The sequence below is a fragment of the Trachypithecus francoisi genome, unplaced genomic scaffold (assembly GCF_009764315.1).
Source record: "Trachypithecus francoisi isolate TF-2019V2 unplaced genomic scaffold, Tfra_2.0 Lachesis_group12, whole genome shotgun sequence".
NCBI lineage: Eukaryota > Metazoa > Chordata > Mammalia > Primates > Cercopithecidae > Trachypithecus > Trachypithecus francoisi.
This window is the reverse complement of record NW_022681457.1, coordinates 63,373,851-63,509,877: the sequence shown is the minus strand read 5'-3', so window position 1 is coordinate 63,509,877 and position 136,027 is coordinate 63,373,851. Positions and strand designations below refer to the sequence as shown.

Here is a 136,027-nt window from a genome sequence, read left to right as displayed (position 1 = left end):
CAGGCTGGTCTCGAACTCCTGACCACAAGTGATCTGCCTGTCTCAGCCTCCAAAAGTGCTGGGATTACAGGCATGAGCCACCGTGCCTGGTCTTTAATTTTTTTGTAGTGATGGGGTCTCGCTGTTTTGTCCCAGCTGGCCTCTAACTCCTGGGCTCAAGCAATCCTCCTACCTCAGCCTCCCAAAGACATGATCACTTTTTGTGTCCTCTCTGCTTACTCCAAGGTCTTGAAGATACGCTCTTTTCCCAATAGCATTTTGCAGTTTTCAATGCAGAAGTCTTGCATGTTTTTCATTAGATTGCTAGGTATTTTATTGTTTTGGTGGGGTACTATTACAAATGGCAGTGTTTTGACTTTTCATTTTCTAATTACTTGTTGCTTGTAGATAGAAACAAATGTTTGTGTAATTTGGTATTTTACTTAATTGTAGGGCAGGCAAAGTGGCTCATACCTGTAATCCCAGCACTTTGGGAAGCTGAGGTGGGAGGATAAATTGAGCCCAGGAGTTTGAGACCAGCCTGGGCAACATGGCAAAACTCCATCTCTACAAAAAATGCAAAAATTAGCCAGGCATGGTGGTGCACGCCTGTGGTCCCAGCTACTTGGGAGGCTGAAGTGGAAGGACTGATTAAGCATAGGAGTTGGAGGCTGCGGTGAGCCATGTTTTCGTCATTACTCTCTAGCCTGGGCGACAGAGCAAGACTACATCTCAAAAAAAAAAAAAAAGTTACCATCTATTTCTAGTTTGCTGAGAATTTTAAACTCCTCTTTATTTTTATTTTATTTCTTTATTTTTTGAGACAGAGTCTTGCTCTGTGGCCCAGGCTAGAGTGCATTGGCGTGATCTTGGCTAACTGCAACCTTTACCTCCCCAGTTCAAGAGATTCTCCTGCCTCAGCCTCCCAAGTAGCTGGGATTACAGGCACACGCCACCACTCCCAGCTAATTTTTGTATTTTTAGAGATGGGTTTTCACCATGTTGGCCAGGCTGGTCTCGAACTCCTGACCTCAAGTGACACGCACCTGTAATCCCAGCTAATTTTTGTATTTTTAGTAGAGACAGGGTTTCACCACACTGGCCAGGCTGGTCTTGAACTCCTGACCTCAAGTGATCTACCCACCTTGGCCTCCCAAAGTGCTGGAATTACAGGCATGAGCCACCCCGCCTGGCCTCCTCTTTATTTTTGAAAAGCTAAACAGACTGTTTGCACAACCCATTGTGCATGGGGGAGCGGGGGCGGGATCAAATGTAAGAAGATGTTAGCCTGCTCTAGAAGGCACCCGGGGGCTCGTGCCAGGAATCGTCAGCCTTCCCACCAACAGTCCCTATGGGCTCATCATTGCCAGGTCATCTGTAGCTTACTGTCCTTTTCTGGTAGTTTGCTGTAACAGACATTACTAATATTTGAATATAATATTATTTGAACGTCCTCACTTAATAACAAATGTTATTAGAATATTCAAATTCCAAATTTCCTTGCTTCCTCAAGTTAGGTGAGAACAAGGCGAAGTTCAAGTTGAGATAATGCAACTATAAACACATCTGACACCAGCACCTCCTTTCTATTCGTAAGAACAGCTACCTTCCAACGGTGCTAGAGAGAGATACCAGGACAGTAACCCATCTCAAATCAATGAAGTTCCAAAGACTCCAGGATTTCCAGATTTAAACCAAGTACTAGCTAAAAGAGGAGGAAAGCAGGCTGGCCCAGACACAAGGGATTTTGTTTGTTTGTTTTTTGAGACGGAGTCTTGCTCTGTCACCTAGGCTGGAGTGCAGTGGTGTGACTTCAGCTCACTGCAACCTCTGCCTCCCGGATTCAAGTGATTCTCCTGTCTCAGCCTCCCAAATAGCTGGCATTACAGGCGTGTACCACTACGCCTGGCTAATTTTTATATTTTTCGTAGACACAGGATTTCACCAGGTTGATCAGGCTGGTCTCAAACTCCTGACCTCAAGTGACCCACCCACCTCAGCCTCCCAAGTGCTGGGATTACAGGCATGAGCCACCATGCCCGGCCAATGAGGTGTTGTAAGCACAAGTCGTGACCTGGGTTGGTGAAAGCTGCAGAGCAAGCCATTGACAGTCTAGAAGCCCAGACTCAGACAGGCATCTGATCCAGGGACACCTCCAGGCCAGAGTTATAGTGGGTGTGGGCTACCCAGCATTGCTTGCTTTATCTGTCAAGGAAGACCTCTAGACGAAGGAGCAGCAGGAGTGCTGGACACAGGGCGTCCCCACTGCGGACCACTGGCTCACCACGGACCCAGAGGTGTGCAGCTGTCCTGCTAGCTCACAGCCCTGTGACTTATTTTTAGATCTATGACTCAGAGGCCCAGACCAGTACTGAGGCCATGGGGAGATGAGTCTCTGCCTGGGGGCTGCCTTCTGTGGGTAGCATGGGTTTGTTTGACACCATGATCTCATTCCCATCAGACCATAGCTGTGGCAATACAACTTCCAGAAGGACACCGTCTCTTCTTTTTTCTTTTTTGTTTTGAGACAGAGTCTCATTCTGTCACCCAGGCTGGAGTGCAGTGGCATGATCTTGGCTCACTGCAACCTCCACCTCCCAGGTTCAACTGATTCTCCTGCCTCAGCCTCCCGAGTAGCTGGGACTACAGACATGTGTCATCACGCACAACTAATTTTTGTATTTTTAGTAGGGACAGGTTTCGCCATGTTGGCCAGACTGTCTTGAACTCCTGACCTCAAATGATCCACCTGCCTCGGCCTCCCAAAGTGCTGGGATTATAGGTTTGAGCCACCCTGTCTGGCCACCATCTCTTAAGGCTTCCAGCTTAGATGCCTCCTCTAAGACATGTGACAGAATTTGACAATCAGATTTGTGTTCCCCAAAGTGTATTCTGGCCTCTGCACAGACTATGGCACAGAAGAATGCAGTATGAAGAGAGGATAACCAATGAGGAGGTTACCATAGTCCACACATGAGGTGAAGGGGCTTTGAACTAGGGTAGAGGCAGAGAGATTTGTTCACTCTAGATTGGAAACCAAGCACAAATGTTTACCTTCTTTGCCTTTAAGACTGCACTGGCTGGGCACGGTGGCTCACGCCTGTAATCCCAGCACTTTGGGAGGCCGAGGCGGGCAGGTCATCTGAGGTCGGGAGTTCGAGACTGGCCTGACCAACATGGAGAAACCCCGTCTCTACTAAAAATACAAAATTAGCCAGGTGTGGTGGTGCATGCCTGTAATCCCAGCTACTTGGGAGGCTGAGGCAGGAGAATCACTTGAATCTGGGAGACAAACATTGCAGTGAGCCGAGATCGCGCCATTGCACTCCAGCCTGGGCGACAAGAGGGAAACTTCGTCTCAAAACAAAACAAACAAACAAAAAGACTGCCTTAAAGGCTGCTCTGCCTATGGAGTAGCCATTCTTTTATTCCTTTACTTTCTTAATGAAGTTGCTTTTATTTCAAAAGACTGCATTAAGATGTCAACACATGAATAAATTAACAGTTACAAATAGAATTGGGCAGGAATAAGCCTGTGAAGTATTTTTTCTTTCTAAAGTAATTTTTTATTTTTATATATTTTTTGAGACAGAGTCTGGTTCTGTTGCCTGTTGTCCAGGCTGGAGTGCAGTGACACAATCATGGCTCACTTCAGCCTTAACCTCCTGGGCTCAAGGGATCCTCCTGCCTCAGCCTCCTGAGTAGCTGGAGCCAGAGGCACACGCCACTATGCCTGGCTAATTTTTAATTTTTTTTTTTTTTTTGAGACGGAGTCTCACTCTGTCGCCCAGGCTGGAGTGCAGTGGCCGGATCTCAGCTCACTGCAAGCTCCGCCTCCTGGGTTTACGCCATTCTCCTGCCTCAGCCTCCCGAGTAGCTGGGACTATAGGCGCCCGCCACCTCGCCTGGCTAGTTTTTGTATTTTTCAGTAGAGACGGGGTTTCACCGTGTTAGCCAGGATGGTCTCGATCTCCTGACCTCGTGATCTGCCCGTCTCGGCCCCCCAAAGTGCTGGGATTACAGGCTTGAGCCACCGTGCCCGGTCTTTTAATTTTTTTAAACTTTATTTTTTTGAGACAGGGTCTCACTGTGTTGCCCAGGCTATAGTGCAATGGTATGATCAGAGCTCACTGTAGCCTTGACCTTCTGTGCACAAGCAATCCTCCTTCCTCAGTCTCCTGAGGTAGCTGGGACCACAGGCACACACCACCATGGTTGGCTGATTTTTTAGTTTGTTTATTTATTTATTTATTTATTTATAGAGATGGGGTCTCCCTGTGTTGCCCAGGCTGGTCCCAAACTCTTTGGCCTCAAGTGATCCACCCGCCTCAACCTCCCAAAGTGCTAGGATTACAGGCATAAACCACCTGCTCCCAGCCAAGACTCTTCCTTTTATTTGTTTGTTTTTTGTAACAGTATGCTGCTTAATTATAAGCCATGCTGACTGCAGCAGTGAGAAACAGGTTTGTTCACTACTTGTGCAGACCTTCAATTAGGTTTCCTGTTTTCTTTTCTTTTCTTTTCTTTTTTTTTTTTGAGACGGAGTCTCGCTCTGCCGCCCAGGCTGGAGTGCAGTGGCCAGATCTCAGCTCACTGCAAGCTCCGCCTCCTGGGTTTAGACCATTCTCCTGCCTCAGCCCCCCAAGTAGCTGGGACTACAGGCGCCCGCCACCTCGCCCGGCTAGTTTTTTGCATTTTTTAGTAGAGAGGGGGTTTCACTGTGTTAGCCAGGATGGTCTCGATCTCCTGACCTCGTGATCCGCCCGTCTCGGCCTCCCAAAGTGCTGGGATTACAGGCTTGAGCCACCGCGCCCGGCCAGGTTTCCTGTTTTCAAGTCCCCTTCTCACTCTTGTTTCGTGTTGTACCTGCTGGCTCAGAGGTAGAAGCCTTCCAGAGGCCCAGGCAGGTGGCTCCTCCCGCACACTAGTGCCCTTTGAGCACGGTCCAGGCAGCAGCACCCTATGCTCTGCCCGGGGTTGCCATGCTTCCAGCTGCTCTTGTCAGTCTAGAAAGTTGCTGAAAAATACCTCACAGGGCCAGGTGCAGTGGCTCATACCTGTAATCCCAGCACTTTGGGAGGCTCAGGTGGGTGGATCACTTGAGACCAGAATGACACCAGCCTAGGCAACACAGTGAGACCCCATCTATACAAAAAAAATGGGCATGGTGTTGTGTGCCTGTAATCCCAGCTACTCAGGAGGCTGAGGTGGGAGGATGGCTTGAGCCCAGGAGGTGGAGGTTGCAGTGAGCCAACATTGCGCCACTGCACTCCAGCCTGGGCGACACAGCCAGACCCTCTCTCTCAAAAAATAGAAAATAAAAATAAAATAAAATAAAATAAATAAAAATAGGCCAAGTGTGGTGGCTCACGCCTGTAATCCCAGCATGTTGACCAGCCTGGCCAACATGGTGAAACCCTGTCTCTACTATAAATAGATGAATTAGCTGGGTGTGGTAGCAGATATCTGTCTTTGGGAGGTTGAGGCAGGATAATTGCTTGAACCCAGAGGCAGAGGTTGCAGTGAGCTGAAATCATGCCACTGCACTCCAGCCTGGATGATAAAGCGAGACTCAGTCTCAAAAATAAATAAATAAATAAATATCAGTGATTAAAAGAGGAAAAAAAAAGGAAGATTCTTCTCTGTAGATACCTGTGGGATCTGGAGAGATTGGCATCCTACAACAAAGCCCTCTGGAATTCAGAAATCTCAAGAATAAAGATCACCACCTTAAAGCAAACACTTCCGGTTAATAAACCCTGGTCACACAGAGAGTGCCAGGGCACCTCTTTGCCTCCTTCTAATGACAGACAGCCAAGAATCCACTATTTTAATAAAGCCTACTACAGGAAAGAGACCAAGATAAACAATAGCAAAGGAAAGAAAATAGCAGAAAAAACTAAGAGATACAGGGATTGAATTTGTTTTTTTTTTTTGAGACGGAGTCCCGCTCTGTCCTCCAGGCTGGAGTGTAGTAGCGTCATCTTGGCTCACTGCAACCTCCACCTCCCGGGTTCAAGCGATTCTCCTGCCTCAGCCTCCTGAGTAGCGGGGACTACAGGCACGCGCCACCATGCCCAACGAATTTTTGTAGTTTAGTAGAGATGGAGTTTCACCATGTTGGCCTGGCTGGTCTCAAACTGCTGGCCTCAAGTGATCCGCCTGCCTCAGCCTCCCAAAGTGCTCGGATTGCAGGTGTGAGCCACCATGCCCGGCCAAATGGGCAGCTCTTATATCTGAGTAAAAGAGACTTCCAGTGAAAGCACAGGGAGAATGGTATGAAAAAAATTATCCAAGTAAAAAGAGAGCTAAAGGGAAGACACAAACCATTAAATCAAAAGGGCCTACCAACTGCCCAGCATAATACTGGAGTGAAACAAAAAGACCCACACTCTGAGAAGTCATAACATTTCTTAACAGAAAGGATAATGCTGTTTCCACAGAGGAAAAAACAGGTCATCTACAATGAAAAGAAAAAATCAAATTGGCATTAGACTTAGCATCACTGCATGCTAGGTCAAGGGTCAGCAACTAAGAAAAGAATTGCTTTGATGTTTTCTTGTTAAATAAGCAAAGAAGGCTGGGGCTGGGTGCAGAGGCTGATGCCTGTAATCCCAGCACTTTGTGAGGCCAAGACAGGCAGATCACCTGAGGTCAGGAGTTCGAGACCAGCCTGGCCAACATGGTGAAACCCCATCTCTACTAAAAATACAAAAATTAGCCAGGTGTGGTGGTGGGTGCCTGTAATCCCAGCTACTGGGAAGGCTGAGGCAGGAGAATCACTTGAAGCCGGCCGGCAGAGGCTGCAGTGAGCCGAGACGACATCACTGCACTCCAGCCTGGGCAACAGAGCAAGACTCTGTCTCAAAAAAAAAAAAAAGAAATGAGGAAGAAGGTGTGACAGAGACCTTACTGTCTCGAAAGTTCCCTAAGGAGAAATTCCAGTAAACAAAGAAATGGAAAACATGGTGCCAGTTACTGTAATTCTAGCCCAGGAGAGCAGTGACGGCAAAAATCCCAGGATCATGACTTTGTTGACGCCAGGAAGCAATATATTTGGGTTTTATTATTTATTTATTTATCTTTATCTTTTTTTTTTTGAGACAGAGTCTGGCTCTGTTGCCCAGGCTGGACTGCAGTGGCGCGATCTTGGCTCACTGCAAGCTGCCTCCCAGGTTCACACCATTCTCCTGCCTCAGCCTCCCGAGTAGCCGGGACTACAGGCGCTCACCACCACGCCTGGCTAATTTTTTGTATTTTTAGTAGAGACGGGGTTTCACCATGTTAGCCAGGATGGTCTCCATCTCCTGACCTCGTGATCCGCCCACCTCAGCCTCCCAAAGTGCTGGGATTACAGGCGTGAGACACCACGCCTGGCCTATTTATCTTTTTCAAATTATTTTTGGTCTTTTTTATTAGAGACAAGGATCTTACTATGTCACCCAGGCTGGTCTTGAACTCCTGGGCTCGAGTGATCTGCCTGCCTCAGCGTCCCAATGTGCTGGGATTATTGGTATAATCCACGGCGCCTGGCCTGTTTGGATCTTAGCAGAATGGTGGGAGGTTATGGAAAAACAGTCTCTATGAAAAAAAGGAGATTTTGTAGACTAAATCATAGCATGGTTGAGGAGTTGGAAAAACTTGAGAATATGATAAAGGCAACAAACACCCGGAAGAACGAACATTTAGAAACTCCAGGAATGCCGGGCGCTGTGGCTCAAGCCTGTAATCCCAGCACTTTGGGAGGCCGAGACGGGCGGATCACGAGGTCAGGAGATCGAGACCATCCTGGCTAACACGGTGAAAACCCATCTCTACTAAAAATACAAAAACTAGCCGGGCGAGGTGGTGGGCGCCTGTAGTCCCAGCTACTTGGGAGGCTGAGGCAGGAGAATGGCGTAAACCCGGGAGGCGGAGCTTGCAGTGAGCTGAGATCTGGCCTCTGCACTCCAGTCCGGGCGACAGAGCGAGACTCCGCCTCAAAAAAAAAAAAAAAAAAAAAAAGAAACTCCGGGAAAACCCAAAAGCTGTACAGAAAATAACAGTCCAAAGAAGAAATGGTCTGAATTAAACTAGAAAGTTGATGAGTACAAGGAGAGTGGAATAAATTCCCAGTAACAGAGAACATCCGAGAGCCAATCTGAAACTCCTGGGGGAAGAAAACTGTAAAATACAAAAACAAAACCAAGATAATACACACAGCTGGGCGCCGTGGCTCATGCCCATAATTTCAGCACTTTGGGAGGCTGCGGCAGGTAGATCGCTTGAGCCCAGGAGTTCGAGACTAGCCTGGGCAACATGGCAAAACTATGTCTCTACAAAAAATTAAAAAATTAGCCAGTCGTGGTGGCACACCTGTGGTCCCAGCTACTCTGGAGGCTGAGGTGGGAGGATCGCCTGAGCCCAGGAGGCTGAAGTGAGCTATGTTCACACCACTGCATTACAGCATGAGTGACAGAGTGAGACCCTGTCTCAAAACAAAAGGCTCACTGGAGATTGTTGGTGATCTTAGCAAGAACTGTTTTAGTGGAATAGGTCAAGTGACTTGAGAAGTGAAGTCTCCCTTCACTTCAGGAATCCTGACAGTTAAACAGGAGTGGGAGGTGTAGGATCCCCAGGATAATCTCCTTTTTCTTTTTTGGTTACAGACGGGGTCTCACTATGTTGCCCAGGCTGATCTTGAGCTCCTGGGCCCAAGCGATTTACCTGTCTCGGCAATCATAGCCAGCTCACTGCAGCCTCGATCTCTGGGGTTCAAGTGATCCTCCCACCTCAACCTTCCAAGAAGCTGGGACTACAGTTATGCACCACCATGCCCAGTTAATTTTTAAATTTTCTGTAGAGATAAGGTCTCGCTATGTTGCCCAGGCTGGTCTCTAACTCCTGGCCTCAAGCAATCCAATCCTACCACCTCAGCCTCCTGAAGTGTCGGGATTACAGGCATGGGCCACCGCACCCAGCCCCTTCCTCCTCTTAATAGGGCCTGGGAATGCAGATGAGGCTGGTTTAGAGTGTGGTAAGCGTCTGAAACTGTTTTCATCCAACAGCCACCAGTTGTCTTTGAAATAGATGGCAAGAGCACTTGCTGACTGCAGAGAGGTGATTACAGAAATATACCTGGTTTTGATGGCAAAGTTCAGGGCCAAGGTTGAGGGTAGTAATCAGAATTACAGTGGCATTAATTTGCTCAGCTGTGATTCTTGTCCTCAGGACTCAATCCTCTGGGTGAAGACACTGACCATGTGGATGAATGGATGCTTTCAAGGTTGAAGTTTCTCTAGGCAGGAGCATAAGAAGCTCAAAAGAGAAGCAAGGGAGTTTAGGGTGTTTGCAAGATAAATGAGGAGTGAGTCATGGAGTTTAGGCTGCTTGGAGATGGTGGTGGGGAAAGCAAGAGGGAACTAATGAAGTCAGAGAAAGTATCAAGATTCTGGACCTGGAGTTCTGCACCAGGCTAAAAACAGTTACGAAGAAAGGGAATGGGTTAGGTCACTGCTTTTTAGTTATTTATTTATTAAATTTTTTTTTTTTTTTTTTTGAGACGGAGTCTCGCTCTGTCACCCAAGCTGGAGTGCAGTGGCCGGATCTCAGCTCACTGCAAGCTCTGCCTCCCGGGTTTACGCCATTCTCCTACCTCAGCCTCCCAAGTAGCTGGGACTACAGGCGCCCGCCAACTCGTCCGGCTAGTTTTTTTGCATTTTTTAGTAGAGACGGGGTTTCACTGTGTTAGCCAGATCCTTACCTTGTGATCTGCCCGTCTCGGCCTCCCAAAGTGCTGGGATTACAGGCTTGAGCCACCGCGCCCGGCCATTTATTTTTATTAATTAACTAAATTAATTTTTTTGAGACAGTCTCACTCTATCGCCAGGCTGGAGTGCAGTGGTGCGATCTCAGCTCACTGCAACATCTGCCTCCGGGGTTCAAGTGATTCTCCTGCCTCAGCCTCCCGAGTAGCTGGGATGACAGGCACGTGCCACCATGCCCAGCTAATTTTTTCTATTTTTGGTAGAGACAGGGGTTTCACCATGTTGGCCAGGATGGTCTCGATCTCCTGACCTCGTGATCTGCCCGCCTTGGCCTCCCAAAGTGCTGGGATTACGGGCGTGAGCCACCGCACCTGGCCTAATTTTTTCTTTTTATTTCTTGAGCAAGGCAGCTGGAAGGTCAAAGAGTGGGGTATCTAAATCTGTGATTTGGAGGTGTCGTAGCTGAGGTTGATGGACAAGGTCCAGGTGTGTCTACAGCTTTGGGTAGCAGGAGACGACAGGAAAAGGTCACAGGACAAGGACGGAAGCCAGGGTGTGGGCGAGTGTGCAGAGGAGTTAACGAAGCAGGTTTGACTGCTGTCATTTACAAAGCCTGCTTATAAATTTGGCTCTTGCCTAACATTTGGATTTCAGGAGGGTTCCCACCATTCCCAGAACTGGTTAAGAGTGGTGTGCTGCATCCAGACTGTACCAGACTGTTGTAAACAATGTGGTTTACTTGTGTTTTACTTCTGGGAGCCTGGAATTTTGGCATGTGCCACGCAGAAGGTGTCTGCATACTCAGCCCCCAATAAAAACCCTGGGCAACTGAGTCTGAAGCTTCCCTGGTAGACAACATTCCATGCATGTTGTTGCAACTCCTTGCTGGGGGAATTAAGCACATCCTGTGAGGTTCTACTTTCTAAGTCCCCTTTGTAAGTTTGAGCCTGGTTTCCTCCAGACTTTGCCCACCCATCTTTTCCCTTTGTGAATTTTGCTTTGTATCCTGTCACTGTAATACATCATAGCCATGCGTGCGATTACCCTGGGGACTCTCAATATAGATGGGTAGATCACATAACAGCTGAAGTCACTTTGAATAGGACAGAAGGCGAGAGGAAGAGGAAGACGGGTATCAGACTTCTCACGATGATGGGCAGAGATCAGGTCATTAAATGGTCATCACCAGGAGAGTGAGAGGATCACATGAATCTCACTGGGGTAGGAGTTTTTATCAGCAGGGAAGCAAGGAGCCCACATCCACATCCGGAACACAGTTTTGTAGGGTAAGACACATTCCACTGCCGCCAGAGAGTAAGGGCAATGGGGGAGCAGTGTCCTTAGGGGACAGAGCTAGGCACACGGAGGATTAACTCTGGATCTGTTCTAATATATACCATTATCTACATCTATGTCTACCGTACATAAGCGTTTTATGGTACTTTATGGTTAGTGAAAAGCGGGGCACTACCATATGGTTCACTATGCTCCAAGTCCTCAAGAGGGCTAGGTCAGCATTCCTCTCACCCACTCTAGTTCTGGCTTCTCTCCCGAAGGAAAAAACAGTACCAGCATTATTTTAATAGCCAGAAGCTAGAAACCACCCAAATACGGCATCAACAGTAGAAAGAAGCAACTGTGGTCTATTAACACAATGGAATATTATACTGTAATGAAAATGAACAGTCCACAGCCAAATGCAACAAGAGAGATGAATCCCACAAACACAATGCTGAGAGTAAAGAGGCCAAACACAAGAGTATATATACTGTGTAATTCCGTTTATATAAAGAAAAAACACCAAAAGCAATCTATGGTGTCAGAAGTCAGGATTGTAGTTTGCCTTGAAGGGATGGGGACTACTGGAAGGGAGCTTGGTGGCTTTCTGGGGTACTGTTAATAATCTGATTTATAACCTGGGTGCTGGTTACATAGGTAATTATGATGTGTGCTTTTCTTCTTTTGGAGACAGGGTCTTGCTCTGTTGCCCAGGCTGGAGTGCAGTGGTGTGGTCATGGCTTACTGCAACCTCAACCTCCTGGCTCACGTGATCCTCCTGCTTCAGCCTCCCAAGTAGCTGGGACTACAGGCATGCACCACTACACCCAGCTAATTTTTAAAAAATTACTTGCACAGGCCGGGCGTGGTGGCTTACGCCTGTAATCCCAGTACTTTGGGAGGCTGAGGAGGGTGGATCACCTGAGGTCGGGAGTTCGAGAACAGTCTGGCCAACATCTACTAAAAATACAAAAATTAGCCAGGCATGGTGGCGGATGCCTGTAATCCCAATTACTTGGGAGGCAGAGGCAGGAGAATCGCTTGAACCCAGAAGGCGGAGAGTTTGCAGTGAGCCCAGATCGCGCCGTTGCACTCCAGCCTGGGCGACAGAACAAGATTCTGTCTCTAAATAAATAAATAAATAAAAAATAAATAAATAGTAGAAACAAGGTCTATGTTGCCCAGGCAATGCCAGTCATTGGTCTTTAGTGAGGACCTGTTTGAAGCAGCTCACTTCCTATAACCACATGACACTTTCATAATAAAAATGTTTCAAAAGACGCAGCCAATGACCCTTGGCAGCAGATCGACACCTTCAGATTTTCCCATTTAGAGATTTTTTTTTTTCTTTTTTTGACTGTCACCCAGGCTACAGTGCAGTGGTGTGGTCATGGCTTACTGCAACCTCAGCCTCCTGGGCTCAAGCAATCCTCCTGCTTTGGCCTCCCAAAGTGCTGGGATTACAGGCGTGAGCCACTGTGGCCATCTACTTTTCTAGATGCATATTATACTTCAAAAATAAAACAATGGGCCGGGCGCGGTGACTCAAGCCTGTAATCCCAGCACTTTGGGAGGCCAAGACGGGCGGATCACGAGGTCAGGAGTTCGAGACCATCCTGGCTAACACGGTGAAACCCTGTCTCTACTAAAAAATACAAAAAAAAAACTAGCCAGGCGAGGTGGCTGGCGCCTGTAGTCCCAGCTACTCCGGAGGCTGAGGCAGGAGAATGGCGTAAAACCCGGGAGGCGGAGCTTGCAGTGAGCTGAGATCCGGCCACTGCACTCCAGCCCGGGCGACAGAGCGAGACTCCGTCTCAAAAAAAAAAAAAAAAAAATAAATAAATAAATAAATAAAACAATGGTACTGAATTTTAAAAAGCTGGCTATTTTCTTTTTTTTTTTTTTGAGATGGAGTCTTGCTCTGTCGCCCAGGCTGGAGTGCAGTGGCATGGTCTCGGCTCACTGCAACCTCTGCCTCCCGGGGTCAAACAATTATCCTGCCTCAGCCTTCCAAGTAGCTGGGATTATAGGAAACCGCCACCATGCCCGGCTAATAATTTTTATATTTTTAGTAGAGATGGGGTTTCACCATGTTGGCCAGGCTGGTCTGGAACTGCTAACCTCAAGTGATCTGCCTGCCTCGGCTTCCCAAAGTGTTGAGATTACAGGCATGAGCCACTGCGCCCGGCCAAATCCATTTTTGCTGTACTGAACAATGCCAGACAGAATATATGCCCAAATAGTGTTAACATGGTCAGCTCGGCCGGGCACGGTGGCTCAAGCCTGTAATCCCAGCATTTTGGGAGGCCGAGACGGGCAGATCACGAGGTCAGGAGATCGAGACCATCCTGGCTAACATGGTGAAATCCTGTCTCTACTAAAAAACACACACACAAAAAAACTAGCTGGGCGAGGTGGCGGGCACCTGTAGTCCCAGCTACTCGGGAGGCTGAGGCAGGAGAATGGTGTAAACCTGGGAGGCAGAGCTTGCAGTGAGCTGAGATCCGGCCACTGCACTCCAGCCCAGGCGACAGAGCGAGACTCTGTCTCAAAAACAACAACAACAACAACAAAAAAAACATGGTCAGCTCTGGGTGGTGGGATTAGAGGGTGGTGGGATTACAGAATTTTTTTCTTCTCTCTCCTTTAAAAAAAAAAATCTACATTGCTTGCATTCTTTCTTTTTAAAAATACCATCCAATCAGACAAGAAGCCTGCATTATTTTTACATGTATTACTTTTATAATGAAAATATATACCTAATTATATTTTATAAATTGCAGTCTACAATGTTCCACATATCCACTTTCAGTCAAAGAAACACTATTAAGTACTGGGAATACAGCAAGGGAGAACTGTCACCCAGCTAACCCCAAAAGAAAACGTTGACAAAATGCTTTCTGCACAAGCAAAATCCTGAATTGCAATGTTGGGATTTGCATTCTCATCAATGATCCTGCGTGAGGCTGGCATCCCAGGATTATCCGGATTAAGTGCGTATGAGGATTACAGAGATGCATTCCAGACACCTAGTAAACATGTTCCTGTCCTCTGTCCTGGAACAACTGTACACTGTTTACTGGAGTTCAGTACAATCTCACCTGGGCCCAGGCCTCTCATACCCCCTTCAAGGTTGGTGCGATCTTCCCTAATCCTTCAAGCCTGGAGAGAAAGGCTGGACCTTCTGGGCCCTGCGTTCCTTGCTGCCTGCTCTCAGTTGTTTCTGTGCGACTCAATTCTGAGTGACTATGAGTCATTCTTTCTAAGAAAGCCTTACTATTGAACTGAAATATGCTTTGGCCTCACAGACCTGCTTTGTTTATAAACCACAACATGGGCATCAGGACATTTTAAAGCATTTCCTCAAAAATCAACACTCATGATGAACTGGAATTATATTCAGGTCTACGTTGTTATGCTTATGAGCTAAACCTGAAAATATTTTTATCAGTCAGCCAAGTTCATTAACTAGTGAACCGAGCTGGAATTTAAAGGACACCCTACCACTGGCTCACAGCTCTGTACCATCACGGAGAATAGAAACCACATCGGATTCAGAGTCCTACCTCGTGCTCTCAGAACCAGATTTATAGATGTCTCAAACCACAAGCCTCCTTTTCTGGACACTGACTCTGATAAACAGGATAAGAACCTTTGCACCACTTCTTAGAGGGCTGGGATGGATCCCACAGGGGCAGTGCCTGGTCCCTGGACCACTAGCTTCCCAATGCACACATGCACTGTTGGCTGCTGGCTGGCTGGCTTCCAAGCCTCGGCTGCTCAAAGCTCTCTCTTCTACTTCCCTTCCTTGACCAATTTCTGTCTGGAGGACACTGCTTCCAAGAAGTTGTCCGTCTCTCCATCTTGGGAGAAGCCAAGGCAGCCTGCTAAGCAAATCTCCTTTTAGCATCTTCAGATTGACAGATTAATGGTACTACGATACTTTCCTAAGTTTGATTCCAATTTTACTAATACTTTTTATCTTTTAAAAACAGAACAGGCCAGGCGCAGTGGCTCACACCTGTAATCCCAGCACTTCAGGAGGCTGAGGCAGATGGATTACTTGAGGTGAGGAGTTCGAGACCAGCCTGGCCAACATGGTGAACTCCCATCTCTACTAAAAATACAAAAATTAGCTGGGTGTGGGGGCACACGCCTATAATTCCAGCTGCTTGTGGGGAGTATCACTTCAACCTGGGAGGCAGAGGTTGCAGTGAGCCAGATTGCACCACTGCACTCCAGCCTGGGTGACATCTCAAAAAATCCCCCCAAACCAGTCAACTAAAGCAAATTGGTGACACCTGCGCTCCTACAGGAAGCGACCATTCACCTTGATTACTTTATACCATGACATTCTCCCCACCTTTACTACATAAAACAGCTTCATCTCTGAACTAACAGGGCAGGGAGGTCCTGCAACACACCGAATCCAGATGTGATTAGATGGCCTAAGTCACCCTTCTTAGGAAAAGAAGTTGCTTCTCAGCCTATGCTGTGAACAGAGGGGCCCTGCAGAAGGAGCGGCTTCTCTGATGGGCAGAGAACCCACAGAGGCAGGGACAACTGGCATGTAAAATTAAGAGACAGAAAGAACACAAACCCTATGCCAGGAATAAAAATAAATAAATACATAAATACATAAAACTCAGTACTCGGCCGGGCGCGGTGGCTCAAGCCTGTAATCCCAGCACTTTGGGAGGCCGAGACGGGCGGATCACGAGGTCAGGAGATCGAGACCATCCTGGCTAACACGGTGAAACCCCGTCTCTACTAAAAAATACAAAAAACTAGCCGGGCGACGTGGCGGGCGCCTGTAGTCCCAGCTACTCGGGAGGCAGAGGCAGGAGAATGGCGTGAACCCGGGAGGCAGAGCTTGCAGTGAGCTGAGATCCGGCCTGGATCTCAGCCTGGGCGGCAGAGCGAGACTCCGTCTCAAAAAAAAAAAAAAAAAAAAAAACTCAGTACTCAAAGCACCCAAACTCTGGAGGAAACGCGAGTCTCAACCTCCCCATTTCCCCTGATTCCATCCTGTAAAACTGTTCCCCCCTTTATACTTAGTGCCGTCCCTCTCTTCATGCCCCAGTCACAATCTGGATATACTGGGTTTGGAAAGATGGGAAAAATGCTAAGATAATCCTACTGTGGAAAATGTACCAACACCCCCAAAGCAGGAGCCAGCTTTGGTGTTGTACAGCCATCTTCCCAAACCTAGCTAATCACAACTACCTGTGGGACCAATAAGATTCCTAGGACCTACTGGAGCAGGGGGCCCTGATCCCTGGGTGGCAGACCGGTCGTGGTCCGTGGCCTGTTAGGAACCAGCCCGCACAGCGGGTGAGAGGCGGGCTGACGAGCGAGCGAGCATTACGTCTGAGCTCCACCTCCTGTCCCATCAGCAGCACATTAGATTCTCATAGGATTGGGATCCCTATCGTGAACTGTGCATGCGAGGGATCTAGGTTGCGCACTCACTCATCATGCCTGATGATCTGTCACTGTCTCCCATCACTCCCAGATGGGACCATCTAGTTACAGGAAAACAAGCTCAGGCTCCCACTGATTCTACATGATGGTGAATTATATAATTATTTCATGATGTATTACAATGTAATAATAGAAATAAAGTGCACAATAAATATAATGTACTTGAATCACCCCAAAACCATCCCCCCTCCCACTCATCTGTGGAAAAACTGTCTTTGGTGAAACCAGTCCTGGTGCCAAAAATGTTGGGCTCTGCTGTACTAGGGAACTTCAGAATCAGACTCTCTGGGCCTGGGAATCTGTACTTAGAAAAGTTCCTCAGTAGATTCTGATCAGAGATTTGTGAAGCACTGACAGAGAACAGGACGAAGCCCCAACTCCTATGTGATAATGTTTCCACAATACTGACAGTGCTACGGGAAGTAAGTTCCCTTTATATTGATACTCCCACGTGGAAAATTTCCTAAGTAGTAAACTTTTTTATTTTTCAAGTTGGCAGGAAATAATTTCCCACTTACTGTCTTTCCATGTGGAGGGACTTTAGCCACTCTTTCTCAGAATAGAGGGGCACTACTGCACTTTGGGTTGGATAATTCATTGTGTGGCACAGCATAGGACATTTACCAGCCGGGCCCTTCCTTTTAAATACTAGTGATGATCCCCAGTCATTGTGACAATCAAAACACATCCCCTCACATTCCTCAGTACTCATGCACCACTTAATGTTTTGGTCAACGAGGGATTGCGTATACAATGGTGGTCCCAAAGACTGTGATACCCGACTTTTACTATACTTTCTCTATGCTTAGATGTGTTTAATTACAGAAATACTTACCCGTGTTATGACTGCCTACAGTATTCAGTACAGTAACATGCTGTACAGTTTGCGGCTGAGGAGCAACAGGCTATACCATATAGCCTAGGTGTGGAGTAGGCCATACCATCTCGGTTTGTGTGGTGCACTCTCTGACATTCACACAATGATGACATTGCTTAACACATTTCTCAGAATGTGTCATGGTCGGGCATGGTGGCTCATGCCTGTAATCCTAGCACTTTGGGAGGCCAAGATGGGAGGATCATTTGAGCCCAGGAGTTAAGAGACCAGCCTGGGCAACGAAGTGAGACCTCACTGCCATTTAAAAATAAGAACATGTCGCTATTAAGCAACAGATGACTGTGCTCCTAGGACGTCGGGTCAACCCGACAGAGAGCCACTGTGCTGCACTACCATTCCCGAGCTCTTGCCCTACCCTCACGTGAAGTCCAGCTTTTGGAGGGAACTATTCTAATAGACAGGTTCTGCGTCTTCTGCATGCGTCTGCCCACAGGAAGTGTGTTCTGGCTGCTGTTTCCAGCTTGGCCTGTGCCTAGCTGGCTGAGTCTCCTCATGTCACGGATCTGATCTCAGAAGTATTTTATTTACACTCAGGAGGGGAATAAAGGGGCTTTTAGCTTTCCCTAAACATCTGCAACAATAACTCAATCTTAGAAATAAAGTAACTGATTTATAGTTATTACAGGGAATACAAACATTATAATTCCGCTCTTTTATTTAAAAGATGCCTTTCATCATGTTCCTACTGAAACAGAGTGTTACTAAAGAGAAAGAACTTTGACGAGCATTTTTTATTGAACAGTTTTATTCTGTTTTAGAATAAAAACTTTGCTTTAATATTGTAAGGTGTGCTGCAGGTATGCCATGCTGCCAGTTATTGTTGGAGCACAAAACGCCCCAGTGAGTGATTCAGAGGGCTGGGAAAACGCATGAACTCATACTTTCGGAGCAAGTAGAACTAGTATTTACAGTTTTCTTTCTTGAAATTGGCCTGGGACATCTCAAACAGTCTACACATGTATTGCCATGGTACTTGCTTTGATGCTCTGAATGCCTCAGAAATGTGTTCAATATCATGATTTGTGGGTCCTCTAAAAGGTTTTGTTGTTAACATGCAAGCAAACAGCACTAAACAATATTATCTAAAACTATGGCTGCCAAGTACTGGATCTTAATAATGAAACCAAATTACAAAACACTGCCTTGTAGAGCTATACAAAAGATATAAAATTAAAATAAAAAATATCAACCAGCCTTAAATATTCCAATTCTCCTACAGTGCAGTTTCTATATCTTTATCACTACTGAATGTTTTAAGGAGAAAGTTAATAAAACAATCAAAATATTAGATAAAAATATTTAAATCTTTGGATCCTTTTATTCCATGGCCTTCATAAAAACACGAAAGTGGCCAGATTTTTCCCACTAGAGCTTAAACTATCAAAAAGATTCACTAGTAATTTATAATTAGCAATGAACTCTATACTGAGTCATCTGTGGGTCATAGGCCCAAGGACCAGTGTTGCCGTGTGTTATAGGCTGCCAAAATAAATTCAAGGACTCTGAATCCTCTTGAAATATGATAGAATGAGTCAAGGTATCATGACTAAATTCCAGGCATAATAGGAAAAACAGGTTCATTGATGCCTAGTTTTAAAGTCCTAAAAAAGGTGGGGAGGATTACTGATTTGAAAATACAGCTAAGTACATTCTCATCTATGATTATTTACATTTGTATACTGAAAATATCGATTATCTGGACAGATCCTGTGATATGTCATTTGCTACAAAATGAAGTTCTTACAATAAGCATGAATAATCAATCCTTTTTAGATAATGAAAGAATGTATCAAATCTTCATTTATGTTCCAAACATTAAAAAACAAAATCAAAAATGTTAAGCCTGGAAAACTAAGAAAAAAAGCCCCACCCATAATGCTGCTGCTCAGCACATCAACTTCTGCAAGGACACAGTATGTTTGCTGACTTTAAAACGTTTATTCTTTAAAAAATTAGTCGCTTTTTATACAGCTATACAAAGTTCTTAATGTTTCTTTGGCAATGGAATATAATGGAATTTTACAACTATATAAAAAAGTTACCTTTGCCTAAGAAACAGTATTTACTGTGTGTACATAGTTGACTGACAAAATTCTCTACCATCCAGCACCCTAATTAATTGACGAAATAAGCTACCTCATATTACAGGATTCCCCAAAAGAAAGGAGGAAAGAGATACACGCGCGCGCACACACACGCACACACGCACACACATTACCTTCTGTGGCTCAAAACACAGTATCACGGCCCTATCTGCAGGCAACTTGCAATTGCCAAATACAATTTAGTGATAAAAAAAAAAAACCTTTCAGTGATGAAAAAATACTTGTAAGTCCCACTGAAGTACTGCTTTAGTTTAACTATACATAAGAAATTACTTAACCTTCTGCTATTCCAAATAGATTTAATGCTCATGTTTTAAGATGAGCCTTCCACCCCCAAAAGTAACTGCATTTTATCTTTGAAATTAAGCGGAAAAACAAACAAAAAACAAAACCCAGTGCTGGTGACAAATGTACAGCGAATTCACTTCTTCATTCTTCGCAAAGACTGAAATCAATTTTCAGGACCATGAAGAGCTAGAAATTCACCTATTTTCGGAGACTTGTTTGTAGACTATGCAGCAACTTTGTTGTCTTTCTAAAAAAGAAAAAAAAATTTAGCTCATGTTCCAAATTATTGGCATATTTCTTTTTACTTTGCTCAAGTTTATTTGAAATTATCCTTAAATATACCCCCTTTTACTTTCATAGAAAAATCTCTCACTGATTTCCACGAAAGTCTTTTTATAACTTCCATACTCAGTAGTACCTCATTGTTGACGGCATCTTCCAGTCAGTAGAGGTTAAAGCAACGGTGAACCCCAGCCCAAAATACAGGTGTACTTCCTCATGTTTGGTTGTTCTCTCTAATAATTTTTTAAAAGCCGTGATAGAACTTAAACCCTCAACTCAGTGGTCAAATTCATCAAATACAACTGTCAACATACTTTGAAACAAGTTTCATAAAGTCCCCAAGTCTTTGATGTCTTTACTAAGCAATAAAATACCCAGACAGTATAACATTTCTCTCCAAAATTTCATGCCAGGAGGAAGCAATGGTTTAAAAATCAATTTTAAAGGGATAACTTTTAAATCTAAAATAAGTTCTGAAAAGCGGAAAGCTGACTGGGGAATTTTTAAAAAGTAACCAGTGAGAAAGCAATAAAATCTCAAGATTTCCAGTGAGACTGACCCTAAACTAAAGGCCTGTAAAAAGGGTGGGAGCCAAGGGCTTTTATTTTCCTCTAGACCAGTTGCTACCATATACCTGATTTTTACTGCTGATTCTCACTCCACCTGTTAGAAACACACATTTCTTAGGTGAGACTTAACTTCATCTGTGTATACAACACTAAAACATTTGCACAATGTTATTAAATTGAAATACATACGGTATGGCATAAGTTGACAGCAATGAGCTAAAAGATGAACCTGCTGTCCCCCACAAAGCCAACCTTCACACCTCCCAAGGTATTTGTTTTTTTTTTTTTTTACCTTTCAGAAAGCAGTACGATCAGTCCAGACCTTTTAGGGTCCAAAAGCTGTGGTTTTCTGAAAGGTAAAAAAAAAAAAAAAAAAAAAAAAAAAAAAAAAAGAAAGAGATGGGGACAGGAGAGAGAGAAAGGAGAATACGAAAGGGCGAGAGGAGAGAGAACATTATGCTGAGTCATTCAGACACCTTGTTGTCTTTGGACCCCATCTGAAGAAACACAGATGCAATCTTTATCACCCACCATGGTGGCTTAACCTCCCTGACAGCAGCATATAAAACAGGAGCTAGTTACATTATTAGTACTAGTCCTGATCTCCATTCCCACCTCAAAAAAGAAACCGGGGCGCGGGGGACGGGAAAGGGGTGGGAAACACCATAGAACCAAACTTACCGTAAGTTTGTATTTCTTTCTTTTTTTTTTTGAGACCGGCCTTGCTCTGTCACCCAGGCTGGAGTGCAGTGGTGTGATCATGGCTCGTTGCAGCCTTGACCTCCCAGGTTCAAGTGATCCTCCCGCCTTAGCCTCCTGAGTAGCTGGGACTACAGGCATGTGCCACCACTCCAGCTAATTTTTAAACTTTTTCATAGAGATAGGGACTCCTTATGTTGCCCATGCTGACCTTGAATTCCTGGGCTTAAGCAATCCTCCTGCCCTGGCCCCCCAAAGTGCTGGTATTACACGTGTAAACCATTGCACTGGCCTACATTTCCAACATTACCCTTAAGGAAAATCAGGCCAGAAGTCAAGAGAGTGAGTTTTGGCTTTGTTAGCTTGTACCTCAATCACACAATTAACTTCTTGGGGTCCTTAGTCTCCTAATCATCTAATGTGAATGTGGTAGTGGAGAGATTCTAGTTTGGCTGATTCTTTTAAGGATTCTAAAACTTTATGCTTTTATCTTTACCCATGTTTTCATTAAACAACCAATCTTGTTTATGCTTACCCCCAAACTACAATGACTCATGCTAATATAGCACAAAAAATAAAGCCAACTCATTTCATGAAAGCTGCGGAAAATGTCATCCATGTCCATTTCTGGGAGGAAGTGTTAGATGTTTCAGATATGAGTTTAATCTTCAGTGGTAAATTTCCTTTATGTGACAGTGATCACTCACCATTTTCTACCTTTAAAGGTGCAAGGTGAAATGATTTCATGATTTACGAGGTGTAGGGCTGCTGGGGTCGGGGCTCTAGTGGCAGATGAAAGGGTTATTCAACTCTGGAATGAACAATCAAGGGCTAGCCACACTGACAGACCTTTGGCCTCACTGAAGGCTGGAGTGGCAAATTCCTAACCAACATGATAAGCAATTACTTCAAGCCCACTATGGCTCCATTGTTGAGCTGAGTGTTGTGGTGGAAAGAAAAGTAGAATACATATTCACTAAAGCCAAAAGGTTCTCATCTAGCTGGTGATGCAGAACAAAACTAAATAAAAAAAATAAGGAATGTGAGTATATTCAAAATGTGTGCCAAAGCAAGCAGACCGCCACAGGTCAGAAGAGGAAGAAATTAGTGTAGGAAAGAAGAGAAGACAGAGCAAAACTTGGGCAAGGCTGTAAAGGATAAGTGAAAGAGGAGACCTGACTTTCAGCTATGTCTGCCTCCTACCAGAATGTAAACATCAAAAGGGCTGGGTCTACGTTTGGTCAGCACCAATGCTCAGCATAGTGCCTGGCATATCTGAAGAATTCTGATGAATGGGGATGGAGTTGGAATCAAGCACAATGTGTATGTGAGATAACCATGAGGCAACCTGCTTGAATCAGATAGGTTAAAGGGTAAAGGTTAAAGGGTAATGAGGAATGAGGCCAAATATATCAAGTGGGATCCTCACATGATTAAGAAGAGCAGGGACTGCAATGTCACAACTAAGCCTCCTAAACACTGGGCCATGCCTGAGGGTTCGCTGAGTCCATCACTCCCTGCAACACCTAAGCAGAGGCTGGACTATCTGTCAAGGATTGCAGGAGCGTAGGCAAAGATGCATGCAGATAACTATGACAATGCATTTTCAATTCTGCAATACATGTGACAGGAGTTTTACAAAAGGCTCAAAATGATAAACAGTGTGACATGGTGTCAAAAAAACCTTTGTATTAGTAAGCACATGGAGCACACACAGTTACTGCATGGAGGGTTTGTTTTTTCTTTTTTTTTTTTGAGACGGAGCCTTGCTCTGTTTCCCAGGCTGGAGTGCAGTGGCATGATCTCGGCTCACTGCAACCTCTGCCTCCCAGGTTCAACGATTCTCCTGCCTCAGCCTCCTGAGTAGCTGCGACTACAGGCATGTGCCACCACACCTGGCTAATGTTTTTAATATTTTTGGTAGAGACGGGGTTTCACCATGTTAGCCAGGCTGGTCTCGAACTCCTGACCTCAGGTGATCTGCCCACCTTGGCCTCCCAAAGTGCTGGAATTACAGGCGTGAGCCACCATGCCCAGCTGAAATTGTAACAATTAGAACATCCCTCGGGTGGGATGGATGCCCTTGGGAAGAGTAAGCTCCTACCCTCTATAAGAGATACTGCAGAAGAGGTTTATGTTTTAACCAGGTCAGACCTCTCAGATGTTTTCCAACTCTGAAAGTTTAATGATCTTTAAAAGGTGTATTTCAGAATAAATGGTGCAACTCTTTATCCTCAAATGTCAAAACTAAGGGTCTGAAAGGTCATACTAGTAACTATTGCTATTATTCTCATCTGGATCCAAGTCTAATTTAAACATACGTTTTCTCAAACCAAGCTGACTCAATGTGGTCTTCAACAAGAAGTTGTCATAGGTTCTTCAAAATACAGCTGATCTGCCTTAAAGTGGGGGTAAAGACAGATGAAGATCTGAAGCCCAACTGGTGGGTTATCACGGTAGTTGACAGGGACATCTCAAAGGAATAAATGTGATGACATAGCAATAGGCCATAATCACGGATACCTCTAGTGCCTGGGCAGTATACCATGAGTCAACATGGAACACTGGGAGGAGGCAGAGCTGAGATGACTGGAGAGAAGGAAGATGATGAGGTCAGTCTGAGGAAGGTTAAGCTGACGGCAGGACAGTGAAGACAGAGATGCAGTGCAGAAACATATAGGGTCCAAGACAGGCTTACAAAAGGGAGGATGGAACAAGCACCGTGGCTCACACCTATAATCCCAGCACTTTGGGAAGCTGAGGTGAGAGGATTGCTTAAGCCCAGGAGTTCAAGACCAGCCTGGACAACATACAGTGGCACCCTGTGTCTACAAAAAAATTAAAAATTAGCTGGGCATGGTGGTGTATGCCTGTAGTCCCAACTACATGGGAGGCTGAGGTGGGAGGACTGCCTGAGCCTGGGAAGTTGAGGCTGCAGTGACTTACGATCATGCCATTGCACTCCAGTCTGGGTGACAGAGCAAGACCCTGACACCCCACCCCCCATAGCCCTCCCTGCCAAAAAGAATGAAGAGTATTAAAAAATTAGGAAGAGTATAAATTGAAAACCTAGAAGAGTATTTTAAAGACTAGGAAGAAAGACCCCAAAGTGGGTGGTTGGTCAGTGTCAAATACTGCAGAGGAGTTGATGGCAAATAAAATATTTGTGAAAATACTACTGCTGAATTCTGTAAGCAAGGTGTCACTGGCAAACTTAAGGGCAGTAACAGTGATAAGCAAGGGCTATTCTGGAGTTCCTAAGACAGATTCTCCTAGCTGGAAAGGGGATTTTGCAAGTCAGAAGTCCTGCAACTGCATAAGGCCACCACGGTGGATAGCATAAGATGGTGAGCTGAGTATAATTTTTGGCAGTCTTAGCTGTGATGGCACAATATCAAAGGCATCAAAATTAGAGCAGGTCCAAAAGCCACTAATACTGATCTCTTTCCAGAGAGATCTCAACAATGGCCAGTTTTAAGTACTGGGCAATGGAACTCCTGCTAACAGGTCTTTCTGTTTCCAGCTGCCTGTTGCTATTACAAGTGGAGCTCTGTACAAGATTTTGATCCTTTCTGTATAGCCTTTCCTCTCCATTACTTCTAAAATCAATAAACAAAGATAGCTTACTGTTAACTGAGATAGTTACTATGCTGACTTAATGTATAGACACCTGTCAAAAGCTAAATTATACACATAAAGCTACTATACAGAGTTACAGAATTCTCTAGCAGCAGCTCCTGAAGGCCAATATATCGAAGCGTTTTCAAATTCATGGTGAAAGGAGAAAACCAGGGAAAATGTACTGAGTTTTCCACAAAACCAAATTAAGAGTAGTAACTCAGGAAACAACTTGCTGGGCTCAACACCCAGCACCATCACTTACTAGCTATGTGACCTTTCGCAAGTTACTTAATATCTCTATATCTATTTCCTCACTTGTAAAATGGGGATAATAATAGAACCTACCTCACAGAGTTGATGTGCCGTTTAAATAAGTTAATATGTAAAAAATACTTAATACAATGTCTGGTACTTGGTAAATACTATATAAATGTTAACTGCTATTAAATGTTAGAGCTTGCCCTTCCATTCTGGGAGGATGCGCTTTCTAGATAGACTCTTTTGGTGTTAAAAGTGTATTCTGTTAACATGAAATAAAGGTGACACTATACTGTCCTTTTTTGTATAATGTTTTTATACACACATCTGAATCATGTATATCCTCTACTGAAAAGTCAAAATGGAAGTTATTCTAATGTCCTCAAAACAATTCACCCAAAACAAAAACAAGCAAAAATGTTTTGAGTCTTGTAAAATGTATGTCAACCCCAAAGAATTTATTAACAAGAACACTTACCCTATATTCAAAATCTGCAAACTCCCGGCCCCCACGACCTCCTCTGAATCCACCTCGAAATCCTCGAGGGGCAGTAAAGGTACCACCTCTGCCACCACCACGCCCTCTGCCACCACGGAAACCAAGACCTCCTCTGCCTCTGTATCCCCCACGGCCACGGTTTGGACGAAGTGGGATTCCAAATGTTTCAGCATTTAATCTTCTTTCTTCAGCCCAGGTTGGTCTTCGTTCTCTATTATAAAAGCAAATAATCTTCAGCATATCAGGTTTAAAAGAATATCCCTCAGCCAAAATATGCAGTGCTATTCCCAAATTAAGGCTAAGTGATTACTAAAGCTGATTAGAAATAAGCATCTTGGCCAGGCATGGTGGCTCACACCTGTAATCAAAGCACTTTGGGAGGCCGAGGGGGCAGATCACCTGAGGTCAGGAGTTCCAGACCAGCCTGGCCAAAATGGTGAAACTCTGTGTCTATCAAAAATACAAAAAATAGCTGGGTGTGGTGGCAGGCGCTTGTAACCCAGCTACTCGGAAGGCTGATGCAGGAGAGTCACCTGAACCTGGGAGGTGGAGGTTGCAGTGAGTTGAGATCGCGCCACTACACTCCAGCCTGGGTGACAAGAGCAAAACTCCGTTTCAAAAAAAACTCTTATCACAAGTTGTCCAAGACATATGAGTTCAATATGTTCCTATAATATTCTGTTAAACTTCATGCGAACACATGACTGACATTAGTTTCTTACAAATACACCTGCTAAACATAGTAACAGCCCCAATATAATGGAAATTCAGATATAATGAGATTGGTAATTGACTTCACTTTCCACTTAGCCCCAAGAGAAAAGAAGGTAAAGTCAGACAGGGAGGCCTTGTCTTGGGAAGCTAAGAGATGGAAGGTGGGCCCTTAGGTCCCCATTAGGTTGCCGGCCCAATCTCTGGACCCGATACCAATTAACCCAAGAAGTATCTGAATTGTTGCTGCTGTCATCCAGCCAATCGTGGGACTCAGAATTATGTCCATCTATGTTTATAACTGAAGCAAACAACTGCCACCAGGGGGCACCAAACTTCAGCCAGGACAAGGACAAGGACAAGGATAATCTGGATTGGGCAGGAGAACCACTAGAACTGTTAATCCTCACACTGGGTCCTTTAATTAACCTCTCAATAATTTGCCAATTTTCTGGACACATATTTACTACAGTCTGGCAGTTTTATGGTATCAGCAAACCTCAAAGTAGATTAGCACTTCGGTTCTGGCTTCATTTGAACTACAATGTAGGGGGTGAAAAAAAGGCCCTACTTAGATATTACCTAAATGCTTCTGTTTTAATTACTAATATTCAAATATGAATATATCCTTAAACAAAAAAAAAGTATATGGTTATTTCTTCTTATGAATGAATAATTTAGAACTTTAGCATATATTTTCTTTTAGCAAAATAAAACATTAAAAAATCAATTATGGCCAGGTGTGGTGGCTCATGCCTGTAATCCTAGTACTTTGGGAGGCTGGTCTTGAGGCCAGGAGTTCACCACCAGCTTGGGCAATAGAGCGAGACCCCATCTCTACAAAAACATGAAAAAGTTTAGCCAGGTGGGGTGGTGTGCAACTGTAGACTCCTCTACTGAGGCTGAGATGGGAGGATTGCTTGAGCCCAGGAGTTTAGGCTACAGTGAGCTGTGACTGCACTGCTGCACTCCAGCCTGAGTAACAGAGTGAGACTGTCTCAAAACAAAACAATTATGGTAGTATTCATTAAATCTTGTGAATTTACATGAAACCATTTTACACTTCAATCAACATCATAAAAGCAAAAGAACAGCTTTAAAGACTATACCTATTGTCATCACAAGAAATATTATCAAAGAAGGATTTAGTTTTGTCATAATAGCAATTAGGTCCAAGTGGATCTTCTTCATCAGCATTTCCTTCACTGTTTTGGGTATCAACTCCTGAGTCTCCTTTATCTTCACCATTTACAGGCTTCTCCTGTTTCTCAAGTTTATCTTCTAAGGACAAACAAAAGCAAATATCATAAAAGTCAAGACAGCTAATCTGAATTACATAAAAACACCTAATCTGAGAAATATCCGTAATTCACAGATCAAATAAGATTATTTTCTGAATAGAAAAATCAAAGCTTACCTTTTAATTTAAGTTTATTATGAAACTCTCTGTCAATCTCTTCCTTGTTGAATTGTGCATTTGCACTTTCAAAGTCAAAGTCTTTCTCAAATTTCATTGGCCCATCTCGCCGAATACCAAATCTTCCCCTGCCACCCCGATGACCCCCACGCCCTCTCCTTGGAGCTGAAGGAGCACCTGGAGCTATAATAATAAAGAATATATACAAAGGACATTCAATATGTAATAGCTGGTTTAGCACAGATGTTGCTATTGTGCTCTTTAGATTCAACAGTCAACAACAGAAATGCTTACAGGTCTCTATATATTTTACTGTATTTGTATTTTTTTATACAAAATAAAAAATTAAGTTTCACTAATATTTACGATGTAGACTGAGAATAGCTCACACAAAATTTCTAAACATCTGTATTTATGGAGTCCACACTCACGCGTGTTACTGACAGAGTATACAGTCAGGCAAGTATGGAGACTTCTGCACTAAATTAATGTATGCTCCTTGAGGGCAGGGGCATTGTTTTCTTTACTGCTATATCCCCAACACTGGCAAACTTAAGTGCCAGACATAGTGGGTTCTCAAAATGTAGAAAGCCTTTTATGGAAAGAATAACAGGAACCAAGATTTATAGTAAGAAAAATGAACACTAACCGGCACAAATTTCAAGAAAATAGGTGTTATTTCCACATCACAGATAAAAAACAGACAAGCACCAATCCTTACTGACTCTGAACACTTCCTAATCCATCTTTACTGTGTCTCTCTAGATGGCTCCACATTATTTAAGCCTTCCTGTATCTATACATTCTCTCTCCTCTATAACACAGTAAAATTTCAGCCAATCATATGAGACATCATAAAGCAATACAAAGCAGCATAATTTATAGTGAAAAACGTGGGAACCCAAATATCCAACACAAGAAAAAATGACTAACAAGAAAAAAAAAAAAAAACAGAGGGAAGAGTATTTGATGTTAACTGAAAAATGCAGAGCAGAAAGCAGTATGAGTTTAATTATCACAATTGCGTGAAATGCTCCACACATACTGACAAGGATGAGAAGTGACTACAGGGTAACAGACAGGTTTGTGCTGTTTGCTGAGGTTTGGCAAACTGCCTGGGTTTGAGAAAACAAACCACAAAACCCCACAGCAGCATATCCAGACATAAATCTAGATAAGTAGGATGTTTAAAACATTCACCTCTACTATTAAAAATGCCTCAGCCACAAGCCAGAATTACACCATAATCCTTCTGTCTTAAAAAAAGTGTTGGCCGGGCGCGGTGGCTCAAGCCTGTAATCCCAGCACTTTGGGAGGCCGAGACGGGCGGATCACGAGGTCAGGAGATCGAGACCATCCTGGCTAACACGGTGAAACCCCGTCTCTATTAAAAATACAAAAACTAGCCGGGCGAGGTGGCGGCGCCTGTAATCCCAGCTACTCTGGAGGCTGAGGCAGGAGAATGGCGTGAACCCGGGGGGCGGAGCTTGCAGTGAGCTGAGATCCGGCCACTGCACTCCAGCCTGGGCGACAGAGCGAGACTCCGTCTCAAAAAAAAAAAAAAAAAAAAAAAAAGTGTTTTGGGGCTGGGCGCAGTGGCTCAAGCCAGTAACCCCAGCACTTTGGGAGGCCAGGGCGGGCGGATCACGAGGTCAGAAGCTTGAGACCAGCCTGACCAACAAGGTGAAACACACCATCTCTACTAAAAGTACAGAAACATTAGCCGGGCGTGGTGGCGCATGCCTGTAATCCCACCTACCCAGGAGGCTGAGACAGGAGAATCGCTTGAACCCAGGAGGCGAAGGTTGCAGTGAGCCGAGATTACGCCACTACACTCCAGCCTGGGAAACAGAGCGAGACTCTGTCTCCAAAAAAAAAAAAAAGAAAGGAAAAAGAAAAAAAAGGGTTTTGGATAGTATAGATGTCTGTGTCTGTAAAATCTACAAAAAAAAATCTTGAAGAATATTCACTGTTCTGTTAATGAACCTCTTTGGTGGGATGAGTTTTGAAGGGCAATGAAAGATAGTATGGCAGTTATTTTATTTTGGGAGGGGAGCTCTTTTTCTGAATAAAAAAGGTAAAATATAATGAGTCAAATTAAACAAAATTCTGTATTCCAAGGCGTATGTAGTCGCAGCTACTCGGAAGGCTGAGGCAGGAGAATGGCGTGAACCCAGGAGGCGGAGGTTGCAATGAGCTGAGATAGCGCCACTGCACTCCAGCCTGGGTGACAGAGCGAGACTCCGTATCAAAAAAAAAAAGGGGGGGGATATAAAAATATATATATATATAAATGATGTAGAGGAGAAGTAAGAGTACATATACATCTAAAAATATCATATCTAGGTTTCTAAAATGAAGGATTATTTTTCAATCATTTTCTAAATAAGGTAGATTATACACTGCCTTTTCAATTTAGAAGAGCTATACAATTATAATTTATTTTCCATTAATAAATTTGAAAATATTAATAAAACGATTTTGGAATGTATCACAAAACAGATAAAGAAAATACAAAACCGGCCGGGCGCGGTGGCTCAAGCCTGTAATCCCAGCACTTTGGGAGGCCGAGACGGGCGGATCACGAGGTCAGGAGATCGAGACCATCCTGGCTAACACGGTGAAACCCCGTCTCTATTAAAAATACAAAAAACTAGCCGGGCGAGGTGGCGGGCGCCTGTAGTCCCAGCTACTCCGGAGGCTGAGGCAGGAGAATGGCGTAAAACCCGGGAGGCGGAGCTTGCAGTGAGCTGAGATCCGGCCACTGCACTCCAGCCCGGGCGAAAGAGCAAGACTCCGTCTCAAAAAAAAAAAAAAAATACAAAACCTTATTAAATCAATAATCATAAAAGAAAATTACAGCTCTTAACTGATTCAAAAACAGGATCTGGGCTTCATTTTTTTTTTTTTTGACGGAGTCTCACTCTGTCACCCAGGCTGGAGTGCAGTGGCACGATCTTGGCTCACTACAACCTCACCTCCCGGGTTCAAGTGATTCTCCTGCCTCAGCCTCCCAAGCAGCTGGGACTACAGGCACCCGCCACCAAGCCCAGCTAATTTTTCTATTTTTAGTACAGATAGTTTCACCACATAGCCAGGCTGATCTCAAACTCCTGACCTCATGATCTGCCTGCCTCAGCCTCTCAAAGTGCAGAGATTACAGGTATGAGCCACCGTGCCTGGCCTCTGGGCTTAATTTTAATAAGGAAACGTTTCAAACTTGTAACATAAAGATAATTCCATTCCCAAAGGCATAGAAAACAATGAAAACTGATTTTATAATCCTAACATGAAACTGACCAAAACATAAGAACCACAAAAATAGAAGTCATAGGAAAATGTAAATATAAACGAACAAATCCTACTAGGAGGAAATACTCAAGAACATATTAAAAGATAACTGCCTGGCTGGGTTTGGTGGCTCCCGTCTGTAATCCCAGCACTCTGGGAGGCTGAGGTGGGTACATCACCTAAGGTCAGGAGTTTGAGACCAGCCTGGCCAACATGGCAAAGCCCTGTCTCTATTAAAAGTACAAAAATTAGCTGGGTGTGGTGGCATGCGCCTGTAATCCCAGCTACTCGGGAGGCTGAGGCAGGAGAATTACTTGACCCTGGGAGGCAGAGGCTGCAAAGAGCCGAGATCACACCACTGCACTACAGCCTGGGCAACAAGAGTGAAACTCCGTCTCAGAAAAAAAAAAAAAAAAAAAAAAAAAGGCCTATCACTAGGTAGAATTTTTTTTCCAGAAAGGTAAAATTTTAAAAAATCTTTATTTTCAAGTAATTATAGAAAAGAAAAATTGAAAAACTAGTTCAGAGTGGCCCTTTGTGCCCATCACCCAACTTCCCAAACTCCAACACTCACACCTTATATAATTATGGTACATTATCAAAACCAAGAAACTGACACAGGCACAATCTAATTAACTAAACTATAGACCTTGCTCAGATGTCACCAGTTTGTACATGTACTCATTTTCTGGTATGTCTTTATGCATAGTTCTATGATGTTCTACCATATATAGATTTGCATAACCACCATCACAATCAAGATAAAGAACTGTTCCATCACCACAGTGACACTCCCCTGTGCTCCTCCTTTAGAGTCACAACCCCCATCTTTCTTTTTTTTTATAGTAATTATATATCATACATTTAAAATATTCTCCCTGTTGAGAAGCACAGGATATGACTTTCGGATCCAAGAACTTACCTACTTGTCTCTTGTTATCATTTCTGAGTTGCTCATTTTCTGGCCTTGAAACTTTGTGCACTTCAGCTATAGAAGAAGACATGCAAAGTGCCAAATCAACTCAGGGCACATCATCAAAAACTTCCGTAGTTAGAATTACAAACAAACCAACCAAAAAATCCAAAACAAAGCCTGTGCAATGCCCAAAAAACAATACCCACACCACCAACACTTTGAGTCAAATTTGAAAGACCAAACATTCTATCACGTTCAGTTTAATTTTCTGGGATCATTTATATGATGTAAATCCTTCTAATGAAAATAAAGTGAGTGGAAAACATTGATCAGTCAATTAAGGAACAGTAAACAGCTAAAGTTCTACCTCGCCTGTGCTCCTGATTCTCTATTGCTTTTTGGCTGGTAGATGGCAAAGGCCTGGTTGATACAGGACTCCTTCTCCCAACAGGTGCTGGAGCAGGTAAGTGGGCCGAGGCGGTCTGTACTGCTTGTTCCATGGTTGGGCTTTTTCTCAAAGGGTCTAACTGAGGGCTTGAATGACCTAAAACGTAACCAAAAGATAAGAAACTACCCTATTGGGGATTTCAAAAATAATCTAGACCCTAAAAAAAATTGTCCAGTTTTATTTCTACCAATTCAAATCCTTAGCACAAATTTGAATTAATCCACTTATCAGACCAGATATTAAGAATGGTTATCCTGGCCAGGCGCGGTGGCTCAAGCCTGTAATCCCAGCACTTTGGGAGGCCGAGACGGGCGGATCACGAGGTCAGGAGATCAAGACCATCCTGGCTAACACGGTGAAACCCCGTCTCTACTAAAAAATGCAAAAAACTAGCTGGGTGGGGTGGTGGGCGCCTGTAGTCCCAGCTACTCGGAGGCTGAGGCAGGAGAATGGCGTAAACCCGGGAGGTGGAGCTTGCAGTGAGCTGAGATCCGGCCACTGCACTCCAGCCTGGGCGACAGAGCAAGACTCCGTCTCAAAAAAAAAAGAATGGTTATCCTTAGTGGGCTTGTCATTAGGTTAAAAATAAAAAATAATAATAATTAAAAAAAAAACTTCAACAGCTTCAAAACAACCCCCACCCCCTCACAATTTTATCTGTATTTCTACTTAGTGGAAGTTTACATTTAAAAAAAATTGCGGCCTGGTACGAGATTCCCTAGAATTATCAAAGACTATATTGTAGTCAGGTCAAACACAGGCTTTCCCCAATGACAACCATAAGACTATGGTAACTTGTTTTAATTTTTCTTAGTACTTTCTGTAGATGACTAAAACAATACCTTTACATCTATCTACAGGTACTATCTCTATTAAATTTCTAAGAAAGTAAAGGGCCAGGAGCAGTGGCACATGCCTGTAATCCTAGTACTTTGGGAGGCTAAAGCAGGAGGATCGCTTGAGCCCTGGATTTCAAGACCAGCCTAGGCAACATGGTGAAACCCTGTTTCTACTGAAAATACAAAAATCAGCCACACATGGTGGCGCATGCCTGTGTTCCCAGCTACTCAGGAGGCTGACATGGGATAGCTTGAACCCGGGAGGCAGAAGCTGCAGTGAGCCGAGATCGTGCCGCTGCACTCCAGCGTAGCTGACAGAGCGAGGCCCTGTCTCAAAAACAAACAAACAAATAAATAAATAAAAAGTAAAGAACTAGAAAGTTAGATAGGTGAAGTTCTTTAATGCTTTAAGGGCTTGGGTAACTAAACATAAAAACTAAAACGCCAGCAAAACAAAAACAAAAAAACCCCCAAAACAAACAAACAAAACTCTTCAGATAATGACACAGTAGCCATACTCATTCCTTGCCTTTTAAAAGATCACTTGGCAAGTTTTTGCTTAATGTGGGGTTTGGCTGGGCGCAGTTGCTCACACCTATAATCCCAACAATTTGGGAGGCTGAGGTGGGAGATCACTTGAGCTCAGGAGTTTGAGACCAGCCTGGACAACATGGCGAAAGCCTGTCTCTACAAAAAATACAAAAATTAGCCAGGCGTGGTGGCACATGCCCGTAACCCCAGCTACTCAGGAGGCTGAAGTGGGTGGATCGCTTGAGCCCGGGAGGCAGAGGTTGTAGTGAGCCAAGATTGGTCCACTGCATCCAGTCCAGGTGACAAAGCTAGACCCTGTCTCAAAAAATACAAAAATAAAAGAGCCAAAACAAAAAATGGGACTTGTACTTATAAATCATATTTTTCCTTTTATGAGGCCAGAGCCTGGTCACAGCATGAACTGAAGAATGTAACATCGGGTGCTCCTATCTTGCTTTCTGTCCTGATAATGTTTGCTGTAAATCTCTGCTCAGGCACTCACATCTCATACTTATTCCAAAATACAATATTTTGCTTAAAAAAATAATACCCATTTCATGCAAAAAATCCCCCAAACATGCTGCAAATGTTACTGTCCATCTGTGCATATTTGCAGGCGTCAAACAACGGGTGAGTGCTGACAATGCATTATTACGTACCCAGAGATGATTCAGGGATATTTTATTAGTAATATTTCCCCAATTTATGATTATCTAAAGTATGCAATTCCAAATGTGCAATACTATTTTAGCTATTAATGGCAAAGTTAGCCAAATAAATGATCATTTATCAAAACCAAGAAACCGACACAAACACTATCTAACATTTCAAAATTAAGTTACCACTAATAGAAGCATTGCAATTTTTCCATTGGATTATAATGGGAAATCATGGTTTATATAAGTTTTGGTCTAAGAAAACACATTTCATAATCACTTATAAAACACATTTTGTTCTGTTTTCGTTTTTTAGAGACAGGGTAGTGTCTTGTTCTGTCGCTCCAGCTGCAGCGTGCAGGGGCGCAATCACAGCTCGCTGCAACTTCTAACTCCTGGGCCCCACTGATCTTCCTGCCTCAGCCTCTTGAGTAGCTAGGACTCTAGGCATGCGCTACCACACCTTCTAATTTTTTTATTTCACGGGTCTTCTTGAAAAAGCCTACTGCTACAGTTAATTTTATGGTACTACATTAAATCATCTTATAAGTTTATAAAACTACTTTATCAAGGCTTTTGAGAAGAGATCCTATGGCTCACAAGCACTACAGGAGTATAAGCAATGGGGCAATCAGAGCAAGTACAGAAACATTTCTTTTTTTTTTTTTTTTGAGACGGAGTCTCGCTCTGTCACCCAAGCTGGAGTGCACTGGCCAGATCTCAGCTCACTGCAAGCTCTGTCTCCTGGGTTCACGCCATTCTCCTGCCTCAGCCTCCCGAGTAGCTGGGACTACAGGCGCCCGCCACCTCACCCGGCTAGTTTTTTGTATTTTTTAGTAGAGACGGGGTTTCACCATGTTAGCCAGGATGGTCTCGATCTCCTGACCTTGTGATCCACCCGCCTCGGCCTCCCAAAGTGCTGGGATTACAGGCTTGAGCCACCGTGCCCGGCCAGAAACATTTCTTGTGTACTTAAAAAGCCTTTTTACTATTAAGGCCTAATAATTATCATGATGCCAGTTTTGTTATAAACAGGGAAATACAGGTGATACTGTGATACTGGACACATTATTAGGAATAAATCCAGAAGTGATTTCTGCATAATAAAGGCCCACTCCCTTGAGCTATCTTCACAATCTTATTACACTTAAAAGAAAATTCAAGGTATTTAATTTTGTGAAATTCAGCAATTTTAGCTGATAAAACTTAAATGCAAACTCCTAGGACTTTGTCATAGCTTTATGTAAATACACTTCTTTCTTTTTTTTTTTTTTTTGAGAGGGAGTCTCACTCTGTCGCCCAGGCTGGAGTGCAGTGGCCAGATCTCAGCTCACTGCAAGCTCCGCCTCCCGGGTTTATGCCATTCTCCTGCCTCAGCCTCCCGAGTAGCTGGGACTACAGGCGCCGCCACCTCACCCGGCTAGTTTTTTAAATTTTTTTTAGTAGAGACGAGGTTTCACCATGTTAGCCAGGATGGTCTCGATCTCCTGACCTCGTGATCCGCCCGTCTCGGCCTCCCAAAGTGCTGGGATTACAGGCTTGAGCCATCACACCCGGCCCCTCTTTCTTTTAATAAACACATACTTCAAAGTTTTTAACATTTTAATCTATTTAAAATTTATATATTTTTTGGTGCTCAGTATGAAGGAAAGAATCTAGAGTGACTTTCTCCAAATGATCAGGCAACGTTATTAATTGGAACAGACAGTCTTGTCTACACTAATTTAAAATAATACCTTTATCATCTATTAAATTCTTTTAAGATGAAGTCTTGCTCTGTTGCTTAGGCTAGTGTGCAGTGCTGCAATCACAGCTTGCTGCCACCTTGATCTCCTGGGCTCAAGCAATCCTCTAGCTTCCGCCTCTCGATTAGCTGATAGGCGCACACCATCACACCCAGTTAATTTTTTATTTTTAGAGAGACAGGGTCTTGCTATGTTGCCCAGGCTAGTCTCAAATTCCTAGCTTCTATCTTGATCTTGCAAAATGGTGGGGTTTTAGGTATGAACCACTGCACCCAGGATAAATTTGTATTTATACTTGGATCTGTTTCTGACTGCCTATTGCATTCTATTCATCTCTTATTTTTTTTTTACTGCATTGCTACATTTTATTATTGTGTCAGTAAGCCCATTACTTTTATTTTTCAAATATATCCAGCCACACTTCCATGTTTATTTTAAAGCTAATCTGTTTTAGTAAGTTCTCCTACTATTCTATTTGCATTGATTTTTAATTAATTTGTAATAAATTTGATAACTATGAGAAGTAAAGTCTTCTCAATACTGAATCTTTTCTTTTTTTTGGGAGACAGGGTCTCGTTTCTGTCACCCAGGGTGGAGTGAGGTGGTGCAGTTAGAGCTCACTGCAGCCTCAGCCTCCTGGGCTCAAGTGATCCTCCTGCCTCAGCCTCTTGAGTAGCTAGGACTACAGGTATCCACCATCATACTCTGCTTATTTTTAAAATTTTTTGGTAGAGATGATGTTTCGCTACGTTGCTCAAGCTGATCTCAAACTCCTGGACTCAGGTGATCATCCTGGCTCTGCCTCCCTAAGTGCTGGTACCGTTCTTGTTCTTTTATCTAGGAATAAGATGTTTCTTCCATTATGTGACTTTTTTTTTTTTTTGAGATGGAGTCTCGTTCTGTTGCCCAGAGACTGGAGTGCAGTGGCATGATCTTGGCTCTCTGCAAGCTCCACCTCCCAGGTTCACGCCATTCTCCTGCCTCAGTCTCCCGAGTAGCTGGGACTACAGGCGCCCGCCACCACGGCTAATTTTTTGTATTTTTAGTAGAGACGGGGTTTCACTGTGTTAGCCAGGATGGTCTCGACCTCCTGACCTCGTGATCCGCCCGCCTTGGCCTCCCAAAGTGCTGAGATTATAGGCGCAAGCCACCGCACCCGGCCTATAGGTGACTTTTAAGTCCCTCTCTTACACTATCATAGAAGTTGGTCATATTTCTTAGTGTGACCAACTTATTTCTTATTATATATTTTGTATACAATTTCTATTTTGCATTACTGTAATCTTTTCTCCTTATTACATAATCAATGGATTAGGCTTTAGGACTATTAATTTTTTTTTTTGAGATGGAGTCTTGCTCTGTTGCCCAAGCTGGAGTGCAGTAGTGTGATCTTGGCTCACTGTAACCTCTGCTCCTGAGTTCACGTGATTCTCCCACCTCAGCCTCCTGAGCAGCTGGGATTACAGGTGCATGCCACCATGCCCTGCTAATATTTGTATTTTTAGTAGAGATGGGGGTTTCACCATATTGGTTGGCCAGGCTAGTCTCGAACCCCTGACCGCAGGTGATCCACCTGCCTTGGCCTCCCAAAGTGCTGGGATTATAAGCATGAGCCACCATACCCGGCCAGAACTACTGACTTTTGTATATTTAGTTTACATTTTGCCTCTCCCTATTTTAGGTTCCTTATTAGTTCTCATTCTTCATGAATAACGCTAATTTCAATATTTATGCTTCTTCTTTTTCATGTGTTCCTGATTTAACTAAAAATTCCAGAATAGGCTGGGCACTGTGGCTCATGGCCTATAATCCCAGCATTTTGGGAGGCTGAGGTGGGTGGATCGCTTAAGCCCAGGAGTTCCAGACCAGCCTTGGCAACATGGTGAAACCCCATCCCTACAAAACTAGCTGGTGGTGCTTGCTTGTGATCTCAGCTAAATGGGAGGATGGCCTGAGCTCAGGAGGATGGACTGAGCTCAGGAGGTGGAGGCTGCAGAGAGCCATGATCACACCACCTCATTCCAGTCTGGGAGACAGAGCAGGACCCTATCCCAAGAACAATCTTTAGAATGCTTAAAAATTAAGCAAGTAGGCTGGGCATGGTGGCTCACACCTATAATCCCAGCACTTTGGGAGGCCAAGGGGGTGGATCACTTGAGGTCAGGAGTTTGAGACCAGCCTGGCCAACATGGTGAAACCACATCTCTACCAAAAATACAAAAAATGAGCTGGGTGTAGTGGCACGTGCCTGTAATCCCAGCTACTTGGGAGGGTGAGGCAGGAGAATTGCTTGAACCTGGGAGGTGGAGGTTGCAGTGAGCCAAGATTGTGCCACTGCACTCCAGTCTGGGTGACAGAGCAAGACTCCATCTTAAAAGAAAGAAAAGAAAAAAATTAAGCTAATCAATATGAGTAACAGTAAGAACTATTTCAGGCCGGGCGCGGTGGCTCAAGCCTGTAATCCCAGCACTTTGGGAGGCCGAGACGGGCGGATCACGAGGTCAGGAGATCGAGACCATCCTGGCTAACACGGTGAAACCCCGTCTCTACTAAAATATACAAAAAATTAGCCGGGCGAGGTGGCGAGCGCCTGTAGTCCCAGCTACTCGGGAGGCTGAGGCGAGAGAATGGCGTAAACCCGGGAGGCGGAGCTTGCAGTGAGCTGCTGAGATCCGGCCACTGCACTCCAGCCTGGGCGACAGAGCGAGACTCCGTCTCAAAAAAAAAAAAAAAAAAAAAAAAAAAAAAAAAAAAAAAAAAAAAGAACTATTTCAAAATATCTTAAGTGAAATACATAAGATTATGTTTAGCACTGAATTTTCACCCTTAATAGCTTTTTATTTTTATTTTTTTATTTTTATTTTATTTTTTTTGAGACGGAGTCTCGCTCTGTCACCCAAGCTGGAGTGTGCACTGGCCAGATCTCAGCTCACTGCAAGCTCTGCCTCCCAGGTTCACGCCATTCTCCTGCCTCACCCTCCCGAGTAGCTGGGACTACAGGCGCCCGCCACCTCACCCGGCTAGTTTTTTGTATTTTTTAGTAGAGACGGGGTTTCACCGTGTTAGCCAGGATGGTCTCGATCTCCTGACCTTGTGATCCGCCCACCTTGGCCTCCCAAAGTGCTGGGATTACAGGCTTGAGCCACCGCGCCCGGCCAATAGCTTTTTAAAATACTGTTTTGTGATTATAAGTCTTTCTGAAATGACTTAACATTGCTTTACTAAAAAAAAAACAAAGCAAAACAAAACCCATTCACATAAAGCAATGAGCCAAAAAATACCCATATCAGAAGTGGATACAAATAGATAAGCAAAAGCCGAGCATGGTGGCACAAGGCTGTAGCTCCAGCTACTGGGGAAGCTAAGGCGGGAGGCTTGTTTGGGGACAGGTGTCCAAGGCTGAAGTGTGCTATGATCACACCTGTGAATAGCCACTGCATTTCAGTCTGGGCAGCATAGTGAGACCCATCTCTTAAAAAAAAAAAAAAAAGGCCAGGCCCAATAGCTTATGCCTGTAATCCCAACACTTTGAGGAGGCCAAGGCAAATGGATCGCTTGAGCCCAGGAGTTTGAGACCAGCCTGGGCAATATAGGGAGATCTCAACTCTAATAAGTAAATAAAAGAAAGAAAAAGATTAAGAAAAAAGAAAGAAAGAAAACAAAGAATAAAAGGTATGGATAACCATTTAAAATTATGAGACTGGCTGGTTGAAAAGCAGAATTTTAATAAATAAAACAATCCTTTAAGAAACTTATTAAAATACAAATCCTCAGGCTCCAGGTATTCTGATGTATAAGTCTCAGGATTTAAATTTTTAAGAAGCAACCCAGATGATTCAGTTGTGGGTGGCCTGCATTGAGAACTACTACTCTCCATCCTGTGGGGATGTTAGGGAAAATGTAACAGCATAATACACAGTTTTTTTCAGATGATATTTCTAATTCATCTTGGATAGCTCAACTTTAATGGTGAGTCTGAGCCTAATGTGATATATTTAAGTGTTACATACAAGTTACATAATTTCTTTGAAAAAAAAAGTCCAACTTAGAGAATGCTCAACTTTTTAGTTTCATGATCTAAGAACTGTAATAAGTCTAAATAGTGAGAGTCATTCAATAATATATTCATTGCAATACACCAATTTGGAGAAAACTTTTAAAAGAACCAAATAGAAATTATACACATAATTTACAAGCTGCAAAAGCTCTTACATTCAGAAAAAGACAAAAACCACTATAGAAGTTTAGAATGGAAATACTTTAGGATGAGATAGCTTACCTTGAGATAACTGTGTTTTTAGAGATCTTGTATCCTGTGTAAAGGCAGAACCAACCGCACTACTTTGGGGTAAGGTACCACTGTTTGATGTTTCTGTTCCAAAGGACGTCAAAGAGTTTCCAGCTTAAAGAGATTTTGTTAAATGATAAAAAAATTTTAAAAAATGTTTTACATTTTTCAATGATATAAAGTAATGTAGCATTTTAATGATGGTAATTATCTATTTCTCCCCCCAAAATCTGTACAAATTAATAATCTTGGAAATTGAAGTATACTGAATAGTTTGGGAATTCTATGGCAATATGGGGGGCGGGGTGGGGGAGCCAATATACTGTCCACTATCCTTGGATGCAAGCGATGGTTTATAACACATAGAGTACTGTCCCAGGCAGTTACGCAGATGGGACAGCAAGGACCCATATCAGCTAGAGAAGTAGCAGAAATGGTACATTCAACACCAACATTAAGGTTCAATGATTCTAATATTAAGTATCTGGACAAATAGCCAAATTAGCAGACAGGTTTATGAGGCGCTTTTTCAGCATTTCCAAGGCAATAGACTCTGGTTTCAAAGCTTCCCCTTAAGATGGGACTGTGAGGCTGCATTCTGCCTAAAGCAGCTGCAAAAAGTTCTGGCAGTATGAGTAACAAAGTCCCTAGAAAGGGCCCAATTCTCTGCCATACTAGGTTATATCAAATTTCTTCTCTAAGTTTCTACAGTACTTAGGGATCATTCACTTTTGATATACTGCGCTCTCTCCTTAGTATTTCATCTGTGCAGGTTTTCACTATATTTCAACAGCACCTCCCCGCTCCACAACCTCTAAATCCAACCTAAAGATGGTAGTCAGAGTGATTTTTTACAAACTATAAATGTAATCACACTACTATCGTGCTTTAGACCTTCTGACGGCTTCCCCTCAAGATGAAAGTTCAAACTGTTTACTTCAGTTAATAAAACCTACCTCTTCTCTCATCATTTTCTATACTTTCACCAGTCCAGCCCACAGCAGAAGTTTATCCTTCTGCTCTTTTTTTTGAGACAGAGTCTCGCTCTGTCGCCCAGGCTGGAGTGCAGTGGCCGGATCTCAGCTCACTGCAAGCTCCGCCTCCCGGGTTCAGCCATTCTCCTGCCTCAGCCTCCCCAGTAGCTGGGACTACAGGCGCCCGCCACCGCGCCCAGCTAGTTTTTTGTATTTTTTTAGTAGAGACAGGGTTTCACCATGTTAGCCAGGATGGTCTCCATCTCCTGACCTCGTGATCCGCCCGTCTTGGCCTCCCAAAGTGCTGGGATTACAGGCTTGAGCCACCGCGTCCGGCCCTATCCTTCTGCTCTTAAAACACATGAAGATTACAATCACACCCCTTGCAATCTGCTCATTTTCAAGCTAGTCAACTCCAGTTCCTTCAACCATTACTCACTTCACATGGTCTTTATAACACTCTCCCCTTCCTTTCTTGGACTCCTAATTTAATGAATTCTATTTGTTCTTATCCCTCTTAAAATGTGGCTTCAGGGCCAGGTGCAGCGGCTCACACCCGTAATCCCAGCACTTTGGGAGGCCGAGGTGGGCAGATCACGAGGTAAAGAGTTCAAGACCGGCCTGACCAATATGGTGAAACCTCGTCTCTACAAAAATTCAAAAATTAGCCAGGCGTGGTGGTGCACGCCTGTAGTCCCAGCACTCGGGAAGGCAGGAGGATTGCTTGAACCTGGGAGGTGGAGGTTGCAGTGAGCCAAGATTGGGCCACTGCGCTCTAGCCTGGGCAACAGAGTGAGACTCCATCTCCAAAAAAAAAAAAAAAAAAAAAAAGAAAAAGTGGCTTCAGAAAACAGCACAGTATCTTAGTATCTTAGACAAGGGGAGCTACTGGGACTCCCTTGAAGGTGAAATTCAGTCTGGCTAGAGCTCCAGTAAGCTCAGGAGAAGCCTAACACAACTACCCATAATATCCCAGAAATGTAGGGACTGGTGCTTTCAAGAATTCTGTAGGGAGTAGAACCCATACAGTTATTTCTAGTATTCTTGGGCGATGACCAAGACATCAGCCACTTTGAGATGTATGTTTCCATCTCCATGCTGCTCTGTGTTTCCTCACCTGGCTTGGCCTGCCATTGCTTGTCCTCTGGATTACGCATTCAATGGTTAGAGCAAATCTCTTCTGTGAGTTCCTGATCATGACACATACCCCTCCCTCTACTCCAATTCTACTACCAATTTATGTCTATAATCTATTCCAAATTATTTTTAATTCACAGTTTAAGCCAGGGGTCAAGTTTTATTTTTTCCACAGATAACCAGCTGCTGCAACACCCCTTATTATAACAATGTCTTTTCTCTCCATTGAACTGTCTTGTTACTCTGTTTTAAGTATTTGAGTGGGTCTATTTCTGGATTCTCTATTCTTTATTCCTGGTCTGTTAATGTGGTAAGTTACAACTGATTTTCAAATGTTGCAGCTTTGCAGTCCTGAGATAAATCTTTGTCATTATATACAATCCTTCTTCTGAAGTGCTGGCTTCTACTTTTTTTTTTTTTTTTTTTGAGACGGAGTCTTGCTCTGTCACCCAGGCTGGAGTGCAGTGGCCGGATCTCAGCTTACTGCAAGCTCCGCCTCCCGGGTTTACGCCATTCTCCTGCCTCAGCCTCCCGAGTAGCTGGGACTACAGGCGCCCGCCACCTCGCCCGGCTAGTTTTTTTGTATTTTTTAGTAGAGACAGGGTTTCACCGTGTTAGCCAGGATGGTCTCGATCTCCTGACCTCATGATCCGCCCGTCTCGGCCTCCCAAAGTGCTGGGATTACAGGCTTGAGCCACCGCGCCCGGCCCTGGCTTCTACTTCTAATGAACATTCTTACATTTATGTTCATGGGAGACAGTGATCTATAATTTTCTTATAACAATCTAGTTATAGTTGGGATTTCAGTTATTTGGCTTTGGTTATAGGGTCAGCAAATATTTCCTCTTCCTCTATTCTCTCAACTTTCTTTTTCTCTTTTTGAGATGGAGTCTTGCTCTGTCGCCAGGCTGGAGTGCAGTGGCGCGATCTTGGCTCACTGTAACCTCCACCTCCTTGGCTCAAGTGATTCTCCTGCCTCAGCCTCCCAAGTAGCTGGGACTACAGGGGCACGCCACCATGTCCAACTCATTTTTTTTTTTTTTGTATTTTAGTAGAGGCAGGGTTTCTCCATGTTGGCCGGGCGGGTCTCCATCTCCTGACCTCACGATCCGCCCACCTCGGCCTCCTAAAGTGCTAGGAATACAGGTGTGAGCTACCGTACCCAGCCTTTTTTTTTCCTTTTTAAGAGACACAGTTTTTGCTCTGTTGCCTTGGCTGGAGTGCAGTGGCACAATCATGGCTCACTGCAGCCTTGAACTCCCAGGCTCAAGAGATCCTCCCACCTCAGCCTCCCGAGTTACTGGGACTATAGGCATGTATCATGGTGCATAGCTGTCTGAGTTTGTGTAAGATTAGTAAAAATTATTTCTTCCCTAAATGTTTGGTAGAAAGTAACAGTAAACAGTCTAGAATTTTCTTTCTGGGCGATTTGAAATTACTGTTTCAATTTCATTAAGATACAGAGATAACTGAGATTTCCTCTTGTGTTGGTTTATTATTTTTCAAGAAATTTGTCCACTTCATTCAAACTATCACATTTGTTGACATAAAGCAATTCATATATTCCCATATTATTCTTTTAAGGTCTATACTGATGTCTACTCTTTCATTCCTGGTATTGGCAACTTGCTTGGTTCTTCTTTCTTTCCTTAATCAGTTTTGTTAGGGGCTTATCAATCTTACTAAATAAATAAATAAATAAATAAACCCACCCAAAAGAAACTCGTCTTTGCTGATACATAATCTATTTCATTGATTTCTGCTCTTATCTTTTTATTTTCTTCCCCCTCTACTACTTTTGGAATAATTTTCTTTCATTTTTTTCCTAGCTGTCCCCTGACGTCCTCACCAACTGTTTTTAGAGACATGGTCTCACTCTGTCACCCAGGCTAGAATGCAGTGGCACCATCACAGTTCACTGCAGCCTTTAACTGCTGGGCTCAAGGAATCCTCCCACCTCAGTCTCCCAAGTAGTTGGGACTACAGGCATTCACCACCATGCCCAGCTAACCATTTTTTCTAGCTTTTTTTTTTTTTTTGTGAGATGGAGTCTTGCTCTGTCGTCCAGGCTGGAGTTCAATGGTGCGATCTCGGCTCACTGCAACCTCCGCCTCCGGGTTCAAGCGATTCTCCCGCCTCAGCCTCCTGAGTAGCTGGGATTACAGGCACCTGCCATCATACCTGGCTAATTTTTGTATTTTTGTAGAGATGAGGTTTCACAATGTTGGTCAGGCTGGTCTCAAACTCCTGACCTCAGGTAATCCGCCCGCCTTGACCTCCCAAAGTGCTAGGATTACAGGCGGGAGACACCACACCTGGCCCTTTCCTAGTTTCTTAAACTGGTAGCTTAGAGCACTGATTTTTAAAATTCTTATTTTCTTTTTCTTTTTATTTGAGACAGTCTTGCTCTGTCACCCAGGCTGGAGTGCAGTGACGCCATCTGGGCTCACTGCAACCTCTTCCTCCCCAGCTCAACCAGTTCTCCTGCCTCCGCCTCCCAAGAAGCTGGGACTACAGGTGCATGCCAACACGCCTGAGTAATTTTTGTATTTTTGGTAGAGACGGGTTTTTACCACACTGGCCAGGCTGGTCTCGAACTCCTGACCTCAAGCGACCCGCCCACCTCAGCCTCCCAAAGTGCTGGGATCATGGGCATGAGCCACCGTGCTATGAAAGTTTTCCTAAACACAGTTTTAGCTACACCTACAAACTTTCTGGTCATTAAATTAAAAATACATTATTTTTAAAATTTATTATTTTTTTTTAGAGACAAGGTCTAGCTCTGTCGCCTTTTCTGGAGTGCAATGGCAGAATCACAGCTCACTGCAGCATCACAGCTCACTGCAGTCTTGAATTCCTGGGCTCAAGCAAGTCTCTCTCCTCAGCCTCCTGAGTGCTAGGACTACAGGTATGTACAACCACACCCAGCTAATGAAAATTTTTTTTTGTAGTGACAAGGTCTCCCTATGTTCCCCATGCTGGTCTTGAACTCCTGGCCTCAAGTGATCCTCCCACCTTGGCCACCCAAAATGCTGGGATTACAGGTGTATGCTATCACATCTAGCCTAGATTAAAAATATTCTCTAATTTCCCTTTAAATTCTCTTTTGATCTATTAGTGATTAACAAGTTTACTTGATATCAAATTATCTGAGGATTTTTCAAGTTACCTTTATTAATTTCAAGTTTATTTTGTGATTTAAGAATATACCATGTATACCATGTATGATTTTATTCCTTTTGGAAATTAGTGTGACTTATTTTACGGTCCAGTATTTGATCTATATTGTTGAGCAATATAGATCAAAACAATATTCTGCAATTGTTGGGTACACTGTTTTATAAAGTTACACATTTAGGACTGTTGTAGCTTCCTGATGAATTGATCCTTACCTTTATGAAGAACCACCCCCCACCCCCACTTTATCTCCGGAAGTAATCCTGATCCTTAAGCTCCTTTGTCTGATATTAATGTGTGTTTTCTTGTTATTGGTGTTTGCAAGGTATACCTTTTTCTATTCTTTCACTTTCAGTGCATTTCTTATAAACATAATATAGTTGGGCCTTGTCTTTTTTTTTTAATTCAGTCTGACACTCTCTGCCTTTTAATTGGAATGTTTAATCCCGTCAATGTTTTACCAAAGTAGATCTTTAACAATCTTTTTTTTTTTTTTTTTTTTTTTTGAGGCAGGGTCTCGCTCTGTCGCTCAGGCTGGAGTGCAGTGGCATGATCTTGATTCACTGCAACCTTTGCTTCCTGGGTTCCAGGGATTGTCCGGACTCAGCCTCCTGAGTAGCTGGGATTACAGGTGCATGCCATCATGCCCAGATCATTTTTTTGTATTTTTAGTAGAGACAGGGTTTCACCGTGTTGGCCAGGCTGCTCTTGAACTCCTGACCTCAAATGATTCACCCGTCTCAGCCTCCCAAAGTGTTGGGATTACAGGCGTGAGCCACTGTGCCTGGTCTGATCTTTAACAATCCTTAGTTTAACATCCATAATGGCTGAAACACCCCCTGACTTTATGCTAACTGTAAAGTTCATAAGCATCTCTTCAAGCTTCATCACTTGGTGATTAAAAATTAGTCTATACAAAACACTGGAGCCCTAAGAGAACCATCCTCCAATATGGTTTGGGTATTTAATCAACTAAAATGTACCTAATGATGGTCTTTTCAGCCAATATTCCTCCATCTGGCACATAAGATTATGAGACTTAAACAGCATGCCATGACATGCTAGTCAACCTGTCTCAATTATTTGAGAACAACCAGCTGACCTTATCAACTGGAGTAAATATAACAGAAAAAAATATCTAATTGCTCCACGTTTCTTCATTTTAATCCTTGCTATAGAATTATTTTAGATAGTTGGTCAATCTATAGCTTTCACTGTTTCTATGAATCCTGTTTCTAACTGCAGCAGTAAGCTCTTGCTACTGTGCAGTGGTAACATAGGGAAATACTGTTCTGATGCTTCATTTATTGTGAGATGTTTAATTTTTCCGAGAGTTCAGAAATTAAGGCCAGTAATGATCTAATCTCTTATACATGAGTTATTTTTGCATCAGCTTTAAGAAAGGTGCTTTATTTCCACCTAGTATATTATTCTTCTCAATGTATGAGAGTATATATTCTTCATAGACTTGCCAAAAGAGTATGTATATAATGAAGCTTTTGAGTTTTTGCCAAACTGATAGTGAGAAATCGTGTCTTAGTGTAGATTTAATTTATATGTTTTTCACTATAAGCAAGGTGATTCTTTTTTTTTTTTTTGAGACACAGTCTGGCTCTGTTTCCCAAGCTGGAGTGCAGTGGTGCGCTCTTGGCTCACTGCAACCTCTACCTCTCAGGTTCAAGCAATCCTCTCACCTCAGCCTCTGGAGGAGCTGGGATTACAGGAGTGTGCCACCATGCTTGCCTAATTTTTTTTTTTTTTTGTAGAGATCGGGTTTAGCCACGTTGCCCCCAGGCTGGTCTCCAACTCCTGAGCTCAAGCAATCCTCCCACCATGGCCTCCCAAAGTGCTAAGGTGTTTGTACTCCAGCCTGGGCGACAGAGTCTCAAAAACAAAACAAAACAAAAACCAAACCAACCAACCAAACAAATGAAAAAAACAAAAAAACAAAAAAAAAAACTTATTAAAAAGCAATAATAAGGGTGGGCATGGTGGTTCCCAACACTTTGGGAGGCGGAGGCAGGCATAGCCTGGATAACATGCTGAGACGCTGTCTTTACAAAAAATACAAAAATTAGCCAGGCATGATGGCATATGCCTGTAGTCCCAGCTACCAGAGAGGTTGAGGTGGGAGGACTGCTTGAGCCCAGGAGGTCTAGGCTGCAGTGAGCCATGGTTGTGCCACTGTACTCCAGCCTGGGTGACAGACCAAGACCCTGTCTCAAAAAATAAATAAAAATAAAAAGCAATAGTAATAACACATGAAAATGTAAACATATAAAATTTTCTCATCAAATAGCAATTAGTGTGATCCAGATTCATTTAAATTTCCTTTTAAAATCAGAATACTAGGAACCAAAAATGAAAAGAGGCCTAGCTTAAAATCTGGTCTACTTTGTGCCAACAAAAGCTAAATTTGGCAGGGCACGGTGACCCACACCTGTAACCCTGGCACTTTGGGAGGCTGAGGCGGGTGGATCATGAGGTCAGGAGTTTGAGACCAGCCTGACCAACAAGGTGAAACCCTGTCTCTACTGAGAATACAAAAATTGGCCGGGCGCGGTGGCTCAAGCCTGTAATCCCAGCACTTTGGGAGGCCGAGACGGGTGGATCACGAGGTCAGGAGATCGAGACCATTCTGGCTAACACGGTGAAATCCTGTCTCTACTAAAAAATACAAAAAACTAGCCGGGCGAGGTGGCGGGCGCCTGTAGTCCCAGCTACTCGGAGGCTGAGGCAGGAGAATGGCATAAACCCGGGAGGCGGAGCTTGCAGTGAGCTGAGAACCGGCCACTGCACTCCAGCCCGGGCGACAGAGCGAGACTCCGTCTCAAAAAAAAAAAAAAAAAAAAAAGAGAATACAAAAATTAGCCAGGTGTGGTGGTGCATGCCTGTAATCCCAGCTACTCAGGAGGCTGAGGCAGGAGAGTCGCTTGAATCCGGGAGGAGGAGGTTGCAGTGAGCCGAGATCACACCACTGCACTCTAGCCTGGGAGACAGAGCAAGATGTCGTCTCGGCCGGGCGCGGTGGCTCAAGCCTGTAATCCCAGCACTTTGGGAGGCCGAGACGGGTGGATCACGAGGTCAGGAGATCGAGACCATCCTGGCTAACACGGTGAAACCCTGTCTCTACTAAAAATACAGAAAACTAGCCAGGCGAGGTGGCGGGCGCCTGTAGTCCCAGCTACTGGGGAGGCTGAGGCAGGAGAATGGCGTAAACCCGGGAGGCGGAGCTTGCAGTGAGCTGAGATCCGGCCACTGCACTCCAGTTCGGGCGACAGAGCGAGACTCCGCCTCAAAAAAAAAAAAAAAAAAAAAGAAAAGATGTCGTTTCAAAAACCAAGCTAAATTTGAGTTAATCCCTTTTCTGAAAAACATCTGTCACCTTGACCATGCCACAGCTTTCCTCTTCCTCGTTTGGTAACTTGTAACACTTAGTTTTCTAATTAGCCACTCCACAAATTATCCTAACCAATATGGAAATCAATTAATCAAAAATAATCTGACCCTGCACAAATTATTCTGACATGGAAAATACCAGTAAAATCTTCTACTTTTGTGACACCCAAATAATAAAACAACAACCCACAATAATATTCAAATTAGATTAAAATATTTATAAAAGGCATTTCACAACCACAAAATACTCTTGACTAGCGAGTAAACTTTGAAGAATGGCAGAAACAGCAGTTACGATATAGATACTATGTGCTTGATCCTGCTCAAATTTTTGAACATAATTAGTTACATCAACTTCATGGTAACATAAGAAGTACAATGATGATCTCAAAGTCAGTTAACTATTTAATTTAGTCAAAGGAGCCTCAAAAAGGATAATACAATTTGCAATCATTCCTTATTTGAATCCCCAGGAAAGGATTCTAAGTTATAGTTAACATACAGTATATCTTGATTTAACATGAGTACCATTGATCTTACTACTGGATTTGGAAATTTATGGACCAAAGTTACACTATTTCACCTAAAATAAGCCTAAAAGGAATTAATTTTTAATTCTGAAAAATGTCAAACTTATGTTAAAATTGAAGGAGTACACAGAATATCAATATATTCTTCACCTAGATTCATCAACTGCTAACTTCTAACCAAACCCACTCTGCTTCTCCATCTTTATACCTTCATATGCACATTTTTCTTTTGTTTAGAGAGGCTAAAATCAATTTGGTTCTTTACTTTTAAATACTTCAAAACCACCTCCCCCAAACAAAAACACTCTCCCATATGATTAACCAGAAAATGAACAGTAATAACAACATCCAACAATTAGTCCATATTCAAAAGTTCCTTAGCAGTCCCTAAAATGTTCTTCACACCAACCTTTTCTTTTCTTTTTTTTTTTTTTTTGAGGTGGAGTCTCGCTCTGTCGCCCGGACTGGAGTGCAGTGGCCGGATCTCAGCTCACTGCAAGCTCCGCCTCCCGGGTTTACGCCATTCTCCTGCCTCAGCCTCTCGAGTAGCTGGGACTACAGGTGCCCGCCACCTCGCCCGGCTAGTTTTTGTATTTTTAGTAGAGAGGGGGTTTCATTGTGTTAGCCAGGATGGTCTCGATCTCCTGACCTCATGATCCGCCCGTCTCGGCCTCCCAAAGTGCTGGGATTACAGGCTTGAGCCACCGCGCCCGGCCCCACCAACCTTTTCTTTAAGTTTTCTTTTTCTCCCCTGCAGGAAACAAACACGCCAACTTTTTAAAAGCCCAGGATTCGATTCCATATTACATTTGGATGTTATGTCTCTTCAGTCTTTGCCAGCCTAAAACAGTTCTGCTGCCTCTCTCCATTCTTTGTAATATTGAATCTTTTGAAGAGTGTGGATAACTGTCTTGCAAAACAACTCACCTTCTGGATATATATACCCATTTCTTCAAAATTAGATTCTGCATATTCAGCAAGAACCCCACAAAAGTGATATTATGCTTTGCCCCCCACCCCAATAATCGCAACAGGAGACACATAATTGTTTATGGCAATGCTAAACTTGAGCACTTGACGAAGTTGGTAACCACCAGACGTCTGTGTTACAAGGGTACATTTCCCCCCTTTGTAAACTGTGGGATGATACTTTAAGACCATCTTAATATCCTGTCCTAACACCTTTCACCCAATGACTTCAACATCTAATGATAATCCTTGCTAACTATTATACTGAGATTAGAAAATGGCAATTTTCTTTATCTACCACTCCTTCTACTTATTAGCAGACATCTTTATTTGAAAAAAGTAGGTCTTCTCCTTTGTTTTTCAATGGGCCCTGGTTCCTTTTAGTGGGGAGTGGTATTTAGAAACTGAGTCTACATATGTTCTTTGCTACTGGGTTTCCATTGTTTCTAGGTCCTTTCTATGAACAGAGCTAGGAAATAACCAGTTTTTAAAAAATGGGTCCATACTCATACCATCTATTTACATTCAGCATCACAGGGTTCTTTCTCACCTTTCCCATTCCATATTTATATCTCCCTTCTCCATGGTAAAAACACTATTTCCCAATATAAATATTTTATTCATTTGCCCTATCCTATAATACATACAAAACAGTTTAAGAATTAACACCTGGCTGGGTGCAGTGGTTCACACCTGTAATCCCAGCACTTTTAGAGCCCGAGGTGGGCAGATCACTTGATATCACAAGTTTGAGACCAGCCTGGACAACAAGGGGAAACCCCGTCTCTACAAAAAATACAAAAAAAAAAAAAAGAAATCTAGCTGGGAGTGGTGGTGCACGCCTATAACCTCAGATACTTGGGAGGTTGAGGTGGGAGGATGGCTTGGACCTGGGAGGCAGAGGTTGTAGTGAGCTGGGATTGTGCCACTACACTCCAGCCTGGGTGTGAGCCAGACGTTATCTCCAAAAAAAAAAAAAAAAAAAAAAAAAAACCAAAAAAACCAAAAAAACAAAAACCAAAAACCAAAAACACCAATAATACAAATCAAAGTCAAGTTTTCTAAATAGTTCTATTTGTTGTTAGAATATATCCTACTAAGCGTGTAAAAGTTATCTGAATTATTTTTTCCTCTGTGTGATTATCAATTTAATATGTAATAGCATCTGTGGTTTCTGTTCATATTCATTCAGTTTTATCTATTTTTTTTTTAGACGGAGTTTCGCTGTTGTGGCCCAGACTAGAGTGCAATGGCACGATCTCTGCCCATTGCAACCTCTGCCTCCCGGGTTTCAAGCGATTCTCCTACCTCAGCCTCCCGAGTAGCTGGGATTACAGGCATGCACCACCACGTCCGGCTAATTCTGTATTTTTAGTAGAGATGGGGTTTCTCCATGTTGGCCAGGCTGGTCTCGAACTCCCTACTTCAGGTGATCTGCCCGCCTCAGTCTCCCAAAGTGCTGGCATTATAGGCGTGAGCCACTGTGCCCAGCTCATTCAGTTTTAGTTTGCTTTTTTTGCCGTTCTTTTTTATTTTGTGAATAAGTAAAACATTTAAATGCTTAAGTCATACCTGTATAAAAAGTATATTCATTGGAAGGAATTTAATAATTTTAACAAAACTTGTTAGCATATTAATGAGTGTCAAGATACATCTGAAACTAAATTTGTGGTGCAGTGAAACAGTAAACTGATAATATAATTATTTCAAAGAAATTTTAAAAGATTAGGGGCAAAAGCTTGAGATTTAAAGTTGTTTTTGTTTTAAAGCTGTTCTTTACGGTGGGAATAAAGGTGTACTTAAACACTAAAATGCACAGCTATAAAAACAAAACAACACTGAGCTAATCTGATTACATCCAGCTTTTGCACTCAATAGCCCTTGACCCTCCAGCCATAAGTAAGCCTGTCATTCTCCCAGCCCTGCTATACATTCTCATTAGTTTTGTTTCAAACCCAGTGTTACAGAAACAAAACACCAAGCCCTCAATCATGCTATGCGTATCTTTATGTGTGCATGTCTTATGTATGTTTAAAATAAACGTTTTAGGCCAGGCTTGGTGGCACATGCCTGTAATCCCAGCACTTTGTGAGGCTGAAGTGGGTGGATCACTTGAGGTCAGGAGTTCGAGACCAGCTTGGCCAACATGGTGAAACCCCATCTCTACTAAAAATACAAAAAAATTAGCCGGGAGTGGCGGTGCACACCGGTAATTCCAGCTACTCAGGAGGCTGAGGCAGGAGCACTGCTTAAACCTGGGAGATGGAGGTTGCAGTGAGTGGAGATCATGCCACTGTACTCCAGCCTGGGCAACAGAGTGAGACTCTGCCTCAAAAAAAAAAAAAAAATTTGATTAATTAAAATCCAGGCCAGGCACAGGGGCTCACCTGAGGTCAGGAGTTCAAGACCAGCCTGGTCAACATGGTGAAACCCCACCTCTACTGAAAATACAAAAATTAGCTAGGTGTGGTGATACATATCTGTAATCCCAGCTATTTGTGAGGCTGAGGCACGAGAATTGCTAAAACCCAGGAGGCGGAGGTTGTAGTGAGCCAAGATAGTGCCACTGGACTTCAGCCCGAGTGACAGAGTGAGACTTTGTCTTAAAAAAAAAAAAAAAAATCCAACTACCAATAAGATTTGGTAGATACTGGATATACCTAGGTGTAAAAAAAAATGTTACCTTGTGAAAACTGACTTTTAAAAACCCACTAATATCATTAAGAATATTAAATAAAGGTTTTAAGATATCATCAAAATGTGTTCTGAATGCCATAAAACAAAGTTACAAAAGGAAACATCAAACAACATTTCTAAAAGTTTGTGTTGAGTTTCTATAAACTCAAAGAAAGAAAGAATACAAAAACAAACAAAAAAATAAAAGAAAAAGAAAACATACCAACACCAACAGCACCAAACTGCTGCCCAACTAAGGAACTTGGACTGAACTGACTGTATGTGGGCATCCTGCCGAAAGGCCCATAAGAACCCATGGACTGGAATGAAGAAGTCGATGAGCCTAGTGAGGACTGAAGGAAAATCATGAGTTATCTTTCCAAGCTCTAAGCAACATGTATATAATGAAAAAAAAATTCCAGATTTTTACACTTTTAAGAAAACTATTAAATTATAACTACTAAATATAAAACAAATTACAATATGCACTTAACATTAAAATAGCCAAACGACCTTCTGATTTCAATATCTGTCTATAATGTGCCAATTATACTCAATGTAACTTACAAATACTTTTTTCTACACTAAACTCCCCATTTAAGAGTTTTATAGATTGAGGAAAGAAAGTTACTTAAGTAACTTTGCTTAAAGAAAAATAAGAAAAATCACACTTAGTAATAATGGGTTTTAGTCTGATGTTGATATAAATCTCACATGTGATTTCAGACTTATTTTCAATCATTTGAGGCCTACTATTAAATTCACAGGAAAGAGATGCAGAAACAAACATATCCCACATAAAACCATTTACATGTTTACTTATAGTTACATTAAGCGGAGGAACATTTTATAAAAACTTTAACTTAAACCTAAAGCATATAAAATATATAACATATATTAATACATGTACTTCATATATTATCTTATTATAAACTGTTTCATAATATAAACATGAAATATATTAAAGGCTACCAGGACACACATTCACTGATGGCATGACCTTTTCTTTGTGTTCACTACTAGTGTTAAGCACATGCCAGACACTCTGTAAATACTACAGAATGAATGAATAAGAAGATCAAGTAGAAGTTTATGATGACTGGAAGAAGTTACTCAACACCATTTTCATATGCACTCTCTTAGTTTTTCTCCTTCTATAAAACTGATTACCCAAATAACTCGTTTCCTGGAGAATTATCGAAAGCCATATAAAAGAGACAGTAAGGTAACACCAGTGTTTGGTGTAGGGAGCTATCTCTAATAAGAAAGTGTCTCGGCCGGGCGCGGTGGCTCAAGCCTGTAGTCCCAGTACTTTGGGAGGCCGAGACGGGCGGATCACGAGGTCAGGAGATCGAGACCATCCTGGCGAACACGGTGAAACCCCCGTCTCTACTAAAAAATACAAAAAACTAGCCAGGCGAGGTGGCGGGCGCCTGCAGTCCCAGCTGCTTGGGAGGCTGAGGCAGGAGAATGGCGTAAACCCGGGAGGCGGAGCTTGCAGTGAGCTGAGATCCAGCCACTGCACTCCAGCCCTGGCGACAGAGCGAAACTCTGTCTCCAAAAAAACAAAAGAAGTGTCTCTTCCTTCTCCATTTAAAGAGATTTACATTTTTGGCCAGGCACAGTGGCTCACGCCTATAATCCCAGCACTTTGGGAGGCTGAGGCGGGTGGATCACGAGGTCAGGAGATCGAGACCATCCTGGCTAACATGGTGAAACCCCATCTCTACTAAAAATACAAAAAATTAGCCGGGCATGGTGGCAGGCGCCTGTAGTCCCAGCTACTTGGGAGGCTGAGGCAGGAGAATGGCATGAACCCGGGAGGCAGAGCTTGCAGTGAGCCGAGATCGCGCCACTGCACTCCAGCCTGGGCAACAGAGCAAAACTCTATCTCAAAAAAAAGTAAATAAATAAAATAAAGAGATCTACATTTTCTCCGATTCTTTCAGGTTTCCTTTCACCAAAATAAGACTTAACAAGGGTAGGGGTAGATGATTAAAAAGTTTAAATTGGGAGATTTAAGAGTTGACCTAAATATGTTAAAATACATTTATGTTTGTATTTTCTTATCATATAACATTGCAGGCCAGGCACAGTGGCTCATGTCTATCATCCCAGCACTTTGGGAGGCTGAGGTGGGCGGATCACCTGAGGTCAGAAGTTTGAGACCAGGCTGGCCAACATGGTGAAACCTCATCTCTACTAAAAATACAAGAATTAGCCAGGTGTGGTGGTGCGTGCCTGTAGTCCCAGCTACTCAGGAGGCTGAGGCAGAAGAATCGCTTGAACCAGGGAGGCGGAGGTTGCAGTGAGCCGAGTTCGCGCCACTGTACTCCAATGACTCTGTTTCAAAAAAAAAAAGGAAGGAAAAAAAAAACCCCAACATTGCATATTATAACAAATGCAGAACAATGTGATTTTGCTTTTTGTTCCCCATTAAGCCTAATAATCTTATCTAAGAGTAGCTGTTATTGCCCTGGTTTGCAATATAAACCATATCTCAATAGCATGGTAGCATGGATTCTAGATTCTAAAGCAGGCTGCCTGGATCTGTTCAAACAGTGGCTCTACCTGAATTTCCTCACTTGTTAAAAGTGAGAATAATTATGGTACCAACCTCAGAGGGTGTCTTATATGTACACCACTTCCACAGCGTAGCCTTCAAGGTTAGCTACTGCAATTGTTGTTGACATTAGAAAGTATTTTATAACAAATTCTTCAGCTGTTTCTTATCTTAGTTCTAATTTATGATTAGAGAAAAACCTAGATGAGAACATTATCCAGTAATTTCAGGTATCCAGGTAACTTGAAAATGATAAGCTACATGAACATTCAACTGGAGAGAAAAAAGCCAAGGCTAACCCTGTGTGGAGTTTACCTGTACTCCAAGACAAATTTACCATCAGTTACCTGAACGATAGCTGGGTCTTGAGGCAAAGAACACTGTGGTTTTGGTGGCTCACAAACAGTAAGGTCTTTAATGTCACTCCCACGGAATATAATGTATTCAAAGACTTCATCTCGAGGTGGTATTGGACGATCTGTCGGTCTGTCTTCTGTACCAAAGGATCGAACTAGCAAGAAAACAAAGGATATGAGATGTGTGACTACTCATTACATTCAGGTAGTACCCCAGATTCTAAGTGTTGTATTTCAAGTACTAAGCAGTAGTTCTGAAATGTCTTGAGAAAGTATTCATTGATCTATAGCTAAATAATTTTTTTTTTTTTGAGACGGAGTCTCGCTCTAGCCCGGGCTGGAGTGCAGTGGCCGGATCTCAGCTCACTGCAAGCTCCGCCTCCCGGGTTTACGCCATTCTCCTGCCTCAGCCTCCCCAGTAGCTGGGACTACAGGCGCCCGCCACCTCGCCCGGTTAGTTTTTTGTATTTTTTAGTAGAGACGGGGTTTCACCATGTTAGCCAGGATGGTCTCGATCTCCTGACCTCGTGATCCGCCCGTCTCGGCCTCCCAAAGTGCTGGGATTACAGGCTTGAGCCACCGCGCCCGGCCAATAATTTTTTTAAAAGAGGAAAATAGAGTGGGTTTTGCCTGAAGTTAAATATACGCAATATAAAAGACTATCAGTATTATGAGGTTGTGCTCCTCTTATATTTTTATTTATTTGTATCTTTAGTGGTTGTAGTGAGGTGTTAAAATGTCCTTTCATTATTTATTTATTGATGAGCCTGCGTCTCTGTCCCCCAGGCTGGAGTGCAGTGGTATGGTCATGGCTTCCTGTAGCCTCAGTTTCCCGGGCTCAGGCAATCCTTCCATCTTAACATCCCATGTAGCTGGGACCACAGGTATGTGCCACTAAGCCCAGCTAATTTTTTTTATTTTTTAGTAGAGATGAGGTTTTGCTATTTTGCACACACAGGCTGGTCTTGAACTCCTGGCCTCAAGTGATCTTCCTGCTTCAATCTCTCAAAAGTGCTGGGATTACAGGCCTATGCCATTGTGCCTGGCTCACCGTTAATTTATTTTTAATGTTCTCATTCAGCAAAATAAAAATTAGCAACCTATGTCTTTCTTGGGGAGGGATGGGGAGACAAAGATTTTTCCAGTCTACAAAATCTCAGTTTGGGTACTGATCTTTGGGACACAGAGAGCAATGAAGGCATTAATATTTACCTTGCTGAGCAGTAAGTCCTCTAGAAGCCAAGCCAAGTAGCTGCCAGCTATTCAGGCCCACGGGACAGCCTGAAATACCCTAGTTACCTAAAATATCTACCATATAATTAAATCTGATTATTTTAACAATGAAGATAGCATTACTCAAAGTTAAACCAGGGACCACCTGCAACACAGTAAGCTGGCTACAAATAAAGATTTCTACTGAATCTTTTTGCTGGGGACAGGGTCCAAAAATCTGCATTTTAAGCCAATTTCTGACTGGCACAGTGGCTCACGCCTGTAATCCTAGCACTCTGGGAGGTCAAGGTGGGAGGACTGCTTGAGCACAGGAGTTCAAGATCAGCCCTAGCAACATAGTGATGTCCTGTCTCTACAAAAAATAAAAAAACAAATTTAAAAAATTAGCCAGGTGTGGTAGTGCATGCCTGTAGTCCCAGCTATAAGGAGGCTGAGGTATAACGGGATCTCTTGAGTCTGGGAGATTGAGGCTGCACTGAACCGTGGCTGTGCTCCTGCACTCCAGCCTAGGCGACATAGCAAGACCCTATTTCAAAATAAATAAATAAAATAACCAAATCCCAAGTTTCTTATAAATACAAAAGTTTCAGGTTCGTTGTCCTGGGAGAGTTCTGAAAATGTCTGCATCCATAGAGAAGTTCCAAATAAAGAATATGAAACATCATATACTATTCATTTAAAGAGTATCCTAAAGGAAGTAAACCCCTTAACATTTCTTTTTTTTTTTTTTGAGATGGAGTCTCATTCTATTGCCCAGGCTGGAGTGCAGTGGCACGATCTCGGCTCACTGTAACCTCTGCCTCTTGGGTTCAAGCGACTCTCCTGCCTCAGCCTCCTGAATAGCTGGGATTATAGGCGTGTTCCACCATGCCCAGCTAATTTTTGTATTTTTTTTTAGCGGAGATGGGGTTTCACTATGTTGGCCAGACTGGTCTAGAACTCCTGACCTCAAGTGATCCACCGCGCCCGGCCCCCTTAACTTTTTTAATGCATATGCTTTTTTTTTTTTTTGCAGCACTGATGCAGCGCTAGATTAAGGATGAATGTCAGGTTGGATGCAGTGGCTCATGCCTGTAATTCCAGCACTTTGGGAGGCCGAGGTGGGCAGATCACTTGAGGTCAGGAGTTTGACACCAGCCTCAACAAAATGGTGAAACCCCGTCTCTACTAAAAAATAAAAAAATAATTAGCTGGGCATGTTGGCGTGCGCCTGTAGTCCTAGCTGCTCAGGAGGCTGAGGTGAGAGGACTGGCAGAACTCAAGAGGCAGAGGTTGCAGTGAGCTGAGCTGAGATGGTGACCCTGCACTCCAGCCTGGGTGACAGAGCAACAATCTGACTCAAAAATAAATAAATAATTAAATAATTAAAAAAGAATATTATTTCAGTGTAAATAATGTCCTACACTCTTATTCTAAAAGTTCTTTCTAGTACTTATGAGACTTCAGGAAAGATAGTGGCACAGGTAGTTTGGCAGAAGATCCTTCCCTAAAACTAAAGGAAAAAAACAAAAAGGAAGTTAAAATATCCCTAAAATCATGAAAAGTTCTCAAACTTATACCATGAAATTTTATTAAACAGTACAATTAAGGTACAGAATGAGTTAGCTGAAACTGAAAGACCAAGCCCAGAATCCATATGTAAGTATCCCTTGCCCTCTCCTCCCCTGAGAGAAATTTTGACTAGCATCTTCAACTTGCTAAGATGGGGACAAGGACACAGGTGTGATGAGGACAAAAATGTGGAACGCCCTACCTGAAACTCCCCTTCTCTGGTGGCCAAACAGTACTTTAGCAGGCAGGAGGATTTTATATTTTTACCTTTATCCAAAAGGAAGGGTAAGGAGGAGAAAGGACTAATTACAAATAAATCAGTCTCACCCCTAACCATCACAACGAATAAAGTCTCACACTTCCAAAGTAGCAGATGAGATCATCCTGAAGCAGAGGGGGCAAGAGTCAAAGGCCCTTCTTCTACAAAACTAGAGAAGCTCTATTAAGCTTCCTAAGGCCTAATAGAGCTTAGCCAGGTGAATTCAGAGTGAAGTAAAAGAGAATCTGCTTTCACGTTTTCGCAAGCAGCAGATACTGAAAGGACCTACTAAGGAAAAAGAGTAGAAACATCAGGGAATCAAGACAAATTTTACAGGAAAGATGGAAAGAAGGGAAGAAAAGAGGGAAAGGAGGGAGGCAATGATGGAAGGAAAGAAAAAAGTATATCAAAATAAAGAAAAAAGGCAGGAAAGAAGAGAAGAATCAAAGAGGACACGGTCTTCATTTGCTTATTTTGTTTTTTTCCACAACCAGCGGTTTGCTCTGACAGAGGACACAGTCTTCAAAAGGTGGATGAAATACATTCAGTATTAGTATTTATCACAGAAAATAGAAGAAATTTTCTGAAAGGACTGCTTCGACATTCACAAGAAAAACAGATAGCATAGACTCTTATGATCAAAACAACACTGAAAGGGTAGCATGCAGAATTAAGGAAAGAAAATTATACAAGATAAGTAAAACAGCATAACTAATAAATGCATCAACAGTCAATGCAGTTAAAACCAAATCACTAGAAGAGAATAATTTTGAGAAAACATAAACGAGATGTCATGAAAAAGCAGTACAGCAATAAAAAGGTTAGAGAAAAGATGATAGTTATGAAGATCCAACAGTTAACTACTGCCCCTGAGACAGACAAAAGAATAAGAGAAAATATAATTAAAGTTACAACAGAATAGAAATGTCTTGACATGAAGGCCTAAATTTCATCAGAAGTTTTCACTGTATTTCCAGAAAAAAAAAAAAAAAAAAAATCAGACCACTACAAATCACAGAGACTTACGTTATGGTATATCAAAATAAAGAATGCAAAAAAAGTGGCATCCAAAGATAGGAAATGGACAATAAATTCATTTAAACACAGAAGTGTACATGACAATTTACTATGGTTCTAGAATAGAAATAATTCTGGAAAAGACTACAAAGTTACAAAGTGTAACAAACTAAGAATAGTATATCACAACATTTTAACAAAAATTGGGAGATTAAAATGAATAGAGAAAAAGGAAAACTGAACAGACAGTAGTAGTATCTAAACTTACACTTTCATCTCTCATCATGTCAAGTAGGAGCCACTTGACACATTTTTTTTTTTGGTTAGTTGATACTAAGCGAAGGCTTTAAAATTTTTTATTTGAAAGAATTTGTTAAATTCTACTATGGGTCTTGGAAATAACCCATAGTAGAATTTAAAACGAAGAGCATACTTTCCAAAATATGGTGTGAAGAAAAACTCTATCATATGGCAAATGAAGCAAACTGAAAAAGCATGAAAACAGAAATCACAGAATAAGAATGATTTGCACACACCAAGGGTTTGAGAAACATACTCTAATGATGGAGGCTGGCTTCATAAGATTTGGGGTTTTCAATGCAATCGAGTTCTTATAGTATTGTGAAGAACAAATTCCACAAGAGAGATTAGAAGGGCACATATGGCTAGAAGATACTGTTACAGAACAAATGAGAAGTCTGGAAGGTTAAAACTTGAGCATTAAGAGTAGAGAGGAAGAAGGCATGACAAGCACAGAAAAGGTAAAGAACTACCGGAACTATTCTACTACAACACATACATTAGCTCATATGCAATCAGTAAATAAGGGAATTATGTCAGTACATTCAGAAATCACATTGGTTCATTTCCAGTTTTTCCTAAAATGTTATTTAGTTTTTGCATTTGCAGGTAACAACAGTTAAATACACCTAGCCACGAGTAGTGCCATCACTTCTGGTTACCTTTACTGTTTTTAAAGGGAAAGTTCTAAATTTACCGAATTATTTGTTTAAAATTTTTAACTTATCTTTAAGCACGCTAGTATTTTTTATTAGGTTTACATTAGTGCTTAAATTACAAAGATGCACAGATTTCAAATGGTCTGCTCCTAATCCTAGTTTTCCCATAAACCCCGTTCTTCTTAGTGCAGGAAGGTATACCTCAGATTACAGCACAAATGCCTTTGCCTGGCTGGCAAAATCTGAATTATGTTCTAATTATTATTATTTTTTTCATTCATAACACGTAGTACTTTGAGAAAGAACATTTTTACTCTATTATTCATTTTGGGATTCTACAGTAACTACACATTCCAATGTAAATACCCATAGGTAATGGGACTAGAGCTTTAAGCCGAACATAGGTGCTGTATGTCATTGCATTTCATCCCATTTCTTTCAAATACTTACTGGGCACCACCTGTCCCAGGTCCTATGCTAGATGCTAGGGAAACCAGTTCCTATTCTCAAGGAGCTCAATCTATTTGCTTACTTGGATGTGATGTCACTGAATTGGATTTGAAGGTCCACTAAACACTCAATACCACTTGCAATGCCTCTAATAAGTACTACTATTGGTTTCCCAACATCCTAATCTCTGAAGCTAACACAGCATTAGGCTTCAGATTAAGCCATAATACTACTATTAAGTCAAAATGTAGCTGAATAGATACTGATCTGATTCTGGGATATTTTGGGGATTATCATGAATTAATGAAAATAATAATTCAGCAGGCTTAGAATATTTAAGTAATATTAGGCAGGCATTATATTTGTGTCCTCATCCTCAGGGAACTTATAGTCTGGCAAGTGTGCTAAGCACTACACTGGAAAGAAAGCACACAATATAGTTTGCTAGGGCTGCCAAAACAAAGTACCAGAGATTATATTATGTCCACACAGAAGCTTGTATACAAATGTTTATATCAGCATTATTCATAACAGCCAAATGGTAGAAACAACCCAAATACCCATTAACAAATGAAAAGACAAATTACATTCTCTATATAACTTATATGTATGTTATATATATTTTAAAATACAAGTAATGAAATATTCAGCCATAAAAAACCCACAATGTTGTGGCCGGGCGTGGTGGCTCAAGCCTGTAATCCCAGCACTTTGGGAGGCCGAGACGGGCGGATCACGAGGTCAGGAGATCGAGACCATCCTGGCTAACACGGTGAAACCCCGTCTCTACTAAAAAATACAAAAAAACGAGCCGGGCGAGGTGGCGGGTGCCTGTAGTCCCAGCTACTCGGGAGGCTGAGGCAGGAGAATGGCGTAAACCCGGGAGGCGGGGCTTGCAGTGAGCTGAGATCCGGCCACTGCACTCCAGCCTGGGCGACAGAGTGAGACTCCGTCTCAAAAAAAAAAAAAAAAAAAAAAAAAAAAACCACAATGTTGATACTTGTTACATCAAGAGTGAAGTGTGAAAGCATTATGCTGAGTAAAAGAAGCTAGATACAAAACGTCACACAGTGTATGATTCCTTTTACATAGTATATCCTAAATAGGAAAAGCCATGAAGAGAGAAAGCAGGTTAGTGGTTAACAGGGTATGGGGGAAATAAGGAGGGATTACTTAATGCCTAGGGATATTTTATTTTAGTAGGATTATGAAAAGTTTTGAAACCAAGGAGAGGTGGTAGTTGCACAACACTGTGACTACACTAAGTGCCACTGAACTGTATACTTTATAATGGTTAATTGCATGTTATGTGAATTTCAACTTCAAACATACATGTGCACGCACACCTACAAATACAGCCTAAAAGAGAATACAGAAAATGACAAAAGTAGTTGGGGAGAATGGGGAAACTAGGGGCGGTTGTCCTCTACATTTTAAACTTCATCATGTTGCTACATTGCTTTAATAATGTTTTCTTTTTTCTTTTATTGAGATAGAGTCCCTTCTCTGTCATCCAGTCCAGGCTGGAGTGCAGTGGTGCCATCTAGGCTCACTGCAACTTTTACCTCCCAGGCTCAAGCTATCCTCCCACCTCAGTCTCTTGAGTAGCTAGGACTACACTACACCTGGCTATTTAATTTTTTGTAGAGATGGGGTTTCGCCATGTTGCCCAGATTGGTCTCCAATTCCTGGGCTCAGGCGATCCATCCACCACACCCTCCCAAAGTGCTTGGATTACAGATGTGGGCCATGATGCCTAGCTAATAATTTTATCAGTCTCAAGAAAAGAATCAATTTTCTATTTCTAGCTCGAAATAACACTAAAGATTTTTTAAATAGAAATGCATTCCATGCATCAAACAAACAAACAAAAACAGGGTCAAATTATTTGGCAAAATCACTCATCTAATCCAGTCTCCAGATTTAGACAAGCTCAAACATCATCCTAATGTCAAACTGGTTGTTGGTGTATACAATACTTGTATATACAATCATAGTACAAGGCCAGAGAAAAGAGTTGTAGTGACAAACTTCCCAGTACCATACCTCCATTATAAAATACCAAAAATGTTCCAACTTTAAGCATAAACATTATATACGTAAAATACATACTTAAGTAAAGCTAGTACCCCCCAAAATGACACTATTAACATTTTCCAGGCCGGGTATGGTGGCTCGCACCTGTAGTCTCAGCACTTTGGGAGAGTGAGGTGGGCAGATCACCTGAGGCTGGGAGTTCGAGACCAGCCCAGCCAACATGGCGAAACCTGTCTCAAAAAAAAAAAAAAAAAAAAAAAAAATTAGCCGGTTGTGGTGGCACATACCTGTAATCCCAGCTATTCGGGAGGCTGAGGCATGAGAATCGCTTGAACCCAGGAAGTGGAGGTTGCAGTGAGTTGAGATCACATCACTGCAGTACAGCCTGAGCAACAGAGTAAGAAGAAAAAAAAAAAAATTCCCAAAGCCCGATCTTTTATTTTACTTTATTTTATTTGAGACAGAGTCTTGATCTGTTGCCCAGGCTGGAGTGCAGTGGCGCGATCTCGGCTCACTGCAACCTCTGCTTCCTGGGTTCAAGCGATTCTCCTGCCTCAGCCTCCCGAGTAGCTGGGACTGCAGGTGCGCACCACCATGCCCGGGCTAATTTTGTATTTTTTTCTTTTTTTTATTAAAGACTGGGTTTCACCATGTTGGCCAGGATGATCTCGATCTTCTGACCTTGTGATCCACCTGCCTTGGCCTCCCAAAGAGTTGGGATTACAGGTGTGAGCCACTGCACCTGGCTTGAACTTTTTTTTGACATGAACTAAAAATGGTAAATTAGGCTCTAATGTTAACTGAAAATAAAAAGAAACAAGTCTGTTGAATACCAAAATTTGAAAGCAACAAATGAAACCTGAATTATCCAAAAGACGCTTACAAAGTAAGTCAAGAAACTAAGACCAAGTTCAAATGAAAACTTAGAATAAGATTTATGATGTAGTAAAGTTAAAACTCTTTAGTCAAGTATCAGCTGCAAGATCTGGTTCCAACATACTCAAATTTAAAAATTCCAAACAAGTTCATTGTTCTCAGTTCACAGATCAGGTTTTCTGTCCTTATTTTTATCTCTCCTCACATCTAGAGTATCCTAAATTTCAACTTGAAGATTCCAGGTATCAGTCAGGGTTTTACAGAGAAACAGAATAAATCAGATGTGCATATATAAACACAGAAAGAGACTTAAGGAATTGGCCCAGGGGATTAAGGAGGCCTGGTAAATCCAAAATCTGCAGAGCAGGCTGGCAGAACTCCTTGCTCAGAGGTCAGTCTTCGTTCTATTAAAGGCCTTCCACTGATTGGATGAGGCCCACCCACAAGACAAGGCTACTCACAATCTACCAATTTAAATGTTAATCTCATATAAAAAACACTTTCACAGAAACATCAAGAATATGTGATCAAATATCTATGCACTGCGGCCTAGTCAAGTTGGCACATAAAATTAGCCATCACCCAACTCCACCCGGGCAGAAGTAATCTGTTCTTCCTTCGAAAACCACACAGCATTCTATCATTCTGTCTAGACTACCTTCTAGAATTTAAAGATCTTCAGGAGAAAGATCTGTATCTAGATCATCTTTGCAGCTCCCACAGAATCTAACACAGTGCTCTACATACAGCTGACATTTGAGAATTTCTTGAATAAATCACACAGTAGAAAAAGCTATTAAGTAAGCTACTTCCAAAAATACTTAATAGTGTTTAATATCAAGGGAATTGAATTAAGTTATAAAAGAAACAGGATAAAATGAAAGAATGGTTGTTTAGAGTAAATAACAACTTATGTTGACAGAATGGGAAAGTGGGAAAAACCAACCCAACTTCAGCATATTTAAAAAACAGTCTACATGCAAAAGTAGCAAACCAGGAAACGAAAAAGTTATAGTTACTATTTTTCTTCTCCTTCTGACATTTATACGTAAGTACAGCTCTTGTCCACTTGGTGCCATACACAAACTCTTGCTGAAACTATCTGAGATATAGAAACTATCTGAGATCTCTTGGAATAAGGTATTATACATGGATTTAATACAACAAGGTTTAATTACTTAAATACTAAAAAGCACCATCTCTTCTATAACACAGTACTCTTTCCCAGGCCTGAAAGGTAAGAATGGTAGAAAGCTGACTCTGGGTTTTTTACTTACCAGCAGAGCTTTGCCAGGCGCGGTGGCTCAAGCCTGTAATCCCAGCACTTTGGGAGGCCGAGACGGGCAGATCACGAGGTCAGGAGATCGAGACCATCCTAGTGAACACGGTGAAACCCCGTCTCTACTAAAAAAATACAAAAAACTAACCAGGCGAGGTGGCGGGCGCCTGTAGTTCCACCTACTCGAGAGGCTGAGGCAGGAGAATGGCGTAAACCTGAGAGGCGGAGCTTGCAGTGAGCTGAGATCCGGCCACTGCACTCCAGCCTGGGCGACAGAGCGAGACTCTGTCTCAAAAAAAAGAGCAGAGCTTTACAAAAATAAGATTCGACAGTCCAGCTCTTGGAACCACATCACAGCCTGCTTCCACAAACTCTCACTTTCCGCATGTCTGCACTCCTTCTCTGGCGCCTTCTTCACCCTTACCCACACTACTTTCTTCCTGTTAGCAAATATTACTGCACCGAATGAAAACATCTGTCCCTCAGCCTCCACCATCTTTTCCTGAACCCACTACGAACTTAACACTCCTAACAGAGGCTTTACTCCTGCCCTGGTGTCTGCAATATTCTCAGTCACCTCACAGATCACATGCCAAGCACTGGTGACCCAATGACAAAAAATTACCTCCACCTCCAGAGGTCATAACCCAGATGACCTTCCTCTCACCTTCTGCAACATATTCTCAAAATCAACTTCTTCGCACTTAACTCTAGAGGTTACATCATCTTCGACTGAAAAAACCCCAAAGCCATCTTGTTAAGAGCCCATCTTGTCCTTATAAAACCAAAAAGGCAATTTGAAAATTTAGATAGGGATATAATAACAAAACAATACTGACTCCTTAGAAGGTTTTACAAAGTAAAACACATTTACAAAGGATCTCTCTGTAACTGCACATAAGAGATAGCCTTAACATCTTCCTAGATAGCCTCTACATGTGGCTAATTCTAACTCACCTGTCAGGCCCCAGCTTAAATGCTGTGTCCTCAAGAACCTTGTCTCTGCTGTTTTGTTTCTTAGCACAAAGCATAGTGTCTAGCATATAGTCATGGCAGGAGCTGAGTAATTCTCTTGAATGAAGAGCTTATTAAATAGTAAGTACAGAAAATTTAAGGGGGCAGAAAGGAAGCTTTTACATGCTTGGTGCTTAGGGTGAATATTAAAGAGGAATCCAACAAGTGAGGGGCACTCTAGAACGAGGTACAACATGTGCCCCCTGCCCCCTGAAAAGCATTAGGACAAGCAGGGCGATAGGGAGGGAAGACCTCTGCTAAATTTAGATTTTATCCAGAAAGAAATGTAGTCATTAAAAATTTTTTAGAAGGGACATCAGCTAGATCTGTGTTTCAAGAAAAAAAACTACCACCAGCAGTGACCATGTAAATACTGTAAGTAGTTTTTACAATTGAGAAATTATTGGCCGGGCGCGGTGGCTCAAGCCTGTAATCCCAGCACTTTGGGAGGCCGAGACGGGCGGATCACGAGGTCAGGAGATCGAGACCATCCTGGCTAACAGGGTGAAACCCCGTCTCTACTAAAAATACAAAAAACTAGCCGGGCGAGGTGGCGGGCGCCTGTAGTCCCAGCTACTCCGGAGGCTGAGGCAGGAGAATGGCGTAAAACCCGGGAGGCGGAGCTTGCAGTGAGCTGAGATCCGGCCACTGCACTCCAGCCCGGGCGAAAGAGCAAGACTCCGTCTCAAAAAAAAAAAAAAAAAAAAAAAAAAAAAAAAAAAGAGAAATTATTGGACAAGGTTAGATTCAAAGCAAGAAGCAACAATTTCCTACATCATGGAGGGTCACAGTAAAGACTGAGAAAGGGGATGGGTATGAGGACAAGTCAGAAACAAGAGCTTGAGAATATATAAGAAGAAAAAACAAGAAGGATATAAGATTTTACACTGACTTAACATTTGGTGAGTACTTACTAGATGCTAGACACTATAATATGTATTAATTTAGTTAACTCTCACAAGGATTCTGTATAGTACAAGTGGTTATTATTCTCATAATTAATAAAAAAGATAAAACAATAGAGTGAAGATCAAAGAAAGCTTCTTTGGCAACATAAATATCTGAACTGAGATTTGGCAATGAATATGGGACAAGAGTAGGGTGAAATCAGAAGGATGACCTGTATGTGTTCATGGAACAAAAAACGAAAGAGAAGTAAAGGGCAGAAGGGGACGTGTGCTATGAAATAAAGCTGAGGCCGGGGGCGGTGGCTCAAGCCTGTAATCCCAGCACTTTGGGAGGCTGAGACGGGCGGATCACGAGGTCAGGAGATCGAGACCATCCTGGCTAACACGGTGAAACCCCGTCTCTACTAAAAAATACAAAAAACTAGCTGGGCGAGGTGGCAGGCGCCTGTAGTCCCAGCTACTCGGGAGGCTGAGGCAGGAGAATGGCATAAACCCGGGAGGCGGAGCTTGCAGTGAGCTGAGATCCGGCCACTGCACTCCAGCCCGAGCGACAGAGCGAGACTCCGTCTCAAAAAAAAAAAAAAAAAGAAATAAAGCTGAAAAAGCACTAAAGAGTGGGGTAAGGATTCCAGTTTTTCTAAGAACAGAAAACCACTAAAAGAACTAAACGCAGAAAGCCACAGAAAGCAACTGGAGGCCGGGTGCGGCGGCTCGCGCTTGTAATCCCAGCACTTTGGGAGGCGGAGACGGGTGGATCACCTGAGCTCAAGAGTTCAAGACCAGCCTGGCCAACATGGTAAAAACAAAATTAGGCGTGGTGGCAGGCGCCTGTAATCCCAGCTACTCAAGAGACTGAGGCAGGAGAATCACTTGAACCCAGGAGGTGGAGGTTGTAGTGAGCCAAGATCGCATCATGGCACTCTAGCCTGGGCAACAAAAGTGAAACTTCGTCTCAAAAAAAAAAAAAAAAAAAAAAAGAAAGCAACTTATTTTGTGTTTTGAAAAGATCACTTGTGCCATAGGGTGGCCTATAGAAAGAGGGATAATGGTGGACCATCTAAGAGGTGAAGAAAACCTGGGCTGGGGAAGATGCAGAGAAGTAGCAGATGCAGTCAAAAGTATTTAGGAGGTAAAATCCAAAGAACTAAATGAATATAGAGTATGAGGGAAAGGGACAAATTTCAGGTGTCTGGTCTGGGCATTCACTGTTCACTCCAAGAGTGTGTTCACTCTTCTTCGAAATCCTACCAAGTTCATAGCTTCAGTGCACTTTCCCTAACCATGGGCATTCATTTATGTATCTGCTGGGTAGGAAGATGGCAAAGGGTGGCTATGGCTACCAAAAGTCTAGACTCTATTTGGAGTATCTTCTATGTAACTAGCACAGAGTTAATAAATAAATAATTTAAAAGGCATTACACCACACAGAAGTTAATATAATAATGGCAATTAGGAGACTAAATTGTGCTCTATTTTGACTAATCAATTAGCCAAAGGAATGAATTCATGACCCCTTAAAACAGGGTATCTCCCCAATGTGCACTTAATAAGTAATCGTTCAGTGAGGACTCCTCACATACTAGTCAGTCTCACTGGGGAACTATGGATCGGGACATACATAGTTGGACAGTGGACAGTGACCTACATCGCTGTTAAAAGAGCATACACCCCAGCCAGGTGCAGTGGCTCATACCTGTAATCCCAGCACTTTGGGAGGCTGAGACAGGTGGATCACATAAGGTCAGCAGTTCAAGACCAGCCTGGTCAACATGACGAAACCCCATCTCTACTAAAAATACAAAAATTACCTGGGCGTGGTGGTGGGCACCTGTAATCCCAGCTACTTGAGAGGCTGAAGCAGGAGAATCACTTGAAGCTGGGAGGCGGAGGTTGCCGTGAACTGAGATCGCGCCATTGCGCTCCAGCCTGGGCAACGAGCAAAACTCTGTCTCAATAACAAAATGAAACAAACAAACAAATAAAACAAAAAAAGGGCATACGCCAGCTACCGAAAGCAGTCATTCTAGACTTCCGTTTATAAATTTCAGTAAAAACAAAAGGGCCACATGAGGACTAGCCAGACTGAAAGGAGATCAAGACTGACAATCAGAGCACACAGTGCCCATGCAAACCAATTCAATACAGGAAAGAGAAAATTGTATTAAAATCTAACAAGAGCAGGCTGTGAAAGAAAAGAGAAGTAAATAGAAAACAAAAAGCCAATTTTGGTATTTTTATACATATCCTTATATATGCACTACATACCTCTACAATAGTATGGAAAGCAACTACTTTTCACTGAGTATATTTTTGAAAATGTTTTTATCACATGCATTGAATCTCTACTTAAACACAAATTTTTAAAGAAACACACATCTCCACCATACCCACAAAAACTCAATAGAAGCATCAAACAGAAGGGAAACTAGTGAATGCCAAATCGATGAATCAGAAGACTGGTTTGAGGAACTCTCTCAGAATCTACAGCAGAAAGGGTTAAAAGCTGGAAAACAAAAATAAACAACACGGAGCATAAATGTTTAAAATGGACTGTCAATAGGAGTTCCACAATGAGAAGCAATATCAAAGAAAAACAAAAGTTTTCCTGAGCTAAAGAAAGCCTTGATTCTTGGGATCAACATGCATTCCTTAAAAGACAGGAATGTTGGAAGAAAAAAGCCCTCCAAGAGTTCCAGTGGGAAGTGTGTGGGAAAGCCCACCAATAACTACATTCTTTATATACAAAAGAGAATCGGACTGGTATCTAACATTTCACATGGAGCAGTAAATGCAAGCAGACAATGGACAATGTGGAAGATACCAGGTAACGCAAAATATTAACACAGAGAGAACAAAAGGGATATTAGCAGACATGCAGCTCAGAATAACAATCCATAGAAAGTTTCTTTGTTGTAAAAAAAAAAAAAAAAAAAAAAAACCAGACAAACAAATTTAATAGTGTTGAGTTTAAAATAAGAACTCAGAGCCAGGACCGGTGACTCACGCCTGTAATCCCAGCACTTTGGGAAGTCGAGGTGGGAGGATCACTTGAGCTCAGTTAGAGACCAGCCTGGCCAACTTAGTGAAACCCCATCTCTACTAAAAAAATACAAAAATTAGCTGGGTGTGGTGGGACACGCCTGTAATCCCAGCTATTTGGGAGGCTGAGGCAGGAGAATCACTTGAACCTGGGAGGCGGAGGTTGAAGTGAGCTGACATCATGCCACTGCACTCCAGCCTGGGTGACAGAGCAAGACTCTGTCTCAAAAAAAAAAAAAAAAGAAAAAACTCAGTTTTATCTAAGTCAACATTGTAAATAAAGCTGCTCTTAAGGGGTAACCTAAACCCCAAATTAGATAAAACCTGGAAAATGGGACAAAGGGAGAAAAGTAGAAAGATACGTTAAAACTTTTAGGCATAGCGAAGGTAGCTTGTATTTATCTGGGTCTTGGAAAATTAAAAACATCTATGAACCCTCTTCTCAAATGTTTCCGTATGTAAATAAAAATAGCTTGTAACCTCAGGGGATCCAGACTCCCTGAAATCTACCATGAACTCCATGTAATGAATCTATTATAGATAATGGCTAATTACTCCAATTGATAATTGATACAGAGAAATACAGTTGTTTGAAATTTAAGGTTTCTAAAAATGCAAGAAAGTTTTAATATTAGGAAATCAATTTAGTAAGTATAATTTACATATTAAAAGCAAAGGAAAGGCTGGGAGCAGCGGCTCATGCCTGTAATTCCAGCACTTTGGGAGGCCGAGGTAGGCGGATCACCTGAGGTCAGGAGTTGAAGATCATGGTCAACATGATGAAACCCCGTCTCTATTCAAAATACAAAAATTAGCTGGCATAGTGGTGCATGCCTGTCATCCCAGCTACTCAGGAGGCTGAGGCAGGAGAATCACTTGAACCCAGGAGGCAGAGGCTGCAGTGAGCCAAGATCGCGCCATTGCACTCCAGCCTGAGTGACAATTGTAAAACTCCATCCAGCAAAGGAAAAGTCTAGAAAGGAAAGCAGATCAGAGGTTGCCTAGGACTAGGGGTCCTAGGCAGCTACTGACTAATGTCCACAAAAAAGCTTCTCGAGTTGACGGAATTGTTAGAAAACTGGACTGTGGTGATGGATACACAACTTTCATTATACTGCACACTTACAGTAGGTGAATTTTATAGTATGTAACTTACACCCAATAAAGTTAAAAGTTAACAGGTTAAACTTATACCCCAAAACTTATACCCTTCATCCCAATTACTACAATCTTCTAGTTTCCATTGTGCCTGTTGATATCAACTCCTGAGCCTTTTAGGAGTTTAGGGTGAAAGTCAAGTTACATCTTGGCTTTTCCCACGGCCTACTTAGGTCGCGGCTCTCAACATTGCTAAGTCATTTAAAATCATGTATTTGCTTTTCAGTCTTCCAAACTGTGTTGATGCTGTCTCCTTTCCAAATCTACTTTGTCCTCTATGAGTTTACGTATTTTTTTAAAAGTCCCTCTCATGTAGTTTTGATAGGATTTATCAACAGGAAGGAAAAGTAAAAGCACGTCCAGTTTGCTATATTTACCCAATGGTTTAAATTTAATGTTGACTCTCTAAGCTGCTTTCAGTTGTGCATTCTTCCTCATGGCTGTTTATATATATATATATATATTTTTTTTTTTTTTTTTTTGAGGCGGAGTCTCGCTCTGTCGCCTGGGCTGGAGTGCAGTGGCCGGATCTCAGCTCACTGCAAGCTCCGCCTCCCGGGTTCACGCCATTCTCCTGCCTCAGCCTCCCGAGTAGCTGGGACTACAGGCGCCCGCCATCTCGCCCGGCTAGTTTTTTGTATTTTTAGTAGAGACGGGGTTTCACTGTGTTAGCCAGGATGGTCTCGATCTCCTGACCTCGTGATCTGCCCGTCTCGGCCTCCCAAAGTGCTGGGATTACAGGCTTGAGCCACCGCGCCCGGCCTGCTTTTATATTTTAATCTCCAAATGATAAAACCAAGAGTCAGATATAAAAATATGACATAAGAGTGAAAAAGCAGGGGGGAGGATAAACGCATCCATGAGGAATTAAAAAACAACAGCAACAAGGCTAGGGAGTGGAAGACAAGATAGAAATTAATCTGAGACAGAACTAGAAAGAGGTGGGGGAGAGGGGAGGAAGGGAGTGTCAGAGGTAGAGAGAATGAACGGATTTCTTAGATTTAAAGAGAGTTGACTCTTCAGATTCACAAGGTCCACTGAGAAACACTCAGAGGAAAAACCAAACCAAAAAACAAACAAACAATGACAACAACAACAACAAATCAGTGTGGTCACATTTGTGAATTCCAGGAACAGAGAATTCTAAATAAAAGCTTCCAGAGAGAAAAGTGACTGAGAATCAGACTGGCATCAGCAACCCCAGTATATCAGAAGAACAAAAAGCAGTAACATCAAAGTTCTATAGAAAAAAGACTCTTAATTTGGAAATATACAGCCAACCAACCAGTCAAGCAATCAAGAAAACATAGGTTCACTAAGTAGATTTGTCACCTACCTTTTCCATGTATTTTATTTTTTAATTACAAAGATCCACTCAAGTAAAATTGGGAGGAGTGGAAAGAATCAACTGAGAGGTACATATTGGAAACAAGAAACAGGAATCTGAGGATCTCTGAATAGACTAGTGAGAGATAATGGACCACGGTATTAGGGGTGGTCAGAGGTCAAATTCTGCACCTAGTTTGAAATCACATGAGGTGAGAGAGAGAGGGAGGAATTAAGGATGGCTCCAAGGTGTTCGGTCTTACCAACTAGAATAGAGCTGTCAATTGATTAGATGGGAAAGGCTGATGGAGGAACAGGTTTAGGGCATGCTGAATTGAGATTCTAAGCAGACATCTCTACTTGTAGAGGCAATGTGATACACAAGTCAGGAGTTAGAGGAGAAATCCAGGCTAGAGATAGGAGTCAGTGATATACAGGTAGTATTTAAAACCAGGAACTAGATGGATGAGATCATCAAAAGAATGCAGATGACTAAATAAATGCTAACAGAGAGAGAAAAGGGGAGGTAATTGAGCCCTGGAGCTCTCCAACATTTGGCGGCGTACGAGTTGAATCCACAAAGGAGATTGAGAGGTAACCAGTGAGATATGAGGAAAAAAATGGCATACGGTCAAGTGAAGAAAATGCTTCACAGAGCACAGAGCAATTGTGCCATGTAATGCTGACTGGTGAAGTAGAATAAGACTAGGAACTGACTACTGGATTTGGCAACATGGAAGTCTTTGGTAACTTTGATAAGAAAACTTCATATGTAGGAATAAAAACCTTAGTAAAGAGGGCTCAGAAATGAATGAACACCAGTGGTGTAGACAACTTCAAGGAGTTTTGTTATAAAGGGAAGGATAGAAATGGGGCAATCGTTAGAAAAGAGGAAATGCAGTTCAAGTACAGTGGAGTTTTTTTGGTTGTTCTTAAGATAGAAGAAATAATTGCCTGTCTGTAAGCAGACAGAAAGATACGTTAGGGAAGGAAAAACTGAGGAGAGTAGAGAACTGCTGGAGCAATGTCCTTGACTCACCAAGAGGGGACGAATGCTGCACAAGCAGAAGGGTGGTCTTAGACAGAAGTAAGAACAGTGTATCCATATTTATCAGAAAAAAAAAAAAAAAATAGAAGTTTGGGGGATGGATGCAGGTAACTGGACATATGAGGGTAAGTTTATCAAAATTATCTTTCGTTTGCTGTTCTTTTCTCAGTTAACTATTATAGAAAGCACGGTTAAAGGGCTGAAAGTGAAGATGGGGGAGGAAGTGTTGGAGGCTTGACGAAAATGAATGGAACAGCCATGTAGAAAAGTGAAATGGATTATGAAGTATAGTGTGACTGCTAGGAAGTGACCATGACTGCTGAGGCTAGCGAACATAAATTTAGAGTGAGGCTGGTCAGCACATCTGTGCTGATATAATCAGGGTTGTGATTTCTTGTATAAGACAGCAAGAGGGGAATAGGGTAGGGGCTGTGGGTATGTGTACTGACTATCACGGTTGCTTATGGAGTTGAAGCAGGATAAAGAGGGAAGTAAAGTTATGAGGGGAATGACAGGACAGTGAAAGGCAGTAAGATGACGGTACACTACAGTAGGTGTGAATGACTGACAGAGTTGGGCTACTAGAGAGACTGAGCACCTAGACAGAGAGGGAGATGGTGGTGGGAAATAACACGGAACAGCTATTCTCTATTAAGCACCAACATTAAACTAGTTACTTCTTTTATATCACCTCATTTAATTATCAGAATGACTCTGAAAGATGGGCATTATTATCCATTCCTATTGAAAAGATGAAGAAGTTAAAGCTAAGGTTAAATAACCTGCCCAAGACCAAAAAGCTGCTAAGTATTCCAACTGGCATTTTGGGTCACACTTTCTTTCAGAAACAAACAAAAAACCCTACCAAACTAGAATAAGGCCCTTGGGAATAAATTATTTTACAGACCAACTCACACTTTGTCCACTAAAAAAATTTGCTGGACACTGTGGCTCAAACCTGTAATCCCAGCACTTTAGGAGGCCGAGGCAGGCAGATCACTTGAGCCCAGGAGTTAGAGACCGACCTGGACAACATGGCAAAACCCTGTATCTACCAAAACCAGAAAATTAGCTGGGTGTGGTGGTGTGTGCCTGTAGTCCCAACTACTTGGAAGGCTGAGGCGGGAGGATTACCTGAGCCCAGGGAAGTCAAGACTACAGTGAGCTGTGATTGTGCCACTACACTCCAGCCTGGGCGACAGAGTGAGACTCTTGTCTCAAAACAACAACAAAATTTACTTCAGTGATATCCAGTTTTAAAAACAGCTAACTAATATACAGCATCATGAGAGAAAGGCCAATTGTTTCTATAGCAAACATCTTCTAGCATGGAGTAATTAAATTCAAGTTAAACTATCTGCAGTTATTGCTATTATTACTGTAGCACTGAGTTAAATACAAAACTCTTGCTATGTATCATGCACAGATAAGATTTCTTTTTTCTTTCTACCTCCTTCCTTCTACTATTTTTTTTCTTCAGTTTTATGCTGTTTTCTCTACTCCTGACTTAGAAAGTCATGGCTTACCTTACTTACCCCTACTAGAAAATGAACAGTTTTTGACACCTGACTTCAGACTCCCAGAATTACCAAGTATTTCTGTGGACAATGTAACAATAATAAACTGTTTCCAAGGCTCCAAGTTCTGGCAACATCACTAAATAGGGCAACAAAAAGAAACCAAGGCTTGAAGTTTCACTAGATCTTTGTCATTTTAGGTAGTAATTTTGTGAATTGCTAGATTTAGATCCCCAATAATGCAAGAAATCAAATAAAGCGCCCCACAGGTATTTTATCCATCACACAAAGCTCTTCCACTCTCTCCAATAAGGTCACAGTTTATGACTGTGACTAACATCAAGAAGTAGATAAATTATGCCAGTGAGCCAGACTTAGCAGATGATTAAAGAAATCTGTTAACAATTTACTTGTTCTTATATCCTTCCACCAATCTCTTGATTTTAAGAACAACCTATTTTAAAGGCAAGGGGCTTATATAATCATTCTTCACAAAGTCTCTTTTCACAATGCAGTAGCAATCTGGTTTTCATTTGAATAATTATCCAGGTAAGCTAACTAAATATAAGAATTTATTTTTGATAAGAGTTTCACTCATTTTAGCCTATTTAGGCATCCTATTCACTTACAGACACAGGTGCAAACACAACTGGAACTATTCCATAAAACATTCATACATGTCACCACTGTGTAATTTCCTCCTACATCCTGAATGGAGGCTTCCTTTAAACTTTAAATGAAAATTATAATTGAGCTTGAGTCAGAAAGCATTTACCTCCCCAATAATGTTAATTATGTCACTAGATTTCATCCTCTTGGATCCCTACTCATTGAAATTCTTCAAGATTTCTTTAATGTGAGGGAGGATATTTTAATTTTATAGGGAAATGCAATTGTTAACATGGAAAAGCATTATTTGGAGGCATCCCCAAGACACTTCAACAAGAACAATAAGCTAAAATGCTAAATCATTTCCATTTACTCACTCATTAACTAAACATCCTTTCATCCCAGGAGCTCAGAGTCTGGAGGTGAGGGGGAACGGGAAGACAGACAATAAACACATATGCAAATAAGCAAAGAAGATTAAGTGTAAGTCATGATCAGTGCTGAGAAGAAAATAAATTCAGAGCTGTGACACAGACTACAAACTGCAACAAACAGCAGAAACAAACTGCGACACAGATCATCTATAAACATACTTAGCAGATTGACATCAAAGCCTTTCTAGGTTGCCTTTATGACTTCTTGACATATGCTTAGGTTCCAAGGATCAAAGCCCCTCAAACTTACCTGCTTCACTTGCTAGAACTAAAGCTAGTCTGTGACATCTCTAGCAGAAAAAAAAGCGCATCACCCATTTCAGAGCACCTCTGCAATTAGGCTTTTGATTATATGATGCGATAACTTATCCACACTGAAACATTTTCAAGAGAGAAACAGATTATTATTATTATTATGTGTGTGTGTTTTAAGACACAGTCTCGCTGTGTTGCCCGGGCTAGAGTACAGTGACGCGACCTTGGCTCACTCTAACCTCCGCCTTTTGAGTTCAAGTGATTCTCCTGCCTTAGCCTCTCAAGTTGCTGGGATTACAGACGTGCACCAGCATCCCTGGCTAATTTTTGTATTTTTAGTAGAGACGGGGTTTCGCCATGTTGGCCAGATTGGTCTCAAACTTCTGACTTCAGGTGATTTGCCTGCCTCAGCCTCCGGAAGTGCTGGGGTTACAGGCTATTGTTACTTTGTAAGACAAGGTTTTGTTCTGTCTCAGGCTGGAGTGCAGTGGCATGATCACAGCTCCTCTTAGGCTCAAGCAATCCCCCCGTCTCAGTCTCCGAAATAGTCGAGACGACAGGCGTGCATGCCACCATGCTTGGCTAATTTACTTTTTATAATTTTTTGTAGAAATGGAGTCTCCCTATATTGCTGAGGCTGGTTTTGAACTCCTGGGCTCAAGCAATACTTCGGCCTCGACCTTTTGGAAATGTTGTTGGGATTACAGGCCTGAGTCACCCTGCCCGGCCGGGATGTTTTTAATAATTATGCCAGAACAGGCACAAATAAGGACTTTCCACCAGGGCAAACTAGGCCATATGATCACCCTAATTATATACCACATCAAATGTAAATAGTCCAAAATTTCAAGAGTAGTTTATAGTTCCAGATATATTTAAATTATAATATCCAAGCCCTACATTATAATATGGACTGTATAAACCAAGTGAATCCCTTACTAAATGTAAAGCTCTGAACATCTCACATTGTACACAAAATCAATTTCAGATGCATTATAAACCTCAATATGAAAAAGCAAAGCACAAAAAGGTTTAAAGATAATCAAAGTATCTCCATGATGTTTTTAAAAAAAGAAACACTAGCCATAAAAAATTGATGAACATGTTTACATTAAAATGAAGAACTTCTGTTCATTAAAAGAAACTACTAAATGTGAAAAAAAATGTTTGCAATATATACATCCAACAAAGGATATATATTCAGAATACAAAACTCTAGAAAAAGACACGTGTTTCAATTTAAAAAAGGCAAAAGATTTCAAAGACACTTCATGAAAAATGAAATCCAAAGACCCAGATATGAAAAGGTGGTCAGCCTCATTTAGTGATGAGGAAAATGATTAAAACTAAATACAACTATATACCCACCAGGATTGGCTAGAATTGAAACATATGATACTAAGTATGGTTGTTGGTAAGGGATATGAAACAAGAACTCTTACTTACTAATAAATGAAGTAAAAACCAGTAAACAACTACTTTGGAAAACTACTTGGCATTACCTGATAAAGACTAACATTCCCCATGTTCTTGCAATTCAAATTCTAAGTATATAACCTCAAGAAAACTGCACAAACATGCATCAGTGCACTTAAACAGAAATGTTCATAAAAGCACTGTTTTTAATAGCTCCAAACTGCAAACAATCTAAATGCAATATCCAAAACAATGGCAGAAGGAATAAACTTGTGCTATAGTCATGATGGAATACTATGAAACAATAAAAGCTAAAAATAAAATATATACAAGATAATCCTATTCACATGAAGTTAAAACATGGGCAAAATTAAACTCTATTTATTTAGAGATGTAAACTTACATGGTAAAACTATAAATGTCAGAAAAACATTTATATCTAGCTTAAATTAAGATGGTGATAGTTGTGATGGAAAAATATAGGTGGTGCGAGGCTTCTGGGATGCTGGCAATGTTTGTCTTGCCCTGGGTGATAGTTACAAAGATGTTTGTTTAAAAATATTTCATTTTTATCTTATGTATCTTTTCAGCCTGGGTAGTTAGGTTTCACAATAACACTCTCCCCGATAAATTAAAAAAAAAAAAAAAAGTTCAAAAAAGAATTCTAAGAATGTTACTCAAAGAGATTAACTCTTAATCCATAGTTTAAAAAGAGGAACAGGGATCTCTACATCCAAATACACGCTGTATTATAAATTCCACGAATAAACTTTTGGCTTTAGGCCGGGTAGTGCCTCACGGCTGTAATCCCAACACTTTGGGAGGCCAAGGTGGGTGGATCATTTGAGGTCAAGAGTTTGAGACCAGCCTGGCCAACATGGTGAAACCCCGTCTCTACTAAAGATACAAAAATTAGCCAGCTGTGGTGGGCACCTGTAATCCCAGCTACTTGGGAGGCTGTGGCAGGAGAATTGCTTGAACCCTGGAGGTGGAGGCTGCAGTGAACCGAGATCGCGCCACTGCACTCCAGCCTGGGCAAGAGCCAAGACTGCCTCAAAACAACAACAACAACAACAAAAAACACAAACAAAACAAATGAAAACACTTTTGGCTTTACTCTTTTAGACTACCATTCTTCATTCAAATTTTGAAACGGAAGGTGAAATTTTCTGATATCGAATTACTCAACCAGTCATGTAAATTTTAAAATTTTAAGACTGAACTCCTTGCTTCTAATCTTGAAATCTGTAATAAGTGTCCAGTATTGACTAGACAGTTATAATGTAGCTTTCGATTAGATAATATGTAGAATAATATATAAAGGTTGGATAATGTCAGTTTTTGCAAACATAATCAAATTCCCCAAACCTGTTACATGTTTAACTCATGTTGCTTAAGAAAAAGGAGCTGGGTACAGTGGCTCATGCCTGTAATCCCAGCATTTTGGGAGGCCGAGGCAGGGGGATCACTTGAGGTCAAGAGTCCAAGACCAGCCTGGCCAATATGGTGAAAGCCTTTCTCACTAAAAAATACAAAAATTAGCCAGGCGTGATGGCACGCACCAGCAATCCCAGCTACTCAGGAGGCTGAGGCAGGAGAATTGCTTGAACTTGGGAGGCAGAGGTTGCAGTGAGCCAGGATTGCGCCACTGCACTCTGGCCTGGGCAACAGAGTGAGACTCCATTTCAAAAAAAAAAAAAAAAAAAAAAAACCAGCATATAATGATGTGGGATGAAATATCAAAGCCATGAGTACAAACATAAATTCAACGATTAAACATTTTTTTCACTGCTATATTCACATATTTATCAAGTCACAACACGAAGAACAAATTTATATTTTATGTCATATGAATTTAACTATTAAAGACTAATGAAATACTGACTCCAAAAGCCGCTGAAGTTTTTAAAATGTGGGTTGTTAAAATGTAGACTTTTGGGGTTCCTGCATAAAAGGATATGTTCGTAGTTTTTAAAAAATAACAAAAATACTCTAAAAATTTTCAAATGGCGGCCGGGCGCGGTGGCTCAAGCCTGTAATCCCAGCACTTTGGGAGGCCGAGACGGGAGGATCACAAGGTCAGGAGATCCAGACCATCCTGGCTAACACGGTGAAACCCCGTCTCTACTAAAAAATACAAAAAAAAAACTAGCCGGGCGGGGTGGCGGGCGCCTGTAGTCCCAGCTAATGTAGTCCCAGCTACTCGGGAGGCTGAGGCAGGAGAATGGCGTAAACCCGGGAGGCGGAGCTTGCAGTGAGCTGAGAACCGGCCACTGCACTCCAGCCTGGGCCACAGAGCGAGACTCCGTCTCAAAAAAATAAAAAAATAAAAAAAAATTTCAAATGTATGTTTTTTTTCTTTGTGAGGAATAAAGGTAACACAGCCAACTTATTGAGTCACTAAGCTGGCAAGATACCTTTCAATTCAGATTAGGTAAAGCAATACTTTAAAAAATGTATTAAACCACTTTCATGGAAATTATTTTCAACCCATATCTGGCTCTCACCCAACACTTTTCATAATTTCATAAAGACAGGCTTTTTTTTATAATTGCATAAAGCCAGAAAAACACTATACAGCTAAATAACTATTATATAAAAAATATAGGCCGGGCGCGGTGGCTCAAGCCTGTAATCCCAGCACTTTGGGAGGCCGAGACGGGCGGATCACGAGGTCAGGAGATCGAGACCATCCTGGCTAACACTGTGAAACCCCGTCTCTACTAAAAATAAAATACAAAAAACTAGCCGGGCGAGGTGGCGGCGCCTGTAGTCCCAGCTACTCGGGAGGCTGAGGCAGGAGAATGGCGGGAACCCGGGAGGCGGAGCTTGCAGTGAGCTGAGATCCGGCCACTGCACTCCAGTCCGGGCGACAGAGCGAGACTCCGTCTCAAAAAAAAAAAAAAAAAAAAAATATATATATATATATATATAAAATAAATTCAAAATAAGGCCAAGCAAAAACTAAGTTAGTTAAGAAACATCACTGGGAAAGTCTTTAATAAACACCAATACCATCATGTATCCTATAGTGGATTTCTAAAAAGACACTGAAGTGCTAAGTCTACAGGTGTTTTAATGAGGTAATGTGTCACAATGCAATGTTTCACAAGGTGAAGAGGGAAACGTGGGGGTACTCCCTGATTTTTCTTTTCTTTTTTTTTTTTGAGACGGAGTCTCGCTCTGTCGCCCAGGCTGGAGTGCAGTGGCCGGATCTCAGCTCACTGCAAGCTCCGCCTCCCGGGTTCACGCCATTCTCCTGCCTCAGCCTCCCGAGTAGTTGGGACTACAGGCGTCCGCCACCTCGCCCGGCTAGTTTTTTGTATTTTTTTAGTAGAGACGGGGTTTCACCGTGTTAGCCAGGATGGTCTCGATCTCCTGACCTCATGATCCACCCGTCTCGGCCTCCCAAAGTGCTGGGGTTACAGGCTTGAGCCACCGTGCCTGGCAAAATACTGATTTTTCATACCACTTTTAAAATTAGACTTGGTGATTTTAAAAAGTGTATATAATTCAATGATCTTCAGCAAATTTGCAGAGCTGTGCAACTATCACCATCTTGTACTACTCCTTTATAGTGTACAGTTCTATAACATCAAAAGGTTCCCTATCCAGGTAGAAGATTTGTCCCAACGCCAAGACTAGTAAATCTAGAAAGATTTACCTGAGGCTGGGCGCGGTGGCTCATGCCTGTAATCCCACCACTTTGGGAGGCCAAGGCGGGTGGATCACCTGAGGTCAGGAGTTCGAGACCAGCCTGGCCAACATGATGAAACCCTGTCTCTACTAAAAATACCAAATTAGCCGGGTGTGGTGGCGGGTGCCTATAATCCCAGGTACTTGGGATGCTGAGGCAGGAGAATCACTTGAACCCGGGAGGCGGAGGTTGCAGTGAGCCGAGATCATGCCATTGCACCATCTAAAGAGCTAGACTCCATCTCAGAAAAATAAATAAATAAAGGATTTACCAGAGCATCCAACAAGTGTTATTAAATACTTGATCCCATGAAATCACTCCCCTATCAGTTAACGATTTTTAAAAGTTTACAGATTTCAAAAATCTTCTTTATCCTTGGACCTAAAATATTCAGAGGGTCCCTAACCATGATATGCAGTTCCCACCTCTACCATAAGTGCTGGGAAAATCATCTAGGTTATCTAGCTTCCCCCAAAGTGTTTTACACTGTTGTGAGATTTCCTTTAAGATTCAGGAGCTAAAGTTTATTTTCTTTCTGGTTTCCTGGCAGAGCAAAGGCCCTGCACGTGTGAACGGAAACAAAACCCACACAGACTCTAGCGATGCCAAATATTAATACTATGGGTAGGGGCACCTTCCTTCTCGGCCGAATTCCCTTTCCCAGAGAGCCTCCAGAGAGATCAGTCAACGCCCACTGAGCCTGGATCAAAGGTCAAGCTTGCCTGGTCAAGAAGGATCCTGGATCAAGCTTGAACCCGTTTCCAGAAACAAGGGAGTCGGGGCAGCAGCAAGTATTTTTACCACGCGCCCTAATGAGATGGTTGCACAACAGGCTTTGAGGATTCCGGTTTAACAGGTAAATACCAACAGAGAATGAGCCGAGGGAGATGGGATCTGCTCCACGGCATCGATGGCATTTCGAGAATGTCTGCGTCGCAGAGCAAACCCAAAGTTTTAGCACATTACTCAGAGTTCACCAGAGGAAGATTGCCACGAATTGAAATGAACAAAGTGAGAAAATGGGTGCTGTGTAGTCAACGCATCCGCGATGAACTCAAGCTGGGCGGAAAAATTCTTTGAATACTCCGGCTTTGTTTTGTGCTAAGACTACAGAAGCCCCGAATTTCGGAGTTGGAAGACGCGTTTCTCCGTGTGCTCCAGCCCGTTCTCGGACTTCAGGGCCGCGCACTCAGTCCCGTAGTTCCCCGGGCTTCAGGCGCGGACCTTCCAGGGGGGTGGAAGCCAGGGAGCCGCGGGGAGGCCGCGGTCCAGCCCGCGACGCCGGGGCCCGGAGAAGGGAGGGGAGAGGGGAGAGGCCTGCCGGAGCTCGACGGAGGGAGGGAAGGGAACGAGGAGGCCGCGGGCCGGAGCGGGGAGTAGCCCCGAGCGGCGCCCGGCCCGGCCCCCACCCCGAGGCCCGGTCCCGCGTACCTTTGGCAAGGGCTACGGTGGAGTTTTCGGTGTCGATGGTGTAGAGGATGCCCTCGTAGCGGATCTCCGCCTTGGAGATGAGGCTGATCTTGCTGCCGATGTAAGGGGTGCCCCCGCTCATGGCGCCGCCGCCGCCGCTCCCGGCTGCTCGCAGAGAGGCAGATCCCACGCCGCTGTCGCCCGCTCCGCACGCCCGCTAGCTCCGTCGACACCTACAGCAGCCGCTTCAGACCCAACATGGCGGCGGCGCCGGGTCCGCTACCCTCCCCCAGCCTCCCGCCCTCAAGCCGCGGCGCGGCGGCGGCGGCAGCGGCAGCGGCAGCGGCGGCGGCGCGGGGCATGCTGGGAGGGCGAGGCCTCGCTGTCGCGAGACTTCGCCGACGGCTGGCGGCTCCGGGTTCCTGGCTCCCGGCTCCGTAGCAGCCTCGGGAGTCCCGGCAGCGCCTATTGGCCTGGGCTACGGTGGTGGTCCTGGGGCCGCGTGAGAGGAACTTCGGGGACCGGCTGAGTGCCTCGTGGCACCCGCTTGCTGCGGGCTGGAGAGGAGGCGCGCGGCCCTCCTTTTGACTCAAGCCTTGGCCGCCTTGTCGTGGGTCCTGTGTCTTTGCCGACGCGGGGCCCTCCGCCTGGAGCGCTGCCCACCCGCCTCCGAGTTGTGGCGAGCCGCTGCTCATCCTTTTAAGACACTGAACCTGCACCTCGTGGAGTTCCCACGGCTCTATTACTGCAGCCATCGTCCAGGGAGCTTCCCCCGAGGCTGCCCCTGGAGCTGGGGCTCTCCCAAGGCCTCAGTGTTTCAGCCCCTTCCTGTCCCTCTCATTCAGCCGGTCTGAACCAGCTTCATGGCTTACAACGCCATTGTAACTCACCAATCCCAATTATCAGTCTGTAGCTTGGATCAATTCCGTGAACTCGGGTTTCGCGCCTGGCCTCCGTCGAATCTCCAACGTTAAGGGTCCAAAGCCATGCTCCCTGTTTCCCCTCTAACCTGCTCCTTCACCACCGTTCCCTGTTGATGTAACCGGTACCATTTTTACTCAGCTGCTCAGACTAAAAGCCTTGAGTCAGTCTTGACCTCTGTCTTGCTTCCACATCTGTTCTGACTACATCTCTCCGTTATATCTACGCAATATATCCTAAATCTGACCTCTTCCCCTCATCTCCATCCCTACACCTCTCCCACAAACCACGATTACTCGGGCTGAATTATTGCAGTAGCCTTCTAAAAGTTGCCTCTGTGTCAACCATTGCCCCCAGTACTTTATTCTCAGCACAGCAGCTAGAGAGATCTTGTTAAAATCTAACTCAGCGCTGGGCGCGGTGGCTCACGCCTGTAATCCCAGTACTTTGGAAGCCCGAGGTGGGCGGATCACAGGTCAGGAGTTGGAGACCAGCCTGGCCAACATGGTGAAACCCCGTCTCTACTAAAAATACAAAAAAATTAGCCGGGCATGGTGGCGCGCACCTATAGTCCCAGCTACTTGGCAGGCTGAGGCAGGAGAATTGCTTGAACCCAGGAGGCGGAGGTTGTGGTGAGCCGAGATTGTGCCACTGCACTCCCGTCTGGGCGACAGAGCGAGACTTTGTCTCAAAAAAAAAAAAAAGAAAAGAAATCTAACTCTGATCATGTTCTTCCTCTACTCACTCTACTGATCCCCTGTTACACAGAGAGAAAACCAGACTTTGGCTTCTAAGGATATACATGATTTAGCTTCTCGTTCTGTTCCATTCACGTCTAATTCAACCAGTACTTGAGCACTTTATTCCAGTATCTGCTCAAGTATCACCTCCAGATATGACGTCCCTGACAGCCTTGTTTAAAATAATACCACTCACATCACTCTACATCTCCTTAACTCAGCTTGCATTTTCTTTATAGCATGTATCTCTCTCAAGTATGTCTGTTTAATTATTTGTATGTGTCTGTCTTCTTCACTAGAATGTAAACATTTTGAGATAGAGATGTTTTGGTCACTGCTGTATCATCAGGGCCTAGTACAGCACCTGGCCCAGGGCAGCTGCTCCGTTAATATTTGCTGCATGAATGAACAGCAGGATGAAGGCAGAGCACAGGCAGGATGGTGGTGAGCTGAGTGAGCAAATGGCGAGAAGTCTGGCATCATAAGAGAGGAACACAGGAGAGAGACAGAGCTCTGATGGGGCTGGTGCACAGTGGCTACAAAGAAAGGTTTGGAAATCGCTGTTGCATTACAAGGTCCGTGCGAGGAAGTTGAATTCTTTGTTTTTGTTTTTTTGAGACAGTCTCACTCTGTCACCTGGAATGGAGTGCAGTGGTACCATCTGCTTGCTCACTGCAACCTCTGCCTCCTGGGTTCATGCCATTCTCTTGCCTCAGCCTCCCAAGTAGCTGGGATTACAGGTGCATGCCACCAGGCCTGACTAATTTTTTGTATTTTTAGTAGAGACGGAGCTTCACCATGTTGGCCAGGCTGGTCTCAAACTCCTGGCCTCAAGTTATCCACCTGCCTTGGCCTTCCAAAGTGCTGGGTTTACAGGCGTAAGCCACCGTGCTTGGCAATTCTTTCAAGGCTAAATAATATCCCTTTGTATGGACATACCATATTTTGTTTATCCATTAATCAGTTGATGAACATTTGGGTTGTTTTCACTTCTGCTATTATAAATATCCATGAATACCTCTATGAACAAGTTTTTGTGGGAACATGTGTTTTCAATCCTCCTAGGAATGAAGTAGTTGAGCCATATAGTAACTTAGAGTTTAACTTCTTGAGGAACTGTCAAACTATTTTCCAAAGCAGCTACACTGTTTTACTTTTCCACTGGCAATTGTATGAGGGCTCCAATTTTCTCCACATCCTCACCAACACCTGTTATTGTTTATCTTTTTTTAGTTGTTTGAGATGGTGTTTTGCTCTTGTTGCTTAGGCTGGAGTGCAATGGTGCGATCTCGGCTCACCATAACCTCCACCTCCCGGGTTTAAGAGATTCTCCTGCCTCATCCTCCCTAGTAGCTGGCATTACAGGCACGCATCACCACAACTGGCTAATTTTGTATTTTTAGTAGAGTCGGAGTTTCTCCATGTTGATCAGGCTGGTCTCAAACTCCTGACCTCAGGTGATCTGCCCGCCTTGGCCTCCCAAAGTGCTGGGATTACAGGCATGAGCCACCGTGCCATTTGTCTGTCTTTTTGAGACAGGGTGTCACTCTGTCAACCAGGCCAGAGTGCGGTGGCCCTATCATGGCTCACTGCAGCCTTCCTGGGCTCAAGCAATCCTTCACCTCAGCATCCCAGGTAGCTGGGACCACAGGTATGCCCAGATAACTTTTGTTTTTTTTTGTAGAGACAGGGCCTTGCCATGTTGCCCAGGTTGGTCTCAAATGCCTGGACTCAAGTGATCCTCTTGCCTTGGCTTCCCAGAGTGCTGGAATTACAGGCGTGAGCCCCACACCCAGCCAACCACTTTTAAATTGGGCAATTTTCCTTTTTATTGTTGAGTGGAAAGAGTTCTTTTATATATTCTAGATACAAATCTCTAATCAGATCTACAATCTGCAAATAGTCTCTCTCATTCAGTGGGTTGGTTGTCTTTTCACTTTCTTGATAATGTCATTTGAAGCACAAACGTTTTTAATTTTTATAAAGTCTAGTTTATTCATTTTTGTTGTTGTTGTTTGCACTTTTGGTGCAACAACTTTTGGTGCAATAAAGCATTGCCTAATCCAGGATACAAATATTTACCCACAATGTTTGCTTCTAAGTTTTATGTGTTAATTCTTACATTTGGGTCTTTGATTTATCCTGAGCCAATTTTTGTCTATGGTATGAGGGGGACTTCGAATCTTGCCTGAAATGGAGATGGGATTAAGAAGCTTTCAGATCAAACAGGAGATGGAGTGATTACAGGAGGAAGAGTGAGATATACATTCTGGAAAGTAAGCAATTCAATATGGCCAGAGCCTAAAGTATGCAGAATGTATTAGGAGTTATAGTGGACAGCAGTGGCCACACCAAAGGTGGTGAGGGTTGAGGGCTTTGTTTCTCCTGTATTGTCCAACAGCCATCCTCTAGCCTCATAAAATAGAGACAAATATAAGGGAAAAACAGTGTACTAGCTGGGAATTGCTTTGGACAAGCCTCGCAAATCTTCCGGATCTTCTTTCTTACCACATAGCTCCTCAAGTATAGAAATTCTAGAGCTTCTACTGCTGAAAACATTAATGGGGAATAATTTATTTTTTCTACAGGCTGCCAGGAGCTCTTAAGCAGGGAAGCAACAATGGATTTTGGATTTTTAGGAATCCTGCGATGTGTCACAGTTCTCAACCTTGTTTCTAGTACAGGAAACGGAGATTAATGTGCATATTACACTATGGGCTACCAACTGATCAGTTGCATTATACATAGTTCCTGCTGACCTAGGATGCAGGAAACCATGAGTTGCAAAACATAAAGTAGAAGCTACAAGATTGGTGAGTGATTGGTTGTAGCCAGTTAAGGACTCCTAGTTCCAGGACTAAACACCTTGGTGAGTCCTAGGGCCAGTGATGGGCATAAGGAGAATGGATAAAAGGCAGTTTATTTGGGGGGAGGATGGAAATATTAACAGATGTAGATAATTTTGCACTTGTTGAGCTGGAAGTGCCTGTTGGGACACTGAGCAATTCCATCTACTTCATAGTTGGTATGACCCTGAAAGTCGGGAGATCTGAAATGGAGATGTAAATTTGGAAATTGTTATAGATGGAAAAAGGATAAGCTCACTCTCAGTGGCTCATACCTGTAATTCCAGCTACTCGAGAGGCACTCCAGCCTGGGCAACAGAGCGAGACTCCGTCTCAAAGAAACAAACAAAAAAAAGAAATGCCAAGAACACGCAAATCCATAGAGGCAGAAAATATTAGTGGATTAGTGGCTGCAAGGGCTGGGACATGGGGGTAAGGAGTGGGAATGGAAAGTCACTACCAAGGGGTGCAGGGTTTCTTTCTGGGGTGATAAAAATGTCTGGAAGTAGGACAGGTGCAATGGTTCATGCCTGTAATCCCAGCACTTTGGGAGACTGAGGCGGTTGGATCACCTGAGGTCAGGAGTTCAAGACCAGCCTGGCCAACATGGTGAAACCCCCTCTCTACTAAAAATACAAAAAAATTAGCCAGGCGTGGTGGCACATGCCTGTAATCCTAGCTACTTGGGAGGCTGAGGCAGGAGAATCACTTGAATCCAGGAGGTGGAGGCTGTAGTGAGCCAAGATAGCAACATTGCACTCCAGTCTGGACAACAAGAGTGAAACTCCGTCTCAAAAAGAAAAAGAAAAAAAATGTCTGGTAGTATATAATGATAATGGTTGCATGACTTTGTAGATATACTACAACCCACTAAATTCTATACTTTAAAAAGTGAATTTTGGGCTGGGCGGGGTGGCTCCAGCCTATAATCCCAGCACTTTGGGAGGCTGAGGTGGGCGGATCACGAGGTCAGGAGTTTGAGACCAACCTGACCAACATGGTACTAAAAATACAAAAAAAATTAGCCGGGCATGGTGGTGCATGCCTGTAATCCCAGCTACTCAGGAGGCTGAGGCAGGAGAATTGCTTGAATTCAGGAGGCGGAGGTTGCAGTGAGCCAAGATTGCGCCACTGCACTCCAGCCTGGGTGACAGAGCAAGACTCCATCACAAAAAAAAAAAAAAGTAAAGAAAAGAAAAGAAAGTGAATTTTATGATATGTGAATTCTATCTCAAAAAGGCAAATTTTCCATGTAAAGTGGCCCTATTAAAACTGAGGTTATGTAGCAAAAACAGGCACTTGCTTTTGAAATAATATTTAAGTAAAAAAACTGAATACACAATTGTGTGAGTATAAAGACTTTCTTAAAAGGAAAAAAACCCGAACAACCTATAAAAATAAAGCAGGAAAGTAGTAATTTCCAAATGCTGTGGTACCATGGTATTAGATATAAAATTTTAAGGTAAAGTTTTCTCTCTGTATTAGTTAGGAGATGTGTTCTGTTTATAGGAACCACCCACAAATTCAGCGACTTAAAACAATTAGCACTTTATTATACCTCTCAATTTCATGAATCATGCTTGACTAAGCAATTCAGTTCCATGTAGCCTCAGCTGGAATCACTGGGGGCAGCTTGCCTGGTCTAGAGGGTCCAAGATGGCTTCACTCACTTATCTGACTATTTCACAGTATCAGCGAGAAGTCCAGGCCTTTTGGGACACTGTGAAGCCACCTTACCATTTGGACTGTCAGCTGTCCTATTTGTGGCAGTGTTATTTTGAGTCTCTTCTGACCAGCAAACACATACCCTAAGTGACGCAAAAGGCAAAGATTCCTAACATCTACTGGAAGTCTACTTTATGCCTGGTTATTGGGTCAGTCATCTTACACACATTGGAGGAGACGCATCTTAACACAGGTTGAGTTTTTTTTCTTTTTGAGACAGGGTCTCACTCTATGGCCGAGGCTGGAGCGCAGTGGCATGATCTCGGCTCACTGCAACCTACACCTCCTTGGTTCAAGCGATTCCTGTGCCTCAGCCTCCCAAGTAGCTGGGATTACAGGTATGCACCACCACGCCACCTAATTTTTGTATTTTTAGTGGAGATGTGGTTTCACCATGTTGGCCAGGCTAGTCTGGAACTCCTGACCTCAAGTGATCCACGAGCCTCGGCCTCCCAAAGTGCCTGTAATCTCAGCACTTTGGGAGGCCAGTCCACAGGTTGAGTTCTAAAGCCATGTGTGTCTTTTGGTTCTTCTCAGAAATAGATGCTGAGCCAGAGTTAAGAGGTTTATTAGAGGTAATGCCTGGGAAAGGTAAAAGGCAGAAGAAGCAAGATTGAGCAGGGAGAGCCCCAGACTGTACTGCAGATCTGACAACATCTTGGCCAACCCAACAGGAAGCCCTGGAGCAAAGATGGCTCTTTGGAACGGAAATGGTTAGGCCCTAATACCCCTGTTGTGTTCTGTCGTTGGCTGGGGTTGCCTGGGAGGAACATGGACTTGGATTGAAAGCGGAAGTAGATCCTGTTGGCTAACTTCACTTCTTGGAACAGCATGATGAGTTATTTCCAGAAGCCAGTAAAAATTAGAGGTAGTGCTTGGGCGTGGTGACCCATGCCTGCAATCCCAGCAGTTTGGGAGGCTGAGGCACGCAGATCACTTGAGGTCAGGGGTTTGAGACCAGCCTGGCCAACACAATGAGACCCTGTCTCTACTAAAAACAAAAAAAATTAGCAGGGTGTGGTGACACACACCTGTAATCCCAGCTTCTCAGGAGGCTGAGGCACGAGAATCACTTGAACCTGGGAAGCAGGGGGCTGCAGTGAGCCGAGATGGCGCCACTATACTCTAGCCTGGGTGACAGAGCAAGACTCCGTTTCCAAAATATATGTGTGTGTGTGTGTGTATATATATGCACACACGTGTATATATATACACATATATACACACACATATTTTATATATATATGGTATATATATGGTAAACAATACTCTAAAGTCTTATCCTGAGGTTGCATCTCACCTTAGTGTTAGTACACTGGATCCCCAGATTAATGGGTTTCTCTCTTTTTTAAATTTTAAAAAAATTTTTTGATTCAGGCTTTTGCTCTGTCACCCAGGATGGAGTACAGGGTGCAAGCTCAGCTCACTGCAGCCTCAACCTCCTGGGCTCAGGGGATCCTCCCACCTCAGCGCCCCAAGTAGCTGGGACCACAGGTGCACACCACCATGTCCAGCTATCTTTTTAAAGAGAATGTATTTTTCTGTTGAAAATCTGCATCTTGTTGGCCCAGCACAGTGGCTCACACCTGTAATCCCAGCACTTTGGGAGGCCAAGACAGGTGGATCACCTGAAGTCAGGAGTTTGAGACCAGCCTGGCCAACATGGTGAAACCCCATCTCTACTAAAAATAGCAAAATTAACTGGACGTGGTGGCAGGAACGTGTAATCCTAACCACTGGGGAGACTGAGGCAGGAGAATCGCTTGAACCTGGGAGGCGGAGGTTGCAGTGAGCCGAGATCATGCCATTGCACCCCAGCCTGGGTGACAAGAGTGAAACTCTGTCTCATAAAAAAAAAAAGAAAAAGAAAATCTTCTTCTTCTTATCATTTTGTCTATTTTATGCTCTAATTTCATTAACATACTTATAGTAGTTATCATAAAGTCCTTATCTGCAAATTGCAGTATCTCAATCATGTAAGAATCTGCATATATCGATTGTTTTTTCTCTTGATTATGAATCACATTTTCCTGCTTTGCAGCTCATAATTTTTAATTTTTATGCCAGATATTGTGTCTAGCTAGATACTGTATGCTAGACATTGTAACGAACCAAAGTGACTGAAGTAAATATTTTTTCCCTGGAGAGGGCAAGCCCTTTCCTCTTGCCAGTCAATTAGCATGAGGAGCTGATCAGTCGGATCCAATCAAGACTGGAGCTGAACTGGGGTTAGATTAATTGCAGGTTTAGTTAGCTTTTGTCCACCTGGATTTTAAATGTCTTAAGGGCAAGATGTGATCTGCATCTTATGCGCCCCTTCTTCTAGTGAAATTTTGGACCCAAGCATGAAGAGTTAGTGGAGTTTTCTCTCTGTCTTTCAGTGAGGAAGACAGAAGACCCAGCCTCCTGCACTGCAACCCACTTAGCAAAAATGGAAGACTAGCACTGTGTTTTGAGTTCTTAGGTATTTCCATCTGTTGCTTCAGCCCATAGAGATGTTTAAAGAATCAGTGGTTTCGGCCGGGCGCGGTGGCTCAAGCCTGTAATCCCAGCACTTTGGGAGGCCGAGACGGGCGGATCACGAGGTCAGGAGATCGAGACCATCCTGGCTAACACGGTGAAACCCCGTCTCTACTAAAAAATACAAAAAAATTAGCCGGGCGAGGTGGCGGGCGCCTGTAGTCCCAGCTACTCGGGAGGCTGAGGCAGGAGAATGGCGTGAACCCGGGAGGCGGAACTTGAAGTGAGCTGAGATCCGGCCACTGCACTCCAGCCTGGGCGGCAGAGCCAGACTCCGTCTCAAAAAAAAAAAAAAAAAAAAAAAGAATCAGTGGTTTCTTCTTAGCCAAGCAGAGCCCCATCCTCTGTGGCAGGGCCCATCCTCTGCCTGCCCATGCCCAGACTTGGCAAATGCCCCCACTGATCCCTAATTTTTCCTACCTATGAAGCCTTGTCCCTTTCTCTAGAATTTAGTTCCTTTAGACTATTTTATGATATCTGAAAAATCAGTATGATATTTTACTTTATCTGTTTTCCTCCATCTTTACAACAAAACTGGTGGTTTATTTAGATCTTTACAGCCTAATTGGAAGAGGAATTTGAAAGATTTTTTTGGCTGAATTTATTTTTTATTCTTATTTTATTTGTTTATTTTTTGAGATGGAGTCTCACTCTTTTGCCCAGGCTGGAGTGCAGTGGCATGATCTCGGCTCACTGCAACCTCTGCCTCCCGGGTTCAAGTGATTCTTCTGCCTCAGCTTCCCGAGTAGCTGGGATTACAGGCATGTACCACCATGCCTGGCTAATTTTTGTATTTTTAGTAGAGACAGGGTTTTGCCATGTTGGCCAGGCCAGTCTTAAACTTCTGACCTCTGGTGATCCACCTGCCTTGGCCTCCCAAAGTGCTGGGATTACAGGTGTGAGCCACCACACCCGACCTTTGGCCATATTTAAATCCATTAGGAACATATCTGTTATATCCTTAGGGAGTCCCTCCTAGCTAGTTTTTTTTTTCTCTAAAGTTGAGCTAGACTGCTGGTCCTTTGTTTAAGCAATATATGATGCTGTTGGCTTGCATTTGGGGGCCATGTGTTTTGGAAAATATGTCCTTTCAAACCACAGACCCACTCTCATTGGGTGAACTTCTCATTCTGTGAGAGACACACTGAAACTGAGACTAATAACCATTGCTAGGGAAGGTGTCTCTCATCCCATACGTGCTCTGGGATGCATGCACATTGAGTGGAATTGTTACTGATTCCTGTCTTTCTCTTATTCTCTCTTTCCAAAGCAGGATCATTGAATTGGTATAAAGACATAGACATAAAACAATTTCATAGTTTACTGCTTCTTAATTTAGCTACAGCAGCCCTCTGTTACATGTCTTTATGTCTATTTTTAAAATGAGAAAACTGACTGGGCGTGGTGGCTCATGACTGTAATCCCAGCACTTTGGGAGGCTGAAGCAGGAGGATTGCCTGCGTCCAGGAGTTCGAGACCAGCCTGGGCAACATAGCGAGTCCCTGGCTCTACAAAAATAAAACAAAATTAGTTGTACGTGATAGCACATTCCTGTAGTCCCAGCTACTCAGGAGACTGAGCTGGGAAGATCACTTGAGCCCAAGAGGTCAAGGCTGCAGTGAGCTGTGATCATGCTCCTGCACTCCAGCCTTGGCAACAGGGTGAGAGAATGTCTCAAAAAACTCCCCAAAACAAAAAATAAAAACCAGCCAGGCGTGGTGGCTCATTCCTGTAATCCCAGCACTTTGGGAGGCCAAGGCGGGTGGATCACTTGAAGTCAGGAGTTCAAAACCAGCCTGGCCAACATGGTTAAACCTGTCTCTTCTAAAATACAAAAATTAGCTGGGTGTGGCAACACCTGGGAGGTGGAGGTTGCAGTGAGCTGAGGTTGTGCCATTGCACTTTAGCCTGGGCAACAGAGCGATACTCTGTCTAAAAAAAAATGAAACAAAAACCACACACATGCACACGACATACACACATGCACACACACACCACTCAAAAGTGGAAGTCAAGTAACTTAGATCTAGTATTAAGGTGGAAGTCATGGATTTCAATCAAGTGGTTATAATTCCACAATGTAGGCGCTTTACACCATTTTAGGATGGCGCAAATATAATTTTTTATCAAGTGACAACTTAAGCAGATGACACTTCTTGCCTGGAGATTTGTGTTGAGAAGGATTGTGAGACTGTGTCTGAGACATCAGGAGCTTGTACCATGATCAATTACCAGTGCCTTCAGTGGACATAGGGCAGAAGAATGGTGGCACCAGGTGCAAATCTGTCTATGCCATCTGCCTCTTAAGTAAATGCAGTAAAAGCATGACTAAGTGCTTTGTGAATTTAATAGCATTCTATAATTAGTTTTATTATCCTTACCATTTCTCAAATATTTGTCCAACTACCCTAACAACGAACAATAGAAATTGATAAGATATATATGATTGGAAAGTAATCAAAATAATGGAAACTAATCTATAATTAATTTTTCTGAATAAAAAAATTCTTTTTTTTGAAACAGAGTCTCTCTCTGTTGCTTAGGCTGGAGTGCAGTGTTGCGATCTCAGCTCACTGCAACTTCTGCCTTCTGGGTTCAAGCAATTCTCTTGCCTCAGCCTCCAGAGTAGCTGGGACTACAGGTGTGTGCCACCACACCCGGCTAATTTTTGTATTTTTTAGTAGAGATGGGGCTTCACTGTGTTGGCCAGGCTGGTCTTGAATTCCTGACTTCAAGTGATCCGCTGGCCTTGGCCTCCTAAAGAACTAGGATTACAGGCATCAGCCACTACGCCCAGCCTGAAAATAATATTTCTAAAGCAAATTTGATGATGCCAGACCTGTCCCTCAAGACTTCCTGCCCACCCCTCTATCTTAGTCTGGTTGGGCTGCTTGCTGTAACAAAATATCACACACTGGTGGCTTATCAGCAAAAGAAATTTATTTCTCATAGTTCTGGAGGCTGGGAAGTCCAAGATTAAGGCTGATAGATTCAGTCTCTGGTGAGAGACTGCCTCCTGGTTCATAGATGGCTGTCTTTTTTTTTTTTTTTTTTTTTGAGACGGAGTCTCGCTCTGTCGCCCAGGCTGGAGTGCAGTGGCCGGATCTCAGCTCACTGCAAGCTCCGCCTCCCGGGTTTACGCCATTCTCTCGCCTCAGCCTCCCGAGTAGCTGGGACTACAGGCGCCCACCATCTCGCCCGGCTAATTTTTTGTATATTTTAGTAGAGACGGGGTTTCACCGTGTTAGCCAGGATGGTCTCGATCTCCTGACCTCGTGATCTGCCCGTCTCGGCCTCCCAAAGTGCTGGGATTACAGGCTTGAGCCACTGCGCCCGGCCGATGGCTGTCTTTTTGCTAAAACCTCACACGGAGAAAGGGGCAAGGGATCTCTCTGGGTCTCTCTCTCATTTTTTTTGAGACAGAGTCTCGCTCTGTCACCCAGGCTGGAGTGCAGTGGCTCCATCTCAGCTCACTGCAACCTTCACCTTTTGGGTTCAAGCAATTCTCCTGTCTCAGCCTCCCGAGTAGCTGGGACTATAGACGTGCACCACCATGCCTGGCTAATTTTTATATTTTTAGTAGAGACAGGGTTTCACCATGTTGGCCAGGCTGGTCTTGAACTCCTGACCTCAAGTGATCCTTCCACCTTGGCCTCCCACAATGCTGGGATTACAAGTGTGAGCCACCACGCCCGGCTGTTTCTCTCTTTTGAGATAGAGTCTCGCTGTGTCACCCAGGCTGAAGTACAGTGGTGTCATCATGGCTCATGACAGCCTCAAACTTCTGGGCTCAAGCAGTCCTCTTGCCCTAGCCTCCTGCATAGTCACTGGGACTACAGGCATTTACCACAACAGCCCACTATTCAAAAAAAATGTAATAGAGACAGTATTTGACCATATTGCCCAAGTTGGTCTCAGACTCCTTGGCTCAAGTGATTCTCTCATCTTGGCTTCTCAAAGTGCTGGGATTACATTTGTGAGCCACCATGCTTGGCCAGAATCTCTTTTATAAAGGCACTATATATATATATATATATATTTTTTTTTTTTTTTTTTGAGACAGTTTCACTTTTGTTGCCCAGGCTGGAGTGCAATGGTATGATCTTGGCCAAAGTGCTGGGATTACAGGCATGAGCCACCATACCCAACCCTAAAGGCACTAATTTTATCCATGAGGGCTTGACCCTCACGACCTAATCTAAAGGCCCTACTTCCAAATACCATCCCCTTGAGGGCTAAGATTTCAACTTACAAATTTTAGGGGACCATAAGCACTCAGTCTATTGTACTTCCCCCATCCCCAAAGACATCAATGGCTTTAATAGCTTCTCCTTGCTCTATTCTCTTAGAATATCCTTGGTTATGTTGTTTACAAAATCCTGTGTGAGTTGGCACTTGCTTAAATCTCTGGTCTCACCTTTTATCTCTCTCCTTTACTTCCCCCATTGTGTCTCTCTTCTCCGCCCAAGCCTTAACTTAATTTTATTTATTTATTTAGAGACAGAGTCTTGCTCTGTCACCCAGGCTGGAGTGCAGTGGTGCAATCTCAGCTCGCTGCAACCTCTGCCTCCCAGGTTCAAGCGATTCTCCTGCCCCAGCCTCCCAAGTAGCTGGGATTGTAGATGTGTGCCACCACACCCGACTAATTTTTGTATTTTTAGTAGACACAGGGTTTCACCATGTTGGCCAGGCTGGTCTTGAACTCCCGACCTCAGGTGATTGGCTTGCCTCAGCCTCTCAAAGTGCTGGGATTACCGGCTTGAGCCACCACACCTGGCCTAATAATACTTTTTATATTATCGGTATTAGTCCGTTCTCACAAAGCTAGAAATACATGCCTGAGACTGGATAATTGATAAGGAAAAGAGTTTTAATTGGCTCATGGTTCTGCAGGCTATACAGGAAGCATGGCTGGGGAGGCCTCAGGGAACTTAACAGCTGTGGCGGGAGGGGAAGGGGAAGCAGGCACGTCTTATGTGGATGGAGCAGAAATAATGGCGGGGAGAGATGTCACACAAGTTTTGTTTTGTTTTGAGATGGAGTTTCGCTCTGTGGCCCAGGCTGGAATGCAGTGGCACGATCTCGGTTCACCGCAACCTCTGCCTTCTGGGCTCAAGCGATTCTCCTGCCTCATCTGCCGAGTAGCTGGGATTACAGGCGCCCACCACCATGTCCAGCTAATTTTGGTATTTTTAGTAGAGATGGGGTTTCACCTTGTTACCCAGGCTAGTCTCAAACTCCTGACCCCGAGTGATCCACCCGCCTCGGCCTCCCAAAGTGCTGGGATGACAGGCAGGAGCCACCTCTCACACACTTTTCAACAGCCATGGAGAGCTCGTGAGAACTCTATCATGAGAGCAGCACTGGGAGATGATGCTAAACCATTAGAAAGCACCCCCATGATCTGATCACCTCCCACCAGGCCCCACTTCCAACATTGGGGATTTCAACTCAGCATGAGATTTGGGTGGGAACACAGATCCAAACCGTATCATTATCATATAATATGATTAAGTATAAATAGAGAGGTGGGTCTCGCTATGTTGGCCAGGTTGGTCTTGAACTTCTGGCCTCAGGCAATCCACCTCCCTCCACTTTCCCAAGTGCTGGGATTACAGGAGTGAGCCACTGTGCCTCGTCCCTCCAACCCTTTGTCCTGCATTCCAGAAACCACATGAAACTTCTCCCAGATTCTTCCCATCAAGCCTTCTTACTGCAGCTCAGCCTAGATATTTTTCAGTTCAGGAGATTTCTCACTGCTGCCCTGAGATCTGCTGTCTGAGGTAGTTGCTACTCAACCTGTACCAACTCTGTTGTCACACAGATGTACTCCTTTACCAAACTCTGTCACTGCACATTGTGGTGACATTGTCTGTTTTCTTGTGTATATTCTATACTGGCCTTTAAGTTGCCCTGAGAGCAGGGACTGTATGTGTCTTTCCACCATTGCATTCCTCTTTCTTCCTTCCTTCCTTCCTTCCTTCCTTCCTTCCTTCCTTCTTCCTTCCTTTCTTTTCTTCCTTCTTCCTTCCTTCTTCCTTCCTTCCTTCCTTCCTTCTTCCTTCTTTCTTCCTTTCTTCCTTTCTTTTCTTCCTTTCTTCCTTTCTGACAGAATTTTGCTCTTATTTCTCAGACTGGAGTGCAATGGTGCAGTCTCTGCTCACTGCAACCTCTGCCTCCTGGGTTCAAGCGATTCTCCTGTCTCAGCCTCCCAAGTAGCTGGGATTACAGGTGCCTGCCACCACGCCCAGCGAATTTTTGTATTTTTAGTAGAGACAGGATTTCACCATGTTGGCCAGGCTGGTCTTGAACTCCTGATGTCAGGTGATCCACCCACCTCAGCCTCCCAAAGTGCTGGGATTACAGACGTGAGCTGCTGTGCCCAGTCTCACCATTGCATTCTTAGTTCCAGCTTGGCCTGGCTGAGGGTAGGAATCAATATATCTTGGTTAGATGAATTAATAGGTTAAAAAAATTGTTTTTTGTATTATGCTCACAGTAGGAGGTGAATTTTTTAAAAAAATGGAACCTATAGAAGAGATCACTTCTAGCTTTAAAGATTTTGTTTTAGGCCAGGCCTGGTGGCTCAGGCCTGTAATCCCAGCACTTTGGGAGGCTAAGATGAACAGATCGCTTGAGCCCGGGAGTTGGAGATCAGCCTGGGCAACACAGCAAAACCCCATCTCTACAAAATTAGTTGGAGATCAGCCTGGGCAACATGCAAAACCCTGTCTCTACAAAAACCCCGTCTCTACAACATGGCAAAACCCCGTCTCTACAGCGTGGTGGTGCATTTATGTAGTCCCAGCTACTTGGGGGACTGAAGCAGGAGGATCATTTGAGCTTGGGAGATAGAGGCTGCAGTGAGCTGTGACTGCACCACTGCACTCCAACCTGGGGGACAGAGTGAGACCTGTCCCCTCCCCACAGCCAAGAGTCGATTTTAACACAAGGGCTTAAAATAAGTTATGTAGGACATTAATTACTGCACTCATGTTCTATATTTAGTTTTTAAAGTGAAATGGTTTGCCCTAAATCTAGTATTTTTATTCCTTTTTCCTTGTGTACAAAGTTAACATGCAGATTTCAACTACCAGCTGAGTAGGTTTGTGTGATGTTTTCTTGTTACTCTGTGGCAGACACCCATGGCTTTCTCATTCACCCCATCTGGGCCTCCAGTGTGGTCTAATTATCCCAAGAAGCCAAGATGTGTTGGAGCAGAGCTTGATTACTCTCATGACACAATGTTTTTACAAACCTCCTGATTCCTGTATAATTATCATTATCATATTTATGTGTTTAGCCAAAATCTTAATTGGAAGATTCCAGAATGAAACAATGCTATAGGAGAAAAAACCTTCTAGTCATTTTCTTTGGAACAAAGTTATTAAAAAAATCAAAGTATCACTAATACATGCATAAGGTTAAACAATCAAATTATGCAGGAGGGTTTATGATGCATGGAAATCATTCCAGCCTCTCTCTCCCCAGCCATGGTCCTATGGAGGTAACCATATTTAGTTCCTTCAGCTGTTTCTCCTGGTGGTTGTTGTTGCATGGAAATAATATGGTTATGTCACAAGTTATTTTATTTTATTTTTTTGAGATGGAGTCTCGCTCTGTCACCCACCTAGGCTCACTGCAACCTCTACCTCCTGCGTTCAAGCAGTTCTTGTGTCTCAGACTCCTGAGTAGCTGGGATTACAGGTATGCACCACCTTGCCTGGCTAATTTTTGTATTTTTAGTAGAGATAGGGTTTCACCATGTTGCTCAGGCTGGTCTTGAACTCTTGACCTTAAGTGATCCATCCACCTGTGTCTCCTCAAGTGCTGGGATTACAGGCCTGAGCCACTGCACCTGGTCCTATTTTAAATTTGTGTTAATTTTAGGAGTACAAGTGCAATGTTGTTACATGGATCTATTGAGTAATGGTGAAGTCAGGGCTTTTAGCATATCCATCATCTCAATAAAGTACATTGTACCTGTTATTTTTTATTTTTATTATTTTTTTTTTGAGACAGGCTCTCACTCTGTGGCCCAGGCTAGAGTGCAGTGGTACGATCTCTGCTCACTGTAGCCTGGCATTCCTGGACTCAAGCAATCCTCCCACCTCAGCCTCCTAAGTAGCTGGGACTACAGGCATGCACCACCATACCCAGCTAATTTTTGTATTTTTTGTGGAAACAGGGTTTTGTTCTGTTGCCCAGGCTGGTCTTGAACTCCTGGGCTCAAGAGAGCCACCCAGTTAGGCCTCTCAAAGTGCTGAGATTACAGGCATGAGCCACTGCACTCAAACTATACCTGCTCATTTCTCATCATCCACACTCCTCCCAGCCTCCCACCTTTCCTAGTCTCCAGTGTCTATCAGTCCACACTTAATGTCCTTGTGTATACATTATTTGGCTCCCACTTATAAGTGAGAACATGGAGTATTTTTCTTTTTGTTTCTGAGTTGTTTCATTTAGAATAATGGCCTCCAGTACCATGTTGTTGCAAAAGACATGATGTCTTTTTCTTTTTTTAGACACAGTGGTCTCCCTCTGTTGTCTAGGCTGGTCTGAAACTCCTGGCCTCAAGCAATCCTCCCGTCTTGGCCTCCCAAAGTGCTGGGGATACAGGTGAAAAGATGCAATTTCTTTTTTTTAATGGCTGAATAGTATCCCATTGTCACCAGTTCTTGATTCATCCATTTTGGACGTTGTCTATTGATTTCCAGCTATGATAAATGCAGATTTAGCTCACGGGCCAAGTACATAGAGAAATTTTAAAGTTATTTTCTATTCCTGAGTTACGTTTGCTCCACACAGGCCTGCTGTCCAGCCTGTGTGCATGATAGGGTGGGCTCATTATGCACATGTGCTACTGGTTCTGACTATGCATGGGCTTGGCTGTGCTGACAGTTACATAGCATGAAGATGTCCCTGCCTCCTGGTCCTGCTTTTTGCTTGCTTATCTTAGAGTGAGTCTTGCATGTTGGAGACTTTCATCAAAGTCACCATATTGGAATGTATATGAGAACGATGTCATAAATCATTTGTTGAGGGCCTTTGTATTTTTACTGGACTTTTTCACTGGAGGACTTCACTTAGGGTGATCAGGAAGGAAGCCATTCTCTAGACATTGGTGAACCTCTAAATGACAGATTGTGGGTGTTTTAAGACATTCAATTTTTTTTTTTTTTAAGATAGAGTATTGCTTTGTTGCCCAGGCTGGAGTGTAGTGGCAAGATTTAGGCTCACTGCAACCTCCACCTCCCTAGTTCAAGCAGTTCTCTTGCCTCAGCCTCCCGAGTAGCTGGGATTACAGGTGTGCACCATCACGCCTGGCTAATTTTTGTATTTTTAATAGAGACAGCGTTTCACCATGTTGGCCAGGCTGGTCTCAAACTCCTGACCTCAAGTGATCCACGCGCCTTGGCCTCCCAAAATGCGCTGTGTGATATGCGTGAGGGTCAGGGTGTAGGAAGATTCTGCTCCATGTCTTACTTCTATCCTTTGCTCTACCGGGAATTTATGGGGCCTGAGCCACTTGGAGGTCGCAAGGTATGGGTTGCTCCCTGCTTGGCTGCCATTCTCCTCTCCACCTCCCCTCCATGGCCATTCCAGTCCCTGTCAGCCTCTGCTTCGCTTTGTCTATTACTGCTACCCTTTATTTTTGTGAGCGTATGATGAAATACACATAACACAAACATCACCATTTTAACCACTTCTCTGTGTACAGTTAGATGGCATTAAATACATTCATGCTATTTTGCAACCATGACTACCATCTGTCTCCAGAACTTTTCTATCTCCCCAAACTAAAATTCTATCCCCAGCCAGGCATGGCCAGCACTTTGGGAGGCTGAGGCAGGTGAATCACTTGAGCTCAGGAGTTCGAGATCAGCCTGGGCAACGTGGTGAAACCCTGTCTCTACTAAAAATACAAAAATTAGCCTGGCACGGTGGTGCACACCTGTAATCCCAGCTACTCGGGCAGCTGAGGCACAAGAATCACTTGAATCTGGGAGGCAGAGGTTGCAGTGAGCCAAGATGATGCCACCACACTCCAGCCTGGGTGACAGAGAAAGACTCTGTCTGAAAACAAAACAAAAACAAAGCAAAAACAAAAAACAAAGCCACAAACACAAATAAAATTATATACCCATTTAAACAAGAACTCTTTATTTCTCTTTCTCCCAGCCCCTGGCAACCACCATTTTGCCTACTGTGGTTATGAATCTGACCCCTCTGGGAACCTCATATAAGTGGTATTGGTCCTACAGTATTTGTCCTTTGGGTCCACCCTCTACTTTACGTCTTTTTTTCTTTTCTTTTTTTTTAAATTTAACGACAGGGTCTTATTCTCTGTCACCTGAGCTGGAGTGCAGTGGTGCAATCGTAGCTCACTATAGCCTCAAGTTCTGATCTCAAGTGATCCTCCTGCCTCAGCCTCCAGAGTAGCCGGGGCTACAGGCACACACCAACATGATGACCCTGGCTAATCTTTTTTTTTTTTTTTTGGTAGAGACGGGGTCTTTCTGTGTTGGTCCTGAGCTCCTGACCTCAAATAATCCTGCTGTCTCAGCCTTCCAAAGTACTGGGGTTACAGGCATGAACCACTGCACCTGGCTACTTAACATCTTTAGTAATTCTTGTTGAAATTTCTTATCTCTTGGTGGCTTCCCATGCCTTGTAGATTTCCAACTTGTTACCTCCTTTGCTATTATTTTAGTGGGGTATTGGGAGGGAGTGGTGATAAACTATAGGGTTAAACCACCATCTTTAACCAGGAGTTTATTCACTTTGAAAAGAGGATGTTCTAACAAAATCAGAAATACTGTATGATTTCGCTGATATGCAGTACCTAGAGTAGTCAAACTCACAGAGACAGTAAGTAGAATGGTGGGGCCAGTCACGGTGGTTCATGCCTGTAATCCCAGCACTTTGGGAGGCTGAGGTGGGTGGATCACCTGAGGTCAGGAGTTCAAGACCAGCCTGACCAACATGGTGAAATCCCATCTCTACTAAAAATACAAAACTTAGCCAGATGTGGTGGCACATGCCTGTAATCCCAGCTACTTGGGAGGCTGAGGCAGGAGAATTGCTTGAACCCAGGAGGCGGAGGTTGCAGTGAGCTGAGATCGCACCATTGCACTCCAGCCCAACCTGGGCAACAGGTGCAAAACTCCGTCTCACACACACAGAAAAGTAGAATGGTGGTTGCCAGGGACTGAGGGCAGGGGGGATTAGAGCACTATTGCTTAATGGATACAGAGTTTCAGTTTGGGAAGATGAAAAAGTTCTCGAGATGGATGATAATGTTGGGACATGAAGTTAAAATCCAGTGACTTCTAGGTCCACTGTCAGCCCAATGCAGAGGAATGGAGAGGGCCAACTCCTCTATGAAGGAACTTCAGGAACCAGAGCTCTTTAGACCAAGACATGATTACAGTGGCTTATTCCTGCATCTACTGGCTTTTTGTGGATCTTTCTCCAAAGTACTAGGGCTGGCACTAGGGTGAGGCAAAGTAGGCACCTAGGGCACAAGATTTAAGGAGGCACTTACTCTCAAGGTACAATTCCAACAAAGAGAGAGGACAGCTCCAGCACACTGCTGCCTGTGCAGAAAAGTCCAGATAACATAATCTGTGTATTAGGGTTCTCCAGAGAAATAGAGCCAATAGGATATATCTATCAATCAATCAATCAATCATCTATCTATCTCCTATTTAGGCCAGGAATTTGAGACCAGCCTGGCCAACATGGTGAAACCTCATCTCAACTAAAAATACAACAATTAACCGGGCGTGGTGGCAGGCACCTGTAAACTCAGCTTCTCAGATGGCTGAGGCATGAGAATCGCTGTCTGTCTGTCTCTCTCTCTCTCCTTCTATTCATAGAAGGAGAGAGAGAGAGATAAGAAGAGCTTTACTATAGGAACTGGCTCATGTGATTATGGAGGCTGAGAGGTCCCATCATCTGCTGTCTGGGAGCTGGAGATCCAGGAAAGCAAGTGGTGTAATTCAGTCTGAAGTCAAAGGCCAAAGAATGGGAAAGTGTAGGCATGGGGGTAGGGTGCATGCCTGAGAACCAGGAGCTCCAATGTCGGAGGGCAGGAAAACATGAACGTACTGGCTCAAGGAGAGAAACAGAAAGAGAATTCCCTCTTCTTTTTTTTTTTTTTTTTTTTTTTGAGACAGGTCTTGCTCTGTTGCCCAGGCTGGAGTGCAGCGGTACAATCACAGCTCGTGGCAGTCTCAACCTTCTGGGTTCAAGTGATCCTCCCACCTTAGCCCCCTGAGTAGCTGGGCCAGAGGTATGTACCACTGATACAGAACAGCTGGGCTCCTGGCTAACCCCCCTTCCCCCCACTCTTAAGCCTGGAACTACGCCCCTAAGTGAAAACAGCTGACCCTGTTTTTCTGCCCAAATGTTGCCTTTTTGGCCTGCCACACCTCTATCCTGTGCCCATAAAAGGATTTCAGCTGGCAGAACAACACAAGCGACTGAGCATCAGAGATGACTGATGGACACGACTAACTTCAGATGGTGTGGCTTCAGGGGAAGAACACCTTCTTCCCACACCATCCCCTTTCCAATTCCCATCCCGCTGACAGCCACTTCCATCACACAGTAAAATCCTCCACATATGCTACCCTTCAGTCCGACCATGCAACCTGATTCTTCCTGGGTGCCAGACAAGAACGTGGGTGCGAAGAGGACGGGGGCTTGGATGCTGCTGTGAGGACCATACAGAGCCTGCTCCCGCCAGAACCTGGTTCTAGCATTCGTTCCCTCGGGTTCCGACACTCGCTTGCTCGCACACTCCCTCTTGCAAGGAGTGGCCAGCGGCAGGCTGAGCAAAATGAGCCATTCCAGTTCCTGCCCACGAAGGGGATCAATGTCAAGGGAACAAATCCCATGTCACCACCACACCACACTAATTTTTAAATTTTTTGTAGAGACAAGATCTCACTCTTGCCCAGGCTGGTCTTGAACACCTGGCCTCAAGCAGTCCTCCTGCCTTGGCCTCCCAAAATGCTGGGATTACAGGCGTGAACCACTATACCTGGCCTCTTGTCTTTTTGTTCTATTCAAGGTCTCAATAGATTGGATGATGCCTGCCTACATGGTTGAGAGTAATCTTTATTCAGTTACCTGTTTCAAATGCTAAGCTATTCCAGAAGCATCTGCACAGACATACCCAGAAATAATGTTGTACCAGTGATCTGGGCATCCCTGAGCCTAGCCAAGTTGTCATGAGAAATTAACCATCACAATCTGTCAAAGGAAAGCAATGCCATGACAGCACGGGGAATCATGATCCAATGAGAAGACTTTGCACGTCATGAGATAACAACTAGCACATTAATGTCACCGGTATTAACGCTTTCTTATAAGTTCCTCTCTTGATAATGGCACTAAGGGCCGGGGAAGGTGATAGTCTTGACTTTAGGTGGTTGACAGCTGGGTCAAGATTTGTACCACAAGTTTTAAAGTCCAAGCCTCAGCTCTTTTATTACAGCACCCAGTTACAAAAGAAATTAACGTACTCAATAGCTGATATGGCTCTACCTCTTAGTGTGCAAAATTCCTGCTTTGCCCAACCTCTTATCTTGAGTAATTATGTGTTCTGATGGTGATCTGGGTCATCGAAGAGATAAATAAGTAATTATGCTAAGGAATGGGTATAACTATTGCCAAATAAAAGATAGAGTAACTAATCAATATGTTATTGCAAAACACTCATAAAATTGCTTTTTCTCTAGAGAAAAAGTATTAAAAGAAACAACTTTTTGAGTTTATGAAAGCAATTTTAGGATAAAACTAAAACCACTGAGCAAAATAATGAAAATAACAGTGCATTATGTAACTGTTACTATATTATAGTGATTATGTAAATTACATAGCAGTAGCTCTTAAAATTATAGGATACCTTGCCACAAGTATTATATTATTGAAAGTGATATTTAGAGCAATACCTATCACTTACCTTTTGAGATTGTGAAAAGGTAGAGATATTTCATGGGATCACATTTTAAAGAACTGGTCATCTTTCTGGATACACTTGAGTGCTTATGCGACCTGGGTACCATATTGGTGTTATTTTGTTGACTGGAATTCCAAAGCATCTTGGACATGAGCATGCAGTAGTGTTGGTAGGATGGTAACTCCTACAACATCCTGTTGCTTCGTAGTGTTCTGAGTACAGGGAATGTGCCTTCAGGCCCTGTGCTGATCAGATGGGAGAGATGGGGTAGTCATGGTGGTAGGGTGGTGGTGGTGGTGGGTGTGTTCAATGAATGAGACAGGGAGAACAAGAAACCTCCAAAGGTCTTAATGCTGCCACAAGGGATGAATTTGTTTTTCACATATCAAGAGGTTAAAGGCAATTAGATAAGCTATAAAGAAAAGACATTCCACGAAAAACAACAGATGTTGGCAAAGATGCGGAGAAAAGGGAATGCTTGTACGCTGTTGATGGGAATGTAAATTAGTACAATCTTTATGGAAAACAGTATAGAGATTTCTCAAAGAACTAAAAACAGAACTACCATTCCATCCAGCAAAACCACTGTGGGTAAATACCCAAAGGGAAATAAATCATATCAAAATGATGCCTGCACCCATATGCTCCTTACAGCACTGTTCACAGTAGCAAAGTCATGGATCAATCTAAGTGTCCATTAATTGAGGATTGGATAAAGAAAATGGGGTACACGTACACCATGGAATACTACTCAGCCCTAGAAAAGGATGAAATAATGTATTTTGCAGCCACGTGGGATGGAGCTGGAGGCCATTGTTATTTTTTGTTTTTTTAGGTTTTTTTTTTTTTTTTTTTGAGATGGAGTCTCACTCTGTCACCCAGGCTGAAGTGCGGTGGTATGACCTTGGCTCATTGCAGCCTCCGTCTCCCAGATTCACACGATTCTCCTGCCTCAGTCTCCCAAGTAGCTGGGATTACAGGCGCCCGCCACCACGCCCAGCTAATTTTTGCATTTTTAGTAGAGATAGGGTTTCACCATGTTGGCCAGGCTCGTCTTAAACTCCTGACTTCAGGTGATCCACCTGCCTCGGCCTCCCAAAGTGCAGGATTTCAGGCATGAGCCACCATGCCTGGCCTGGAGGCCATTGTTCTAGCAGAAATAACTCAGAAACAGAAAGTAAAATACTGCATGGTCTTTTTTTTTTTCTTTTGAGATGGAATCTCGCTCTGTTGCCCAGGCTGGAGTGCAATGGTGTGATCTCGGCTCACTACAACCTCCACCTCCTGGGTTCAAGTGATTTTTCTGCCTCAGCCTCCTGAGTATCTAGGACTACAGATGCACACCACCACGCTAGGCTATTTTTTTTTTTTTTTGTATTTTTTATTAGAGATGCGGTTTTACCATGTTGGCCAGGTTGGTCTTGAACTCCTGATTTCAAGTGATTCACCAGTCTCGGCCTTCCAAAGAGCTGGGATTACAGGCGCGAGGCACCGCAACTGGCCTCTAAAAATTTTTTAAAAAATTAGCCGGGCGTGGTGATACATGCCTTTGGTCTTTGCTACTTGGGAGGCTGAGGTGGGAGGATACTTTGAGCCTGGCAATGTGCCAGGTCTTCACCTGCACTCTTGCAGACACCTCAGCTTGTGTATCCACACCTGCCCTCAAAACAGCTACCTTGGCCGAGCGCAGTGGCTGACAAAGCCGTGAGAATCACTTGAACCTGGGAGTCAGCGGTTGCAGTGAGCTGAAATCGTGCCACCGCACTCCAGCCTGAGCGACAGCACCAGACTCAATCTCAAACAAAGCAAAACAAAACCCAGTCACCTCTTAGTCTAGGGAAAACATACACCCACATGGCAATATAATGCCCCTCAGGATACAGCATGCAGGAAAGAGAGGCCTACCCTGGAAACAGATTGGAGGCTGTTTGGGCATGGAATTCTGGAGGTTTTGGGGACTGGGACATGGATTAGAGTCAGGGGCCAAATCTGGCCCTTCACTTGATTTTTGTAAATAAAACTTTATTGGAATATAGCCATGCTAATTCATTTATATATTATCTTTAGCTGCTTTCAGGCTACAATGGCAAAGTCAAATTGTGACACAGACCATGTGGCCTGCAAATCCTAAAATATTCACTCTCTGGTCCTTTAGAGAAAAAATTTGCCAACCTGTCCTCCAGAAGGTGGCAGTGGGCAGGCTCCAATGGGCTTGATCCCTTGGCTGTGAACTTGAGAGCCAGGCTGGGGGAGGGTATCAGAGTGGACTTCCCTAAAGTGAGGGAAGCCCCAACCCAGAATCTGACCATGAGGAAACATCAGACAAAGCGAAATGAAGACATTCTACTAAAACAATAGGCTTGTTCTCTTCAAAATGTCCATGTCATGAAAGGAAAAACAAAAAAAGGTTAAAGAAGCATTCCAAATTAAAGAAGACAAAAGAGGGCCCGGCGCAGTGGCTCACACCTGTAATCCCAATACATTGGGAGGCTGAGGCCAGCAGATCACTTGAGGTCAGGAGTTTGGGACCAGCCTGGCCAACATTGCAAAACCCTGTCTCTACTAAAAATATAAAAATTAGCTGGGTGTGGTGGCAGGCACCTGTAATCCCAGCTACTTGGGAGGCTGAGGCATGAGAATAACTTCAACCTGGGAGGTGGAGGCTGCAGTGAGCAGAGATCGGGCCACTGCACTCCAGCCTGGGAGACAGAGTGCGACTCCTTCTCAAAAGAAAAGAAAAGAAAAATCATTTTGGCTGATATAACTGATGCAATCCCCACTAGTGGTCTTCTTAGGCTTAATCAAACTCACGAGATGACCAGGAGTCACATTCAGAGTATTTAGAAGCATGAAGCGCTGGGGCCCCAGCTGTCATGAGGGCAGCTTCCTTCAGATAGTTATTCCGCAAATCTAGTGTCCTTGGTGCAGTTCACTCAGTAGATACAAGGAGACAGGCGAGATCTACATTGGGCCTTTAGGAGAGCTGCCCTAAATGATGGATTCATTGATGATTTTGAGACAGGGTCTCACTCTGTCACCCAGGCCAGAGTGCAGTGACACAATAGTGGCTCATCGCAGCTTCTAACTCCTGGGCTCAAGCGCTTCTCCTGCCTCAGCCTCCAAAGTAGCTGGGACCACAAGTGCATGCCTCCATGCCTGGCTAATTAATTTTTTTTTTTTTTGTAGAGATGGAGTCTCGCTATGTCCCCATGTTGGCCTCGAACTCCTGGGCTCAAACAAGTCTACCTCAACCTCCCAAAGCCACTGCTTTCAGTGTTCCTGATTTAAAAGCCCTGTGGCCCAAAGGAGACAATCCCACAACCATTCCATAAACATAGCTTCCAGGGTCTCTGCAAGGGACATGCCCAATTACAAGAATTCCACACTTAGAAAGCAAAAACTGGTATAAACACCACATATAACTACCCGGTGATTCCAGGTACCAGGTACCAATGATCATTTTGACTCTAAGCAATAGTTGCCTAGCAATGTAGTTGACACATGCTTTCAGGGAAATAACCCTAAGGTTAGATTCTCATGCAGAAGCATTTTGTTAAACTTTTGCCAATGGTGTACCTCCAAGACTTTGGTTAACACCTTTAACAAAAAAGGACAAGTTCAGGCTGGGTGCGGTAGCTCACACCTGTAATCCCAGCACTTTGGGAGGCTGAGGCAGGGGGATTGCCTGAGCCCAAGAGTTCAAAACCAGCCTGGGCAACATGATGAGACCCTGTCTCTACAAAAAAATTAGCCAGGTGTGGTGGTGTGCGCCTGTAGTCCCAGATACTGGAGAGGCTGAGGCAGGAGAACTGCTTGAGCCCAGGAGTTTGAGGCTGCAGTGAGCTATGATCACACCACTGCACTTCAGCCTGGGTTCCACAGTGAGACTGTCTCAGAAAAACAACAACAACAACAACAACAAAACAAGTTAGTACATTCAGTGATCACCAGGATTTGAATTTTATTTCTATTTCTATTCCCCAATAGGATGTCATCCCATATGCTAGGCAACTGAAACAGTTTTAGGCAACTGAATTAGTCTTTATTATGCATCGATACTCCTTTTATTCCGTGAATTCTAAACATTTTCCTTCCTTCCTTCCTTCCTCCTTCCTTCCTTCCTTCCTTCCTTCCTTCCTTCCTCTCTCTCTTCCCCTCCCCTCCCCTCCCCTCTACTTCCCTTCCCTTCCCTTTCTGACGGAGTCTTGCTCTGTCGCCCAGGCTGCAGTGCAGTGGTGCGATCTCAGCTCACTGCAACCTCCTTCTCCTCACTTCAAGTGGTTCGCATGTCTCAGTCTCCTGAGTAGGTGGGATAACAGGCATGTGCCACCACACCCAGCTATTTATTTATTTATTTATTTATTTATTTATTAGGGACAGGGTTTCTTTATATTGTCCAGGCTGGTCTCAAACTCCTGGTCTCAAGTGATCCACCTGCCTCGGCCTCCCAAAGTGCTGGGATTACAGGTGTGAGCCACTGTGCCCGGCATATATATATTTGTATTTTCTGGCCTAGATATTTTACATCAAACGATATCCCATGATAGTTTTTAACCAAACCAACTTACTACAGTGAAAGTTGTTTAAGCATTTTATAAAAAGTGTATTTTCCAGGCCGGGCGCGGTGGCTCAAGCCTGTAATCCCAGCACTTTGGGAGGCCGAGACGGGCGGATCACGAGGTCAGGAGATCGAGACCATCCTGGCTAACACTGTGAAACCCCGTCTCTACTAAAAAACACAAAAAACTAGCCGGGCGAGGTGGCGGGCGCCTGTAGTCCCAGCTACTCGGGAGGCTGAGGCAGGAGAATGGCGTAAGCCCGGGAGGCGGAGCTTGCAGTGAGCTGAGATCCGGCCACTGCACTCCAGCCCGGGCGACAGAGCGAGACTCCGTCTCAAAAAAAAAAAAAAAAAAAGAAAAAGTGTATTTTCCCCCTGTCTGCCATATGTAAATGAAGGGTTTATCCAGTCTTAAAGTATGGTTTAGACCTTTAAAATAAACAATTATTTATGACTGCTTAAAAAATCTCGTCACTTTAGAAAATGTCTGCATTCCTATGAATTTCCACTAGATGGCGGCAGAGGACACTGGTCCGACTCCAATGCAGGATTCAGTTAACTGGTGCACCCTCAGCCCATAGCTTTTCAGACTCAGGGATGCTGTTTAGGTTACCCCTTCCACACTCAGAGAGCTTTCTTTAACGTTTTAATGGGATATCACCAAATCCTACTGAACTATTGCCATTCTGCTTTAGCTCTATACGTTCTTGGGGGTTCCCAAACGTTTCTCCCTCATAAATTGGAGTTTGGAGGAGTTGGAGTGAATCTGGCAGTTCCCCTGCTTTGTCAAGTGGTAGTCCCATCCCAAGAACGGGGTCTGCAGGATCATTCCGTTGTCTTCGACTTCCATCCCCAACACCCATCCCAGCCAGACATGAATCCGTCCCCACAGCCCGGCCACAGGTAGGTTTCTACCTGGATCCTCTTCATGAACACTGAGCGGTTTCTCCTCTTAATATGAATTTGGTTTCATTTCAGCCCACATCTGCTCCCCATCATGGGCTGCAGAGCTTTCCATGCCAGGAGCTGCATAGATGGACCCTGTTACCCAGGCATTCAAAGCCTTGTCTACATTTCCTTCCTTATCCCTGTCATCTCATAGTTCATTGGCCAAATGAAATGTAGGGACTGAAAGTCTAGTTTACTGTCGCCACCACTCTGCAGTGCCCACCGGGGTCTTCTTATATTCAACTAAACATTGATTCACGGGCTGGGTGCGGTGGCTCACGCCTGTAATTCCAGAACTGTGGGAGGCCGAGGTGGGCGGATCACTTGAGGTCGGGAGTTTGAAACCAGCCTGGCCAACATGGGGAAACCTCATCTCTACTAAAAAAAAAAAAAAAATACAAAAATTAGCCAGGTGTGATGGCATGCACTTGTAGTCCCAGCTACTTGGGAGGGTGAGGCAGGAGAATAGCTTGAACTCAGGAGGTGGAAGTTGCAGTTAGCCAAGATCTTGCCACTGCACTCCAGCCTGGGTGACGCAGCGAGACTCCATCTCAAAAACAAAAACAGACAAAAAACATTGATTCAACTGGCCTGTTCAGAAGGACTCACGGCAGGAATCACACACACCAGCAAGGCAGAATCAGGCATTCCAACAGCAGGAAGCTTTGTAGCAGTTAACTCAGCAGAGGGCTCAGGTACAAGAAGACAAGATCTCCATTGAGCAGGTGCATGAGCTGCGCCGACTTAAAAGCTTCATGCCCTCTAGCAAACGGTATCTTCAGTAACAATGCAATTGGAATTGCATTAAACCTATATATCATTTTCAGACTGATTGTCATCTCTACTGTGTTGAGTCTTATAGTCCATGAACATGGCATGTCTTTTCATTTATTCAAGTCTTGGATTTCTTTCATAAGCATTTTGTATGTGTATGTACTATATCATCCTTTTTTTTTTAGATGGAATTTTGCTCTTGTCGCCCAGGCTGGAGTGCAGTGGCACACTCTTGGCTCACTGCAACCTCTGCCTCCCCGGTTCAAGCGGTTCTCCTGCCTCAGCCTCCGAAGTAGCTGGGATTACAGGTGCCTGCCACCACGCCCAGCTAAAGTTTTGTATTTTCAGTAGAAACAGGGTTTCACCATGTAGGCCAGGCTAGTCTTGAACTCCTGACCTCAGGTGAGCTGCCCAACCTCGGCCTCCCAAAGTGCTGGGATTACAGGCGTGAGCCACTGTGCCTGGCCCACACTTTCAATTGTTGTTTTTGAATGTACTCCTTCTACTTATACAAAAAGGTTAACTGGAAAGCAGCCTGAGGCAAGTCCTTTAAGAAGTATCCAGAAGGCATTATTATGACCACAGGAGGTGACAGCTCCATGCGTGTTATTGTCCCTGACGACCTTCTAGTGGGCTGAGATGTTGAGGTGGAAGACAACGATATTGATGATCCTGACCCTGTGTAGACCTGGGCTTATGTGTGTGTTATTGTTTTAGTTTTTAACAAAAAAGTTTAAAAAGTAAAAAAAAAAAAAAAAAAAAAAAAATTAAAAACAGAAAAAATTCATGGAATAAAGATATAAAGAAAACTTTTTTTTGCAGCTGTACAATGTGTTAAGCTGTGTTACTACAAGAGCACAAAAGTCAAACATTAAGAAAGTTTATAAAGTAAGCTTTTTATTTTAGTAAGCTAAAATTAATTTATTATGGAACAAATAAAAACATTAAAAAAATAAATTTAGTGTGGCCTAAGTGTACAGTGCTTATAAAGTTGAGAGTAGTGTACAGTAATATCTTAGGCCTTCATGTTCACTCATCACTCATTCACTCACTCATCTGTAGGAACTTTCAGTCCTGCAAGCTCCATCACGGTAAGTGTCCTGCACAGATGTACCTTTTGAAAAATATTTTGTATTATATTTTTACTATATCTTTTCTATGTTTAGATACACAAATACTTAATTTTGTGTGTGTGTGTGTGTGTTTTAGATGGAGTGTCTCTCTGTTGCCCAGGCTGGAGTGCAGTGGCACAGATCTCGGCTCACTGCAATCTCTGCCTCCTGGCTTCAGGAGATTTTCCTGCCTCAGCCTCCTGAGTAGCTGGGATTACAGGCGCCCGCCACCATGCCCAGCTATTTTTGTATTTTTAGTAGAGACAGGGTTTCACCATGTTGGTCAGGCTGGTCTTCAACTCCTGACCTCAAGCAATCCACCTGCCTCATCCTCCCAAAGTGGGATTAGAGGCATGAGCCACTGCACCTGGCCAATACTTACTATGGTGTAACAGTTGGCCACAGTGTTCAGTACAGTAACATGCTGTACAATTAATTTAGGGGCCTAGGAGTAATAGATGATACCATATAGTATAGGCAGGTAGAGGCCAGGTCATTTAGGTTTGTGTAGGTGCACTATGAGGTTTGCACAATGATGAAATCACGTAATGACACCTTCCTCAGAACGTATACCCGTCTTTAAGTGGCACACGATTGTGTTCCATTGTGTGGATACAATCTATTTACTCATTCTATTGTTGATGGATGTTTGAGTTGTTTCCAGCTTTTGGCTATTATGAATAAAACTTTATCATACATGTGTTTTGGTGAACACAGCACTCATGTTGGATCCATACTGAGAATGGAGTTGCTAGATCATAGAGTGAGTATATTCAGCTTTAGCAGACGCCGTGTATTCTCCATCATAGTGGAGTTGAGCATGTTGGTTTGTAGTGGTGATGTGACAGGGTGGAGGTGGACACTGGACCCGCAGGTGGAGCTTGGACACTGGACCAAATTGAGGACTAACTAAAACAGGGACTGAGCAGAAGCAGCTTTCCATAAGACACCCCCAGTGGTGTGCTCTGTCACTTTACCATTGCCATGGCACCACTCAGAAGTCATCAGGTCATTGCCATCCCTTTCCATGGCAATGACCTGATGGCCCACAAGTTACCATGCTTTTTCTAAAAATCTCTGCATAATCTGTCCCTTAATTTGCATATAATTAAAAGTGTGTATAAGCATGACTGCAGCACTGCCTCTGAGCTGCTCCTCTGGGCACACTGCCTGGGGTGGCCCTGCTCTGCAAGGAGCGGCCCCTCTGCTGCTGTTATTCACGGCTGCTTCAAGAAAAGTTGCTAACACCATCGGCACGCCCTTGAATTCTCTTCTGGGCAAAGCCAAGAACCTTCCTGGGTTAAGCCCCAATTTTGGGGTCCACGTGCCCTACAACAGTATCTCTGTCCTGGTTTTAATTTGCAAATGGACTAATGATGCTAAACACCTTTTCTTCTGCTTATTGGCCTGTGACTATCCTCTTTGGTGAAGGTCAGGGCAAGCCTCTGCGCCTCCACTCCTCTAAAAAAAATTGGGCCTGGCTAACACCTGTAATCCCAGCACTTTGGGAGGCTGAGGCGGGCGGGTCACGAGGTCAGGAGATTGAGACCATCCTGGCTAACACGGTGAAACCCCGTCTCTACTAAAAATACAAAAAAATTAGCCGGATGTGGCGGCACGAGCCTGTAGTCCCAGCTACTTGGGAGGCTGAGGCAGGAGAATCGCTTGAACCCAGGAGACAGAGGTCGCAGTGAGCTGAGATGGTGCTACTACACTCCAGCCTGGGTGACAGAGTGAGACTCTGTCTCAAAAAAAAAAAAGAAAAGAAAAAAAGAAAAATTGGTTGTCAGTCTTTTTCTTATCAATTTCTAGGACTCTTTGATACATGTTTTGCAATATGTTCTCCTGGCCTGTCACTTACCTTTTCACCTTCTTTATGGTGTTTTTTGAGGTACACACATTTTACTAATTAATGTACAATTGAAAGTTATTCTATAAATTATTAATCTTTCATGGTTACTCGCATCTGCATCCTGTTTAAGGAACCTTTGCCTATGCTTACACATTAACATGATCTGTTATATTTTCTTTAATAGTGTTCTTGGTTTGCCTTTCACATTGAGGTCGATGATGCTTCTCAAATTAAATTTTGTGTTTGGTGTTAGGTAGGGGTAAAGGTTGTGAAAGAAAAATAGAAACTTGGGACCCCAATTCACTATGCCATTCCATTCTGTGAGAGTACACAGAAAAAAAAATTCACTATGCAAAAAGGAGAAAAAATTAAGCTGAAAACTGAATCAGTCAAGAACCTAACTTTCCTTTCGTTCCTAAGCAGAGAGCTGTGGATAAAAGGTTGAAGATCTCCACAGGTAGTTACGCTATGTTCACCTTATCTTATGTAAAAGTGCTGATTTACTGAGCAGGAGACTAATACCATAATTCACTTCACTATGTGCTCTTTTTCTTTTGCAACATGTGGATTTAGTAATGTAACCATTCCCTCCCTCTTTTCCCTCCAGCCTGCTTTTTCCCTTTGAATACTGAAGCCTTTAAAGTCATCTTTGGAGAAATGCACAGACCTTTCTCAGGTCCTTGGAAAAATAAACTTCTAAATTGATGGAGACCTGTCTCAGATACTATCTGGTTTATAAGATTCACTTTTTTATATGAGTATCTAATTGACCCACACTCATTTAGTGAAAAGACCACCCATCCCTCCATTGAATTGTATTGCAGGTTCAAACCAGTGCAATAGGCAAGAAAAAGAAATAAAAGGCATCCAGACTGGAAAGGAAGAAGAGAATGGTCTTTATTCACAGTTGACATGATTGTCTATATGGAAAATCCTACAGAATGCATAAAAAGCTACTCTAATAAGTGAGTTTAGCAAATTTTCAGGATACAAGATCAACAGACAAAAATCAATTATGTTTCTATATATTGACAAAAAACTAAAAATTTAAAATATATTTTAATTAAATTAAAAAATTTAAATAAGTTTTACATTAAAAAATTAAAAATAGTCTGGACACAGTGGCTCATGCCTGTAATCCCATCACTCTGGGAGGCTGAGGCAGGAGGACTGCTTGTGGCCAGGAGTTTGAGGTGTCAGTGAGCGATGATCATGCCACTGTACTTCAGCCAGGTGACAGAGTGAGACTCTGTTTCTAAAACACACACACACAAAACAGTTTAAAAGAGCACAAAAGTATGATACACTTAGGAATGAATCTGACCAAAGATGTGCAAAGCCTGCTCATGAAAAGTACAAAACATTTCTGAGAGAAATTACAGAATATCTAAGTAAATGGAAATATATACCACATCCACAGAGTTTGAAAGACCATATTTTTAAGGTGTTAATTTTCCTATATTGATCTTCAGATTCACTGGAATTTCAGTCAAATCCCAGTAGGCTTTTTTTGTTGAACTAGATAAGCTGATTCTAAGATTCATTTAGAAATGCAAAGGACATGGAGCAGCCAAAACAACTTTGAGAAAAAAATAGTTGGAAGATTAAAACTATCTGATCTCGGCTGGGTGCAGTGGCTCACACCTGTAATCCCAGCACTTTAGGAGGCCGAGGCGGGCAGATCACCTGAAGTCAGGAGTTCAAGACTAGCCTGGCCAACATGGTGAAACCCCGTCTCTACTAAAAATACAAAAAATTAGCTGGGCGTGGTGGTGGGTTCCTGTAATCCCAGCTACTTGGGAGACTGAGGCAGGAGAATCGCTTGAACCTGGGAGGTGGAGGTAGCAGTGAGCCAAGATTGCGCCATTGCACTCCAGCCTGGGCAACAAGAGCGAAACTCCATCTCAAAAACAAACAAACAAACAAACAGACAAACAAAACCTATCTGATTTCAAGACTTACTATAAAGCTATGCTAATCAAGACCATGTGCTATCAGTGTCAAGACACATAAATAGGTTAATGAGCAGAATGGAGATTCCATAATAAACTCACATTTATGTGATCAATTAATTTTCAACAAAGTGGCAAAGGTAATTCAGAAAAAAAAATCTTTTCAACAAATGACTGAAATAATTGGATATCTATATGCAAAAAGTTAACTTTGACTCATATCTCACACTATGTATAAAAATTAACATAGTAGATCATGGATGTAATTCTAAAATTTAGAACTATAAAAGTTCAAGAGAAAAATATAATACAGGAGAAAATCTTTGGGTTAGGCAAATATTTGTTAGATAGGACACTAAAGGCACAAGCTACAAATTAAAATATTGACAAATTACTTTGGGAAGCCGTGGTGGGTGCATCACCTGAGGTCAAGAGTTCGAGACTAGCCTGGCCAACATGGTGAAACCCTGTCTCTACAAAAAATACAAAAATTAGCGAGGCGCGGCAGTGCGTGCCTGTAATCCCTGCTATTTGAGAGGCTGAGGCAGGAGAATCACTTGAACCCGGGTGGTGAAGGCTGCAGTAAGCCCAGATCACACCACTGCACTCCAGCCTGGGAGAAAGAGCGAGACACCGTCTCAAAAAAAATTGACAAATTAAACTTTATCGAAATTAAGAACGCTTTTGAAATATGCTTTTAAGAGAAAAAAAGGATATTATTTATGAAGGCCATATTTATGAGGGCCAGGTGCAGTGGTTCACACCTGTAATCCCAGCATTTTGGGAGGCTGAGGCAGGCAGATTGCTTGAACCCAGGAGTTTGAGACCAGCTTGGGTAATGTGGTGCAACCCTGTCTCTACAAAAAGTACAAAAATTAGCCGGGTGTGGTGGCTTGCACCTGTATTCTCAGTTACTCAGGACGTTGAGGTGGGAGGATCGATTGAGCCTGGGAGGTTGAGACTGCAGTGGGCTGTGATTGCACCACCGCACTCCAGCCTGGGTGACAGAGCGAAACCCTGTTGCGAAAAAATAATAATAATAATGAAACACATCTCTGAAAAGACATACCCAGATTTTTATGAATAGTAATAAAGAACCTCATTTTAAAAATGGGCAAAATATGTGAATTCACACTTCACCAAAAAATATATATGAATGGCAAATAAGCTCATGAAAGGATGCTTAATGTCTTTTAAAAGTTTTATATATATGTATTTTTTGAGACACGGTCTCACTGTGTCGCCCAGACTGGAGTGCAGTCGTGCGATCTTGGCTTACTGCAACCTCCACCTCCTGGGCTCAAGTAATCCTCCCATTTCAGCCTCCCCAGTAGCTGGGACTATGGTTTTAGACCACCACGCCCAGCTAATTTTTGCATGTTTTTTGTAGAGATGGGGTTTTGACATGTTGCCCAGGTTGGTCTGGAACTCCTGGGCTCAAACCCTCTGCCCACTTTGGCATCCCAAAGTGCTGGGTATACATTTTTTTTGTATTAAAAATAAAATAAAAAAAAATAGAGAAGCGGCTTTGCCATGTTGCCCAGGCTGGTCTCGAACTTCTGAGCTTGAGCAATCCTCTCGCCTCTGCCTCCCAAAGTACTGGGATTACAAGTGTGTGTCACCATACCCAGTCAAAGATGCTTAATGTCATTAGATAAGTAAAAATTAAACCTACAGCAAGATACCAGTACATACTTTTAGAATGTCTAACAAGTGTTGGGCATATGGATCTAGAACTCTCATTCACTTCTGGTGGGAATGTGAAATGGAACCACCACTTTGTGTTTTTCTTTTTTTTTTGAGATGAGTCTCACTCTGTCGCCCAGGCTGGAGTGCAGTGGCATAATCTCAGCTCACCGCAACCTCCTCCTCCTGGTTCAAGCATTCTCCTGCCTCAGTCTCCTGAGTAGCTGGGATTACAGGTGCCCACCATCATGCCCGGTTAATTTTTGTACTTTTAGTAGAGATAGGGTTTTGCCCTGTTGGCCAGGCTGGTCTTCAACTCCTGACCTCAGGTGATCTACCCACCTTGGCCTTCCAAGGTGCTGAGATTACAGGCATGGGCCACCACGCCCGATCTGGAACAACCATTTTGAAAAATAATTTGGGTCTATGGCCATATTACCCTAAACACAACTGATCTCATCTGAAAAACAGTTTGGCAGTTTCTTAAAAAGTTGAACATACACCTACTGTTTGACACAACCATTTCACTGCTAGCTATTAATCCAAATAAAAGCGTGCATTCATACAAAGACTTGCACACCCATGTTGATAGAAGCTTTGTTTGTTACAGCCAGAAACTGAAAAGTGAACAACGGAGGAATGGATTTAAAAAATTGCAGTATATCAATACAATGGAATTCTACTCAGCAATGACAAAAAATGAACTACTGATCTACTCAGCAACATGGATGAATTTCAAAATAGTTAAGCTTGACTGTGTAACTTCTAGACCAGTTTTATCTGGCCATACTTTCTTGATAACAGGATGTCCAATTATTTTGCAAGCACAGAACTCAGAAGTCAAACCGTGCCCCGAAGGGTTAAAGAAATGGGTGACTAACAGGTTTCTTTTTTTTTTTTTTTGAGACAGAATTTTGCTCTGTCCCCTAGGCTGGAGTGCAGCGGTGTGATCTCAGTTCACTGCAACCTCCTCCCGGGTTCAAGAAATTCTCCTGCCTCAGCCTCTGGAGCAGGTGGGATTATAGGCGCTTGCCACTATGCCCAGCTAATCTTTGTATTGTTAGTAGAGATGGGATTTCACCATGTTGGTCAGCTGTTCGAGAACTCCTGATCACAGGTGATCCACCCGCCTCGGCCTCCCAAAGTGCTGGGATTACAGGCTTGAGCCATTGCACCTGGCCAGGAATTCTTGGTGCTTACATGATGGCAGATACGAAAAGAAACGTGTTGCGGAAACTCCCTTTAATTATACGAGAATGAAACTGGCTGAAACCAGTTGGAACCAATATGGTCAACTGGAGTCTGTGCAGAAAGAGGCTGCTAACATCACAGGCTGAACTTCCACAGCATGTTCCATACTAACTCTCGCGTCCTGGATTTGCACATGCAACCCAACAAGAGGCAACTGTGCATGCCCGAGGACTTTCCAGACCTCCCCGTTCTTTTCACCTGTTAATTCCTAACTCATCCCCTAAACCTTCCTACTAAATGTTCTGCCTTAAGGCTGGCATGGCGAGATAGACTTGATCTGGCCTCCTGTCTCCTTGCTGGTCAACAGGCAATAAAGCTTTCCTTTTCTCAAAACCTCATGCCATAGTATTGGCCTCTATGCTCATCACGAAGTGACCTCTTGGCCTCGGTAACTGGCCTCTACCCTGAGAAAAAGCAGATAGTATATGATTCCTTAACATACAATTCTTTTTTTTTTTTTTTTTTTTTTTTTTTTTGAGACGGAGTCTCGCTCTGCCGCCCAGGCTGGAGTGCAGTGGCCGGGTCTCAGCTCACTGCAAGCTCCGCCTCCTGGGTTTACGCCATTCTCCTGCCTCAGCCTCCCAAGCAGCTGGGACTACAGGCGCCCGCCATGTCGCCCGGCTAGTTTTTTGTATTTTTTAGTAGAGACGGGGTTTCACCATGTTAGCCAGGATGGTCTCGATCTCCTGACCTCGTGATCCGCCCGTCTCGGCCTCCCAAAGTGCTGGGATTACAGGCTTGAGCCACCGCGCCCGGCCAGCATACAATTCTATAGGATGCAAACTAATCCACAGTGACCAAAAGCAGATTTACGGTTATCTGAGGAACCGATATGGCAGGCTGTGACCGGGAGGAAGGATTATAAATGGGTAGAAGTAAATTTTTGATGGTGATGGATATGTTCATTCTCTTGTGGTAGTGGTTTCAGGGATGTATACACACATATGTAAAAGGCAAACTGTATGCTTTAAATATGTACAGGCTTTACACCAGCACTTCAATAAGGCTGTTTAAAATTTTAAAATGTATGGGAAAGAACACAGAGGTCACATATGTGGTGGTGGAAACGGTCCAGGCTTTGCTATTAAAGTTGCGCTGGTGTCCTTTGTCAAGTCACTTAGAACTCTCAGCTGCAAAGCTAATACCGCCCTGGCAGGGATTAAGAAATGGTGAATAGGCCGGGTGCAGTGGCTCACACCTGTAATCCCAGCACTTAGGGAGGCCAAGGAGGGTGAATCACTTGAGGTCAGGAGTTCAAGCCCAGTCTGGCCATTATGGCAAAACTCTGTTTCTACTAAAAGTACAAAAATTAGACAGGCGTGGTGGCAGGCACCTGTAATCCCAGCTGAGGAGAATCACTTGAACCCGGGAGGCAGAGGTTGCAGTGTGGCGAGATTGCGCCACTGCATTCCAGCCTGGGCAACAGAGCGAGACTCTGCCTCCAATTAAAAAAAAAAAAAAGAAAGAAAGAAAGAAACAAGAAATAGTGAACAGGCCGAGTGCGGTGGCTCACGCTGGTAATCCCAGCACTTTTACAGGCCGAGGTGAGAGATCTTTTGAGCCCAGGAGTTGGAGACCAGCCTGTGCAACATAGTGAGACCGCCCCCTCGACAAAAAATGTCATAATTAGCCGGGTGTGGTGGCCTGCGCCTGTAGTCTCAGCTATTTGGGAGTCTGAGGCAGGAGGATCACGTGAGCCCCAGGAGTTCAAAGCTCCAGTGAGCTAGCTCTGATCACGCCACTCTACTCCAGCCTGGGCTACTAAGACCTTGCATTAAGAAAAAAAAAAAAGAAAGAAAATAAAAAGAAATAGTGAACATTCAGGCGAATTTAGGCGAAGCACAGGGCATTCGGCCAGGTGTGACATGCAAGGTGGAATGGTGGCAGGCAGCCCGACTCAATTCCAGCCCCTAGCTCATCTTGGATCTGTGACCTGAAGCTCGTTCTCAAGGACCTGACGGCGCCGGCGAGACCCCGGGCCGGTTGCTGGGGTAGCACACAGGCAGCCGGAGGGGCGCGCAGGAGGGTCCGGGGCAGGGTCCGGGTCCGGGAAGGCTGGGCAGATGAGAGGGCCAGAACAGGCGAGGCGGCCATGGAGGTATCCAGGAGCTGCGACAAACGTGCGAGCAGGGCCACAAGTTACCCACAGAGCCGCCAACCACCACCGTAACGGGACTTCCCAGCCTGCCCCGCGCCCTTGGGCGCAGGCGCAGTGAGGTGGACGGAGGACACGGCCCTAGGTTCTGTGGGCGCGGCCTGGCACCTAGCCCCGCCCCAGCCGCGGCCACACCCCTCGCTCCTCACGAGGTCAGGAGATCGAGGCCATCCTGGCTAACACAGTGAAATCCCGTCTCTACTAAAAATACAAAAAATTAGCCAGGCGTAGTGGCAGGCACCTGTAGTTCCAGCTACTCGGGAGGTTGAGGCAGGAGAATGTCATGAACTCAGGAGGCGGAGGTTGCAGTTAGCCGAGATTGACGCCACTGCACTCCAGTCTGGGTGACAGAGTGAGACTCCATCTCAACAACAACAACAACAAAAAATGGACTTGACTAGAACAAAATGAGGTGGACTAGAGATGCTGGCATTTTGTCTGGATGTAGGAAACAGGGAGCAGAGTGGAAGGTTCCTCCTGCTTGTCCAGTGGTTACCCTTGGGGAGCAGAGTGGAAGGTTCCTCCCGCTTGTCCTGTGGTTACCCTGAGTAAGCCCTGTCTTGTTTAGTTTCATCACAAGGCAGGGCTTGAATGTGTCAGCCTATGATTTGGTCATCTGTGGTCTCTTCCAATTAAACAAGGAATGTGCAGCAGTGAACGTCATGGAGATGTTCATCCAGCAGCTGTTGTTGGAGGATAACTCTGTTCCCAAAGTTTATGTTATTATTTTTTAGTTTTTTATTTTTTATTTTTAAAAAAGGCATCCTAGAGGGAGACTGAGGGGTTTAGTGACAGCCTGCCCACATCTGGGCTCATACTATGCCAATGTGGTCTTCCTAAAATACTGCATTGATCATGTGAAAGACCTGCATTAAATCTTTTCAAGTGGCTCTCATTGCCCATAAAATAAATCTCAGACTTCTCATCCTGGCATTAACGGTCCTCCTTGAGTTGACCTCGTTCTGTGTTAAGGCTTCCTTCTAATTATTCACGAAACCATAGTTTCTTCAGCAAAACTAGTCTAGTTGAGCTTTTGCGACCTTTCTCATTCTTTGTGCTTTTATGAATCCTATTCATTTTTCATGGCCTTATTCAGATTCATCTTCTGTCTTCCCTGAAGTCTTTCCTCTATAGCCCAACTTCAAGTGTTTTCCTTCTTGTGATTAAAAGATTTTTTTTTGTCTAGGCACGGTGGCTCACGCCTGTAAATCCCAGCACTTTGGGAGGGTGAGGCAGGAGGATAGCGAGGTCAGGAGTTTGGGACCAGCCTGGCCAATATAGTGAAACCCTGTCTTTACTGAAAATACAAAAATTAGCAGGGCTTGGTGGCACATGCCTGTAGTCCTAGCTACTTGGGAGGCTGAGGCAGTAAAATCACTTGAACTCAGGAGGTGGAGGTTGCAGTGAGCCGAGATCCCACCCCTGCACTCTAGTCTGGTGACAGAGCGAGACTCCATCTCAAAAAAAAAAAAAAAGAAAAGAAAAAAGAAAAAAGAAAACAACAATCATCCACATTCCTATCACTCAGAACCAATCACTGCTAACTTTCTTTCTTTTTTTGAGATGGTTGTCTCGCTCTGTCACCCAGGTTGTTGTGCAATGGCACGATCTCTGTTCACTGCAACCTCCGCGTCCCGGGATTAAGCAATTCTCCTGTGGCAACTTCTCAAGAAGCTGGGATTACAGGCACCCGCCACCACTTCTGGCTAATTTTTTTTTTTTTTTGAGACGAAGTCTTGCTCTGTCGCCCAGACTGGAGTGCAGTGGCCGGATCTCAGCTCATTGCAAGCTCCGCCTCCCGGGTTTATGCCATTCTCCTGCCTCAGCCGGGATCCCGAGTAGCTGGGACTACAGGCGCCCGCTACCTCGCCTGGCTAGTTTTTTGTATTTTTTAGTAGAGATGGGGTTTCACCGTGTTAGCCAGGATGGTCTCGATCTTTTGACCTTGTGATCCGCCCGTCTCGGCCTCCCAAAGTGCTGGGATTACAGGCTTGAGCCACCGCGCCTGGCCTAATTTTTTGTATTTTTAGTAGAGACAGGCTTTTGCTGTTTTGGGCGAGGCTGGTCTTGAACTCCTGACCTCAGGTGATCCACCCTCTTCGGCCTCCCAAAGTGCTGAGATTACAGACATGAGCCACCTCACCCAACCAGCCGCTAACATTTTTGCATATTTACTTTAAATCTTTTTTTTTTTAAAGAAAAATCACTGTTGGTTTGATGACAATGATATTACATTTTTCATTTAGTTCATTTCATTTTCATTTTTATTTTTGGAAGAAAATCACTTTCTTCTAATTAACTCACAAAGAATAAAATCATAACAGCTAGTTTAAGGAGGCTACACAAACATTTGCCTAGCCCCACATTCTACACGACCTTAATGAAATTCTACACAGTAAGAACACCCTTTTCCATTTCAATTCTGAAGCAACGAAGCTATGAATGACAAGGAGAGGTTTAACCGATGGTTACACTTTATACCTTCACTATCAATCATATTTTTATGCTAAATTAACTTGGCTATGAGAGCTGATTTTTCATTACTCCAATGTGACCTTCTTGATCAGGCCAATCTGTTTGCAAGTCTGCACTGTTTCAGCACCTCACTGGAACCCTCACAGAGCTTTCTGTCACCCTGGTTCTGTGCATCCTCCAAAAACTGGCCTCACAGAGCAAGGCCGCTGTGCCGACTGGGTTCCCTGAGGCTACCGGTAAGTGATGTCAGGCCTTACAGGCTCAGCATTACTTCCTCCACGGAAGCCCTCGGTGATGGCGTGGCCCAGTGTGTGTCCCATAGCAGAGCCCACAGTCAAGTCGGCTGCAGTGGTTGCCATCTGGGCCCTCAGACCTGGCTGCTGGGGCGCAGCAGCAGGAGAGCCAACTCCTGAGAGGTGGGTGCCACTATTGGCAGCTAAGCTGCTGGTGCTGGCTTGGCTGCAGCTCTCATCTGAGGTGCCCGGCTGGCCAGAGGGGCCATGTGGGAGGTGCGGCTTCGGCTTCCATGGGCCATCCTAAGTGCGTGGCGGCTTGGCATTTGGATGTGTGAAAACAAGCTGTTTTGTTCATTTTAAAGAGCTCGAACAATGCAGAAAACTGCAGTGATAAAATTTAGAAAATATATAATCCTCCCCAAATCCCACCACCTAGAAAGAACCACCATTAGCTCTGTTTTTATTTTTATTGCCCCGGCTGGAGTACAGTGGCTCGACCTCAGCTCACTGCAACCTCTGCCTCCCAGATTCAAGTAATTATTCTGCCTCAGCCTCCCAAGTAGCTGGGATTACAGGTGTACACCACTATGCCCGGCTAATTTTTTTGTGTTTTTAGTAGAGATGGTGTTTCATCATGTTGGTCAGGCTGGTCTCGAACTCCTGACCTCAGGTGATTTGCCCACCTTGGCTCCCAAAGTGCTGAGATTACAGGCATGAGCCACTGAGCCCAGCCACCATTAGCTTTGAATGAGCATTATATCAGAAACATATGCACATATGTGCACACATTCTTTCCTTCTGCACGTGGAGGACATTTTGGTGTTGTCTTCTGTCTTTAGACGCTGCTGGGGAGAAGTCTGAGGGCCATTTTTCTACCTGGGACCTGAAGAAGTCTTTATGATTGAAGTACAGTGACTTCGGTAGGACATAGAGCTTTTTCTATCAAATTTCCTGATATCCCCTTTCAACATGCAGACTTTTCTTCCCCTAATTCAGCGATGTTACTTCATGTTTTGTCTTTGATTTATTTTTATTTTTATTTTTGAGACAGAGTCTTGCTCTGTCACCCAGGTTGGAGTGCAGAGGCTCAATCTTGGCTCACTGCAACCTCCACCTCCTGGCTTCAAGCAATTCTCCTGCCTCAGCCTTCCACGTAGCTGGGACTACAGGTGTACACCACCGTGTCTGGATAATTTTTGTGTTTTTAATAGAGATGGGGTTTCATCATGTTGGCCAGGCTGTTTTGAACTCCCGGCCTCAAGTGATCTACCTGCCTCAGCCTCCCAAAGTTCTGGAATTACAGGCATGAGCCACTGTGCTTGGCCAGGTAATATAGGTTCAGTCCACAAACCTAAGGCCCTCTTCTTTTACTCCCCACTTCTCTGGGCTAACTCATCATCAGAATCTCAGCTTAAATTTCACATAGTCATCTCAAGGGAAATAAAAACATACATAGAACTGAATCGAAATCAAATTGTAACATATCAAGGTATGTGAAATATAGCTATAGCAGTGCTGGGAGGGAAATTTGTAGTGCTAAATGCTTACATTACATTGGAAAAGACAAAAGGTTTCAAATCAACAATCTAAATTCCCACCTCAAGGAAGCAGAAAAAGAGCAAAATAAATCCAAAGCAAGCAGAATGAAGGAAACAGTAAAGAGCAGAAATCTATAAAATTTGAAAACAGGAAAACAATGGGGGAAAATCTGTGAAACAAAAGGCAGGTTCTTAAAGTTAGCAAAATTCATAGACCTCTAACAAGACTGACAAGAAAGATACAAAGTGCCAATATCAAGAATGAAACAGAAGGTATTAGTACAGATTATGCAGCCAATAAAAGGATAATAAAGAAATACTACAAGCAACTTCACACTGATAAATTCAGCAACTTAGAAGAAATGAACCAATTCCTCACAAAACACAAATTACTAAAACTCAACCAAGATGAAATAGACACCCTGATTAGTCCTATAGCCATTAAATAAATTGAATTTGTAAAAGCCTCACAAAAGGTCGGGCACGGTGGCTCACGCCTGTAATCCCAGCACTTTGGGAGGCCGAGATGGGTGGATCACGAGGTCAGGAGATCGAGACCATCCTGGCTAACATGGTGAAACCTCGTCTCTACTAAAAAAATACAAAAATTAGCCGGGCGCAGTGGCGGGCACCTGTAGTCCCAGCTACTCAGGAGGCTGAGGCAGGAGAATGGCGTGAACCTGGGAGGCGGAGCTTGCAGTGAGTTGAGATAGTGCCACTGCACTCCAGCTTGGGCGACAGAATGAGACTCTGTCTCAAAACAAAAACAAAAACAAAAACCTCACAAAAAACAAATCTTCAGGTCCAGTTGGTTTCACTGGAGAATTCTACCAAACATGTAAAGAATATACGTTTTACACAATGTATTCCAGAAAATCAAAGAGGAGGAAACATCCAGATTGTGTTATGAGGCCAGTATTACCCTGGTGCCAAAACCGAAGATATTACAAAAGCAAAGCAAAACAAAAGGCTGTAAATCATTATTTCTCATTAACTTAAATACAAAAATCCTCAACAAAATACTGGCAAATTGAGTTCAGCAATGTTACAAAAAGAATTATACAGCATGACCAAGAAGGAATGATTTCAGGTATAGAAGCCTCGTTCAGTATTCGAAAATTAATCAATGTAATCCACCATATCAATAAGCTAAAGAAAGACCAGGCGTGGTGGCTAATGCCTGTAATCCCAGTACTTTGGGAGGCTGAGATGGGCGGATCACTTGAGCTCGGGAGTTTGAGACCAGCCTGGGCAACATGGTGAAACCCTGTTTCTACAAAAATATAAAAAGTAGTCAGGTGGGGTGGTGTGCATCTGTAGTCTCAGCTACTCAGAAGGCTGAGGCAGGAGGATTGCTTGAGCTTGGGAGGTTGAGGCTGCAGTGAGCCGTGACTGTGCCACTGCAGCCCAGCTTGGGTGACAGAGTGAGATCCTATCTCAAACAAACAAACAAACAAACACAAAACTGTTAAAAAAAATCATGCTCATATCAATTGACACAAGAATAAAAGCACCTGACAAAATTAAATCCATTCAAGATAAAAGCTCTCAGCAAACTGGAAATAGAAAAGAACTTCCTCAACTCATAAAAGAATATTAACAAAAAACTACAGCTAACATTACACTTAATGGTAAAAGACTAATTCTTTCTTCCTAAGGTCAAGAAAAAGGCAAGGATGTCCACTCTCCCCACTCATATTCAACACAGTACTGGAAGTTCTAGCCACCACAATAAGAAATAAAAGGCATACAACTTAGAAAAGAAGAAATAAAACTATTCTTATTTATTCTTATTTGCAGATGACATGATTGTCTATAGAGGCAATCCCAAGAAGTCTACAAAAAAACCTTACAGAATTAAAAGTAAGTTCAGCAAGATTGTAGGATACAAGATCAATACACAAAGATCAATTGCATTTCTATATACTAACAATGTGGAAAGCAAAATTAAAAACACAATGCCATTTATCGTTGCTCCAAAGAAAATGAAATGCTTGATATTAACTTAACAAAACATGTACAGTATCTGTACACTGAACATTACAAAATATTGATGAAATAAATCAAAAACAACCTAAATAAATGGAGAAACATACTGTATCTACGGATTGAAACCTAGTAGATGTGTTGTTTCTCTCCAGATTGATCTATGTAATGCAACTCTTATAAAAATTCAAGCAAGGTGTTTTGGAGACATAGATAAACTATTATGTGGAAAGGCACAGCTCTAGAATAGCTAAAACAATTTTTTTTAAAAGAAGAGTAATGGAGGAATTACTCTAACCTGATATTAAGGCCTACTGAATCACCACAGTCATCCGTATAGTGTGGTGTTGGAGGAGAGATGGAAACATATAACCATGGAACAGAATAGATAACTCAGAAATAGACCCATACAAATACGCCCAGCTTATTTTTAACAATGGTACAAAAGTATTTTCAATGATGAACTTTTAAACAGTGTTGGAGTAATCGGACATCAATAGGCAAACAAACAAACAAAACCCTCAATCTACAACTCAGAATAGGTCATAGAATTTAACATAAAATATAAAACTATAAAACTTTTAGGAAAAAACTGTCAGAGAAAATCTTCAGGATCTAGAAGTAAGCAAACATTCCTACAATTAATACCAAAATGAACTATCCATAGAAGGAAAAATTGATAAATTGAATCTCATCAAAATTATAAAACATTTGCTGTGCTCAAGCTCATGTGGGCTAGGTGTGGTGGCTTACACTTGTAAGCTTATGCTTGTAATCCCAGTGCTTTAGGAGGCCAAGGAGGGAGGATTGCTTGAGGCCAGGAGTTTGAGAACAACCTGGGAAAAATAGTGAGACCCTATCTCTACAAATAATCAAAAAATTAGCTGGGTCTGGTGGCATGCTTGTGATCCTAGCTACTCAGGAGGCTGAGGTGGGAGGATGGCTTGGGCCCAGGAGGTGGAGTTTGCAGTGAGCTATAATACACCACTGCACTCCAGCATGGGTGACAGAGCAAGACTCTGACTCTAAAAAAAAAAAAACAAAGTAAATAAAGCCCATGTGAAGATGATAAAAAGACGAATTATAGACAGGGAATAAATATTTGGGAGCCACATATCCAATAAAGCACTAGAATTTACAATATATAAAGAACCTAAAAACCGAACGGTAAAAAAGCCCCCAAACAATCCAATCAGAAAATGGGCAAAAGACACGAACAGACATTTTACTGGAGAGGATATACAGATGGCAAATAAACACATGAAAGATGTTCAATACCATTAACCATTAGGGAAATGCAAGTTAAAACCACAATGAGCTATTACTACACACCTGTTAGAATGGCTAAAATAAACTAGAGGCAATGAATTCTCACAAGGATGCAGAGAAATTGCATCAGTCTTACATTGCTGGTGGGAATGTAAAATGGTAGAAAACACTCTGGAAAATGGTTTAACAGTTTCTTAGAAAGCTAAACATGCAACTGCCATAAGATCCAACAACTGCACTCTTGGACATTTATCCCAGAGAAATGAAAACTTACATTCACACAAAAACCTGTACGTGAATGCTCATAACAGCCTTAAAAACAATAGCTATTAATAACGATTGGTAATAACCCAAATGTCTTTTGGCAGGTGAGTGATTAAACAAACTGTGGTATGTTCAGACCATGGAATTGTACTCAACAATACGCAGAAACAAACTATCAAAACACACAAAGACTTGGAGGCATCTTCAGGGAATTATGCTAAGTGAAAAAAGCCAATCCAAAGGGTCACATAGTAACGTATATGATTCTTGTATTTTCCATTCTTGAAATGACAAGAAGAAATGAAGGCTAGATTAGTGCTTGCCAGGGGTCAGAGTGGGATAAGGAGAGGGAGGAAGAGATGGCCTGACTGTATAAGGCAACATGAGGCATCTTGTGGTGCTAAAACTATTCTGTATATTGACTTTACTAACATCAATTTTTTTTAAGACACAGTTTCATTCTGTCACCCAGGCTTGAGCAGAGTGGCGTGATCTCAGTTCACTGTAACCTCCACCTCCTGGGTTCAAGCGATTCTCGTGCCTCAGCCTACAGAGTAGCTGGGATTACAGACTTGCACCACCATGCCCAGCTAATTTTTTTTTTTTTTTTTTTTTTTGTATTTTTAGTAGAGATGGGGTTTTGCCATCTTGGCCAGGCTGGTCTTGAACTCCTGACCTCAAGTGATCTGCCCGCCTCAGCCTCCCAAAGTGTTGGGATTACAGGCGTGAGCCACCGTGCCTGGCCTATCAATATTTGTTGAATGAATATCTTGCAGAATTTTTTAAGGCTTTGAAATTGCTTTGTATTTGGCAAATACTTTAAATCTAATGCCTCTCCCACTTGCTTTTTTGAAAAAATGAGTATACCTTATCCTCTTCCCAGGATAGCCCTCAGACTTTCCTGGGCGGGCCCTGCATCTCAACAGCCTCCCTGGAAAACATCCTCTGCTTCTCTGGACTCTCCAAGTGGGACAGCTGCAGAGAATATCTGCCCTCTTGACCCTCCCAGGCTGAGCATACCCAGTAATTGGTCTTATTCTGTGTTGGAATTTTAGAAAGATAGTGTGATGTTATTATTATTCTGTGAATAACAACTTTGAAATTGATCCAATGCTCAATGAAAATGACATTTCTTTTTCTTTTTTTGAGATGGAGTTTCGCGGCCCGGCGCGGTGGCTCAAGCCTGTAATCCCAGCACTTTGGGAGCCCGAGGCGGGTGGATCACGAGGTCAGGAGATCGAGACCCTCCTGGCTAACACGGTGAAACCCCGTCTCTACTAAAAATACAAAAAACTAGCCGGGCGCGGTGGCGGGCGCCTGTAGTCCCAGCTACTCGGAGGCTGAGGCGGGAGAATGGCGGGAACCCGGGAGGCGGAGCTTGCAGTGAGCCGAGATCGCGCCACTGCACTCCAGCCTGGGCGACACAGCGAGACTCCGTCTCAAAAAAAAAAAAAGAGATGGAGTTTCGCTCTTGTTGCTCAGACTGGAGTGCAATGGTGCAATCTTGGCTCACCGCAACTTCTGTCTCCTGGGTTCAAGTGATTTTTGTGCCTCAGCCTTCTGAGTAGCTGGGATTACAGGAGCGCACTGCCACACCTGGCTAATTTTTGTACTTTTAGTAAAGGCAGTGTTTCGCCATATTGGCCAGTCTGGTTTCGAACTCCTGACCTCAGGTGAGCCACCCACCTTAGCCTCCCAAAGTGCTGGGATTACAGGTGTGAACCACTGTGCCTGGCCATCTTTCTTTCCTTCCTTCCTTCTTTCCTTCCTTCCTTCCTTCCCTCCCTCCCTCTCTCTCTCTTCCTCTTTCTTTCTTTCTCTTTCTCTCTCTCTCTCTCTCTTTCTTTCTTTCTCTTTCTTTCTTTCTTTCTCTCTCTCTCTCTTTTTTTTTTTCTCTCTCTCTCTCTCTTTCTTTTCTTTCTTTCTGAGACAGGGTCTTGCTCTGTTGCCCAGGTTGGAGAAAACCCTCTGAGAAACATCATATCTATGGAAGCTGTTCATACATAGTATATCAGTGGCCTGTAGAGACAGGGGTGCTGTGGAGGAAATGAACTTTCATTTACTTGCTGAAAACTGCATTATTAGCTCCTGAATTTCCAGCCTGTTATATAATTGTTTATGTGAACATGATGCATTTTAAGGTGTAATATTTAAAATTTACTTGGCATTAAATCATAGTTCTGCTCTTAACATACTTTATAGATAACTTGGGACATGGTTTTATTCATACAGATTATTAGGTTCATTTCTTTAAAAGAGACTAGCTCCTTTTAAGTAGTGGATTTGATGTGTAGAAGGGTAATTTAGTAACCACTAAACTATAAACTATGCATTTGAGAGCAGAGGCAGTGGGGAATATGGTATAATTACTTGAGATAAGGTATGTTTATAATTTGTGTTTTCTCATGGAGAAGATTAAATATATAGCTTAAATATAATATATATGCTCATAGGAACCCTTTTCATTAGATGTGTGTGTACTAAGAGTAGAAGGTTCTTAAAATGGCTGTTTCTCTGGATTGATTGTTGAGGGAAGAAAGTGTAATTGCTCCAGACCAATCTGGCTCAACTTTCATGTAACAAAGTTGTGAGTTGTTTTTCAGTTGCCATGGACCCCCAGGTCAAAGGTCATGTAACCTGAGCTTGCACAGATGAACAGTCTGGGTAGTGGGAACCTAAGTGCTTGGACTGAGGAGAGGGGACTGAATTAAGAAGCGGACACCACATGGCAGCATCCAGGATCCAATCAGATCAAGCTCTGGTGTCACCTCATGGCAAGATCCAGTCAGATCATGCCTCCTGGCAATCACCTCATTGCAAGATCCAATCAGATCATACCTCATTATCCTATGCTTATAAAACCTGATCCAAATCCCAGCTCAGGGAGACAGATTTGAGTGTTTCCTCCTGTCTCCTTGCCAGTCAATTCACAATAAAGTATTTCTTTTTTCAAAAGCCAGTGCCATGCTATTGGCCTCTGTGTGCATTGGGCCCATTGATTACTTAGTAACAAAAGTGACAGATTATTTTAGATGACTCCTTAACGACTTCTTTTTCCTGAAACTTCACATACCTTCTCTCTTACTCTCACTTTCAACAACGAAAGAGAACTTGCATATGTTCCATTACATCTGCACAATGCTCTACGTGTCTAACCATATATACTTTGCCTTCTCTTCTGTTATTATGGGTATACCTCTGTTCTAAGGCCAACCCTTTGTTTTGTGCATTACATTTTATCTTCTTTTGCCTTCTTAAGAACCTTCTCCAATAGATTTTCTCTTTTCTGTCTCATCACATTTTCCCCACCCACTGGAACATTCCCATCGGATGTACGTTTGCTATGTTTCCCATCTTAAGATTCAGAAAACTTCATTATTCTATAACCTTCTCTAGGGATGACTTTATTTCTCTCCTCCACTTTATAGCAAAACTCCTTGAAAAAGTTGTCATATTCTTTCTTGAATGCATGTGGTCAGGTTTTCAACCCTGCCTGTCCTCTAGTGAAGTAGCTTATGTCAAGGTCACCAATGACCCTGTGTTGCTAAATTCAATGGTCATTTCTCAGACCTTTTCTTTCTCTCTCTCTTTCTCTGTTTTTTTTTTTTTTTTTTGTTTGTTTCTTTTTTGAGATGGAGTTTCACTTCTGTTGCCCAGGCTGGAGTGCAATGGCACAATCTTGGCTCACTGCAACCTCTACCTCCCGGGTTCAAGCGATTCTCCTGCCTCAGCCTCCTGAGTAGCTGGGATTCAGGCATGCCCCATCACACCCGGCTAATTTTGTATTTTTAGTAGAGACAGGGTTTCTGCATGTTGGTCAGGCTGGTCTCCAACTCCTGACCTCAGGTGATCCACATGCCTCAGCCTCCCAAAGTGCTGAGATTACAGGTGTGAGCCACTTTCCTTCCTTCCTTCTTTCCTTCCTTCCTTCCTTCCTTCCTTCCTTCCTTCCTTCCTTCCTTCTTTCCTCTCTCTTTCTTGTCTTCCTTCCTTCTTCCTTCCTTCCTTCCTTCCTCCTTCCTTCCTTCCTTCCTTCCTTCCTTCTTCCTTCCTCCCTCCCTCCCTCTCTCTCTTCCTTTCTTTCTTTTCTTTCTCTTTCGACACAGGGTCTCACTGTGTTGTGCAGGCTAAAGTGCAGTGGTGTGATCTTGGCTCACTGCAGCCTCAACCTCCCAGGCTCAAGTGATACTCCCACCATAGCCCCCTGGAGTAGCTGGGACTACAGGTGAGTGCCACCACACTTGGCTAATTTTTAAATTTTTTGTAGAGACAGGGTTTCATCATGTTATCCAGGCTGGTCTGGAACTCCTGGGCTTAAACCATCCTCCCGCCTTGGCCTCCCAAAGTGCTGGGATTACAGACGTGGGCCACCATGCTTAGCCTAAACCTTCTCTTTCTTGACCAGTCTACAGCATTTGACATGGTCACTCCTTTCTTCAAACTCTTTGCAAACCCTTGACTTTGGGATAACACACTGTCGTGGCTCACCACCTTCATCACTGCTCATGCTTTCTTAGTCTCCTTTGCTGGTTATTCCTCATCTTCCCGGCCTCTACGTGCTAGCTAACCCGGGTCTCTGTGTTTGAGCCTTTTCTCTATATTCCCATTCCTTATGTTAATACTTTCTAAACTTTTTCATATCATGGCTCATGCAGAAAATGACCACTTGTTTTGGCACACTGGGGTCAGTAAGGCCACCCAGGGCTTGAGGTGACCAGTCTAGAGGCTCTCGCAGTCTTCAGCTGTCACATCTTGACTCACCCATAACCCGTTTATATGCTGAGAAATGTCAAGTGGAAAACTCTACCAGATGATCACATCTCTCTCTTCCAGACTTTACTTATTTATTTATTTTTTTGAGACAGGATCTCACTCTGTCACCCAGGCTGGAGTGCAGTGGCACGATCTTGACTCACTGCAACCTGTATCTCCTGGGTTCAAGTGATTCTCCTGCTTCGGCCTCCTGAATAGCTGGGACTACAGGCATGCACCACCATGCCCAGCTAACTTTTGTATTTTTAGTAGAGATGGGGTTTCACCATGTTGCCCGGGCTGGTCTTGAATTCCTGACCTCAGGTGATCCGCCCTCCTCGGCCTCCCAAAGTGCTGGGATTACAGGTGTGAGCCACCACACCTGGCCTGTCAATGCTTTTTACTTTAGCCATTTGAAGGGGGGAGTAGTGGTATTTCATAGTGGTTTTCTGTTGCGTTTCCTTAAAGTTGAGCAACTTTTCATGTGCTTATTGGGTATCCATACAGCTTCTTAAAGTCTCTTTTGCCCATTTTTTTTTCAGTTGGATTGTTTATTATTATTGATTTGTAAGAGTTCTTTTATTTTCACTTCCCGATATAAGTTCTTTGTTCTAAATACAAGACATATGTGTTGAATATTTTCTTCTGGTCTATGGCTTGCTTTTTCTTTCATT

General features: G+C 43.4%; 1 protein-coding gene and 1 pseudogene across 6 annotated transcripts; both read right to left on the bottom strand.

Moving 5' to 3' along the window:
* Positions 1-18,112: 18,112 nt before the first annotated feature.
* LSM14A (LSM14A mRNA processing body assembly factor) lies at positions 18,113-84,180 on the bottom strand. Of its 6 annotated transcripts, XM_033225645.1 has the most exons (11): positions 83,843-84,180; positions 56,321-56,484; positions 53,634-53,763; positions 40,540-40,662; positions 32,409-32,585; positions 32,048-32,113; positions 27,835-28,017; positions 27,527-27,698; positions 25,686-25,917; positions 20,922-20,978; positions 18,113-20,025 (listed from the first exon to the last, which is right to left on the bottom strand). In XM_033225645.1, the coding sequence occupies exons 1-10, from the start codon at positions 83,961-83,963 to the stop codon at positions 20,955-20,957; spliced, it is 1,392 nt and encodes a 463-aa protein (XP_033081536.1). In that variant the 5' UTR covers positions 83,964-84,180; the 3' UTR covers positions 18,113-20,025; positions 20,922-20,954. The 6 variants fall into 6 exon arrangements, with proteins under 6 accessions (XP_033081536.1, XP_033081535.1, XP_033081533.1 ...); XM_033225644.1 differs by lacking the exon at positions 20,922-20,978 and having other exon boundaries at positions 83,843-84,159; XM_033225642.1 differs by lacking the exons at positions 18,113-20,025; positions 20,922-20,978 and having other exon boundaries at positions 24,315-25,917; positions 27,527-27,695.
* Positions 84,181-125,396: 41,216 nt separating this feature from the next.
* Positions 125,397-125,843, bottom strand: LOC117093866 (annotated as a pseudogene).
* Between the last annotated feature and the right edge of the window lie 10,184 nt (positions 125,844-136,027).

Bases quoted from the DNA above. Each gene is read 5' to 3' on its own strand.
- LSM14A (XM_033225641.1), bottom strand. From the start codon at position 83,963: ATGAGCGGGGGCACCCCTTACATCGGCAGCAAGATCAGCCTCATCTCC. The intron at 28,018-32,047 runs GTAAGTTCTTGG...TTATTATTATAG, and splicing joins TGATAACAAGAGACAAGTAG to CTCCAGGTGCTCCTTCAGCT. The intron at 25,918-27,526 runs GTATAGTCTTTA...CTTTTATAATAG, and splicing joins ATTTCTTGTGATGACAATAG to AGAACGAAGACCAACCTGGG.